Source organism: Rattus norvegicus, chromosome 15 (assembly GCF_036323735.1).
Source record: "Rattus norvegicus strain BN/NHsdMcwi chromosome 15, GRCr8, whole genome shotgun sequence".
Classification (NCBI taxonomy): Eukaryota; Metazoa; Chordata; class Mammalia; order Rodentia; family Muridae; genus Rattus; species Rattus norvegicus.
The window spans coordinates 10,547,466-10,691,644 of NC_086033.1; the positions used below are offsets into that span (position 1 = coordinate 10,547,466).

At 42.8% G+C, this 144,179-nt stretch overlaps 2 long non-coding RNA genes and 1 pseudogene across 7 annotated transcripts; 1 reads left to right on the forward strand and 2 right to left on the reverse strand.

The window, feature by feature from the left end:
- Positions 1-17,848: 17,848 nt before the first annotated feature.
- Positions 17,849-101,811, reverse strand: LOC108352884 (uncharacterized). Of its 6 annotated transcripts, none has more exons than XR_005493840.2 (4): positions 99,854-101,811; positions 99,209-99,261; positions 29,020-29,149; positions 17,849-18,171 (listed from the first exon to the last, which is right to left on the reverse strand). It is a non-coding gene; the product is annotated as an uncharacterized LOC108352884 (long non-coding RNA). The 6 variants fall into 6 exon arrangements; XR_005493843.2 differs by having other exon boundaries at positions 99,209-99,264; XR_005493842.2 differs by lacking the exons at positions 99,209-99,261; positions 99,854-101,811 and adding exons at positions 29,479-29,533; positions 30,883-31,052.
- A 7,492-nt stretch (positions 101,812-109,303) lies between these two features.
- On the forward strand, positions 109,304-110,828 carry Ptbp1-ps1 (polypyrimidine tract binding protein 1, pseudogene 1; annotated as a pseudogene).
- A 6,760-nt stretch (positions 110,829-117,588) lies between these two features.
- Positions 117,589-118,023, reverse strand: LOC134482182 (uncharacterized). Its single transcript, XR_010058251.1, has 2 exons — positions 117,953-118,023; positions 117,589-117,814 (listed from the first exon to the last, which is right to left on the reverse strand). It is a non-coding gene; the product is annotated as an uncharacterized LOC134482182 (long non-coding RNA).
- Positions 118,024-144,179: the final 26,156 nt, after the last annotated feature.

The window sequence follows — 144,179 nt, forward strand, 5'->3', positions numbered from 1 at the left end:
TCTGACCTGCATGCTTTCTGTAGTCTGAGACTCCTGTAAGAGTTTGTTCTATGTGCTATGGCCACAATCTGATCCCCATTTACTCCTAGACCAAGCCATGTGACTCCCCACTTGAGTAATTTTTGAGAGGTTAAACTGTGCCTCAGGCCATGCCCACCAGTATTCAGAGGGTAGCAATTAAAGAGGTAGATGGACCTGGCCACTCTGGAGGGTCTCAATGTCACCTTGGTGAGGAAGCCCAGCGATTCAGATATTCAGACTGCTTTGAGATCCACAGGTCAGCAAGAGAACTTGGAAAGGCTAACTCATTTGCCCTCTCTTCCCAGCTTGTGTTCCTGGCACTGACCTCATATTTGGCAGTAGAGAATGAACTAATAAACTTTTACATTTGATGCTTGCTTCTGGGAGTGACAAAGGCTCATGCTAATCCCTCTTGCTTCAGAGTGAGAAACAGAGAGAGTTTCCAAAGAGCTAAAAGCACCCACATTTTCTAATGGAAGAAACACAACATATGCAGGCTTTACACATCACAGCACGACAGGTTTGCCCTGTGTTGATGGACTTTTGTTCCTGAAGCAAACCTTTTGGGAAAGAATTTCAAAATTCCTGACTTAGATGATAAAAATCGAATGATGAATCTGCATTTGCATTGGGAAAATCGTGCTGTTTTTAGTAGTTTCCCTTTGAGGCTACAATCGTGTTTCTGCTAGTGTCTCTGGTTCAGCTCTCATGTGGTCTTGGGTAAATTTCCTTGAGAGTTCCATCTGTCAAGACATTGTTAAGTCATCTCAGTCTCTTTAGAAGCAATCATTGTTTCCTGGCCCGAGTCTTGAAGGATTCCCAGAGATGACAGGAGCTTGGCACACACTGACACTTGCATGGTCTGGCAGGACTATGGTGCAGAGCTGGCTCCAAGGAGGAGGCTTTTGGGTTGGAATCTCACCATGAATGCATGAGGACAACCGCCATTGTGAGCAGCACACATGATTCGGTGGAGACAAGGGTCATGGTTCCTATGGTCTGTGTAAGGACAGAATGGTTCTAATGTTTCCTAAGAGACAAACAAACAAAAGACAGTCTTTAGGATGGTCTGCAACTTTGATATTTTCCAATGATTTTGATGATCCACACTGTACCTGGTAAGAAATGACTGCACATGGTATTTTCCTATAAAGATGTTTTGATTATCCTTTGGCTATGGCCCTGGATATCAACTCATGTTTAAATAAATGCTATGGTTGGCTGCCCTAATGTTCCTCACAGCCCTGTTTCCAAGGAGCAGTTTAGGAATGTGCCTTGTAAAGGGTGCTTGTCCTCAGCTATGCTTCAGCAGTCCCCTGCCTCTGTGGACTGGAGTGGTACACATTCTTACCCTGTAGTTCTCTTCTTCTTTGTAATTCATCCTGACTTTTTCAGGTTGGAAGAACCAGGCGTGGATTTTTAATCACTCCTAAAGAACTGTGCATAGAATAGTACCCTTTAAAGAATTCCTATGCGTCAATGGCCTCAGGATGAAATCCTGTTTTTTTTTTTTTCATTTCAAAATTATTCAAACCTCAGTTCATCTCCTCCTAATTACTGTCCATTGTGTCTCAATTCCCCTTTTAATATTTATTAATAGCAAAAGTATTAAGAGAAACCATAGTAATCTATGGAGGAGGAGTTCTCTTTACTTTAAAAAATCAGTTCTTATAACTTCATTTCCAATCATATTTTTTTAAAAAAAAAACCTGTAATAGTGGAAAAGGGTAATCTTTCCCACCACTTTAGTCTCTTTGAATGGCACCTTGAATTAGCCAACTCCTTGAAAAGAATGATTTGACTCAAGCTGGTTTCCTCTTACCTGTCAGGCTTCTGCTGTGACTCCTCCATGAGTCTCAGATGTGTCAAACGAAGAAGACATAGTTTTCAAGGCTGCTTATGTTTCTACATCACTGGTGCTATAATCTGAGTTTTATTTTTGGCTTCAGTTTTGAAAACGTTGACTTACAATTTACTGCTTCAGTTTCGCTGTGAGCTCAACACTGAGCTGAATTGGATGACGTAACGTTTTTGTCACTCACGCTGTGATTTGTATGTAACAGCTTCTGGCAACGCCTCAGAATGCTGTTTCCCATGACCCCCACAGACCAGCTGATAGAATGCAACTGAATAAGATTCTTACCAAGGAAATTGGCGGTAGAAGGGGCCTTCATACTGAGTAGCCACCAGGCATTTCTACTGACCCTCAGCGCCAAGGTGCTCACATGCTGCCCCAGGACTGTGTGGATTGATAGCTGTGTTCAGCTTCTATGTGGTATCCTAAGTCCAGTCAAGAAGGAGGGACTGACCTTTGCATGGGAAATGTGTAAATTCAATAGTGTGAGTTACTTCCCTCACTCTTCTGACAGAACACCTGACAAAAGCTACTTAACAAAGGGTTTGAAGGGATGAACCATCATGGCCATGGTGGGCGTGGCTGGCTACAGGAAGCATGGCTCTGCTTGGCTTGCTTTCTCCACTCCCCACCTTCCTGTTGGTTTTATGACTCCACCCATATTCAGGGTGGGTCTTCCCTCCTCAGTTAAAACATTCTGGAAACATTCTGATAAATTTGCTCAGACATATACCTCCTGGGTAATTCAAATTCTGGTCAGCCTGACAATACTGTCACAACAGCACATGATTGGCAGCTGATGAGGACTACGGTGCAGAGCAGGTGGCCTGAGGGTGGGACAGAAGTCTTTCCCATGAAGATGACACGACTGTAAGGATTTCATTAAGGGCCAGTTGGAAAACATTCCAGGCAAACTTACATGAAGATAGTTAAGCCTCTCAAAGCTAATCTGTCATGGTTTGTTTTTGTTCGGTGTGAGGTGGGTGCAAGTAAAAGGGATGCTGGGTAATAAGTGAAGTAAATCCTAAGCATAACTGGGCTCTGGGCTGATAGCAAGACTTTTTTGTCAAAGGACCAGAAGCACATGGAGTGATGTGTATACATTGGAAAGAAGTGTCTGGCTGGGTATGCAGGTATAGAGTAAAGACGGACGTGTGGTGGTGGCTGCAGTGGTTGGTGGGAGTCAAGTACAAAGTGATCCCAGTAGGGATGGGCATTCAGGGTAGAATCCAAAGAGTAGGGAGTCATTCCCAATGCACGTAGTCAGTGCTTTGTTATTATTTCTCTCCTAGCTCTTGAAGACTGAGAAATTCAAAGCAAACATGAATATGTCTTTGTTACTCATGCACCACAGTTTTGTATGTTTATAGGATTTTGTCTGTTTATATTGCTCATACATTGCAGAGCCATGCTGAAGAACTAACATGCTAAGTATAGTTTCTGCAAGCCTCCAAATAATTATCACTGCCTTTTCCTACAAATGCGAACTATAAGGCTCTAGATTAAGTCTTACCTCACAATTACTACCACTGGGGCACAAAAGCCTGAATGTACATTCTGAGGGCATTGGCATAAGAACTCCTAGGGGAGACCCCGACCCCTTCTCCACTGTTTGCTGAATGTACAAGAAGGTATTGGTTTTCCTTCTCTAGCTTCCTACCTTGGCTGTATGATACACTCTCCAAAACTAGAGGCTGTGCAGAGGAGACTCTCGAAGAGCCTACTAGATACTCAAAGTCCAGTTCTCTCCAGAGAAGGACAACCATGGTGGAACTTGTTTACACTGCTTGTACACAGTCCTCCAAGCTCAGCCATATGCTTTTGCAGCCTACGATGATTCAAAACAACAAGTTAAGGATGTGTGGGAAGCAAGTGAGAGCTAATAGCTGACAAGCTGATATTAAGAAAAAGTCAGAAGAATTCAAAGAGCCTTCGACAGATTTCAAGAGGCCTAGCTCCCAATTTTGCTCAGTCGTGTAGAGGCAGCCGGTTCCATTGACTTTTAATCACTCTTCAGGTACTCATCATTTTATTTATTTGGATTTGATTTTTGTTTCAGGGTCTCATGAAACCTGGACCAGTCTTGTACTTGCTGTGTACCCAACGATGAGCCTTCACCTCCAAGTGCTGGGACTAAAGGCACATGCTATCATGTTCCCCCGACTCTCCTGAAGATTACTGAAAAGCATAGGTCCTTAGGGGTGGTGTAAATATTTCTTTTACCCGGAGTCTCAAGACATCTTGGGCCAGTGAGTCATTAGTTATAACCTCATTTATTCTTCACTGAAGCAAGAGATGTGTAACCAAAGGTATGACGCTGTATTCCATGGAGAAGAGTTTCACAGTCTGCCAAATGAACCCACTATCTTACAAACATCTGCCAGGGAACCAGTGATCACTGGTATTTTCTGTAGGAATCATCCAGGTACAAGGAGACCATGGGGTATGTGTGACCAAAACTCCAAGATTCGCGGACAGCTTAGCAAGGCAAATCTTCCATTTGCCTCCTGTGTCATTTCAAGCCTGCTGATAGGTGACCAAGCCATAGTGTGCAGGCCCATGTTATTTTCCCTCTGTCTCAAAAATAATACATTACATATCACTCTAGGTTAAAGACAGAAATATAGCTAATTAATTAATAACGTTCCATCATGCCTGGAGAGATCACTCACTTAACAGTTAAGGGCTTATACTATTTTGGAGGCTTGAATTAAGTTTGTACCATTCGTGTAGGACAGCAAACAACTGCCTGTATCTGCAGCTTCAGGAGATCTAAACCTTTTATTAATCTTCCTGGGTGCCCACACACACTTGGGCATACAGAGAGACATAAACCACACATACACACACACACACACACACACACACACACACACACACACACACACACACACACACACATTAATTTAAAAATAAAATCTTTAAATAAAAGAATATGCCCCATCATATTCAGAACTAATTCTACATATTTTTTTCTGGAAATAAATCTTTTAGTCTACTCCTCAGCTCTGTATCTTTGAGCATGGGGCTCAAGCAGACTTCTCCGCATGCCTCACTGCCCGTGGAAGTTTGCATGAGAATGGCCCCATCAGCTCACATATTTGAAGGCTTGGTCCCTAACTGTTGTGGGACTGTTTTGGGAAGGATTAGGAGGTGTGGTCTTGATGGAGGGAAGGTGCCACTTGGGGTGGGCTTTGATGTTTCAAAAGCCCATGCAATGACCAGTTTTTTATTCTTTGTGTCTGAAAAATGAATAAGATGTAAGCTGCCGCTTCAGGGACGCCTGTCAGTCTGCCTGCCCTTCTGTGCACTGCCATGCTCCCCTATGGTGGTTATCCACTTATGCATCAAAACTATAAGCAAGCCCCCAGTGAAATGTTCTCATTTATAAGTTGCTGTGGTCATGGAGTCTCTTTACAAAAAGAGATCATGGCCAAGGTTTCCCAGCACTGGTACTGCTGTTTCTATACAAGGAACTGCCGGAGTGGGCAAGTGGAATCTCACCTGCTGGGCTCTTAGACCTCCAAGTTTAATGCGTGGATGAAGTGTTTGCTGATGCTCCTAATCTAGCAAGCCCGAGTGATGTCTAAGGTTCTACAATACTAATGAACTCTAGGGAGGTAGATGGAGTTGGGCCATGAACCATGCTGTAGTGACAAAGCTGTAGGGACACACTTTGGATTCCACTCAAAATCCATGCCATGTAAACAAGACTTCCCTTTCAGCAGATGATCTTTGAACCTAAGCTCCTGATGTAATACATAATTACCTCCGATTACTGGGGAATCTCATGCTGGAAGGGACCCCTTTGTCCAGGTTGGACTATTTTCTCGTACCTACTCTGACTTAGATTCTGGGGCTAGCTTATGAAACCTGGGCTCTCACTATGTTAGCCTTCACTTTGAAACGAGTGCTGTTCCTTCCTTGATAGCCATTTCCTGGACAGCCACAGAGCACTGCCAATTTGCAAGAGAAAGCCAAACTCCCAGTTCCTTAGACTCTGGATTCAGATAATTTATGTCGCTCGAGACCTTTATCAAAGACCACGTGCTGGTCACAGGGTTGAGAATCCATGCTCTAACATCTGATACACAGCATCCTCTAAATAAATTGCCTTACAGTTTCTCTTTGCTATCCAGCGGTCTAACCCATTTAAATTCTCAATTTAGATGAAAACTGCTGGATCCTGTAACTAGTTAGTTCTAGGTATTTTTGTTTCAGAGTTTGCCAATTAGTGATTATTCTCACGGGTAACTGGTGTTTCATAAATTACATGTATACTCTCTTGATAACCATCAGGTCTCTACCTGATATGGATTCTGACTATCACCACTGCCTAATGCCTTTCCTTTGCCTTGCTAGGAGGGTAGCTAGGGTTTGGTATAGAATGTCTCGTGGAGACGAGCCGGCCCAGAGATCCTTAGGGAGACATGTTCCCGGGTACGTGTTTGGATTTTACTGATGCTGCTGGCACTGAGTTGTAAAGGAAAGAGGAGAATGGCCCATTAGTGATAGGTTCCTTGAGCTTATCCCTTTGAAAACTGAGATAGCTTCATAGAAAAAAGAAATGAACATGAGAATGAGAGCCATGGGGGTAGGGAGGAGGGGCACCCCACCCAGGTTCACCAGGTTTCAAGTGCCAGCAAGGATCCTGCAAGGAAGTTCCCCAGCAGTGGGCATGAGACGGAGACTGCGACATGTTGATATTAAGATTTAGGGAGATATTCCAGGCTAATCCTTGGAGAAATGCTATCTTAAGGGAGAGTATTCAGGGTAGAGCTGAGGGGGAGGACAGGCAGGAAGGATGTCCCTAGGAGAGGACAGTTACCTGTTTCCCTGTTTCTACCCCCAGCCTGCCGAGCTGAGTGACATTTTCACCAGCTCCATGGAAGCTGCCAAAAGCTCACACGCTATTGATGGGTTCATTCTTCTTGGTGGTTCTGCTCAACATGCTGTTCTAGAACATCAGGAGACTGGCTCACAGAGCCTGGTGACGATTAGGGTCTGCTGGGAGGGAACAAGCTGGGAGTTAGGGCTGAGTAAGCCAGGATGGATGGTGTTTGCAAAAATGCACTGCTCCGGGGAATTCAAGGTGAGTTGATTCATTTCTAAGGTGACCCTCATATTAATCGTGAGTTCATGAAATCCAATGGGAAGTCTCAGCACCAGGGCTAAGATAGGAGAGGGAGGATAGGAGGTGGAGAATCCAGAGCTGCACAGCGGTAAAAAGGACATGCTATATTCACTCTGGGGAAGCCCGAGGCAACCAGGCACACACCGTACACACTGATTACCAACCAGCACACATAGACACGCTTATAACTCAGTACAGAGGGCTACATGCACATGGAGGTTGCCACACAAGCCTACAGGCAGACATTCACAGGGCAGGCTGGTAAAGGCCAAGGTGAAAGGGCAAAGGGCAAAGCTCAGGGCTTCTAACTTCAAGGGACTATTTGCAGGCCCAAGAATGACATTTTGCTGACGAAGTGTGGTGGTTTAAATGAGAATGGCTCCCATAGATTTGAACACTTGGTTACCAGGGAGTGGCACTACTTAAAGGATTAGGTGGTATGGTCGTGTTGGAGGAAGTGTGTCACTGAGAGTGTGCTTTAAAGTTGTCCTGTTCCTGCTGCCTGCGGATCCAGATGTGAACGTAGATCATGGCCACGGTGTCCCATGCAGCAATAGCATATTGACGAAGACAGTTATGCGACAGATTGCAGAGTCTTACTTTAGGGTTTCCTGGACGTAAGGCATCAACCATTTTATGCTGACTCCCACACCTCCATGCCTAGCATTAGCTGTCTTGGTCCATGCTGGATCTCCATGTCAGCCCCATAGTGTTGAACAATGAATGGGCCCTTAGGTCTCTCTGTTCCTCATGGACAGAGCCAAACGCAGTTTGTTCTTTTCTCCTTTAAACTTTGGGTCATATTCTCTCATGCATTTTTTTCCTAATTACTTTTTTTTTAACCTTTAGTCAGAGTTTTAGAAATTATCATTTTATAATAAAGTAAGAAGGAACGGAAGCTGTTTTCCAGAGCATCCGTAAGTTTTATCTTTTCCTCATTTTAAAAAAGTGCTTGTTTTGCTGAAGCTATCATTAAAGCTGTAAACTTCAAAGGATCAGTGCTCAATGTAAGTGTTCAGTGGTTTTCAACGTGCAAACTAAGAGATAACCAGTTAACAGCTGAACGGCTGTAGAAGCATCCATGTTCTCACCCTGGCCGGACACCCATGCAGTCTTCTCCTAACTTAGAAGCAGAGGAAAGGTCTAGGACCATCCTGATGTCAGATCTAGGGACTGTCTCTCTGAAAAGTTTTCCGTGTTCAAACCTGTGTCTTTTGAAGACCAAGTTCTGTAGCATAATTTCTGGTGGATTGTTTTTGTATCATACAGTCTCCTCACATTACTTTAAAAGGCAATGGCGGAAATCAGATACAAAGATTCTTTAGAGACTTGTGGGAATTTCAGTGGTTAGAGCACTTGGCACTTTCCCAGAAGACCCGTGTTTGATTCCTAGAACCAACACCAGGTATCTCACGACCACCAGTAATCCAGCTCCAGGAGATAAGGTACCCTATTCTGCCCTCCATCACACACACACACACACACACACACACACACACACACACACACACACATGCACACACTAAATATTAAAAACCAATTTTTAAGAGAAGGTGAAGATATAACAGAACACATGTTTAATAGACAAGTTTCTAGTTTCCCAGTTAGTTGCTCCCAACAGGTCAGTCATGATTGTAAAATGCTGTGATAAAAACCAGCTATTCAGCAGGTCCAACCAAATCTGCTAACAGCTTGAAAAATGATAGCATAATAAGTAATGTAGAGGAGGAGGAGGAGGACGAGGAGGAGGAGGTGGTAATGGTGATGATGGCGATGATGGCGATAATGGTGATGGTGGTGATGGTGATGATGGTGATGGTGATGGTGATGGTGGTGATGATGATGATTGTGGGGACCATGACATCAGACAGAACTGTTAAGGCAAACCCAAACCCTGTAAAACTCGGAATTGAGTATGGTAGGCATGAGAGGACCGTGGCCATCAGTCACATAAGGAAAACACCTAAAGCCCTTCGCCATGCTAATAGAGCATCACTACCACCTCAAAGTGAGCAAGGGGAAGCATCTACCCCAGAACCCCATCCACTCCTCAGTGTTTGTAAAGTCCCTGTCCACAAAGCACACAAGTTATTTCACCGAGAACCATCAGCGAGCGGCTGATTTGATGAGCTGAAGCCTTCATCGCTGGTCCTTAGACCTGCATGGCAGACTCTGACCCCTGCCCTCCCTGCTGCTGTTGTCCCAGCCACCGCCTGTTCAGTGCCCGCAACAGCCCACTGACACGCAGCTGCCACTGCTGTCGAATTGGTGCTGCCATGATAGCAGGTGAGACCTGGGAGCCCGGATACTTGCCCTGCCTGACTCAACAAGGACCAACCTTGGTGGTGGTGGTGGCAGTGGCAGTGGCTGAGGCAGCGATGGCGATGATGATTATGTCTCTAATATAGCAGAATAGTCCTCCCAAGACTAATTATCCTAGCGATGCAGACCTGATGTTGTGTTCTCTGAAGGAAGTGGTTTGCTGCTCCCTGCTCAGTTGCGTCTTCTCAGGTTTGACTCAATCAATATTCTCTGGTTTGCCTGAGCTCACACGTTCGTACTGTGGCTTTCCCTCAAGCTGTGTTAGAGTTCTTGTGATGCTGTTGCTCTACCAAGCTCTACCCAACTTCCTTGGAGTGTGATGCTATCTATCAGCTTTGGAGGGCCACCCCTCTCCTGTCTTCCTGGCAATAACCTTGGGTCTGCAGGTCTTCATTAGCTGCATTTTCAATGGTTCCCGGGGCAGGCCACTCCCCCTAGTTAAGATCCCCTCAGCATGTATTCAGCGTTCTTCACGGATGCAGAATGACATAGCAACTTACTCCCACACTGTTGTGATTTGGGGGAAGATACCTGCATCTTCCTTCCCATTGTTCTTAGTGCCTCACGTGGTGCCTGAGGTTTGTAAGCTCAACCTAAAAATTTAAAACATTTTTTCCGTGTTTAAAATATTGAACTTTTCACTCTCTAGCTATGGAAGACAATAATAGAGCTAGGTGGATTTAGGAATATAATATATTAGATAACAATTAGGAAAACAGCAGCTGAAGCCGTCAGTATGAGAGAGAAATAGCACAACACACTGAGATGCGGTGTCAGGTAAAGCTAGAGTAGTGACCCACATGCAGAAAGGTGTGGTGCAAGGGAGAGGATGGTTTCTGGGTTGCTAATTTTGTGGTGCTAGGAATAAAACTCAGGCCCTACAAATGCTCGCCCGGCAAGCGCTTTGTCACTAAGCCTATCACAACACACCTAGGCCCCTGGCTTAGGGTTTTACAGCTGTGAACAGACACCATGACCAAGGCGACTCTTATAACAAAAACTATATTTAATCTGGACTGGTTTACAGCTTCAGAGGTTCAGTTCATTATCATCAGGGTGTGATCATGGCAGAATCTAGGCAGACATGGGACCGGAGGAGCTGAGAGCTTCACTTCTTGTCCCAAAGGCAGCTGGGAGAGACTGGCTTCCAGGCAGCTAGGATAATGGTCTTAAAGGCCACACCCACAGTGACACACCCACTCCATCAAGGCCACACCTCGTAATAGTGCCACACCCTGGGCCAAGCATATTCAAACCACCACAGCCCCCAAAAGACGTTTTCTGAAAAGACTGCATTAAAATAGAACACAAAGATAGGGAACGAGTCACCAATTTAGTCTGGAAGAGGTGACCTCTCTCTTTTTTTTCCTTCCCTCCCTCTCTCTTCCCCTCCTGTTTTTTCTTTATACTTTCTGTGCTTTCCCTTTTTCCATGATTAAAATAAAACTCATGCATGAAGAACCATTTGTTGGACACTGGGGCAAAGGCTGAGACATATTCATGGAGAAGCAAGGGTTCAATTGAATGATTCTCTATAATGTATGTAGGTGTAGTAATGAGTGTGTGAATGGTATGCAGGGTGTGTCCCAATGAGGAGTTTTTAATCTAGTCCATTTACTAAGAAAGCTATAAGACATTTTGCTGAGTGCTTTGAAAGACCACAGAACTACAGTGTTACCATAGCATCTGAAATTGAAAACACATTGTTTTGGGGGGAGATTAAAACACTGGTATTTGTTTCTCTCACGTAGGGAAGGCAGATGGGATCATGATGTTTGGTGATTCTTCGCTTAAGATAAATGATTCAATTTGTACTCGGCTGAATAGATATTATTTCAATATTATTTGTACCACTGTTAGATATTGCCAACAGTAGTCTTGTTTGTATTTTACATCTTGTGTAAAAATCTTAGCTGGAAAAATGAGCGTTTTTGTGATTCACATCTACTGTGCAAGGCCTGAGTGAATATCAGTCAAAATCCACGCAGAAACCCCACATTCCGAAAGAAGAGAGTGGTGACGCCTCATGAACGAATGATAAGAGAAAGAAGTGAACTGAGAGACCATGATACAGGGGGTAGAGGCAGAAACAGAGCCCCACAGCCTGATACTCTGCGTGCACGCTGTACAGACGAACAGGAATCTCAAACGTGCAGGATTCAGGTCTGATTCCCAGCTGTTATTGCAGGAAGAACTTCAGGATTCAGGCTCAGAGCCCACTGCCCTTTTGGTATGCATGTTTACAATAATCACCTTGGGGAACTGGGATGTGGCAGGGCTTTTCTGAAAAAGCATACCCCCAGGCTGGTGTACTGACTGATCCCTTGCAAGGGACACCCCTTGCAAGTCCATGGCCGTCTACCTGCCACACAGAGAACAGAGAGACAGCAGCAGATTCTTGCTGGAAGCCTAATGTGGGAGCTCCAACTGTTTTGAGCATTGTCCACAGACTCTAGAGGCCACCTACACACAAGCTGTGTGAGATTTTAAATTGACCATCTTGGTATGTGAAGAGTTTCTCACATTAGCACTCGGAGATGCCTGTGATCTCACAGGGAAAGAAGCACCCTCAGAGGTCCTAAACCATCCCTTCTTGTCTTTGGATCAGTCGTAAGCCACCGCATTCCAGTTTGCTGACGTCGATTTAGGAGAATGGGGCTAGAATAAGTCAAAACTATATTACTAATTATCACCACTGCCAATCAAAATCGCTGCATGATACGATACCGCGGAAAGTAATGTGGACAGGATTAGCTAGCTACTCAGACTGCATCGTTTACTAGGCCCTTGTGTACCCAGTAACAACATCGCAAGGTAGCAGTAGTTTTAAGGCCTGGGATTTGTTGTTGTTCTCTGCTGCATGTGTGTGTGGAGGTTCTAAAACTTGAAATGTTAACGGGCTACAGGGAATTGCGGTGAGAGTTCTTGGTTGAGACTCAGAGAAATCCAAGACTCCATTCCACTCTCTTAAGAGGACCGAGACTTTCACTGAGCCACTGTTAGCTTACTCCAGAAGCTGACACTTCCAGATACAGATTCGGATCCATAGCTTTACATCATTCTCTAAGCTTGTGGTTTCCTATCAATTGATTTTCCTCAAGAATTCTGGCGAGACTTGGAAGTTCCTATGATAGGAGACATGCCACTATTGAGAGCGAGAAGAAAATTCAATTTTAGTGTTAGGTTAAAAATAGAAGATTTATTTGAGGGTGTAAGTAAGCAAGCAAGCATGTTAGAGAATATACTGAAATCCTTCAGATTACAATGACAAAGAGCCTAATGAATCTTATGAGGTAACATGATACCTCTCCGAACAGGCTGGGATTGAAATAGCCTTTGAGGGCTCACCTTGCCAAGATGGGGACTTTAAAAACAAGGCACAGAAGACAACATTTCAGAGTTTTCCCTTGTGTATTTTAGTGTTCTTTAGGGATGGAAGGAAGGCCAAATTGAGGGAAGTTTTGACTGAATGTGTAATGTTGATGTAGGCACAGCCATGTGGAGGACTCCAGGGCCCTGGACCATGGGAAATTGGCAAAGTCATTATGCATATGGACCAGGTTCAAGAAGAGTGGCTAAGCTTTGTTCATGCATTCTGGTGTGAGTGTTAGTATTTCTGACCTTTGACAAGGATGTGCAAACACTAGCAGCTTCCTCCTCCCAGATGATTACAGCCTGAGACTGCTCATCTGGAGCGACCTCCTACTAAGTAGGGCTAGCCCTTCCCCTTGTGCTGTACTTAATAAAACTCCATGAAGGTCCTGGTTGCAGAGGTAGTGATCTATCCTGGTTCCAGTGTCAGCGTCATTGTGTCCATGTGTCTGTCCTTGCTTCAGTTTTTAGCACCCTTAGTCATGGTTCCAGGGCCTAAGCCACATAGGTTATGGAATGTTACAGAAGGGATTTTAAAACACTGGCCACAGACATTCTATCCAGTTCATAACAAATCAACATTATTACCTGCTATATTCCTACCATTAGCGTCTTGCTCAGTCCTTCCTTTGCATCTCTGGGCTATGGAGCACGTGTGTACAGGGACTGAGAGAAGGATGTTGCACACCTATGATGCATATGTGTTCAACATAAGGGCATGTGACACACATGGGCATCTCATCCCTCCTGCATCCTCTGTGGAACTCTGAGTCTGAGCCAGAGGCAGTCAAGTTTGTCAAAGACTAATAACTCTTCTTCATTCCCCATCCCTGCCTCCTGCACTGTCTTTGGCAGAGTTTGTGACAGCAGATGTGGTAAGAGTGTGTGAGTTTGCCAAGATGCTTAATCTAGCCTTGGAGACTGTTGTGACTGTCACCTCAAATTCCAGATTCAGGAAGACTATCCACTCATCCATGAAGAATCGGGTTCTCAAGGAGGAGGAGGAGGAATAATTTGTATTGGCCAGACTTAGAAGCACCCAATGCATAAATCAAAGTACCAACTTGTAAAGTCATGGTGGAAGCCTCGCTCCAGAGCACTTTCTCTGTGCTTTAGGTTTTATTTGTTTATTCTTAAAATGCCAATTTATTGAGTATCTGTTTCTTGTAAAGAATGCTTCATATTAGATTGATGTTCACAGGGTAACTGCTTGTAAACTAGAAATGTCCAGAAAGAATGGGCAGGATAACCAACCCCAGGTTAGAGGGTGTGAGACGCTCTGGGGCTCTCTCCCTATTCGTGTGCTTTCAGACAAAACAGTCTCTCATCTCTGCACATCTTCTCCACTGCAGTCAAGCACCCTTTTCTCAGCACAGACTCACATGCCTGCCAGCTCATCGTGGCCATGGACTTACATATACAAGCCTTCACAGGGTCGGTCCTCACTCGTTCTTCTAAGTCTCTAGCTCCTTAGTTCATTTCCTTTTAGAAGGGATCTGGTCTACTTATGCTAGATTCCAGATGGTTCCCTTGGTGGGATGTGTCAAGTTCAAAGATAAGCTTCTTTTCCACTTAAGCCTCATTGGAACAGAACTTCTTAGACCTGGTCTTTCCCATGTCAACAGGGACTATTTGTCCTTTGAGTACCTACTTATGAAAGTCTCTTTGGCACATCTTTAATACTCCAGCCATGGAATGCCCATGAACCTTGTGGCAGGCCCCATAATACAGACTCTCTTTAGGTCACAGACAATGTTGAAATGTTCCAAGTGACTTTGGAATCTTATTTAACTGAGTCATTTGTGTCCTACGCAGGACACTTTGAAGTAAAAATTTCTTGTTTCTTTGGAGATTCAGATGTTTCATGTGATGTTTTCCTGGAAACTGTCTTATAAGGCGATGCTTTTGCTGAAGCAGACAGGTGGGAGGATAGTTTGCTGAGAACAAAAACATGATGCTTTCCTGGAGGCGGTCTTAGAAAAGGGGCATGTGGTGTTTTGCTAGAGAGGTTGCTTGAGAGAACACATGTTTGGAAAGGGTGTGAGTATAACCTAGACAGACAGCAGATAATGCTGTGTGGTATTGGTTTGCCTTGCTACTCTTTGCTGGTCATCCTTTGTCATGACTTTATAGAGAGAAATGCACCAAAGAACTTCTGGTAGTATTCTGATCGCTTCTTGCTGCTTCCACAGACTCTGCCAATTGGCAGAGCCTCTCAGTTTTTTTCCCCCCACTCTGGATCAAACTGCTGTTTTGATTCATGAATGGTGTTCGTGAGTGGCTTGAACTATTGCTGCTGATTCCTGGGAAGTAAACTGCTTGATATCCTGACAATGCGGACTGGATTAGTTCCAAAGAACTACTTCTAAACAGGTTCACACCCTCCATGCCCTATTAACCTTTCCTTTCTACTACCTCTGGCGGGTGTGGGCTAGAAGGGAGGTTAAAGCATTTAAGTACACTTATTAAAGTAGATTCTAAAAAAATAAAAGCATACGACCCTTACCTGAGGGCGTAGTCTACTCTGGGGAGATTAAGCATGGCAGTCATGGCTCAACCAAATCTTGCCCTTCTCTTTTATTCCCTCTCCTCCCTTCAAGCCTTTACATTTCCTCCTCCCCAGTCTCCTTCAAATTCATGGCCTCTCCTTTTACCCATTGTTATAGCATGCTATATGTACAGATACATGCATGTGTATATGTATATAGTCTTAAATATAATCTCGGTTCATATAGTATTATTCTCTTGTATGTTTTGTGAGCATGTTTTCAGGACATTTCACAATGTTTGGCACTGAGAACTAATTAGCATGCTCTTTATGAGCTGACTACCTCTGAGGTTGGATCTTTTTCTTGGTTGGATTGTTGGAGATGAGAAAGCTTGCCATAAAAGTGGATCATCTGAGGTCAGAAGACCTACCCTAGATCTGGGCCACACCTTCTGGTGGAAGCCTGTATAAAAGATCCTGAAATAAGGACGCCCCTGTCCTTTGCCTGTGTACCCTCCTCTCTCTGGGAAGCTTCTCTGTCTGCTGCAGGGGTGTTTCTTCACTGGTGCTAGAACTACTTTGAGATCCCAATATATACTCAAGACCATCGTAGACATTTAGCTTTGTGCACTGAAAAACTATTGGATTCTTGAACTTTCCACTGGGCGACAGCCACTGTTGGAGTAGCCAGCCCATAGCCTGCGAGCCACTCCACGAATCCCAATTTAACATGGATTCAGTGGTCCGTTCTGCTCCTTTAGAAGACCGTGACATATATCATATATATTTCTATTTGTAATATGGCGATTGGGGTTAAGCCTTATGCTATGTGTGGACACAGCCTATACTCAGTAATTTCTGATTTATATCCTCCTTTCCTATGTTCTATGCTTTATGAGACAGAACCTTTTGTATTCATGGCTGGCTCTAGATGTCCTATGTGGCTTAGAATGACTTTGAACTTTGGATTCTCTTGCTTCTACCTCCAGAGCGCTAGAATTAGAGGCATGTACCATCCCTTGCAGTTCTGTGCGGTCTGTTAGTCAAACTCAGGAGTTCTTAAAGCTAGGGAAGCACACTACCCACTAAGCTTTTGAAAGGGAAGATATTGTCTCTGGACCACCAAGACTAAGTTCCTAGCACAAAGCAGATTCATTTTCCCCAGAGGAACAGAAGGCAGGGAATAAAAGACAGAGACAGAAAATAGAGGGTGAGGGAGAAGGGGTAGAAAACAAAGGAGAGGGAGGAGGGATATTTGTCCCCAGGGGACAAAGGCCTGCCTCTGGATAGAGAGAAGACAGATATGGCCTGTGGGAAATTGGGAATATGTGGCTTGGCTTGACGTGTTAATAGCAGGCAGGATGTATAGATCATCAAAACCGTCCAGTGCTACCCCTCCACCCACACCCATCCTCTTGCTATTAAGGCTTGCTGTATAGCAACTTCCTCTGAGTTAAAACATTTCAGCCTAAATGGAGGTGTGTGACTCAAGAAATAGCCAACGTAAAAGTCCATGAAATTGATCAGATTTGCAGAGTTCCTTCCTGCCTGAGTTTCTACAAGCAGTAAGGATTGCTGGGAGGAGACTACTTTAGTATCAGCTGGCTGACACGTCACACAGAGTTTCAGGGACACAGGGTTCATGAGTTGTCATCCAGGAGGAGGTGGGCTTTTTAGGGTGATTAAAGAATGCCCTTGAGTTATTCCTCCTCCTCTAAGGACCCCCTCGCCCATATTCCCATAACTAAGCACCAATAATGCCATCTCTGGCAACACTGTTTCTTTGTTCTGTCATTCCCTTCCTGGAGTGAGTAGATTTCTGTTCATGTTTCACCAGAAGTTACACAACAGGCCCATCTCCTAAAGGTTCCATATAACCTCCTAAAACAGTGGCCCCAGCTGGGGCGGGTGGGATGGAGTGGAACCTTCAAACTCATGAACCAGCAGGGTACTTAATCATCCTGTCAAACTGTAACTCTAGGTGTTTTATTAAAAGACAGATTCTCATTCAGTTGCTTTGGGTTGTACCCCAAATTAGACAATTCTATTAATGTCCTGGGAGATGGAGATTCTGGGAGTCCAGAGACTACTGGCTAAGGAACCAGGAGCCAGGGAACGTTACACTGTGCCAAGAGCGGCCACGTGTAAACTGTGTTGATGAGTGTGGGAAGGTGTCATTCTTAGAAGGAGAAAAGGAACACGAGTGGCTTGTTGCAGTGCAGGCTTCAAGGAGGAAAAATAAAAAATTACCTGACAAATTTAGACCCTAAATTTGTACTTGTTAGGGGTCCAGACACGATCTCTCCTTAGAGCAAGGCCTCCCATCTGTGGTAAGTCATGTGCTGGCGAGGGGTTAAGCTTTCTCTCATGAAGGAGCAAAGAGGCCATTGTTGAGGCTTGTGGGCCCCTTGATCTCCAGCAGGTACTGAAGCAGGCCATTGCAGCATGAGAGCAGCTTCGGCCATTATGTGAAGCAGCAGGCGTGGCTTTGTGCTTGCAGATGAAGTGGCCTGCTGCTTTGGACCCACTCTGGCACTAGTGGCTCACTAGGAGTTTAGACAGAACTCACAGCTTATCATTTAGAAATCCTATATATCACAGAGCCTACCTAATTACTCTTGTTAAAAGTATTACTAATAAAAATAGCAAATATCCATTAGTCACATAATTAGTTTAATGTTTGAGTCAAAGCAATTTCCTAGTATACAACTCATAATAATTCAGCTATATGAAATTTGAACTGCAATATGTAGAAATTATAAGTCGGGCGGGTGTTAAGGATGTTGGCCAGTGAGTAGAGTGTTTGCTTGTGTAGGATGCGTGACGTCCTGGGTTTGCTTCTCAGCACCACATAAATAGGCCCTGAAAGCACATGACTCTGATTCCAGCACTTGTGGGATGAAGGCAGGAGGAGCAGAAGTTCAAAGTTGTCTTCTGTGTCTTCTGTTATTTAAGGACCATCCTGGGCTACATGAGCTCCTAAAAACAAACGAAACAAAGCAAACAAGCAAACAAACAGAAATGAATAATGAAGGAATAACAAGTTTCCCCAGAAATGCAATTTGAAACAAAATATGGATAATGTATTAACCAGAGAAATGTACTAAACCTAGTGGTTGATTCCCCATAGAGTACAAATAAAAACGTTGGTTGGACAAAATTAAGACTTCATGTTACGTAGTTCCTGAGTCTAGTGACAGATTAGCTGATTGCTACCTCAGGTCTCCACCCTCACCTCCAGCCATTAAACTGCTTTCGTCAAATGCTACTGAAACAGATGATGTGAACAACACTGGCCCCTTAACAATGGCTATTCCAGATGTTACTCCTTGGCGTAGGTAACTCCCAGTGGCACGGGAAGATATGACTCTAAACACTTACGAAGCATTTCTGGCAGCTTCAGCCTGCACATCACTTGCAAATTCTACACCTTGCAATGTCATTCCTAGTATTTTCATGATAGAGCCTCAGATAGTGGTGCTCCCCCAACTTCTCCCCCCCTGAGTTGAGGACTTGCCAAGTCTGCTCTGAGGGAAGCAGACCTGGGGTTTCCTGCTGGTCCAGCACCTGCAGCTCACTGGCTGGCCGTGTCACAGTGCAGCAAGGCCCTTGTTTTCTAGCAGTGCTTGCCTGTGAGGTTGCAACTCCACAGCCTGCAGGCATGGTCCCAACACCCTCGGTCCACCCCTGAGGCTCCTCCTGGCCTTGGAAAATCTTGCTGAGCTCAAATAACTGGTACTGAATTGTGGCTATAAATGTGACTGTAGGAATTAGAGACATTCACTGAAAGTTCCATAACTCATTTCCTTGTTTTTCTAGACTTTGGGGGAGAAGAATCTAGACAATAAACATCGCTCTACAGTGCTAGCCAACATTTTTCAAACAAGTGTTGTTTAGTCATTCTGTAGGAATTTCTGTAGAAAGCAAAAGCAACAACAGCAACAGAAAGATAATTTCATTTGCACTCTATGTTTCCTCTCAGAATAAATTGGGCTGGCAAGATGGCTCAGCAGGACACCGATCCTGAGGACTTGAGTTCAGTCCTTGGGACACACAGACTAGAAGAGGAGAATTATGAGAGTTGTCCTCTGGCCTCCAAACATGCTGCTTGGCATTTATACACCACTTCCCACCACACACATGAAATAAAAATAAACATGATACATTTTCTCTAAAAGGAGAAACCCTCCCATGCTACAGTCTTACAGGCAACTTCTGACTTTGTTCCAAGGAGGCTTAATTTCCTGAGATCAGAATTCCAGATCAAACTGGTTCCCTGACATTACTGCTTCTGTCTGACTCTCTAGAATCTTGTAATTTTACTTACATTCTCCTCTAAACACTTGGCTTTCCACACACAGCCCCCTGGCCGCCATCCATCTGTGTCTGGGATTGGCATTGGCTTCAGGGTCTTCTGTTTCAATAGGACCCTGAAGGCTCTGGGAATGGAGAAAGGGCCTGTGGCCCATATTTCAGGAGACACATAAGATACAGTATCTATCCTAGTTCAAGAAGAGGTAAAATGAGGTTCACAGAATGACAGCCGCACTCCCAAGATCACTTGCATGATTTCAGACCATTTGTGTGAAGTCCAAGTCTCCCTCCCCAATGCTTCTGGCCCTTGGGGTGGTGGCATTTTGCAGCTGTTTGGGGGACCTTGCATGGATGCACAGTAGAGAATAGTGATGTCCCAACAGCCTCATGTAATAAGAGAATTCAGGGCAAAGATATATTTGAAAGATGTAAAATATTTCCTGTACCCTGTTTTGTGGACTGATAATCACCTGATGCATAGAGAGCCAGGTGTCAGCTACACCTGAGTGCTTGTGGCCAGTAGAAATGTCTCTGTCTGGTGTCATCAGCCAGCTGACCAGGTAAGAATCCAGATAGAAAGCTGGGTCTTCTTTGTCCTGACTCATCATTCCAATCAAAAACCATTTAGCCTTAAAAATGTACTTGTGGCTGGGCATCTCTTGCAGGGGCCAGTGGTTTGATTCACAGCACCAATATGGTAGCTTACAATCCTCTCCAACTCTGGTCTCAGGGGATCCAGTTCCCTCTTTTGGCCACTGGTGGAACCAGGCACATAAATGGCATACAGACACACGTGTAGGCATAACACCTATACACCTATAACGTTAAATAATTTTTAACGTTAGCAGCAATGATGATAATGATGCTGGTGACGTTTTTTTTTTTTTTTTTGGTTCTTTTTTTCGGAGCTGGGGACTGAACCCAGGGCCTTGCGCTTCCTAGGTAAGCGCTCTACCACTGAGCTAAATCCCCAGCCCCGCTGGTGACGTTTTAAAGGTATATTTGTAGCATAATATAATTTCACAGGAAAGAATGGGAGAGAGCCAGAGAGATCCTGTGCTGGTTCCATTCACAGACACACACAGACACAGACACAGACACAGACACAGACACAGACACAGACACACACACAGACACACACACACACACAGAGAGAGAGAGAGAGAGAGAGAGAGAGAGAGAGAGAGAGAGAGAGAGAGGGAGTTTCAGAAGATTCTGTTAGTTTTTGTCATCTTGACACAAGCTGACACTTGGGGAGAGAGAACCACAAGTGAGGAGCTGTCTCTCGATATCACATCACAGGTGAGGAACTGACCCCATCACACTGCCCAGTGGACAGATCTGTGAGGTCATTTTCCTAATTGCTAATTGATAAAGAGGACCCATCCCTCTGAGGGCAGGTGGCCTTGGGCTATACAAGAACTGTAGCTGAGTGGCCAGGGCACAGTGCTCCCCATCTTCAGTGGTTTCTGTTTCAGCTTTTGCCTCCAGCTTCCTTGAGTTCCTGCCTCGACTTCCCATAACTGTAACCTGCAAGTCAAATTAACTTGTTCCCCAGCAGGTGGGTTTCGGGCAGTTTTTTTTTAAATCACAGCATCAAAAGCAAATTGGGACACATACTGAACTGTTATGTCGAAGTTGGAGAAAAAGGAAAGCAAGGTGCAGAAAGAGAATCTCAACCGTATAACATGGAAATCGAATAGAGACCATCTAGGCCACTGGGAAAGGTGTGTGCTTTGCTCATCCCAAGGATCTGAAAAGAGAGAGTCAGATATCCTCTCAGGACAATGAACTGCAGGCTTCCAGATGTCAGCAAGGTGCTAAGCCTCAGTATTTCCCTGACTCATAAGCACTCCCCCAATTCATTGCCTCTGGGGCTGAGGCAACATCTGCAGCTTCATGTACCCATCTATCCATCATCCACCCATCTATCCATCATCCACCCATCTATCCATCATCCACCTATCTAGCCATCATCCACCCATCTATCCATCATCCACCCATCTATCCATCATCCACCCATCTATCCATCATCCACCCATCTATCCATCATCCACCCTTCTATCCATCATCCACCCATCTATCCATCATCCACCCTTCTATCCATCATCCACCCATCTATCCATCATCCACCCATCTATCCATCATCCACCCATCTATCCATCATCCACCCATCTATCCATCATCCACCCATCTATCCATCATCCACCCATCTATCCGTCATCCACCCACCCACCGACTCACCTACCCGTATACCCACAGCCACATGATTCAACCCCTTCCAAACCAGACATCAAAGTGGAAGAAACCCACAAACTTCAAATTTTTGCCGTGAGTACTTCGAACATTAAACCAGGAAAGTAAAAGTAAAATTGCCCACGTATGTATCTGAGGCGTTGTTATAAAAACTATCCAAAAATAAGTGCAGCTGATAAACAAGTGACTGTCTAAGATAGCAGGAATAACAACAACAATGATGATAATGTATCAAAGGTGAGAACATAGCTGTACACTGTTATAAGCAAGAGCAGTTTGAATCCTGGTGGTTCTCTGCGTTTTTCTCTTCCTACCCCTTTCTTCCTTACTCTCCAGCTCTCTTAGTTTCTAGGTAAAAATAGACACTCTCTATGTGGGGATGGCATTCTTTGAGGATGATGGCCTCCCCGTAGAAAATGAATGTCCCAGTTACTAACCAGAATGGAAACACGGAGCACCCAGAACACCCCTCTAACATATTTAAGTCGCCGTCCATCATAGAAAGTCTTTGAGGATAGCTTCCAACCGCAACTGGTGTTGAGGGATTTCCATGGTTGTTGGCCTCAATGGCTGAGATATGACCAGCTCTGGCCATTCTTTCAACTAGCTCTCACCTGCACACTTGGGGATGTTTTTTTACCACTTCCCCCCAAAATGGTTGGACTAGACCCTCAGATTACCAAATCCCTTCTGCACACTATGGAAATCTGTTACAATATACCCATGAAATAATGATAATACATCGTAAGCACGAGACGTTGGTGAGATTTCTTGTCCACCAGGAACAAAAGAGCAAACAGATGGTGAAACTCTATGTCTGTTCTGGAAGGTTAAAAATATCGTCAGTCATGCACTCAAAAATTGGCAGCAATAAACTTCTATTATTGTGTAAGTGGCTTGAAGGAAAGTTTCAGGAGTAGAACAGCCTGGGCAGGTCACCTGCAGCAGGAATCTTTCATGGTTTTGGTTGCCCAGTTGTGCAACACACATGTCTTTTCACAGGGATACCATGAACCGACCAACGGACAGATACCATCGAAATCCAACCTGGAGAACCAATGAATTTTTTTTGAAGTTATTTGAGGAGAAAAGGTGAGGGCTTACATACAGGAGCAGAAACAACTCAAAGACAACTGCTTCACCAGAGGTCACCACAGCATGGGTGACAGCTCACAAAAGGTAGGAACCGAAGCTCATCATACAGCCTGCACGAAGCTCAACAGGTTGGAAAGGGTTCCTTTCCAGTGACTGGGTTCGAAGCCTCTCCCAGGCAGCTCAGCTAGTTTCCTCCTCCTCCTCCCCCTCTCCTCCTCCTCCTCCTCCTCCTGCTCCTCCTCCTCCTCCTGCTCCTCCTCCTCCTCCTCCTCCTTCCCCTTCTTCTTCGGAGCTGATCTGTTCTCAAATCTTTGGGGCTCAGCTCCTCTCCTATCAGAAGGGGACTCTAAGCTTTTATTGTTTACTCTGGCAGGAAAGGGCCCAGTGACTTTGGTCAGTTTTGGAGATCTCCTGTTGTTTACCTTCCTGATTAGAAAACATACCCTGAGCTTGTAGGTGGTAGAACTAGGTTCAGTGAATTAGTAAGCTGCTGTGAGTTCATGGTGGGGGCTGAGTGTTTTATGGACCCCACTGGCAGGCAGCAGAAGTCCCAGCTCCTAGACGGGCCACAACTGAAAGTCGAATTTCTGTCTCAAAGCTGTGTCTCATTCTCAGACCAGTCCTACTGCAAGGTTGACAGCACTATCTTTGGAAACTGAGGATGGATAAGATTCTGATGATGGCTAATCTTCATTGTCAGCTTTACATGATCTAGAACTTTACACCAGCTAGAACCACCTGAGGCTAGAACCACCTGGGGCAGGTCTGTGAGCAGTTATCGTGATTAGGTTAGTTGAGATTCGATGACTTGCCCACCGTGGGTGACACCGTTCGTTGGGCTGGGGTCCAGAGTTGTGCCAAGGAGCGAGTAAGGCAGACAAACGTATTCACTGATCTTCCTGGCTGTGGTTTCAATGTGATCATTTGATTTAAGCTCCTATCGCCTTGAATTTTCCACTGAGATGGAACGTATCCTTGAGCTGTGAGGCAAAATAAATCCTTTTCTGTTAAGTTGCTTTTCTTGAGGTATTTTATTAAACAACAGGAAAGGTAATCTGACAGTTCACCATTTTCTCAAAAATCCTGAGACATACTCAGCATTCCTTTAGAAACACCCTGGATTTTAACTGAGAAGCAGCTTTTGTGGCTTGTAGTTAAGAATTCCAGATTTCTTTTAAAAGATTTTATTTATTTATTTATTTATTTATTTATTTATTTATTTATGAGTACACTGTAGCTGTCTTCAGACACAGCAGAAGAAGGCATCAGATATCATTACAGATGGTTGTGAGTCACCATGTGGTTGCTGGGATTTGAACTCAGGAACTCAGTCAGTGCTCTTAAGAGCTGAGCCATCTCTCCAGATTTTTTAGCTTGTAGATTTTACTCATATATATCAGAAATAAACAGTGCCTTAGTTAGGGTTTTACTGCTGTGAACAGACACCATGACCAAGGCAACTCTTATAAGGACATTAAATTGGGGCTGGCTTACAAGTTCAGAGGTTCAGTTCATTATCATCAAGGCAGGAGCATGACAGCACCCAGGTAGACATGGTGCAGGCAGAACTGAGAGTTCTGCATCTTCATCTGAAGCCTGCTAGTGGAAGACTGGCTTCCAGGCAACTAGGATGAGGCTCTCAAAGTCCACGCCCACAGTGACATACCTACTCCAACAAGGCCACACCTTCAAATAGTGCCTCTCCCTGGCCCAAGCATATACAAACCATAACAAACAGCTACTTTGATTTGTCTAGTCAGAGCCATGGATAAGTTTAACCAGAACAAAGATGGCCAAGATGTGCAATACCGCCAAGAGGGGCAGGTCTTTGGATGATCCCTCAGAGGCAAACCACAGCCTAGCAGAGTGATAGGTACATTTGGGTCCACGACATGTAGAATGTCACTCAGGCATCTCCTGTGTTTCTCCTGGAGAACTGGTGAGCCAAGGAGATAAGTTCCGTGGTTGCTTGGGCTGTTTCCAACTGCCTTTCATTTTTATGTCCCAAAGAATGGTGCCCCACTGTTTTTAAATGTTATTTCCTCTTCCATGGTTCACTGAAGATCTACATCTATGTGAGGAATGAGGACAGGGCAGATGACTAGGTCTTAGGAAAGGTTTGCAGGCAAATTCTGTCATCTGCTGGATTTTTTTTTCAGAAACAACTGTGAAATATGATATCAGTGAATATAATATCTATAATATATATACATATTATATATATTATATATATACATATATATATATATATATATAGAGAGAGAGAGAGAGAGAGAGAGAGAGAGAGAGAGAGAAAGATAATAAATCAACATGGTCTACCATTGTTGAAATGGGACTAAGAGTCTTACCAGCAATCCACTAGCCTCATATCTACTTGTGATTTCACACATCCAGGGTAATTCCTTCCTAGATTTTGAGATGACCACTCTAACACTTCTCTCTCTCTCTCTCTCTCTCTCTCTCTCTCTCTCTCTCTCTCTCTCTCACACACACACACACACACACACACACACACACACACACACACACACACACATAAACCCCTAAGGTTTATTTTTTCTGTTTTAAAAATTCACATAAATATGCTACAAGAATTCCCTTGTGTCTTTTCCTTATATTAAGAGGTCCAGAAAACCAGGGAATAAAATGTTCAATTTCCTGGGAAGCATGCTGGGATCCTGAGAAGAAGCCACTACCAATGGGCCTTTAGTCAATGATGGCCCTGACTTAGGGACATCTGGCAGGAGGACACAAAAAGGCCTGAACTGAGCTGGTTTCTGAAACTCTTCAAGGTCTCACTAAATATAAAGGGACGAGGATAGCAGACAACTGTATTCATCAGTACTGTATTAATGTCAGTGCTTTGTCCCTAACAATTATATTAGAGGTTACCTAACCCTTCTGGAAAACTGCCCTAACCTTGCATAAAAAGGAGCTTGTGAGCCCCTTGAGTCTTGGTCATTTTGATGAATGGTTGATCCCTGCATGCTGGTAGTTTCTGAAGGCTAAAGACGCTTTCCCTCTGCTTATTATTTGAGTCTCTAGTCTTTCTTCAGTGGTTCTTGGACCCTAACAATGTAATACTATAGCATTAAAGTGTGTCTATATTGTCACAAGTAGATTTGATTTTATTGCTATGTGGTATTCTGTCATATGAACTTGGCTTGTTTTGTTCTAGTCTAGTCTAGTCTAGTCTAGTCTAGTCTAGTCTAGTCTAGTCTAGTCTAGTCTAGTCTTCTATTCTATTCTATTTATTCTAGCCTTCATGAGTTCATGACTGGTTGCTAATACTTTGGGGTAACAAATGAAGCTACTGTGAGCATTCTAAGCATAGCTTCTGTCATGTGCACTTATATATTTTGTACATATAAGCCTAACATGGGACTTCAGGGTTAGAAGATATGGGTAATTTTCACTTAAACAAAAAATGTATACTTCACTTATGAAAATAATGCTAAATTATTTCTCAAATAGCTTTTTAAAGGTGTGTGTGTGTGTGTGTGTGTGTGTTAGTGTGTATGAGCATGTGTGTGCATGTGTGTGAGTATGTGTATGCATGAGTTTGTACTGATGGGCTCATGTGCATGTGTGTGAGTATGTATGTGTGTGTGTGAGTGTATGAGTGTGTGTGTGTATGAGTGTGTGTGTGTATTAGAGTTCCTACCTCTTCTCATCCAATTATATTGCTATAAGTTGGTATTTTTGCCTGGCTTCTAGGTTGTACTAACCTGCAAATACCAGTGAAACTTGTATATCCCCTTATTTATTGAGCAAATAGCAGTTAGTTAGGCTTGTCAAATTGAGTCCTTCATTGGTTTCTTCTTTGAGATTTTGTTACCTCAGCCTGGATTGCTCACAGCAAATGCCTTTACTCACTGTTTTATGGAAGACACCCTGAGAGGCAGCAATATAGAGCCAGAGACTGGGCAGGTTACCAGAGTTGTCAGAGTCAGAACTGTGGCTTGAGAGCTCTAACAGACCAGAGGCTCTGTCACCTGTCTTGATAAGCCAATTAAGAATCAAATAATAGTGAAAAGCAGAGAAAAGAACCTATCCAAAATGGCCACACTAGTAAGAACAATTAAAGTGTTCCAATGATTGCCCTTGCATGTCTATGGGCTCCTAACATGAAATTGGGCTTAAATAGAAGGCAAAGGTATGCATGGTTGGGCAGCTATGGTCCTGTCCATCACTGACCCAGCAGCATCTGGACTCCAGTCTGGTCTGACAAGTTGTCAGAACTGTGTTAAATCTTTCCTTGGGAGATGAGTGTCCTCCCTAGCGGATACTAGGCTTCAGCCTTTCCCTTCTCTAGCCGGAGATTTCTCAGAAAATTTCAGTTCCTCTGAATCCACAACCTTAATTATAATGGTCAAACAGAGATGACATGATTCTCTCTTTAGATTAGAACATCTTAGCCTGCTAGGACCATTGTGGAGGGGAAGATCACATGGCACTTGTAAGGGCATCTGCTGGCCAACTCACTTTTTCCTCAAATAATGGACACAAAAAAATTCTGAGGACGTACTCATCACTCTAGGAGCCTGCAATACCTTTTTTAAAGAGAACTCAATTCTGTCAAGATGTTAATTGTCTTGGTCAACTGGAACTTACTTTTACAAGAAATCTGAAAGTTTTATTTTTTACATTTTCAATTAGCATATATTACTCACACAGAATGAGGGGCTTCGTTACACCATTTTTATACATGCCCGTATGTGCTTAGGTCATACCTGCCTTTGTTTCCCTCCCTTGATCTCCTCATCCCATTCCCTCCCTCTTCCGAGTGAACTCTCTTCTGATTTCACGTAGGGACATAGTCTAGATTCTGCCTTGTGATGGGAAGCATGGGATATTTGTCTTTCAGAATCCTTTCCCAGTCTGTAGGCTGCCGTTTTGTCCTATTGACAGTGTCCTTTGCCTTACAGAAGTTTTGCATCTCCATGAGGTCCCATGTATTAATCTTAGAGTCCGAGCCATTCCTGTTTAGGAAATTGTCTCCTATACCAGTGGGTTCCAGAGTATTTCCTACTTTCTCTTCTGTGAGATTAGCGTACCTGGTTTTATGTCTTTATCCTCTTGGACTTGAGTTTTGTTCAGGTTGATAAATATACATCTACTTTCATTCTTCCACATGCAGACGTCCAGTCAGACCAGCACCACTTGTTGAAGATGCTTTCTTTTTTTTTTTTCCATTGCATTCTTTTGGCTTCTTTATCAAAAATCATGTGACCATAGGTGTGGGATTATTTCTGTGTCTTTGATTAGATCCCATTGATCAATTTGCCTGTCTTTGTACTGACACCATGCAGTTTTTATCACTGTTGCCCTGTAGTACAGCTTGAGGTCAGGATGGATGGTGATTCTTCCCGAAGTTCTTTTATTGTTCAAGATTGTTTGGGCTATCCTGTACTTTTTGGTTTTTCCGTAAGAAGTTGAGAATTGTTCTTCAAGGTCTATAATACATCGTGTTGGAATTTTGATGGGGAATGCATTAAATCTGTAGATTGCTTTTAGTAAGATAGCCATTTTACTATGCTAATCCTCACTATCCACAAGCAGAGGAGATTTTTTTCATCTTCTGAGGTCTTCTTCAATTTCATCAGGGACTTGAAGTTCTTGTCATACAGATCTTTCACTTGTTCAGTTAGAGTTGCAGTAATATATATTTATATTATTTGTGGCTGTTGTAAAGGGTGTTGTTTCCCTAATTTTTTTTCTTGGCCCATTTGTCATTTGTATAAAGGAAGGCAACTGGTTTCTTTGAGTTATGTTTATATCCAGCCACTTTGCTGAAGGTGTTTGTCAGCTGTAGTTCTCTGGTAGAATTTTAGGGGGCTCTGTGTTTATGATTTATATTTTATCTAGTCCTTTCGTTTTTAAAGATTTATTTATTTTATTTATATGAGTATACTGTAGCTGTACTTCAGCCACACCTGAAAAGGGCATCAGATCCCATTACAGATGGCTGTGAGCCATCATGTGGTTGGAATTGAACTCAGGACCTCTGGAAGAGCAGTTAGTGCTCTTAACCACTGAGCCATCTCTCCAGCATGATTTATTTTTTGTACTGACTGATAGGCTCATCTGCACGTGTGCACCTGTGTGTATGAGATAGAGACAGAGATCGATGGGGAGTACAGTAAGTCCATGCATACTTACCATGTGTTCTAGGTTGACCTTACACTTGAGCTTCTGACTCTGCCCAGGATTCAGAATTCACAGGTGTCCCTTAGCACATCCAGCGGATGTTCATCTGTTTGCTTTCTTGTGGGAAGGAAACTGGGAAAACCTGTAAATGTATGAAATACCAAAAAGGACAGTGATAAAGAATGACTTGCCTACTGTGTAACACTCATTAGCCAATGAGAAAGGGCCGTTTCAAACCAATCCAACAAAACACCCTCTGGGTCAGATCAAACACAGAGAAAAGCTGTAATGCTTTTCTCATCTGTCCTTATGTCCCCCTTAGACATGCTGCCCAACCAAGCAAAGAACAGCCACAAAATCAAATTAAGACAGGTAGAAATGGGAGTGGGCTGGCCAGAATATTCCAGGTAGTACTTACATGCCATGAGCTATGCAAGAACGAAATGGTCACTCTGGATGTCAGAAACTTACCTACCATACAGAAAAACACTGGGATAGTTTGTCTTGATTGTCAACTAGTCAGAACCTGAAACCAATGACACATGCTGCTGAGCCTGCTAGAGAGAGCATTTTCCCTCAGAGGGGACAGCACTAACTAATGGTCCCAATCTAAAATGGTGGGGCTGCCTGCCTGTGTTCACTTTTTGCTGAGCTAGTGCATTTGTTGTTGTTGTTGTTGTTGTTGTTGTTGTTGTTGTTGTTGCTGCTGCTGCTGCCATGGCCACCACTACCCTTCCCTGAGATCAGACTCCTGCTTCTTTGACATTCCAATGTAGACTGAATAGCAATGACTCCTTTGGAATCTTCCAGGCCATTGATATCAGTTTGGGGTCGCTGAGATTTCTAGCTTCCTGGGCTTGGGAGCCACTGAGCTTGTCCAGTATGAAGACAGCTACTCCTGGACTGCCCAGACACAGTAGTGTAGGGCAATCTGATAAATACCTTTTATCATGTACAGTTCTTTGGGAGGGGCAGGTAAGAGCCCACTTATTAGGGAGTCAGATGTTAGTAACTGTGGCCCAGTAGCACAGATCCAGATTAGTCAAAATACCATGTTCCAACATGGGAGCAGCTTCTCTCCTCTTCCTCCCTCTCTCTCTCTCTCTCTCTCTCTCTCTCTCTCTCCCTCTCTCTCCCACCCCCTTAATCTGTTACTTGTTACTAACAGATTGCTACGTCTGACATAGAGGTGGCCAAGAAATGACTATTAGAGGACTAAAAATAGCCCAAAATAAATTGTAATTAGGCTCCAGCCCTGCAACATTCCAGCTGCTCCACTGAAATTCTAATCAGTTGATCAGCATTAGAGAACAGATCAAATCAGCTTGTAGACGGAGCTGCCTTCCTGAAGTTCTTACTGTTTTCCCATCCGCTCTCCCCTTCAGTAGACAAAACATGTGGTAGGATTATTACACTTAGAGTAATCAAAAGCACTGCTTGGCCTAATGGAGGGAAGGGAACAGGTGAACGAAACACACATTTTAAACAACTTAGAGTTAAAAATCTAGGTTCACCACATGCTTTACAGTTACCATGCTCCATAGACTCTGCTCTCTGTATTCAGAGCTTTTACACAAACCTGTTATTTTTTTTAATTCTATTTTTTTCTCATTTGTCAGTTTTGATCTTACAGCTATAACCTCATGCTGAGTGGCTAGTTTTACCTCTGTTAAAGACAGATCTTTAATAATCAAATTAGAACTACTATCTACAGATGCTGAACTGATCTGTTTCTTTTTCTTCTAGAAAATCCTGCCTGCTATGAGCTCACTGTAATATAATCTTAAAATTATCAAAGTAAAACATTTGTAGATTACATTCATGTATCTTCTGGATATACAAAGAAGTCTTTGCAGTTAATAAACTACAACAAACCTGTAGAGGGCCGCTGCCACCACAAGATGGCGCTGGCTTCCACTGCGCCCCACGTGGAAGGCCAGGATAGCTTCCACCATTACAAGATGGCGCTGGCCTCCGCCGCGCCAGCCGACTTCCTTTCAGGAAGTAAACTGTGTGCGCATGTGCAAGAGTGCCTTCGTGCCAGGTCTTTGCCCACTCCGGGGCGTGCCTTATGAGATCATGGGTGAGCGACCAATCAGGTGTGGATGCACCGTGCTAGGGTGTATATAAGCCGCACCATGCGGGCGCGCGGGGCGCTCTCCTTAAGATTTTAATAAAAGTTTGGCTGCCGCAAGGATTCGTATGTCCCCATGTGTTTTCTTGCTGGCGAGGTCACGCGTGGGATATTTGGTGCCGAAACCCGGAACAAAAGCCACACCATTGCCAGGCACCAAGGAGGGCCTCCGTTTCACGGAAGGGATCTAGAAGCGGCAGGAATTGAGGTAAACTCCGAGAGACATGATAGGAAAGCATGTCAGAAATAGAGCGTAGTGAAAGGTTGCAATGAAAAAATGATACTGATCGATCTCAAGCACCAGGCCCTTCTGTGGTCTTACCACCGTCAGAGGTGATAGTACGGGGAAAGGACGCCCCAGGGACAGTGGCCACCTCGGCTACTGAGGGAAGGACCCCTGCAAAAACTGTGAAGAAACCGAAAGTTATGGATCCTTCGTGGACAAGACTGGTAATTTTGTTTATTTTTTTCTTTGTGTGGGAAGCCGTTACAGCCGCTAGGACAGGTCAGAGGGTCCTTACAGAGCAACAAGAAAGTATGTCGGAGGGAGAAAAGGTCTCTAAAGAAAAAACGAAAAGAAAAGGAGATAAAAGGAACACAGTATTTTGGGAGAAAAATTTTGTCTTTGTGCTGGTAAAAGGTGTGATCAGGCTCTATAAGATTTGCAGTGTCATACTGACTAGGCTTGATAGAGGCAGACCGCCTGAAAATTTATTCAGGAGAATCAAACAAAAGGACATCTCAATGCCCATGCACAGCTTGATGGAGTTAATGTAATTGGGTTGTGAGTGGAAATACTCAGGACTGTGTTTCACTTCCATACCATTGGCGAATGTCAGTCGTGCTGCTCAGATAATATATCTCAGTATCTTACAGGAATTTGGTTTCAACATGTTGATGGACTAGTCCAGGAATTGAGACAATCCATCGTCCATATCGACTCCACTCGAGTGGATAGTCACCGTGAACACCATCTGGTTTTTTCCCTCTTTGTCTATTGTCTGTCCCTGGTGCACCAGGATGTCCCCATGTCTGTCAGTGTATGTCTGTGGTTCTTGTTTCTCGTTGTTTAAATGTTTTATGTTTCATGTTCGAAAGAAAAAATGGTAAAAGCTTTATCTGCTGGTCGTTTGCACCTTGATTTGGTTTTAACTCGTTTCAAAAAGGGAACAAATGAATAAAAAAGTTTCAATCAGGCCTTTAGAGCCCTGCACCTGTAGCTAGGAACATAGGTCAGCTGGAGAAGCTGCCCAGAAGCTAAGCATCTGCACGAGCTGATCTTAAAGGTGCCAGCACCTTCTCAGCTTCTTTGGTACAAGAGTTGAGAGCTGTTTCTCTTAGAGAAATCCCTGACTTATTATTTGACTCAACAGGTGACAAGGTGCTTCTCTTAAAATCATAGCAAAAAAGGTAAAAATGGTGTTTGGTCTAAATATTAAAGATATGTGTAGCCAAGTCAAATTGTTTCTGATTGGTTTTAAATGTGTAAATATGCTCTACTTGCCTTGGTCATAGATTGTTGGCTTTTTAGTTATTGGATATGGTTAAAAGGGTATAATATTGGTAACAGAAAGTTGACATAAAGCTGGTAATTTGGATGAAGTCATTCTAGATAACATGGGACATGGGCCAACCTAGGGAAACAGGTCTAAATTGAGATAATATTTTTATGGAATTCTTATCCTAGAAACCAGGCTTCTAAAAGAATTTAGGACAATGTCTCTTTGTTGAGGTATTGGAGACCACACCATTGTGCGTTCATATATAAGAATTGGCAGTCAAACTTTGTACTAGTTTGTTGGAGATCGAGTTTTGCTTTCCTAGTTGTGGTTTGCCCAGAAGTTACTGTATTTTGATGCTAATTCCACTGCCCCTAGAACAGCTGCCTAGTCACATACTCAGAACTCAGGTGACCTTCCAATGTTGTGGCTGTGCTCTGGTGTTACAAAGAGAACTTAAAGATTGTGATTAAGGATTGCCAGTGTTACATTGACTAACTCAAACTTATTTTTAATTAAGGAAAAATCAAACAGGTAGAGACTGTTACAAGATTTACAAAGGATTGATGAGGTTTTGGAACTCGTGAGAACATTACAGCCAGTTTACTTATTCCAACTGCCATTTCAAGATAGATTCAGAGGATTGCTAACAGCCTTGTATTAGGTAATTTTGTTGCTTCTTCAATGTAAAAGGTTAGAACTTAAATCTTTCAGTGTATATGGAAATTTTTACTACAAACCTTTGCTCTCAAAATGAGCTTTAATATTTGGGGAGTAGCTGTTACACTACTCCAGAAAAGAATATTTGAAGCTAATTTTAAGCTTCTAAGGATATGTTAATTGGCTAAGTACCTCACCCTACCAGAGGACTTAGGTCTTTGTTATGCACATTGGAGATAAAGCTTCAGCTGTGTTAGTACAGAGTTGTGGACTGGAGTCATGGAAGTATTTTGAAAAGAAACCTGGTAAAACATATCTTATTCCAAACAACAGTTAATTGGTTATTACAAAATACTGATATTTGGCCTATTACATATACAATTTTTTCAGACAAAATTGATAATTTTACTCTTTACATGCTTTTGTACTTCCTGTATATTTGTGCATACAACCCATAGGAAATGCGCTTAGTGTATTTATAGGTGGTTCATCTAATGAAAAGGCTACATATATGATTGGATCACTTGTTTATTCTCTTGAGTTTCCCCTGCTTCAACACAGACTATTAAATTCCGTAGTTTAGCCACTGCTTTTAAATCAAGCCTTCAATTCATATACTGATAGCCAATGTGTGGCTTGTGGTTTACAATTGATTTCAATTACTTAATGCTTTATTAGAGACAGGTTTTCTACTTAAAATCAGTGAGTGATTTCAGTGTAAATTGTCTGACAACTCACTGTCCTTTCAGTGCTCTGGCTCAGACAACTAAACAAAACCATAGACCCAGCTCTTTGAAAATGGTAATGGAGTTGATATGAAAAGAGGAAGACTCCATTTGCCTGCTTTCTGTTCCCAGCCTCACCCTGCCAGTTCAGGGATTTCTAGTACGACTAAATCTGGACAGTATTTACAAGATTTGACATTTCTAATTAATGCTTATGTTTAGGTAAATAAAGTTTGTGAGGTGCTAGAGAAATGGCTTAGTGGTTAAGAGCACTAAGTACTGTTCCTTTATAGGACATTTAAGAACTCAAACTGGATTGCCTGGGCTCCTTAACAAGGGAGGACAATGATACCAGACAGATTGTAGGCCTTACATAGGAACAATTAGTCAAAAAATCTCATTCTTTATATATCCAAAACAATAATGCTGGAGACAATAATTTGGTATACAAGTCAATTTATAAATACAAGTGCTGAGTGTCCTCAATTTAATCCTCGAGGATTTACCTTAATAAATAATATCTTTTCTATATCTTAATAAATAAAAAGGGGGAGTTGTCCCTGTATGCTAAATAATGCTCCTTTTATTTCAATTTTAAAATTTGGATGCCAAAGTTTATGGCACCCTACAACTAGGCATACTTCTGCCTAGGTGAAATAGAAAGATCCACATATTGACATGATCCTGTCCAGATATTTTACATGGGGAAGAGGGAATGTTTGTGTTTTTTCTACAGGATGCTACAAAAGTGTGCCAGCTGCCTGAGTGGTTGCTGAGACTTGCTGATCCTGGTTACATGAAGATTCAGCTCTCGTGGTTCGGGTCCCTGGAGTCATTCCTCTTCCCTGAGAGGAAGATAGAAGATTCCCCTTCATCCTTTGTCATCAGAGATTTTGCCGTTGCTGCAGTCAGTGTTACCGCTGCGTGTGTCCCGTCCCACTATGGCCCGCTCTCTGACCCTCTGTGCACTGCTGCTTTCTGGAGAAGACTGGACTCCAGCCGTTGCTGCCCCCTTCATTCCCTGGTGACTCTTGCTGCCTTAACTGGTCTTTTTACAGACTGTAGCTTCACAGGAATGCCACCTGCGTAAAGCTGCTGTGGACTGGGGAACTCTGCCCTTGTTGTACAGATCTCAGAAATGGTTCCATTGTCTGCTGGTTGTTCCAGAGAAAAATGACTGATCCTGAACTGTCCTGGAAAAGACCTTGACACTTTCGCTGCTATTGTAGCAGCCATTACTGCTGCAGACATTGTGTCTGCAGTGTCTGGAGTTATCCTCCCCCAATCTATTGTTAGACAAGCACAGTGGGTGAACTTTCTGGAGTAGTTGCTAACAATGGGAAATTCTAAATTCTATTATAGGAGCGGCTTGACTACGGCCCTTGGTGGTAACAGCTGAGGTGAACCAGATGAAGTGCCCGCTACTTATCGGGAGTGGCTCTGTTTGGTGCAGCCCTATGCTGTGGATTAGTGTTCATACTATGGTTGGTTTGCAAACTCAGATCTCAACAGAAACGTGACAAGGCCGTTATCACTCAAGCACTTGTGGCCATTGTACAAGGGGCCTCCCCTGGAATTTGGTTATCTATGCTCAGGAATTAGTCGGTATCTGAGTTCTCTGCTCTTGCACCCCATGGATCTGTGGATCCATTGCACTGGGATGAGAGAGACTCTCTCTCGGTATCTGAGTTCTCTGCTCTTGCACCCCATGGATCTGTGGATCCATTGCACTGGGATGAGAGAGACTCAATGATCCTTTGTTCAGCCCTTCCACATCGCTGAGGTTTCCTCATTGCATGCAATAGGGTGATCATGATTTGTTATAAAATAAATGATTTGTGATAAAAAATAAATAAATAGGGGGAGATGTAGAGGGCCGCTGCCACCACAAGATGGCGCTGGCTTCCACTGCGCCCCATGTGGAAGGCCAGGATAGCTTCCATCATTACAAGATGGCGCTGGCCTCCGCCGCGCCAGCTGACTTCCTTTCAGGAAGTTAACTGTGTGTGCATGTGCAAGAGTGCCTTCGTGCCAGGTCTTTGCCCACTCCGGGGCGTGCCTTATGAGATCATGGGTGAGCGACCAATCAGGTGTGGATGCGCCGCGCTAGGGTGTATATAAGCTGCGCCATGCAGGCACACGGGGCGCTCTCCTTAAGATTTTAATAAAAGTTTGGCTGCCGCAAGGATTCGTATGTCCCCACGTGTTTTCTTGCTGGCGAGGTCGCACGTGGGACACAAACCGGATGTGTTCTCCTGTGTGTGCTGCATTCAAGCAGAGGCAGGAGGACTATGAGTTTATTAATGCCAACCTGGACTTTGTAGCAAGTTCCAAGTCAGTAAAGTCTATGTCATGAGGTCCTGCCTCAAACAAACTGGTCAAAAATTGCAATTCACAAAAATGCAAAAATGATAATAAACATTGAATAGCTTATTCATACTGGAAATAAATTCTGATAATAAGTTTCAATAATCGCATACTTAAAGCTCTTTAAAAGTTATCTCAAATGAGGAAACAGCCTAACATACATAGAGACATCACTGTCTTCCACTTGTAAGCGGTATATGGGAAAGTGAATTTTATTTACCAAATTTCAGTCTTAGAATCATAACAAGCTCAGCCCACAATGGAAGCATCTACCCTTATTTGCCACTAAGAAAAGGCAAAGATTGACCAAGCATGGCATTCTTGTTCTTCCAGACTTATTAGCAGACATCGTTGTTGAAGAAAATTACTCTTCAGGCCTCACTTGATGGCCTGGTTGGGAAGGTAGACAGTTAAGGAAAAGGAGACTTGAGTAGCAGCTGAAGGGAACAGGATTTCACAGTTAGCACTGGCCAATGCAAGCTTTCTTCTGGGGACATCTTGAAGGTCACATAGGACCTCCTACAAATTCAGGCACTGATCTGCAAATACCCACTGCGGGACCTAGGGGTCCACTGCTTCCACCTGCCGAATCCTGAGGTGGGATTCTTACCAGTATGTGCCTGTGGTGTGGGCAGGGATTTTTGAGATCTGGATATTTGGCAACCCACTGTAACTGGAAATCTCCTCCTAACCCTTCAGTCACACAAATGGAGGGCCTAAGAAACAGCTGACGACCCACCAGGACACTGTTGGCATTTTGAATGGACATCTACTTTGGTGTGTATTGTGTCTGGCAGCATCCTTGACCTCCAGGCACTAGATTCCATTGTGTCTCTGTCTGTGGTTATAAAGGTCAAACAGCACCTCCACCTACTGTCACATTATGATAAGAGGCACCAGGACAAGGCTCCATGATGTCTTGTAAAGCTGGGTTCCATCATTAAGCAGAACAAGCACTTGACAAAGTAAACTTCATACCAAGAACCAATTTTAAAAAGTAATTATTTTAAAAAATTAAATTAGCATATAATGTGTTTTGATATGATTACACTTTGAATAAAATGTGCCTTAGTAATTCTTCTTTATGATCCAATTTTTATTTACTACACGCATAGTAAAGGCCTATTTGATTATGAGCATTTTCAATTTATTCTATTCCAGCTTTAGAATTTCCTATTACTAAAACCTAAATTCCTGACTTCCGGAATCCAAGGCAGCGAGTAAGCTCATAGTGGAGTCCATTCAGTTGCCCCTCCCTCCCCTACTGTTGGGTGATGCTGAAGATGACAATGATGCCCAATGGTCTGAGCATAGCTGTGGCCCATCTTTCCACCTCACTCACTCTCTTCCATTCTTGTTGAGGGGATCATTTCTCATTTGAAGGGGACAAATCCCTTCCAGGAGAAGGCTTTCAGCTCCTCTCATTCTTTTAAATCTCTCTACAGGTTAAATTCTTTCCTCACAGAGGGACTTCCCCCAGGGAACTTTGCAGAAGAGGGTCTGACAGAGTCACAGGAGAACGAATAGTACTGTTAACGCCTATCTTCTGGATATTGTACCCACGAGCATATACTAGTTATGGCTATGTGCACAAGACTTGAATACACACACACACACATGCACACAAATACAAACATGCACATACACACACATGCACACAATACAAACACACACACAGAGAGAGAGAGAGAGAGAGAGAGAGAGAGAGAGAGAGAGAGAGAGAGAGAGGAAAGTAGGAAAGGACAAGTTGAGAAGAGGGGAGTAAACAGGAGTTGATGGGAAATAAAAGAGGCAATAGGGGTGAATATGATCACAGGGCATCATATACATGTCAAGTTGAGAAAATAATTGTATAAAAATGTAAGTTTAATGAGAGTCTATGAAAGTGGGATATGGCATTGGACCCAGCCCAGTGTGCTTTTCTATCACCTCCCACTCCTGTTCCTTTCCACCATGTGATTGGACTGGGCTGCAATGCCCAGTTCCCCACCCCTTCCACAGTGGTGCTAACAGGAGCATATTAGATTTCCTCTCCCTGAAAGTTAAGTCAAGATTGATGCAGACAAGGTCAAGAAAGCTGTTTATTCTGGGTCATATGGTGCAGGAGATTTTGGAGACACCAAGTCTCTTAGAGCAATGATGTTGACTTGAAAATATGTGTGTGTGTGTGTGTGTGTGTGTGTGTGTGTGTGTATAATTGTAGGTCAGGTAAGGACAACCAGTCATATCTGAGTAGTGACTGAACTATATATATCTCCTTGGCTGACCTGGAGTTTGCTTTGTAAAGCAAGCTGGTCTATATCTCATAGAGATCTGCCTGCCTCTGCCTCCTTACAGCTGGGATCAAAGGTGTGCACCACTGTGCTCAGATAAGCCTCTTGCTTTATAGACAAAACAGTTGATCATAGACATTCCTTATTTCAAGGATTTAAAAGTAAATGATGTTGTATTCGTCAGAGTAGATGTGCCTCATTACCTTTGTGGTGGTCAGTGAGGAACCTCTCACCAAGAACTGAGTAAACGCATGAAGATTGAAGGACAGGTCTAGGTGGTGTTACAACTCTTAGAATAACAAGCCATTATAAATAGCTAGTTTCAACTTTCGGGATGTTGTCTTGCTTGAATCAGAACGAAGAGCAATACAGGTCTAGAACAAGACAAAGAACTTGGCATGCTCTCCTTCCTTAAAGATGATCGATCATGTGTCATCTGCCTTAGAGATGATCTATCATGTGTCATCTGTGGACTGACGATTATCACCATGAGGCAGTGATTCTCTTCTCTTTGTTCACGAGAATCTTCCACAGTGTTGGAGCTGTCACAGGTGACAATTTGCTTGTACGTTCTATTCCCTAGGAATTGGGCAGGAGATGACAGGTATTAACATGCAAATGGTCTACTGTTGAATGCCCTGGAGGCCAACACTCTGGAAAAGGAAGGAAGCAGGTTGAGTTCAAGGGAAAGCAGTCTGTCAGCCATGTGGCAGGACCAAGAGCTGAGATCATGGTCCAGAGTTGAGGTGAGGGAAAATCATCATGTTGTGGCCCTGTGGACAGGAATGGCACAGGTCTTGCACAAAGTATGATTCTAGGAGAATGACTGACAGTTGAGAGTGGCCGTCTTCCAGCCCACCCAGCAGCTAGGAGAAAGTTCTGGGTAGGTATCTTCCATGCCTCTGCCCTGTTGCTGGAGCGTTTGACAGCCTCCAGACTTGAGTCCTGAGAGTACGCTGCTGTGTAATAACATCAACTAAAAACAAACAAACAAACAAAAAAGGCCTGGCCTACTGAGTCATCTGTAGAGGTCTACTGATCTAACTGTGAACTTTTGGTGGGTTGGAGTTTCTCTCCCTCCCCTGCCACAGATGACCCCTCTTCCCTGGTTTGTCCTATATTTCCACCTCTTTGCATGTCCACAGTTTCCCTCCTCAGCTAGGCTCAGTTGGACTGAGCTGACACCCTACGAGTGCACAGGAAACCATGACAGCTGGTAGAGGAAGAGAAGCAGGGTGTCTCTGGAGATGTTTGTCTTGGGCAGGGAACTAACTTAAGCCAGCCTCCAGGACACAACCTGCGATTAGGAGGGGGGAGACTAGTTTCTGCTTCAACTCCTGCCTGAGACTACACACTGTCTGGGCATGGGAATTCATTCCTAATGTCGTTTCCAACCTCCAGACATGCAGACCTACTGCTCCAGAGACCTGGTGCTCCTGAGGCCTGCAAGCTTGGTACCACTTCTTGGATCTGGAATGATTTTCAATCAGGCTGCTGCTGCTGCTGCTGCTGCTGCTGCTGCTGCTGCTGCTGCTGCTGCTGCTCACAGACCTGCTTTTAAAAATCCTGCATGATAGTATGTTCTAAGTGTTTTCTTCCTGAGTTCTTAATGAAGCACTTCCTGTTTGATACGTCCCTGTTTGTCTGATTCATTCTTGGAGTGGCTGAGATAAGAACGTGAAGGGAGGCAGGAAATTATGTCCACCTACCTTCTTGGCAGTGCGTTTAGAGCCTACCACACCTTCCAAGATGCACGTGTGACAGAGGCACATACTTTACACATTCTCTCACACACATATTACACACACACACACACACACACACACACACACTCATCCCAGATATTACAATAGTTTTATTTTCTTTAGAATAATTAAATCTTTTCACGAAGTCGAGGTGACTACATGTACTGAATTCCTGTATTATTTTACTTACAACATTTAGTCATCTTTCTAAATTAGTCAATAGCAAATACATTTACAAGGGAATATTTTCTAAGGGGTATACTTTCCACTTTCAAAGCAACATAAAATGTTTTTAAAAGGGCTTTGCTTACTGGCTCTCGTTGAAGCTTCAGTGAAAGGAGAGGGTTCATCTCCTTGCTGCTGTGTACTTGGTGACAAGCCGTTACCAATAGTTTATTACAAAGCTTGTTATTGACTGAAAGGTAGTTGGGCTTGGTAACTGTGCTTCAAGAGAGTGTCTCAATCAATATGCTGTAGTCATCACCGAGGCCCTAAGTTCTTGGCATAGCTGCTGGAAACTGAAACGGCATTGGGTGCTGTTGATGGCTTTGCTCTGCTGTTTCCCATGGAGCGTGTAAATGCACAGAAGGAATGAAGAATCCCTGGGTGGCTTCGTCAAGGGTCTTTTGTGTAGACATTTTGTCATCCTTGTATCCATGGATTTCTAGATTGTTTTCGTCTAGATATCATTATAGAAATGACTAATGTGTATTTATTTGCGCCGACGATATCATCCCACTGGGAAAATACTTCCAAACAAGCATAAAAGGAAATATTTATGTTCTAGAGAAACCACAAATCTGTCAATTTTTTGTAATTTTTGTTACATAAATAGTGATTTATGTTGCTTATAGAAGAAGTTGAGAGCAATTTTAAATTATTCATAATTATGATTCTAAATGAGTCCTTTACATGATTCAGGGTATGTTTACTTGTCTTCAGATTTACGCGCTCAGCTGCTGAAATATTTATTGTTACCACCCTCGCTCTGAAGTGCTCTCATAATAAAAGAACCAGACCGCTGCAAAATGAAGAAAGTCATCCGGCTACATGACTATTTTTTCCTTTGGTTTGTTTGTTTATTTATTTATAGATAAGATCTTGCTCGGAACATGGAATTCTCCTGTCTCATCTCAGATAGCTGGGCTGGCAGGCACGGCTCTCCATTAGTCTTGAATGTGAAGGACGTGGGATGCTGCTAGGCAGAGTCCTTTCCTAGCATTCAGGAGGCTTTCCATGCGGTTCCAGGCAGCCCAGGACTAGGGCATGGCAGCGCGCACATAAAATTTCTGCACTCACACTTGGAAGGTTGAGGAGGGAGGACCAGGAGTTCAAGGCTATCCTGACACACAGATATTCAAAGCCGGACTGTGGGTTTTACTTTAATTTCTGTCGCTGAGATAAAATATCTCTGACAGAAAGCAGCCTGGAGGAGAGAGAACTTAGTTTGTCTTACAGTTCCAAATTACTGTCCAAGGTAAAGTGGAAGAGGGAGTTGAGGCAGCAAAAACTTGAAACAGCTACTCATACCACACCCAGTCAAGAGTAGAAAGAAAGGCCTGTGGGCCTGCTTAGTGTTCAAGACACTTTCCTCCATGTACTCAACTCAGTATTCAACCAATAAAATGGTGCTGTCCACATCCTGGGTGGGTCTTCCCTCTTGAATAAGCACAATTAAGAAAAGTCCCTCACAGACAGGCCCGTGGCCAACCTGATCTAATACATCCCTCACCGAGACTCTGCCCAGGTGGACTCAGGTTGTTACAAATTGACAGTTAAAACTACTCTTCACATGGGATATAGGAAAGCCCCTTAAAAAGGAAATAAAGAAAATTAATATTAAAAGCAGGCAGCCATTTTAAAACCAGAAGGCAGGGGAGGAAGAATGGGATGAGGAACTGTGGGAGGGGGTGACTAAGAGGAGGCAACAACTGGAATGTAAAGAAATTAGTTAAAAAAAAATGGTTGTGTGTCAAGGGAGCTCGACTAGAGAGAATAATCTTGAAGGGAAGTATAAAATGGAAAGTCTCAAATTCCTGCTTTTGAAAACTTAGTACAAAGTTGCAGTAGTCAGTTGGAGCTCTGGTAGTCAGACGCAGACTGACTCATCTCAAAGGAGAAATGGGCTTTGACGGGGGTACCAAAGCCATTCGATGGAGGAAGGAGTGGATTCTGTAACTGCCCAGGTCCAGAGACATATCTCCAGTCAAGATACAGAATTAACTCATCCTGCACCAAGGGTATGAAGTGCTAAAGGAATCAGACTTTTAGGAGAAAGGCGGGAGGTTCGAGACCCTCCATAGCCTGGCACTGGACTTGGTGATGTTTCCTGGTCTTGGCAGAAAAGCACAGGCGGCAGGAGGACAAGTGAACGTGGGCCTTTGATTCCACAAAGAGTGTACTACGTAGAACCTTTTGATAAATTTTCACCACTAGGAAGGATTTGTGCTTAGCAAATTTCTAGAAGTTTCCGACCTGTTCTGCCCTTGGAATTACAACGTCCTTCTTGAGGCAGATCGTACATCACAGACGGTGTTCTGATCGCACTGTGGTCCTGTTTGTAAGCAGGAAAATCATTCATCTCAGGGGTTGCTTTCTTGTCCAGTTTTCTGTGAAATTCCTCCATTATTGTTGAAATGGAGTTGGAAAAACAACCACACCTGTGTGTACTCCATTAGTGATATAGCCGTAAGTTCTAAGCACAAATTCCTTAATACAAGTTATTACTACAAAATATATTTTCCTATCTATCAGCATTTTAAAAGAATCTGGTAAATGGTACAATCATTATATGGTTTCTTCCTGATGCTTTATGATTTTCTGATTTCCAATCTTGCCTTTTCTATCAAATTTTTCTATTTTGCATCAGGGAAAAAAAATTCCTCTTAGGATTGGAAACATTTTAACTTGCTACATTTGAGCAATGATTTTTATACTAATGAAATTTTCTCTAAAACAGTTACTGGAATGTAATTATTATAATTGTGCTTCTATGTTTATTTTTAATCATGAAAGGTAAGTGGGTTTGATTGTGACACAGTGCTTGATGGTAGAAAGTACTTGTCTGTTTCATCTTGCCTCTTTTTTTTTTTATTAACTTGAGTATTTCTTATATACATTTCGAGTGTTATTCCCTTTCCCGGTTTCCGGGCAAACATCCCCCTCCCCCCTCCCCTTCCTTATGGGTGTTCCCCTCCCAACCCTCCCCCCATTGCCGCCCTCCCCCCACCAGTCTAGTTCACTGGGGGTTCAGTCTTAGCAGGACCCAGGGCTTCCCCTTCCACTGGTGCTCTTACTAGGATATTCATTGCAACCTATGAGGTCAGAGTCCAGGGTCAGTCCATGTATAGTCTTTAGGTAGTGGCTTAGTCCCTGGAAGCTCTGGTTGCTTGGCATTGTTGTACTTTTGGGGTCTCGAGCCCCTTCAAGCTCTTCCAGTTCTTTCTCTGATTCCTTCAATAGGGGACCTATTCTCAGTTCAGTGGTTTGCTGCTGGCATTCGCCTCTGTATTTGCTGTATTCTGGCTGTGTCTCTCAGGAGCGATCTACATCCGGCTCCTGTCGGTCTGCACTTCTTTGCTTCATCCATCTTGTCTAATTGGATGGCTGTATATGTATCAGTCACATGTGGGGCAGGCTCTGAATGGGTGTTCCTTCAGTCTCTGTTTTAATCTTTGCCTCTCCCTTCCCTGCCAAGGGTATTCTTTTTCCTCATTTAAAGAAGGAGTGAAGCATTCACATTTTGATCATCCGTCTTGAGTTTCGTTTGTTCTAGGCATCTAGGGTAATTCAAGCATTTGGGCTAATAGCCACTTATCAATGAGTGCATACCATGTATGTCTTTCTGTGATTCGGTTAGCTCACTCAGGATGATATTTTCCAGTTCCAACCATTTGCCTATGAATTTCATAAACTCGTTGTTTTTGATAGCTGAGTAATATTCCATTGTGTAGATGTACCACATTTTCTGTATCCATTCCTCTGTTGAAGGGCATCTGGGTTCTTTCCAGCTTCTGGCTATTATAAATAAGGCTGCAATGAACATAGTGGAGCACTTGTCTTTTTTATATGTTGGGGTATCTTTTGGGTATATGCCCAAGAGAGGTATAGCTGGATCCTCAGGCAGTTCAATGTCCAATTTTCTGAGGATCCTCCAGACTGATTTCCAGAATGGTTGTACCAGTATGCAATCCCACCAACAATGGAGGAGTGTTCCTCTTTCTCCACATCCTCGCCAGCATCTGCTGTCCCCTGAGTTTTTGATCTTAGCCATTCTCACTGGTGTGAGGTGAAATCTCAGGGTTGTTTTGATTTGCATTTCCCTTATGACTAAAGATGTTGAACATTTCTTTAGGTGTTTCTCAGCCATTCGGCATTCCTCAGCTGTGAATTCTTTGTTTAGCTCTGAACCCCATTTTTTAATAGGGTTATTAGTTTCCCTGCGGGCTAACTTCTTGAGTTCTTTGTATATTTTGGATATAAGGCCTCTATCTGTTGTAGGATTGGTAAAGATCTTTTCCCAATCTGTTGGTTGCCGTTTTGTCCTAACAACAGTGTCCTTTGCCTTACAGAAGCTTTGCAGTTTTATGAGATCCCATTTGTCGATTCTTGATCTTAGAGCATAAGCCATTGGTGTTTTGTTTAGGAAATTTTTTCCAGTGCCCATGTGTTCCAGATGCTTCCCTAGTTTTTCTTCTATTAGTTTGAGTGTGTCTGGTTTGATGTGGAGGTCCTTGATCCACTTGGACTTAAGCTTTGTACAGGGTGATAATCATGGATCGATCTGCATTCTTCTACATGTTGACCTCCAGTTGAACCAGCACCATTTGCTGAAAATGCTATCTTTTTTCCATTTGATGGTTTTGGCTCCTTTGTCAAAAATCAAGTGACCATAGGTGTGTGGGTTCATTTCTGGGTCTTCAATTCTGTTCCATTGGTCTATCTGTCTGTCTCTGTACCAATACCATGCAGTTTTTATCACTATTGCTCTGTAATACTGCTTGAGTTCAGGGATAGTGATTCCCCCTGAAGTCCTTTTATTGTTGAGGATAGCTTTAGCTATCCTGGGTTATTTGTTATTCCAGATGAATTTGCAAATTGTTCTGTCTAACTCTTTGAAGAATTGGATTGGTATTTTGATGGGAATTGCATTGAATCTGTAGATTGCTTTTGGTAAAATGGCCATTTTTACTATATTAATCCTGCCAATCCATGAGCATGGGAGATCTTTCCATCTTCTGAGGTCTTCTTCAATTTCCTTCTTCAGTGTCTTGAAGTTCTTATTGTACAGATCTTTTACTTGCTTTGTTAAAGTCACACCGAGGTACTTTATATTATTTGGGTCTATTATGAAGGGTGTCGTTTCCCTAATTTCTTTCTTGCTTGTTTCTCTTTTGTATAGAGGAAGGCAACTGATTTATTTGAGTTAATTTTATACCCAGCCACTTTGCTGAAGTTGTTTATCAGCTTTAGTAGTTCTCTGGTGGATCTTTTGGGATCACTTAAATATACTATCATATCATCTGCAAATAGTGATATTTTGACTTTTTCTTTTCCGATCTGTATCCCCTTGACCTCCTTTTGTTGTCTGATTGCTCTGGCTAGAACTTCAAGAACTATATTGAATAAGTAGGGAGAGAGTGGGCAGCCTTGTCTAGTCCCTGATTTTAGTAGGATTGCTTCAAGTTTCTCTCCATTTAGTTTAATGTTAGCAACTGGTTTGCTGTATATGGCTTTTACTATGTTCAGGTATGGGCCTTGAATTCCTATTCTTTCCAGGACTTTTATCATGAAGGGGTGTTGAATTTTGTCAAATGCTTTCTCAGCGTCTAATGAAATGATCATGTGGTTTTGTTCTTTCAGTTTGTTTATATAATGGATCACGTTGATGGTTATCATGCCTCTTAACAAGTGGATGCCCAAAGGGCAGAGAGGTAACCAGCAACCTAAAAGGACAAACAGCCACTGAAGAGAGAGAACTGCATAGAAACCTCAGTATCCTAGGATGTTGCTACATTGTTAAACCAGCAGTGAGCTCTGACTTACAATTAACTGGATAGTTTTTTGCTACTGGAGGCTTCCAGCATGTGCTAGCACCAGTCTTTTAACGTTTGATTTTGCAGTAGGGTTTTTCTCATTGGTCAAGGCTGTACTTGGACTCTGTGCCTCCACTGGGCTTTGGATTTCTCTGTTTCAGTCTCTTAGGTGGCTGGGTACTAGTACCATAAGCCTGAATGATGAAATTTCTCTTTTTCTTTTTTTTTTTTAGCTTATTCTTATTTTCAAATTTGCGTAAGCATTTAATTTTAACTACCTCAGAGTAAAACAGTTTGCCTTCTGTCATTCTGGGAAGTATCAATATATTCTTATTTTGTTGTATGTGTGTGTGTGTGTGTGTGTGTGTGTGTGTGTGTGTGTGTGTGGTTAGAAATCATGATACCAAATAGACCAACTGTGACAAAAACTTCTCCAAATAAAGATCTCGAAGATATAAAGGGCTCCCAACTGAGAGTGCACAATGTAAAAACCCTCAAAAGGTGACCCGAAAAGAGAATTGAATTCTTCTATGCAAATGACTTCTGGGAAGGATGTTCACAAAAGGCACTGTTATGTATTAAAAAAAAATCCGTGTTTATAATATGTAATTTCAGTAAAGAAATCCTTTTATTTTCTGATGTTAAAGTTCTTGGTTCAGGTGATGTATTATCATATGCATAAAACATACATAGACATGACTAAAATGGTATGACATACTAAGAAATGTAATAAGCTTCATATCTGAACATATGCACATATATACTTAGACGTCTAATATTTTTCTTCAGGCAGTGTGTAACTTTTCACTGTGTAATAAATACAAAACAATATCCGTGCATTGCTGTGAGAAGTCTGTTCCTCAACGTTTCTGCCAAGACTGATTAAATGCTTGATTGACAGACCTCACAATTATATTTCAAGCACTTTTCTATTTAAAATTTTCTATTAAAATTTTTTACTTCTTTTCTTAAATACATACACACACAATTTTAAAGACAGAAAAAGGTATTCAAAAGGAAATAATGAAGTGATGTATTAAATATTTATTTTTAGGTTAATACTTAGCAGTAGGTGATTCTAGGAATGCCTTTATTCTTTCCATATATCATAAGTCTCAGCAGACAGCTCTCTGGATGCTTAGCAGATAACACGTCATAGTTCTCCCGCATTTGGCGTGTGGGAGATGAGCCATGGTTTGTCATTGAGGCAGCCTGTGGTGTCTTTGTACAACACCCACTCCTGAGATGCTGAGAGAAAGCTGTCATTCACTCCTCTCCACATGACCTTGCTGTTTCTACCATGTTTTTTTTTAATCTCTGCAAGCTTTTGCAATTTTAAAATTCCATGCATTCACCCAGATTTTCAACTATTCCTTGATGGATGCCTTTAGTTTCTGGTGACTGTCCTCCCCGGGCTCCTAGGAGGTACTCACTCTCTGGCCTTTTGTGCAGATGGAAATCCAGATCTCTTCTCTTCGACTTGCAAAGCTTCCTCCTAGGTATTGATGCAGGGGATTTTTCCGCACTCTGTCAACTGAGGGAATATTTGCTTTCCTGTTTTCAGGAGGCTTTTGCTAAGCCCCTCAGCTTCCCTGAAGCTCTTATGCAAGGCAGGTTCGCCTGGAACTTGCAATGCATCTCAGCCTCCTAGGATAACAAGCATGGGCCACCACGCTATCTCTCTACAAATTTGCCGCATTAATTATCAAGTTTCCTATCACTAAATTCTACTTCAGGTCACAAAAAACATCTCCAAAACTATTCTATCAACTTTACAGTTTTCATTTTCAGGCTTGACTATACCTGACAATGTGTCAATGTGTAAGATCTAAGCCTTGATGCTCGGAAGATGGCCCACTGGAGGAAGTGCTCGCTGCACCTGGAGGAGCGACTATGTTTGGATTCTTAGCACCATGACGCTCCACACTTTCAAAACCAACACCACCTGGGTGACTCTTAACACTACCGAGTTCAGCTCCCAGCACAAAGTACAACCTTGGTCACATGGGGGACTCACAGGAAATACTTTCTGAGGTTCGTCTCAGCTACACTAGTCTCTCTTTAATCATTGCTAATTTCTTAGCTACTCTTGACCAGGATCAAGTGTCCCAGCAAATAATAGTTCCAATATCGCAGCTGCTGCTTCAGCCCCCGCTAACCAGAATCAATCAATCTTAATCCCAAATAACAAATGGCCCCAAACAGAGTCTTCAAACATCCCCCTTGAAACTTCACAAGTCATCTCTTCATCATCTGCACCGTCCTCAAAATTCTTATGTTCCAAACCCCTACAGAACAGCCTACCGAGCTTTCAACACTTATTGGATTTTATAGTCCAAATTTTCAAAACCCTTCAACAGTCCTCCTCAAAACATATGGCCATGTCTATCACAGAAATACCCCACTATCCTAGTACTTTTTTGGGGGGTGGTGGTGGCATTTTCTCCAGATAAAGTGGCTGCTGCTTTTGTAGATTAGTTTCTTCAGTCCAAGGTGAAAAGGGCAATATTTCAAGGGGTGGTGCTGGGGACAGAGAGGTTACTTCCTCAGGTGAAATAAACCCTCAAGAATCTGAGGATTCAAAGTTCCCGTCTTCAACAGGGTCCTCCCACATATTCTCATGTTAAGTTACAGAATCCCATTCTTTACTAACCATACTTTAACCTCTGACACCAGCTTTTGTTGTATAAACCTTACTCCACACAAATTATTCTTGATTGGTTAATAAAGATGCCTACAGCCTGGGCTGGGCAGAAGAGAGGGAACTGGAACAGAGTTTCTTGAGGCTTGGCATTTCAGGGAAGACACACAAGGAAAGGAGAGCAGAGAAGGAAGAGGTTGCCTTGGGGTAGCATGGATTTTAAGCACAAGGACATGAGGTTTGGTCTGATGGAGCAGGAACAGCTCAAAGAAAACATGATATCTTAGAAATTTTGACAGGGACACAGACACAATAGCACAGAAGGTTGACATCTGCCCAGCTCCAGTGCTCTAAAGCTTATTTTAAATCTAAAGGTGTCTGTATCTTTTGTTTGGGAACTAGATGATCTGAACTGGGGTAGCAATCCCTAATAGATATTTAAAGATAAGAAGGGGGTGTAGAAAACTCCCAGAATAATAATTACCAAAACAGATTCTCAACCTTCCCGATGCTGTGACAAGACCCTTTAATGTGGTTCCAGGTTTGGAAACCCCCAACCATAAAAATGTTTTTATCGTTACTTTATAACTGTAATTTTGCTACTGTTATGAACCCTAGTGTAAATATCTGTGCTTTCTGATGGTCTTAGGTGATTCTTGTGAAAAGTTCACTGAACCCCAAGGGAGTAGCCAACTGTAGGTTGAGAACCACTGCTTTAGGGCATTTCTTGGTGTTAGCATGTCCTACGATTAAAGTCGGTAGGAGAGTGCAACAGCTTGCTCCACACAGATGGACAAAGGGTCCAGAGTCCTCAGGGTTAAAGATCACCACTTCAGAAAAAGCACCAAGACCTGCTGAGGTGTTTGCTGAGGTGGAGAAAATGCAGGATGGGTAATAGAGAGTGGTAGTTTTCAATACCAGCTGAGGCCATGTGACCAGTTGCAGAAAAGAGAATTGTAACTGGCATGAGTGTTTCTGCTGTATTTTACTAAGGATATGTTTATACAGATATTTGTGTTTTCTTTCTTCAATTTATTTATCATGTAATACTACATTGATTAAAAGAACATCAGTGGATACCATATTTAAGTTGAGATGCTAAAAGGTTGTCTCTCAAGGAACATTGCTACCTACTCTAAATTTATAATGTGTTTGCAGTTGTAAGAGGGATAGTTATATATTATCAGGTGTAACTATGACCTGGTTAAATATATAATGTGTTTGTGATTATATGTGGGACAGGTTCAGTATGTTTAGGTGTTAATATAACCAACTTACTATTGTTATTTGGAAATTAATCACAACATAAGGAGATATAATTGTATGTCAAGTTGTTGGCTATTCTTGGTTGTCTGTTTTACCACATCTGGAATTAAGAAAAACCCCCAAATAGAAAGCACAATTGTGAGGGATTCTACTTAATTGAAAGTTGGAAGACCTACTTCTAATCTGGAAAGTGTCGGGTAGAAAGACAGACATTTAATATGGATTTTGGTGGCAGGAAGGCACACCTTTATTCTAGATCTTTAGTCCAGATCTAATCTTTTGGTTATGTTGATGTACAGAGATTTAACCAAGAAGATATGTTCCTCACTTCTTGAAATTTTGCTTGTTCTTGGTCAAAGCTATACACTTCCATGCATGAACTTTGTGATTTCGGTTTTCTTTACTGCTGAATAAGATCCCATTATGCATATATACCCCAATATTATTAACTATTCGTCCATTGATAAACATAGAGACAGTATCCATTTCCTGGCAATTGTGAATAGAGCAGCAATGAGTAGGGGTCTGCAAGTGTCTCTGTAGTAGGATGCAGAGTCTTGTATATGTAAGAGTGGTACATCTATTTTGAGTTTTTTTTTTTCAAAAAATTTAATGTACTTTGAATAACTTTTTGATAAGCATAAAGCTGTGATTTGGGGAAGGCTATGAAGGTGCCATGAGTGTGCTTGGACAGTTTTGTGGTTACATTATGTGGCACAACCATTGGTGTGCTAGGTCACAGAAGCTTCTACAGTTCATTCTTCAAAACAATCATCTTACATGAAGTTCAAGGACAAGTACAAAGATATCTTTCTCTCTGTGTGAGTCTGTGTGGGTGTGTGTGTGCACACACCAAAGAAAATACTTGAATGTCATGTCTCATGTTTCATTAGCTTGGTTTTAAGACAGTGTCTCTCACTGACATGTGACTCACTAAGAAAGCTAGGCTGCTGGCCAATGTCCTCGCCTCCTCAGTGCCATGACTGTGAACACATACCACATGCCTGGCAGTTTTTCTTCATGTATTCTAGGATAGGAGTCAAATCCTCACATTTGCAAGGCAAGCAAATTTTTACTGAATCTCCTGCTCCTTCAAGTTGAATAATTTCAAAATTTATTATTAGTAAGGCTAACAAATCAATTCACACACAAGATTTGGGTGGAGTCTGATAAAAACAGCTTTGCAAATCTCCTGTAGGTGAAGTCAATTAATGTGGGACAGTTAGAATATATTAAGTGTGCAAAGGGACTTTAAAATCTCATAATTATCTATCTTTTAAAAAAAACTTGTAGAAGACACAAAAGTGTTAAAACAAAAATATTGAGGAAAACCTGGAAATAGCCACCTTCCCTTCTCTGAACTCACTGGGAAGATTTGGGAGAAAATGACTATGTAGAGTACCAAAAGGCATCAACTGATAGGATCTCTAAGCAGCATTTTCAGAAATCATGAATAAAATGTAAGCCTTTTATTCAACATCTCTGTCTTACAGGGATACATGAGACAAAATGTATGAGAACAATCACAGTTCAAGGCTTCATGGTTTATTTACATTGGCTTCAGTACCGGGAAAGAGACAAAAGGCCTGGCTGGTGCCCAGAACCGTTCTGTACAGTTCTTACCACTTTCATCCAGGAGCCAAGTTCATCTCTTAGGGCCACACCCTTTGAATACCATACAAATATCTCCCTGTCTCTCCTCCAGCTGAGGCCTCAACCTGGCTTCTTTTGGATGCCAGTCTTCTCTTGAATCCCTTTGAATCAAGATGTAGAACTCCTGGCTCCTTCTCTAGTGCCATGTTTGCCTTGACACTACCATGCTCCCTGCCATGATGATAATGAACTAAACCTATGAACCTGTAAGCTATCCCCAATTAAATGCTATCCCTTAAAAGAGTTGTCTTAGTCATGGTGTCTATTCTTAACAGTGGAAACCCTAAGACACTGGACAACCTGTTGTGTTCTGGGTTATTTTCTACATTGTTTGCATAAAACCAACCCATTTGAATGCCATGGTGTGTGGGATGGCCCTCTCACAGCACACTTGTTAGAGCTAAGGTGATAGATCTCTGCACATCCAGTCTTTGCTGGGGCTTTAGCACTGACTGAACTCCAACTATGATCTCAAATAATCTCCAATTGCAATGTCCTACTTCAAGCCACAAATGTTGAAGAATTAAGAATAGTTCTCTTTCTTACGTTGCTCATCGATGGAGCAAATGTTTCAATGTTCCATTTAGCACGTTCTAGTTTTCATCAATTAAAGAAATAAACACTTATACATATGCATAGAGTAGTAACAATATTGATGCTTTTAAATTTTACATTATTAATATTAAGACAAACTAACATTAACACATACAATACTTTAAATATCATTTGTTTTATAAAATAGAATGAGATATAATAAAATTATTTTTCCTTTTATCATTATCTATCTATGATAGAAAATATATTCTATTTAAAGGTTTGAAACGCACCTATTCATTTATTATTATGTAGGTGGTATGTATGTATGACATGATAGAGCTTCATTTGGAGGTCATAGGCCAACCTTGTGGAGTTTTCCATATTTTTGTCTTTTATGTGAGATCTAGGGATCAAATTCAGGTCCTTAGGCTTGCATGGTCAGGTGCCTTTATCTGCTGAGCTAAATGCATAGGATATAGTTCTAGTTCTCATGAGTAATGGATAGTTTGTCTGGGTATGGAATGCTGAGTACATATATTTTCTATCTTCTGCATTTTGCTCTTTGCCCATGTGGTAGTTATTTTTGGTTGCTAACTTGACTACATTAACTAAAATAAAAAAAAATGTAGGACATGCCTGGGAGAGATTTTTTGCTTAATTTGAAGTAGATAGATCCACTTCTAATCCATACCTTTGAGGTAGGAAGACATATATATATATACATACGATCTTGATGTAGGAAGAAACACCTTTATTCTGGGACACCCTTCCTGCTGGAAGCTTATATATAAACACGGAAGAAGGAGCCTTTTGCTCATTCTCTGCTGCCCTTTCCTTACTGGCTAGTCAATTCCTTCACTGGCATTAAAGTCTACTTTTTGGTATTAAAGTAGTTACTAAAGAACAGCTTAGAAATCCAACATCATGTACTAAACAACTATTATATTCTTGGGCCTTTCATTGGTAGACAGCCATTGTTGGAGTAGTTGGGCCAACACACACACACACACACACACACACACACACACACACATTTATCTTCATACACACAGATAAATTTATCTTTCACATATATTTATATAGATAATAGTATACATTTATTCATATATTCACATATATTTACATATGTATAGGATAGATATGGAGAGAGATATTCATTTTTATAAGTTCTACTACTCTAGAGAAGCTTGATATACAGCTCATGTTCTTTGATTTTTTTCATTTTCTATTGGTAATTTTACTTATTGACATTTCAAATGTTATTCCCCTTCTGAGTTTCCCCTCTACAAGCCCCCTATACTTCCCCCTTACCCACTGCCACCCACTTCTGCCTCAGTGCCCTGGCATTCCCCTACACTGGGGTATCAAAAGTCCACAGGACAAAGGGGATTCCCTCTCAGTGATGCCTGATAAGGAAATCCTCTGCTACATATCCAGATGGAGCCATCCCTCTTTCCCCACCATGTGTACCCTTAGTTGGTGGTTTAGTTCCTGGTAGCTTTGGAGGGGTTGGTTGGTTGATATTGGTGTTTTTTCTATGGGGTTACAAACCCCTTCAGCTCCTTCACCTCTTGCTCTAACTTCTCCATTGGTGTCCTTGCACTCAGTCCAATGTTTGGCTGCGAGCATCCATATTTGTATTGGTCAGGCTCTGGCAGAGCCTCTCAGGGGACAGCTATACTATGCTCCTGTCAGCAAGCACTTCTTCGCATCGGCGGTAGTGTCTGAGTTTGGTGTCTGCAAATGGGATGGATCCCTAGGTAGGGCAATTTCTAGAAGGCTTTTCTTTCAGTCTCTGCTCCACTTTTTGCACCTGCATTTGTGAAATTATTTTCTTCCCCCTTCTGAGTAGGACTATAGCACCCATATGTTGGTGTGATCTTCTATCTTCTTGGATTTCACATGGTCTGTGATTTGTATCTATTGGTTGAGGCTTGCCTTGTGTCTAATTATATGGTCAGTTTTGGTGACAGCACTGTGAGGTGCTGAGAAGGTATATTCTTTTCTTTTAGGGTAAAATGTTCTGTATATATCTTTTAAGTACATTTGGTTTATAATTCTGTTGGTTTCACTGTTTCTCTGTACAGTTTCTATTTCCACAATCTGTCTATTGGTGAGAGTGGGGTGTCAAAGTCTCCTACTACTCTTGTGTGAGGTTCAATGTGTGCTTTGAATGTCAGTCATGTTTCTTTTACAAATGTGGTTGCCTTTGCATTTGGGGCATCGGTGTTCAGAATTAAGAGTTCCTTTTCATGGATTTTTTTCCTTTGATGAGTATGTCCTTTCCTAACTTTTTTGATAACTCTTGGTTGAAAGTCTATTTTTTCAGACATTAGAATGACCACTCCAGCTTCTTTCTTGGGGTCATTTGCCTAGAAAAAAAAATTTCAGTCTTTTACTTTGAGGTAGTATCTGTCTTTATCACTGAGGTGTGTTTCCTGTGTGCAGCAAAATGCTGGGTCGTGTTCTTGTATAAAGTCTGTTAGTCTATGTTTTTTTATTGGGGAATTGAGACCATTGGGGAATGTTGAGAGATATTTAGGACCAATGATTGTTGCTTCCTGTTATTTTTATCGATAGAGTTGCAATTATGCTTCTATGGGTCTCTTCTTTTGGGTTTGTTGTGAGATTAGTTTCTTGCTTTTTGTTGGGTGTAGTTTCCCTCCTTGTATTGGAGTTTTCCTTCTGTTACCTTTTGTAAGGCTGGATTGGTGGAAAGACATTGTTTAAATTTGCTTTTGTCCTGGAATATCTTGGTTTGTCCCTCTGTGGGAATTGAGAGTTTTGCTGGGTATAGTAGCCTGGGCTGGCATTTTTGTTCTCTTAGGGTCTGTATGACACTTGCCCAAGATCTTCTGGCTTCTAGAATCTCTGTTGAGAAGTCTGTTATAATTCTGCTGGTTCTCCCTTTATATGTTACTTGTCCTTTTCCCCTTACTGCTTTTAATATTCTTTGTTTTGAACATTTGGTGTTTTATCAAGTGACAGAAGAAGTTTCTTTTCTGGTCTAGTCAATTTGGTGTTCTGTAGACTTCTTGTATGTTTACAGGCATCTCTTTCTTTATGTTTGGAACATTTTCTTTTATTATTTTGTTGAAGATGTTTGTTGGCCCTTTGAGTTGGGAATCTTCACTCTCTTTTATACCTATTACTCTTAGGTTCAGTCTTTTCATTGTTCCCTACATTTCTTGAGTGTTTTGAGTTAGGAGGTTTTTGCTTTTTGCATTTTCTTTGACTGTTGTGTCACTATCTTCCAAGATATCTTCTATGCCTAAGAGTCTCTCTTCTAGCTCTTGTATTCTTTGGTGATGCTTGTATCTATGACTCCTGATTTCTTTCCTAAGTTTTCTATTTCCAGGGTTGTCTCCCTTTGTGATTTATTGTTTCTATTTCTACTTTTACATCATGGATGGTTTTATCCAATTCCTTCACCTATTTGGTTGTGTTTTCTTGTATTTTTTAAAGGGATTTATATATTTCCCCTTTAATGGCTTCTGCCTGTTTACCTGGGTTCTCCTGTATTTCTTTATGGTAGTTATTTATATCCTACTTAAAGTCCTCTATCATCATCATGAGATGTGATTTTTAAATCCAAATCATGATTTTCTAGTGTATTGGGGTATCTCAGGCTTGCTGTTGCAGGAGAACTGAGTTCTGATGATGTCAAGTAGCCTTGGTTTCTGTTAATTATGTTCTTGTGCTTGCCTTTCATCATTTGGTTATCTCTGGTGTTAGCTGGTCTTGCTGACTCTGACTGTAGCTTGTCCCTCATGTGAGCCTGTAATCTTAGGTGTTCTGCACTCCTGGGAGATCACCTCTCTCCAGGAGGGATTTGGGTATGGATTGCTGTGGCACAGGGTTAGTTCCAGGGTGCAGATGGAAACTGAAAGACATTCTTTGGTATTTAGTTTTTTCATGGAGCCATCTGATGCTGCTTAGCTTTCGTCTCATTACAAGGTAATGTAACTTATTCACCTGTAGCCCAAAGGATTCATTCCCAATCTAAAATTTTAATAATTATAATATCATTTAACTTAGCATTAACTATTTATTATCAATATATGAATTTAAATCTTTATTAAGGAAAATTTTATTCAGTTATATATTTGTAGATTGTTATCTTTATGCAGGTGAAGACAGGCATAAGAAAGCAAGGCCCATGACTGGGCAGTGAAAAAGTAAGGCAGGGACAGGGTTTTGGTAAGGTGGAGGAGAGGAGAAAGAGAGGTCGAACCAAGATGGAGGCAGAGAAGGACGACCCAGATCTGTGTGACCTTAAATGGCCACAGGTAGCTATGAATATTTTATAAGGGATGAATTTTATTGAATAATTTATCTTATGTAGATGGGCAGTTTATGTAATTATCAATTCGTTGTGAGTTTATTTTGCAGACATTTTGTGGAGTTTGAATTTACTGATATATGGAACTGGCTTGGCAGTGTGACCCACCTTTGGAACTAGATAGAGTTGCAAGAACTCAGTCGGCTGCTGTGGGGTTCAGATAGTAGCTGGTGGCAGCATGGGATGGAGATTGGGAGCTTAGTGGGTGGAGGGAGACACTTTGCTGAGTAAGATGAAAATACCCTGCTGATACCTTGTGGCCCACCGGTACTGGTACGAGTGTGGTTTGATAGATTCTTTTATATATTTACTGCAACATATATTTATGCCTTTTTATTTCATTTTATGATTTTTTTCTTCAAAGAACCACATGCTTATACTTTATCTCCTTTGCTACTTTGTATAATAACCCCCTTTTTATTTACTACTTTCTATCTTTGTGGGGATGGATTTTAACTATCAACTTGACATGATAATCACCAAAAAATTAGTCTCAACTGAGTAATTATTAGGTTTGCTTTCGGACATTTCTATGAGGGATTGTACTGATTCTTAACTGAAGTAGGAAGCCCTAGCCATTGTGGGCAGCATAATTCCCTATGCAGTTGGTCTGAACTACATAACACAGGAACAAGCAAAGAAGGATGCACTAATTTATGTCTCTCTGCAATCAACTATGGATTTTGTGCTTTTCCTTCTTGCCTTGACTTGTAGCAGTGACTGACTGTAACCTGAATTGTAAGCTCAATCAACCCTTTCTTTCCCTGGTTGCTTTTGGTCAAGTTGTTTTATCACAGCAACAGGAATGAAATTAAAACAATCTCGTTATTATTATTATTATCATTATTATTATTATTAATTTCTTCTTATTATTTCTTCTTCTATTTCTTTTCTTCTTCCTTTTCTTCTTCTTCTTCTTCTTCTTCTTCTTCTTCTTCTTCTTCTTCTTCTTCTTCTTCTTCTTCTTCTTCTTCTTCCTCTTCTTCTTCTTCTTCTTCTTCTTCTTCTTCTTCTTATTATTATTATTATTATTATTATTATTATTATTATTATTATTTTCCTCCAGATTGAAGCATTCTTTTTCCCTTATGGAAAGAATTATGAGATTCAAGAAAATCAGAAAACTCACAAGGTGCGCGATACCCCTGCTTCTCAATGCCACATAAGCAGTAAACAATGCCTACATAGAGGAGACTCTTCAGTGGGCCTACCTAAAAGCTGTGCAAGCAGTCGGTGAACACTAGTGATGTAGGTTTTGTTAGTAGTACTCACCCAGGTTAGATTTGCTTTGTGGTGATACAACTGCCATGTCACCCACTCTCCCATAGGTAGACTCAATCAATCTGGTGGTCCAGCAAACTGAACTTAAACAAGGCCATTTGTTTGCTCTGTGAGTATCCTCCCTATCTGGAAGGAAACTTTCCAGGGAAGGTAACACAGCACTTTTGTGTGGCTGTATCCATGCCTTCACACCCTGAATACTCTGCCAAGTTTGTGCAGGCTGCTTCCTCCCGTGCTTTGCATGGGTTGGTATTTAGTTAAAAAGGATTTCATTCTTTTCTGTAGCTTCTCAGCAGCCACTCCTCGCCTTTGCCTGTGGGTGCTCTGCCTCATTTCTCCTGGTGCCTTTTCTCTCTTTTAAAATTGTGTGTGTGTGTCTGTTTATACATACATACACACATATATGTATAATATATATCTGTATATATGGAGAGAGAGAGAGAGAGAGAGAGAGAGAGAGAGAGAGAGAGAGAGAGAGAGAGAGAGCGCAAGCATTACCAAGCATTAAACATGGACAGGTGTTTGGTGTTTTCAGGTTTGCAGCAAATGCCTTTAACTAACAAGCCATCTGGTTGACCCCTGGCCTTATCTCTTTCTCTGTTGTTTTGTGATGTCCATAACTACAGTTGTTTCATTGTTTTAAAAAGGTACTTTTAATAGCTTGCTATACTGATATTTTGTTTCTCTTCTTTCTTTTCTTTTTCTTTTTTTTTGTTTGTTTGTCTCTTACCTTTTTTTACAAATGAACTTCACATTTTTGATTTTTCAGAAAAATTCTGAAGATGATAGGGAGGGTCCTTCTTGAACCCACCTCTCTGACTCTCTGCTATTAACATCTCACAGTGTTCTTGAACATTCTCATGCTTAATGAATCTCCAGCAGCACACAGCTCTTGACCACAAGATATTCAGACTTCCTTTCCCTTTTAAAGCAATGTCTTTATAACAAATCCCTATCAAACATACCACATCCTACCAAAGTATCATTTCCCCATCAGGAGTGGCCATTCTCTGACCTCCTTTGCTCTTTCTGATCTTGACTCCATTGAGTAACACTTTGTGAACTGCTGCACAGTTTGGAAAGGTTATATTTGTGCGTCCGTGGGAGTTGGAACAAGGAAGTACATGAAAAATATGGGCCTTCGGCCTGCCTGCAATTGGTTGTGCTCTTCACAAGGAACTGAGCTACTGTTTATATTTCTCTACAGAAAAATTAATAAATAAAACACATTAAGATCCCCTTCATTTGACCAAAGTAAAGGCATGGCATTTCATTTGATAACCCCCTAAGAATTGTGAAAATCATTTCAATTGGCCCAGCCCATATCATCACCTTGCAAATTTTCCGACAATTCTAGTTCCATCCGGCTTTGTTCTTATAAACTGCATTCAACAATGACAACAAAGCCAGAACACCAAACTCCATTGTCCTCAACATGATGCGTTCAGTGCTCAGTGTATCAGAGGTCTACTTGGCATTTATATCCTTGGCAGACCTTGATTATCCAGGCCTTGTACCTTGTAGGTCCTGACCAGCCAGTGTTCTGTGGTACACACTCCTTCAGACACCAAAATCAAAGATCTTTCTTACCAATCTCAGTGTCTCAGACACAGTCAAAGCATGGTGGATGATTGGCTCCTGTGTAGATCTGCCCAAAGCTATAGTAACACAATGTCCACAGGAATTTCCACAGTTGGACTTCTGCCCAGACTCTACATTTATCATATGAATATATTATGGAAAATATAGCGTGAATTTTGTATGGACAGCACCAGGACGAAAGCAGTGCCAGAAAGAAAGCACATAGGTTCCAGTACCAGCACTAGACACACGGGTGCAGCCAAATAGTTCTTTCTGCCACCCCACACATGATGGTAAAAATTCAGGCAACAGACAAGTTACTGAAGCAGTAATTGAGGGAAGCCACCTGGGAACACAAAGACAAAGAGTTGAAGATGAAAATAGGCAGGCCTGGCCATAGGCCAGTGCTCAGACATAGTGACAGTAGTGGGGCCACTGTTCTTATCCTAAGGAGGATCCCGCTGTGAATAGAATAGCAAGTGTAAGGAGAAAAGTTTCCTGTCAGCTTAAGGAGGACTCCCACAGTGAGGAAGTCAAAGGCCACCAGGGAGACTTCAAACTGTTGTGGGATCATCTGTCTCTCTGTGCAGGTAATTCACAAAGGCACACGGGTCTGACAGAAATCGATCACTACAAAGGATGCCATGTGTTCTGATGAGAGGGCAACCTGGAAGCTCACAAAGGATGTCTGCATAGGAAGAATGACCAACAGCACGATTGCCTATATAGCTCTATAGGATAAAATAGCCTGGGTACATTAGCACCAGGACACAGAGGTGGTCAAGTTGACTAGAAACATGGGAGTCCCTGTGAGGAGACTATAAGCAAGGGCACACTTGAATGCCCAAAATATGGAAATGGTCTTCATTGTCTTGATCCACATGCAGTAGGTGAGTAGCATGCAAAAGAGAGCTATGCCTTTGTTCTTAAAAGAGAAAAGAGTCAGCTAAAGGGGGAGAGATATCTAGAAACTAGCAATCATGGCAGCAGCAAAAAGCCTAGCTCCTGAATCCCGAGCTCTTTGCTAAAGTGGTATTTAGCTATAGTGGTGAGACAGAGGAGAGGGGCCGTGAAAATGTAGGCTTCCCAAGTGTTGATGGGATGTGGAAAAATGTTGAGTATATGGTGGGTTGCAACAGGGATTATCCTATGCACGGTTAAATTGTTCTTCCAATGAGTTAATTCCAAAGAGTACCAGGACTGATCATCGAAAACAGTCATGAAATTTATAAAGTTCTCTCTTAGCTAGAAACTAGATAGTCCAATAATTCGAGCATGAATCACATCCACGGATAACACTTTTGAATTTGAGGACGGTAAAGAGATGAGTATAAGAAAATATCACAGCAGAAACTGACAGAATGAAAGCTTCAAAAGGGTGTCCTATTTCTCATAGGGCAATGACAGAAGTCCATGCTTAGTCATGCTGACATCAGTGGGTGGTGAGTGGTAATTGGTGATAGTCAGTTGGCTGCAGACCCCACAGGAGCCCACCCACCCTACCCCCATTCAGTGAAGTCCAGCTTTACAGTTATCTTAGTCTATTTGATGAGTTGAGTCGTCAGCCTTGTTTGTGGTCTGACTTCCTTGTCCCTATGATAAGTTTCTTAGGGAACATGAGGAGGAAGGATGTATTTTAAGTCAACGTTTGGGAGCCTTCAGTCCATCCTGCTGGGACAAGGCAGAGCATTCAGGAAGCACAAAGGGAGGGAAGCCCGGGTCCCTTTCCCTTCTGTTTCTTCTGAGTCTCGGTATCGGGGATGCTGTCCATGCATAGAGTGGGTCTCCCTCAGTTAGTCTTCTCAGTCTTGAAACACCCTCAGAGACACTTGTGGAGGTGTACTGAAGTGTGTCTCGATAATCTAGGCACGTCTTAATCGTCTTAATCCAATCACTTGGGCAAGAAGAATCATGATACTGGGTCACTTATAAAGTAAAGAAGTGGATTTTAACTCAGCCTTAGCATCGTTCAGCTTCTAGTGAGGGCCTCTTCATGCTCAAGGCATAGATGGGTACACAAAGGTGGGAGCAGGTATTTGCAGCAGGAGCACATAGACGGGCATCTGTTCTGATTTATTACAGCCCACTTGAGACCCAGCCCAGTCTCTACATCAACACGGGGGCATACACAAGGAATTAGCGCCACGTGATATGGCCCCTCCCACAAAAATCTCATCTCTTACTAGTTTCAGTTTTGATACTCTTATGCCGGAAGCTGTTTCTTGTGAGACAACGGTACCTAAACCTCAGAATCGTGTGTACAGGGACTAAAGAGATGATTTAGTGATTAAGTCCACTTGCTACTCTTTCAAAAGACCTGGGTTTGATTTCTAGCTCCAGTTTTGGATGGCTAACAACTGCCGGCGACCCCAGCTCTAGAAGGTGTATCCACCGTCCTCTTCTGTCCTGCATGGGCACCCATACACATGTGTACACACAAAGCATACACGAATAATTGAGAAGTAATTTAAACTCACTAGGTAAAATAACATGAACACATTGAGATCTGCAGTGCTGTTGTTTAAAAGTCTGAAGATTTTTGGCAACCATGCAATGCCATCATTCATTGAATGATTCATTGCTATCAATCATTGAATCACACACGGTCCCTCTCCTAAAAGTGCTGCCGTGTTTAATCCTCCCTTCCAGAACACCCGAAGCCACACAGCTTTCCCTTTTATTATAGTTTTGTCTTCTGCAAAATGTCACTTAATTTGAGGAGCACAGAATGCGACCTTTGAAAAGTTCTGTTACTTAGCAGTATGCATTTAAGATTTACCCAATTTACAGCTTGATCATGTATCTATTTTTCCCCTAATAATATTTCACTATGTGTGTCTAGCATTTCTTATCCTTTGCAGATATGGCTGCTTCGAATCTCAGTGATCAAGAAAGGAGGTGCTTCAGGCAGTTTAGCGTAGATTCTGCATGAAGCTATCTTTTTGAAGCAGACAAATTATTGGATCATGCAGTAAAACCACACTTCGTCTGGAAAAAACTAGGAAGCTGTTTTCCAGAGCGGCCGTGAGGCTCCTTCCCCTGACATTAGCAGATGCACATCTCTGCTGCTCTCTGTCCTCGTTAGCATTTTGGACTTCCAATTGTTTTATGATATTTCAAGAGTTCCATTCCAACATCCAACTACTATTTTAATCTGAAATTCCCCAATAGCCTATCAACCCAGCTTATTTCTTATCCTGCTTATTTCCTGTGAGTACCTTCCTTGATGAAGTGGCCTGTCTTAAAATAGGTTTCCGTGGCTGGAGACATGGCTCAGAGGTTAAGAGAACTTGTTGCTCTTGCAAAAGACTACAGTTCCCTTCTCAGAATCCAGGGCAAGTGGCTCACAATGGCTTGTAACGCTAACTGTGGAGAGCCTGGCGCCCTCTTCTGGCTCCAGACAGCATCACACACATGATTACAAACAAAAATCAATCTTCAGTTTTCTTTTCTTACTGCATTTATAGTATTTTTGGACATTTTAGAAGCTTTCCCCTTATCAGATGTGTGTTTTCCAGACATTTCTTCTTGATCTTGTCTTCCTATTCTTTTTAACCGTCCCTTCCGTAGAGAAGGATAAAGTCCAGCCGGGATGTTTTTTTCCTTCCCTCCCTTTTGTCATGATTTTGGTGTTTTATCTCAAACATGTTTGTATTGCTAAACCCGATAGTGCCTGGATTTTATTTCGTTTTCTTCTATATTCTTTACATATTAGCCTTAGGTGTATAATTCGTTCTTGGTTGGTATTTATGAAAGGTGTCAGGTCGGTGGCCCGTTTCCTGGTTGGGCAGGTTTTTGCCCATTGTGCCAACACCGCCCGTCTCCTGAGAGGTCTGCCTTGTCTCACTGAGTGGCTTTGTTGGAGGCACCAGCTGACTGCTATTTTGGAACACACTGCACAGTGTCCCTCTGAGTAGCGGTCTATTCTCCCCGCAATACGTCTTGGCTTGATTGCTGCAGCTGTGCGCCGAATTCTAAAGTCAGCCCGGTAGCCTCCTTAGTTTTATTGCTCTGCAGTACTATTTTGGCTCTCCTAAGCTCTTGTATTTCTGTGCCAACTTTATGCTCAGTTTATCAGTACTAATAACCTATTTTGTCTGGATTCTAATTGGGGTTTTACTGAATCTATAAATAAAATGAGGAGTAAATTGTATCTTAACAGAATTGAGTCTCTCACCCATGATTAGGGACTCTACTGAGTTAGGCTCCCTTTGACTTCTCTCATTAGAGCGTTGGAATTTTTATTTAACATTTAGATCTTAGGCATGCTTGATACATTTTTTTACTGAGTAACTTATTTTTCGGCAGTTTTATGAATGACACTTTCATACACAAACTCCAGTTATACCTTGCAGATATTTTGAAAATAATTACTGTAAAAAGATTTATTTTAATTCTGAGCTGTTGGTATGTGACGGCAGTGCCCCGGGAAGCCAGAAGAGGGCACCAGATACCCTTGGAGTTGAAGTTACAGAGAGTTGTGAGATACCGGATGAAGGCGCATGAATCAAACCTGGGCCCTCTGGAAGGTCTTCAGCCTTTCCTCATGGCTGCATCTCTCCCGAAAACAAGTACGGAATAGGGATTATTAGCCTTGTATTCTAAGAACTTGCTGCTCAATGAAACCTCTTTAGATTGTTTTGTTTTGTTGGGTTTCACTGAATGGGATCCACCATGTGAAAAGACAGACTCCTCCCCTTTTCCTGATTTGCATTCCTTTGCTTTTTATTTTGTTTCCATTTTACTAGGCAGGGCTTTTTTTTTTTTTTGCATTTTTTTTAATTAACTTGAGTATTTCTTATATACATTTCAAGTGTTATTCCCTTTCCCGGTTTCCGGGCAAACATCCCCCTCCCCCCTCCCCTTCCTTATGGGTGTCCCCCTCCCAGCCCTCCCCCCATTGCCGCCCTCCCCCCATAGTCTAGTTCACTGGGGGTTCAGTCTTAGCAGGACCCAGGGCTTCCCCTTCCACTGGTGCTCTTACTAGGATATTCATTGCTACCTATGGGGTCAGAGTCCAGGGTCAGTCCATGTATAGTCTTTAGGTAGTGGCTTAGTCCCTGGAAGCTCTGGTTGCTTGACATTGTTGTACTTTTGGGGTCACGGGCCCCTTCAAGCTCTTCCAGTTCTTTCTCTGATTCCTTCGACGGGGGACCTATTCTCAGTTCAGTGGTTTGCTGCTGGCATTCGCCTCTGTATTTGCTGTATTCTGGCTGTGTCTCTCAGGAGCGATCTACATCCGGCTCCTGTCGGTCTGCACTTCTTTGCTTCATCCATCTTGTCCAATTGGGTGGCTGTATATGTATGGGCCACCTGTGGGGCAGGCTCTGAATGGGTGTTCCTTCAGTCTCTGTTTTAATCTTTGCCTCTCCTTTCCCTGCCAAGGGTATTCTTTTTCCTCATTTAAAGAAGGAGTGAAGCATTCACATTTTGATCATCCGTCTTGAGTTTCGTTTGTTCTAGGGATTTGGGGTAATTCAAGCATTTGGGCTAATAGCTACTTATCAATGAGTGCATACCATGTATGTCTTTCTGTGATTGGGTTAGCTCACTCAGGATGATATTTTCCAGATCCAACCATTTGCCTACGAATTTCATAAACTCGTTGTTTTTGATAGCTGAGTAATATTCCATTGTGTAGATGTACCACATTTTCTGTATCCATTCCTCTGTTGAAGGGCATCTGGGTTCTTTCCATTTTCTGGCTATTATAAATAAGGCTGCGATGAACATAGTGGAGCACGTGTCTCTTTTATATGTTGAGGCAATAGTGATAAAAACTGCATGGTATTGGTACAGAGACAGACAGATAGACCAATGGAATAGAATTGAAGACCCAGAAATGAACCCACACACCTATGGTCACTTGATTTTTGACAAAGGAGCCAAAACCATCCAATGGAAAAAAGATAGCATTTTCAGCAAATGGTGCTGGTTTAACTGGAGGGCAACATGTAGAAGAATGCAGATCGATCCATCCTTATCACCCTGTACAAAGCTTAAGTCCAAGTGGATCAAGGACCTCCACATCAAACCAGACACACTCAAACTAATAGAAGAAAAACTAGGGAAGCATCTGGAACACATGGGCACTGGAAAAAATTTCCTAAACAAAACACCAATGGGTTACGCTCTAAGATCAAGAATCGACAAATGGGATCTCATAAAACTGCAAAGCTTCTGTAAGGCAAAGGACACTGTGGTTAGGACAAAACGGCAACCAACAGATTGGGAAAAGATCTTTACCAATCCTACAACAGATAGAGGCCTTATATCCAAAATATACAAAGAACTCAAGAAGTTAGACCGCAGGGAAACAAATAACCCTATTAAAAAATGGGGTTCAGAGCTAAACAAAGAATTCACAGCTGAGGAATGCCGAATGGCTGAGAAACACCTAAAGAAATGTTCAACATCTTTAGTCATAAGGGAAATGCAAATCAAAACAACCCTGAGATTTCACCTCACACCAGTGAGAATGGCTAAGATCAAAAACTCAGGTGACAGCAGATGCTGGCGAGGATGTGGAGAAAGAGGAACACTCCTCCGTTGTTGGTGGGATTGCAGACTGGTACAACCATTCTGGAAATCAGTCTGGAGGTTCCTCAGAAAATTGGACATTGAACTGCCTGAGGATCCAGCTATACCTCTCTTGGGCATATACCCAAAAGATGCCTCAACATAGGCAGGGCTTTCTGTGTGAGTCATTGTCCCTCTGACTTCCAGCTTGCTGGGGAAAAGCCTCTTTAGCGTCGCAATGCTCAGTCTGATGTCAGCTATGAGGGCTTACTAGAGGCTCCTTAGGGAATTGAATAGAGTTCCACCAGTCCTAGTCTGGGAGAGTTTTTACTACAAATGTAAATTAGACTGTGAAAGATGTTCTTGTACATCAGTTGATAAAACCATATTTAAAAAATATCGATAGAAACATTTTCTAGGATAATTAATTCTTTTTTCACCATATAACATTGGTCTTTATCTCCAATAATTTTTTTTTAAAGTCTGTCCTGTCTGAAATTATGATAGCTGCTCCGGCTTTCTTATGTTTGTGTTAGCATTCATTGTGTGTTTGCATTGTATGTTAGCTTTGTGTGCTAGCATTGTGTATTAGTACTGTAGGTTAGCATTGTGTGTTAGTACTGTGTGTTAGCATTGTGTGGTAGTACTGTGTGTTAGTACTTTATGTTAGTAGTACTGTGCGATAGTACTGTGTGGTAGTTTTGTGTGATAATACTTTATGTTAGCCTTGTGTAGTAGTACTGTGTGGTAGTACTGTGTGATAGTACTTTATTTTAGCCTTGTGCAGTAGTACTGTGTGGTAGTACTGTGTGGTAGTACTGTGTGGTAGTACTGTGTGATAGTACTTTATATTAGCTTTGTGCAGTAGTTCTGTGTAGTAGTACTGTGTGGTACTACTGTGTGATAGTACTTTATGTTAACCTTGTGTAGTAGTACTGTGTGGTAGTACTGTGATCTTTTCAATGTCAAGCCGAGTCTTTATATGTAAAGAGAGTTTTCATAGACAATGTAAACTCGTTTTTTCAATTCTGTGTCACAATGTCTTGCAATTTAATTGATGCACCAAGGCCATTCACAGTTAAAGAGACCTTTATTTCTTTAACTTTAACTGTTGGTTTAGAGATTACCATACCTTTCATTCAGCACACGATGACAATTTGCTAATCATAGCCTGTATCACAGCAGCCACACGCTATTATGACGAAGCTGTCACCACAGGTTGCAGCATCATGTGCTACTCACTTATCTGTGGTGTAGATGGAAACCAGCACCCTGTGTTGCCATAGTTACAGAAGTAGAACAGATAAACATGTATGGCGTATAATAAATGGCTTGTGGTATAGCTCAGCGGGGAAACCCTGACTGGAACAGGAAATTTGTTTGTGTTGTTGTTTGTATTGTTTTTGATTTTCAGTTCAATGGACTCTCTTCTCATTCTAGGTGAGACTGGCTTAGGGGGTTAGAATCTTTGATGGCCCAAGGGCCGCCACTGGAGACTGTCCTAGTTGGTGGCTTTTAGGTCCTTGTCTCAAGAAACTTAAGAAAAAAATTCAGATACCACAGAAGGTAAATTTTAGTGAGAGATCTGATATAGATTAGACAGAGAGAGGGAGAGGGAGGGGTAGGGGGAGGGAGAGAGAGAGAGAGGGAGAGACAAAGAGAGAGACAGACAGATAGAGAGAGAAAGAGAGAGATAGAGAGAGTCAGAGAGAGACAGAGGGAGAGACAAAGAGAGAGACAGACAGATAGAAAGACAAAGAGAGAGACAGAGAGAGAGACAGAGAGAGAGAAGGGAGGGAGAGAGAAGAAGGAAGGGAGGGAGGGAAGGAGAGAGAGACAGAGAGACACAGAGAGACAGAGAGACATACAGAGAGAGACAGAGAGACAGAGAGAGACAGAGTCAGAGAGAGACAGAGGGAGAGAGAGAGAGAGAGAGAGAGAGAGAGAGAGAGAGAGAGAGAGAGAGAGAGAGAGAGAGCGCCTATATAATAGAAGGGCTCCCAGGAAGTAGGTTGCCCTCAGCTCGACTGTGACAGCTTTTAGAGGACTTACAGCAAAGCTGGGGTGAGACATAGGAAGGGAGTGGACCAGTCAGTCCAGTTGGCCAATCAATCACAAGGTTTCCAGGTGTACTCTCAGTTTCTGTCCCTCACATACAGCTTCCAGACGGGGTAAGAGCTTATCTGGGACCCAGCACCACAATTCTTTTCTGGCGTTCTGACCTTCAACAAGAACATTCTCAAAACTGATAATTCTGGGCTTCTGGGCTTCTGTTTTTCCTGACCAGATTCTACCTCTTGCTCTCCTGGGTTCAATCCCCAGTATAGGGAGCAAAGGGGGAGATCAAGGACTGTGGTGTTGAGGTTTGCATTTCCTATGCTCACTATCAATGGTTATTTCAGAGTGGACCCCTTAGCAGCAAAACCCACTGGTGGCTCAGGTTTGCCCCATCTTCTGCTTGCCTCATAAGGTGAGTGACTGAGCAGATCCTCCAGTTTCTGCATGTTCTCTCCATTCATGGTTATGTGGTGAGAGATTTCCTACCTTGTCTCTCAGAGGGCGGGCCCATTATTTACTGCTGTATGGCTCACTTGCTAAACTTTTGAACTTTTTGCTTTTTGCTTTTGCTTCATTCCTTCTCCTTTTCTGCCTTGCTGGTCTGTACTGAGCATTTGTGCATGTGTGTGGTTAGCATGTGTGTTCTCTCTCTCTCTCTCTCTCTCTCTCTCTCTCTCTCTCTCTCTCTTTCTCTCTCTCTCTCTCTCTCTCTCCCTCCCTCCCTCCCTCCCTCCCTTTCTCCCCCCCCGTGTGTGTGTGTGTGTGTGTGTGTGTGTGTGTGTGTGTGTGTGTGTGTTGATAATTTCATAGTCATCTTGCTTGGCATTTTGAATTTCTCAAATCTATAGATTAATGACTGGCATTTTGGGAAATTTCCACGTACTGTCCCTTGAAACATTGGTTTTTCTTGCACCCTCTCCCTGATTTTTCCGACTAAATGATGTTAATGCCTCTTAAATGTGTTCAAGGGTTTTGGGATGGCAATGTTAGTGGTTTTGCTGCTGCTCTTTGAAAATTCCTTTTTGTCTTTGTGTTTCAATTTGCGAAGTTTCCATTGACTCATCCCCTGCCTCAGCAATTACTTCTTTTGATCAACCTACTGATGAGCCTCCAAAGACATTCTGTACTCTTTATATCTGGCCACTTATTTCTAGCATTTTCCTTTTGATCTTAGAATTTTTACCTTTCTGTCTGTGTCAGCCGTCTATTTTTTCATGTCTAACTTCCTCTGACCAGCTCTCCTAACACATTATTCGAATCTGACTTACCTTTCCCCGTCTGAAATGGGTTTTGCTAAAGACCTGTGCCATGTCTGACCCCAGTGTAATGCTTGCCTTTCTTTTTTAGACAGATTTTTCTTGCTTTATGCAGTGTGGTATTTTGTTGGAAGGCAGACATAGTATGTCATTTAACCAGCATTGTGGTGAGCTGAGATTAATGTGAGGCTTTATGCTGATCTAGTTTGAAGCTGAGCCCGAGTTCATGTTCGGTGCAGCTGTAGAGGCCAAAGGTTTCAAATTCTGTCACGGTTTTTGATCTTCTGTTGTCTTTGGGCTTCCCTAATAACTCCTCTTCTGAGTCCATCTGGAGCTCCGTTGACTTTAATTTATTCTCCCACGAGAGTTCTGCCGATACTTAAGAGGGTGTAGAAGAGGGGAGGTGCCTATAATTTCATTAAACTCCCTTGCTGTAACGAGATTGTAAACTTGGCCTTGTCACCGTCAGGTGCTGCCTCACCTCTGCCTCATTTATCCCCAGAGGACAGACACAGTCAGGGACCCGCTTTGCACTGGAAGAAAACGCCCAGGCTGCGTATTTCCTTAGAGGACAGGACTTTGTTCTACAGAATGCTTAAGGCACTTCGCAAAGGTTATTGTTTTTCCTTCATCTTTCCTCGAGTTTCCAGTTACTTATTATTATAGCTGGTTCTGGATTTTTTTTTTTACTAATTTATGACTTTAAAAGATTCTTCCATCCTTGACAGGTTAACCTCTCTCTCCAGTGTGGTGAGTAGATGAGTGATGTCAGTTCTCTGACAAAACTAAGATAAGTCACTGATTTTTCTGTTGTTCTGATTTTTCTTATTGTAAGAATGAGGATAACCAGTGATCAGTTCTTTATGCTACAATATTGACTTGCTAAGCAGGATATGCCAATTAGGGCAATGGTAACACAAAGGTTATAGGGGTAGCCAAACACTTTTTAAAAATAAATTTGAGACATACTATACAGGGAGAAATATATGCCTGGTATAGTAAACTTTGTAAAAACCTCATGGATTGTGAATCCATAAGTCCTAGGGAGGAACCCATTACTGTTTACAAACTATCTTCTAAACATCTATGTTTATACCTGTAGACCAGCTCTGCACACAGCTTTGGCCAGAAACTTCTTTCTATAGTGGGCAAAAAAAGACTCATCAAGGGGCTACTGAGTGCCCATCCCTAAGAGTGACAGTCATATCACCCACTTCTCAAGGCTCAACGAGCATCATAGGCGAGAGAGAGAGCCAAAAGAACAGAGGTTGAGGAGGATCGCTATGAGGCTCTGTCTTCTGGACATGGGATAGCCACTGCAGTCATGAATTCAGTGCCGCTGTGGTCACCTGCACAAGATCAGCAGGCAAAGACTTCCGGACTCAGTGACTCACAAAGTGCGGGGTGGCAGGAAGTGAGTGCTGAAAGGTATTAGTGTTGTCTGTGGGGAGTGGAGAGTCGAGCTGGAATTTTTCAACATACATTGCTTATGTGTATGGGATTTGTTAAAGAATAAGCAAAAGATACTTTGAAGAAGAAAAGAACGTGGTGACAATTTCTGAGCACTTTAATGTGACAATTGTATGCAGAAGTCTGCTGTCCTCATTCTTTTAACCACACTGAGTGGGTTATATATGTTAGACTGCAATGTGTAGGAAGTTCTCATACATGTGGAGTAAGAAAGTATGTTTCCAAGACCTTTCTGGGATCATGTTTTGGTAACAATACCACTTGCTCTAACCCTAACTGGACTCCAAAACCTCCAGTCACCACCTGTGAGGTGATGGCCACTCTCGTGAGACGGAGCCCTGGTTTTTAGGACACTGTCATTTTTCCAATGCCTGTTCTGGTTGCCATTCAGGATTCCCGTGCTGCTTTCTACTTCTCTAGCAATTATACCCCACTTCATTGAATATCTGTTAAAAAAATCATTCTAACTTGGGCATCCATGTTTTATGATGCCTGTCGTCTGATGTGGAAGCTCGTCTACTCTCCACAACAGTGAGTGAGGGAGCTTCCTCTGTATGCTCGTGATACTCACACGCTGTTGTATTGATTTGTTTTTGTGGGATCACAAATGTACATCATATAGAATTTGTGGGCTCACATTGCCTGGCTTTATTCTCATTCCTTGTGGTTCTGTTTGTAAGCGGAGAAACAGGAGAGTCCAAAACTGAGCGGCCACTCTGCTCCTGCTCTCGGTTCCAAGTGTGGAGACAAGAATCGCGAGCTGGAAAAGAAAAGTAAACACCAGGCCCATGCCGCTGTCCCCTAAGGAACGTGGTTCCAGCACGTCTGGAAGTGCAGCTTTCCTCATGAACACGCAGCCTTCCTCCTCTTGTGCCTTTCCTTCTTGGTGCTATGTGCTTCCCATTTGAATTGAGCGCGGCTCGCCGGTAACGCACATAACGTAGCATGCCGTGCTCCTGGTGCTTCTGTGTGAGAGCCAAGTCCTGTGAACCTCGCTCTACCGGGAGAACGCCAGCAAGAAAGACAATTAGTTGCAGGTTTACATCACCAGGGTTTTCTTCTGTTCTGCTATGAAGCACAATCTTCTAAAAATTCTGAAGCCTTCACCCCTGCACCACATTCACATATGGGAGTTGCTTTACCAGACACAGGCACTCCAGGGCCGTCTTTAGGAGAGAAGTATTTCTTCAGTAGAGTCTGCCAGAAAAACTAAAACAAAAATACTTTCGGCCAATATGGTTTTCACATTGCTCCTGGCTAATTACTTACGCAAATACAGAAAAATATTTTAAATGCATTTGGATTTGCACAAACCGAACTATATGCATGTACTCTGCAATTAAAAGAAATCTGGCCACTTATTTAGAGAACTTAAAAAATACCAAAATATGCTCTTGATAATAGAAAAATTATTGAGTTTTATAAGAATGTGTATTGCAAGAGAAATGAATTTGTTTGCCTTCAGTCACATTTTCTTACAAGCCCGGGAGTAAGTGGCACAGTTTCAGTTACCTCTGTTATAGGCCCGGTTTGCTCCCTTCTGCATGGTTCTATTTAGACAGTGCTTTGGTCTAGACACTTTTTGAGAACTTTTCCATATCAATAAGAAGAACTAGCCCTCCTATTGGTCTCAAGTGTGGCCCAGGAGATACTTTGCAACTAGAAACACAATATACACTACAAATTCCAGAAAGCAAGCTAGCTTTGGCCAGGGGTCTCTCCCAATCATAAAACAAGTGGGCAGAAACATTCCCTGAGGGCCAGTGAGGAGACAGAAATGCCAAAGAACATTCCACAGGCACCACAGGGGCCAGCCAGCCAGGACAGCAAAGGTTCAGAAGTGGACAGGAGAAGCAGAAGATAATGTGTCTGTGTTTCCTAAGGATGTTTAAATGACCAAAGCTCACAAGGAAATCGAGAGGGGAATCACAAAACCCAGCCTAAGGGAAAAAGAATTGCTGTGTTCTTCTCAAACCCAAACTATAATAAATAATCTCTCCTTATATTGGGAAAATAGAAACAGAAGCAACAAAGAGAGTGTTGTTGAGCCCAAACTCCTGAAACAGGAGGATGTAGTTTATAGCACCATCTTGGATTAAGGTGTTGATGTAGCTTTTGCTACTCCACCCTAACTCCGGGAATGGGGCCATGCTACCAGCCCCCACCCGTAGAATATTGGATCCGAAGAAGAAAAACACAGACACACAAGTTGGTCGATTTCAACTTGCCTTGTTGGCTCAATTACTGGTTATTATTAATCTTCCATTGCTACTGTGCCCTTCCCAATACTCTTAGCTTAGTGCCCTCAACCTGTCCTCAACTTCAGTTGCTCAGTGACCTTTAGTCCCAGCATCCCAGCCTCCCTCCTGTGGAAGTGGCCTGTAGCTGCTCTGCCCTAGATCTCACAGGGCTTCTTGGCTTTTTTCCTCTCCAGAGTATGGTTAACTCTCCCTTCCTCCTCTAACTCCTCCATCAGAGTTCCTGTGATCAGTCCGATGTTTAGCTTTGAGCATCTGCCTCTGTGTTTGTCAGGATCTGACAGAGCCTCCCAGGAGACAGCTGTATCAGGCTCCTGTCAGCAAGCACTTCTTGGCATCAGCAATAGTGTCTGTGCTTGGTGTCTGCATGTGGGATGGATCCCCAGGTAGGGCAGTCTCTGGATGGCCTTTCCTTCAGTCTCTGCTCCACTCTTTGTCCCTGTATTTCCTTTAGACAGGAGCGATTCTGGGTTAAAATTTGGGAGGAGGGTGGGTGGCCTCATCCCTCAACCGGGGGGAGGGGAGCACGCCTAACCTCTGGAAATGGTCTCCACAGGTTCTTCCTCTCCTTTGTGAATTATTTCAGCTGATGTCATCCCTGTGAGGTCCTGGGAGGATCTTGCTTTCCTGGCATCTGGGACTTTTTGGTTGCTACCTCCAGTTCCCCATCCACCATTGCTACAACCTCCGTTCAATTTCCTGACCCTCTGTACATCTCCCCCCAATACCTGATTCTGCCCCTCTTTTCCCCCTCCCCATCTTCTCTTCCTCCCAAGTCCCTTCCACCCTCTACTTCCTTTGATTGTTTTGTTTCCCCTTCTAAGTAGGACTGAAGCATCCAGTCTTCAGTCTCCCTCCCTCTTGAGTCATGTGGTCCATGAGTTGTATTGTGGGTTATGGGAAGGAACTGACGTGGCCTGATTTGGCATCAATGGGATGGGAGGCCCTTTGTCCTGTGAAAGCTTGGTGCCCCAGTGTAGAGGAATGGTAGGGTGGTGAGGCAGAAGTGGGTGGGTGGGAGCACCCTCATAGAAGCAGGGTAAGTGGGGATGGGATAGGGAGTTTGAAGAGGGGAAATCTGGAAAGAGTATAACATTTGAAATGTAAGCAAATAAAATATCCAATTTAAAAAGCAAAACAAAAACAAAATAAAAAGCACAACAACAAAACCAACTCTTCCTTCCTCTCTCCTGAGTCTGCCCACTTGTTTGCAGGGTCCCAGAAGTCCCACCTATTCCTTCTGCCCAGTCACTGGCCCATGGCATCTTTATGTAGATCAAGAACCAATCAGGGGAACAGGACCTTAGCATCAGCACCACTCCTACACCAAGGTCCTGTTCCTATCTTCCCAGAAATTTTAATGATTTGGTCTCTGGGTTTCTATGCTATGTAAGCAGCAAAAGCCTTTTGAGAAAATGGGCAGGCACAAAGAGAGACCCTTTCAGCAAAGTGTAAGGAACTCAAATCCAATAGCTGTGACGCAGAGAATATCATGCCTGTAACTAAGACGTGAGGGTTCAACAGCCCAGGGGTCCACCCTTCCTGTGGGAACCACAGAGAAAACAGCACCACTCCACGAAACACAAAAAGCCCAAGCCAAAGACCCCATTCACCCTTCCTTCTGTGTATCTATAGCCTACATCAACAAGTTACCCATGCAGAAGATAATGTCAGGGATGGAAGGTGTTTGGTTACTGTGGGAAATGAAGGGCAGAAAGAGAGGTGTGGTCTGACCCTGGGCAAAAGCATTCTTATTCGAGATTGGACTTTGGGGACACTTTTGTTACCCACATGAGCAGGTGGCCAAAATGGGATAAGGTGTGGCCTCTTTTGGGGTGGAAATGGCTATCGATGATACCATAGTAACTCCCTTCTGAACTGCTTGGCTTGGCCTTAAGAGATGCTGTAGTCTTTGAGAAGGAAACTGTAGGGCGTTGGGTTGTGAAAAGTACCCTGATCCCTGGTCAAGAAAGGTCGAATCCCCAGGTACCCTAAAAGGGATGGCAGGAGCATTCCCAGTCTCCCAGAAGATCAGGCCCTTCATAGATACAGCCCTTCACAACCCCCTGTAGAGAGATTTGAGAGATCAGTCACACAGGGAAACACCCAAGCCTCTCCTCCACAGGTGAGGACACGACTACAGGCTACATAGGCTCAAGACAGATCAGACATAGAAGCAGGACCACACCCCCAAATATGTAGATGAGGTCTTCCCAAGCTCTCAGGCCAAAGCAATAGGAAGCATCTGCTGTCAGACACTGACCCATCCAAAAACTGTATTTAATAATTGTGTTCAGAAGGATTAAAGGTGAGCAGGAATTATTCTGTCATCTGAGATCTTCTATAATAAGAGCGGTAACATTGTTGCTTGGGGTAGAGATCTGCTCTCCAGAAACTCCCCTGAACCTCGTGCTGGCTAGTCAGTTTCTTGCTGGCTCAGCCTGGCTGAGCAACAGAAGCGGCACCAGTGGAAAGAAAGACCATTAGCAGAGGTGGCAAAATCTCTTCTCCTCCCTGCCTGAGTTCTCTCCCCATCCCTCTCACCCAAGCACCTAGCTGGGCCAGAGAGCTCTGTGGGGAGCCCCCCAGCATGCAGCCCCACATCAAACCATTCTTCCTAACTCATGGCATATAAAAATACAGGGAGATGATGTTATAGCTGTTGTCTGCTGAGGAGGAGGTAATTCTGGATCCATTCAAGAGGGGTCTGATGGCCATGTAGCAAGGGGAGAGCCTTAACTTGACCAGCTGTGATGGATTGGGGGATTGTTATTCTGTATTCCTGAAGAAACTTGGGAAATAATTTCCAGAGGGCTGGAAGCAGGTGAGTTATGTCCAGAGTAAATGTGGAGAGATTTTCTGTGAAGGTTGTGGGAGACAGAAGAGCAGAGATGGAAAAGACATAATGGGTCACTGAGAGAAAATGACCATAGAGGTGATTCAGGGTGATAGGGACTGCTGCATCAGAAGGAGCCAGCAGAGGTGGCAGGGAGTTATGGAGCATCCAGGGAAGGGAACCAGAAAATGTAGAGGACTAATGTAAAGGATTGTGTCTGGCTTGGGGTGAAAAGAGGAAAGTGCCGTTTTAGGCAGAGTTTCCCCACAGTGTCTAAAAGGTCTTTTGTAGATTATATATTTACAAATGGAGAACAAATGGAAGTGTTGTAGGGTGTGGCCCATTGGGACAGCTTGCCTGAAACGGTTTTTGCATATAGGGTGAATTTCAGTAAGTAAAACATTTAAAAAGAGGGTAAAGCACATAGCTGTGAGGGTAATGAGAGAAGAGTGACCATGGGGAGGAACCAGAGAGGGAGAGAAATGAAAGCAGACATTTGTTTGGTCCCTGTGTCACTAGGCCCCATTTCAAAGCAGTTAGGACTTGGCGTATAAGTAGTATCATTTGCAGTGAACGTTAAAAATCCCATCCTTCGTAGCCATTGGGTTTAGTCCCTTTTAAGTTTGGAATTCTGCAGTAGTCAGGGGGTGTAGCTGGTCCTGAAGGGTGTTAAGCTGATATGAACTGGTGAGACAGACAGTGATCAATTAAGTGATTCATTGATTGGTTAATTAATTACTAATTAATTAAATTAATTAATTTTGGTCAAGCTGTCTTAGTTCTGAGTCTTGAAAACATTGCCCAGAGTGGCAGGAAGAGGGATGGGCCATGCCCTCCTTGGTCCCTTTTCAAGATCACTAAAAGTGCTCTTAGAGGTTTGAGGGCATCAATCTGTCAGTAACTGCGTAGAGGATGACACAGCCGTGACAAGGGGAGCAGTGGTTAGAATGCTTCAAAAGAGGGTCCATCCAAATGCCCATGATAACACTTAACAGTTGGCAAAGATCCAGAGCATAATCCATGAGGTAATTACCATGCAGCTCTGTGTAACGTGAAGAGACAAAGTTATGTGAGGAGGACCTTTACATCAGGTTAACGTGAGTTAAATTGGTCACAACTGGCAGGACCACAAACAAGAAAAATGTTAATCAGGTACAAGCATCAGGAACAAGGACCTGGATGCTCTGTAAAGGAAGTCAGCTAGAGGCTGACAAAAGTGTCCAATATTCCTTGCTTCCACGGATGATATGTATTTGCTTCAAATATTACCAATACCAGTTATAATTTAATGAACAAAAACACAACATCTCAAGTAAAACATTAATTTTGGTTATAAACAAAGTAATGGGGTGAAGCTTTAAAAACTGGGACTATTACCTTAAATGATCATATATAATATTTGAAAGCACGACTAAATACATATTTTGTTAATATTGAATTATCATACCTATACACAGTAAATGTATTTTATAGTATCAGTCTATATAAAGAAACGATGTAATTCTAAGTTTTAATCTCCCCAAAGAAATAATTCTTAATTTTTAATGTAAAAGTACTCCCAGAGACATTGACTGTATTGCTGTCTTCTCAACAGGCCCTTCTCTGGAACATTCTAGAAGATCTTATTCATTGACCGCCTTATTAAGAGTAAATGATTCATTTTCACAGAGTTTTCTAAAATTAGCCCGATTAGAAGAACCTTTTAAAAATTCTCTATAACATTTTCATCCCATACACTCAACCAACAGATGAAAGATAAAAGCAGTCAATTATACCAAACCTATAATAGATAATCTACATGGAAAATAGACTGAACTAACAAGGAAGGCTCAAACTAACTTTTAGCCTTCTTGTTTTTGAACATATCTCTAGGTAGGTCCCCACATTCTGACAGGAGTAAGCAAGTTTCTTCGCTTACTTTTTTTAAAAAAAAGACTAGTTGCTTAGAGGCATGATTTATAAAGCAAAATAACCAAATTAAACATGTTTTAACAACTATTGGCTTGTAGAATTTCTTAGAAAGCCTAGCCCAGCTCCTGGAACAGTGAGGTCTCCTTTTCACTCAGGCACTTTACCTCACTGCCAAAGACCATCTTACCGTGTAGGCTTCGAGATAAGAGCCTAAGTCTTGGCTCTCTGGGTAAAAACCAGATTATATTCTCCAAGCACTACAGGTGAGCCCAGGTTGGAGTAAAAAAAAATCTCCTTCGTCTAAATCAGAGCTTCCTAAAGAATCAGAGAGCTTGGGATTTCCCTACTAAATGGTATTGGTTGCTGATTCTACAGACACAAAACCAGCCATCATAGACACCTCTTGGTTATTCTGAAAGACTTCCCAAAGCTGTGGCAGAATCTGGCATCCTCCTTTAATCAGGGAATAGGGTAACTAGGGAGTGGACCCTGACTTTAGCTTGTGGTAAAAGACAGAATCAAACGCCAGGGTAAAGAGCATGGTCAATCACACTAGTATGCAGGTCTCATACCAGTCAGGCAAAAGCTACAACGTTCCCTGTTTGCTGTATTCTTAGAAGTCAGTTCAGGAGACAGGGAGGGCAGTCATTGCTATTTGACTCTCTGCTGTGTGAGACCTTTAAGATGTGATGCAGACTGAGAGACGCTCTGTTGAGAACACACCCCGTGCTGTGTGAGACCCAAGCAGTAATTCGTCTTTGCGTAACGAGGAGTTTCTTTCTGGTTTGTTCTACATGATTGGGGCCATGCAGCCAGAGACAGAATAAGCAGACCTTGGACAGGTATTTTTCCACGTACTCCTGTCCGGTGACGAGGCTAGCACAGAACTCACTGTGGTGGGATGGCGCTCCATCCAAGAGAACTAAATGATGACTAACTAGGGAGTTACTTGAGCCCGAGGGTTTCCTGCCATGCAAGACTATTATAAATTTAATCCATTTTACTCAAGCATCCAATTTTTCATAACCAATTTTCATATACCAGATTTTAAATATTATTCTATAATCAAGTAAAGTAAGTTTGGTTTAAACTTGTTTTGATTACTTTTGACAACATATGTAGAAAGTTATGTAAGAGACTGAACTCTGTGCTGAGCTTGCCTCTGTAAATAAATTATATCAGTACTTAGCAAAAGCCAGGGTAAAGGGCATCACTAATTGAACCAGCTTGTATATCTTAATTATCTTTAACACCTTACAAATTGGTGCCTTTTATAGGATTAGGGTTTTTCTTTTTAAATATATCCATGTTAAATTTGAGCCTTAAAAAGGACAATTATGAATTAAAGATCCTTTAGTATAAACTAAACACTAAACCATAAACACAGTCCACAGAGAGAGTAGGAACTTCATTCTGATAGTGTAGTTTTATAGAATTCTACTCTGTTATATGACTCAGTTTCTCCAAATGGTTAGAGCTTAACAAAAATAGCAAAACTATCAAAGGTATGTTTTATGACCTGGTTTTAGAACAATCCATCTGGGAAGCCTGGTGCTGCCTCCTTAGTCTCAAAGGAGGAATACAGTGGGTAGTAGATGAATAACACACGAACAATCTCCCTAACCAGGAGGGCAGTGAAGTCACAAGGCTTGCTTCCATCTGGACGAGTGTACCAGCCAAGATCATGGCAAGCCACACAGTGTTCCAAGGTAAGCCCAGCAGGCAAATACCATTTTCCAAAGCAAGAGCTGGGTCCAAGTTGCTTATGTGTATGCTATAACAAGTTAAGATTACCTACGCAATTTTTTTATCTCCCTTTTGTTACAGACTTTAAGCTTACTTTAAATTTTATAGAACCATGAAAAGTCATACTCAATAAACTTACAAATCCTAAAATTTATAAAGTTAAATAGTCAACAATAGCAAACCTTTAAAGACAATAAAGAAGCCCAGGAAAAGGAGGATTCAGTGAGACACCTTGCCGTTTGTAACCTCTGTGGGAACCTGGTTACTTCCTTCTGGCTCTCAAGCTCGGAGTCTTTTCCTGGAATGTTCTATTTTGTTCTCTGGCTCTCTGTCATAGAATTAGGCTGCCAGCCTGATTGATTTGGAGGGAATGTTTAAACAAACATGCATGGGTCTGGAGCAGACAGCCCAAATTCCAACTCCAGAGCTCGGTTCTCCAGTAGAGTAGAGCAGCATTGAGGGGACTCAGGCCGGCTTGAGCCTGGCAAGTGTGGCAGGCCAAGCCCTTCTCTGTTCCCTCTGCCTTACAAAAACCCATTAGATTACAACCTCGAAGCTGGCCCCCCAAGTCTGTTCCCTTATCTAGCCACTTCCTCCTCCTGGACTACCAATGTCCAGCTATCAAAATCCAGAAGTGCAGCAATTAGCAGCCCCTTTGGCTCGCATAATTAACAAGATCAATTAAAATTAAATACCTCATTCTAACATGGGGTTTCCCCTTTTACCTTTATAAACTGCCATTTTCCTACGGGAAATGGACTCTATCCAGAGGAGCCTTATGTTCCTCCAGGACAAATAAGCCTCCTCCTCTCCCTTGTTCCCTGCCCCTCCCCTTGCCCTCTATCTCCTGTCTTTGTCTCTTATTCCCTGCCCTCTGTCCCTCTGGGGCAAATAAATTTCCCACGTGTTAATAACTTTGACTGAGAACTTTGTCTTAGAAGTCCTGAGCTGCCTTTTTCTTTCAAGCATGAAATAAATTTTCAGTATTATCCATACCTCAAAGACATCTAGTCTCTGTAAGACCAGATCCGCCAATCTACACATCAGTAGCCAGTGTGTGTGTGTTTGTGTGTGTGTGTGTGTGTGTGTGTGTGTGTGTGTGTGTCTGCAGACCAAAGCAGACAACCAAGCTGTTCCTTCCAGACGTGAAGAAACAGCAACATGACTAGGCCAACAGCAAGAAGCAAATGAGTCGCGTTCTACCTCAGTTAGGAATAATGCAAATTTGGAGCCCCAGCAGAAGCGGCTGGCAGAGTGGCTGCTGGCTGCTGATATGGGTGTAAACCAGGACCTTGAGAACATTTCAAGTGACCCGTGAGTTTATGAGAAGGGGCTCAGGCCACACTAATTTTCTGCCTGTGGAGTCACCTAAATTAGGGTAAATATTAAAAATGGAAAGTTCTAAATTTAGACCAGTAGGGACCATTTGTCCTATGTATATTGAGGCCAGATTTGGACTGAGAGGTGAACAACTGAACTTCATATGAGGTCTCCCAAGTGGAGTCGTTCAGATTAGCCTGCAGCCAGGCTGAGGGTGTATACTTTAGAATGGAGAATTTAGAACTCAGGGTAGAGGCGAAGATTAAAAACAGGGGTGAAATCCACTCAGAGGACCCCTGTGAGTCCCAAAAGGAACAAATGGGACTGGAAAGTAAACAGGCACCCTCAGCCTCTACTACTCCAGGGCTAAGAAACTGCGGGGCCAGTGGAAGGTTCTTTGGGCATTTACTTGACCAAATGGTAGGCCCGTGGAGAATTCCCAGAATTAGAATTGCAGCAAAAGTTTCTCGCAGAGTGGAAATTCTCTGGTGCCTTCCACTGAGCAGGTCTTAAGACAGACAGAAGGAAGCTCGGCATGGTCCCAGACATACAAGGGCCTCTGAGTTAGGTTCATTTTTGCCTTGCCCATGAGTTTTGCTACATTGCGTGAACGTTCTGGTCACGTGCAGTGTGGCCTCCAGCCTAGGCCAGACTGTGTTGGGGAGAGACAGTAGGTGAAAGGTAAGGGATGGAGACAAGGAGTGAAAAGAAAAGGCTGCCTGACCTCTTGGGTTGTCTTGGGCTTGGGGATGGGGAAAGTATGAGAGCCAGGGAGGTTTAGCCATGGGTGGGCTTGAGCCATTACTAGGCTCAGATCCCCCTCCAGGGTCTCTGGCACCATATATTAAAGAGCAGCCCTAGAGAGATGGAAAAAGAAAACAAAGAGAGGCTTGCTCTGACCTGAGGCAGGACACAAGACATGGAGGAGACATTTATCACCCACGTGTGCACTTGAGTTCCCTTCTGGAACTGCTTGCCCTGGGCACAAGGGAAGCTAGGAAATGTAGACTTTTGGTAGGAAATTATTAGAAAGAGCGGCCACCAGAAAGTTCTTTTCCTTTTAGTATTCCTTCAGAAACTAGTGACCAGGCGGTAGAGCGTGCAAATAGGACCAGGGCATGTACCAAAGGAGATGCAAACCTTCTGGATGGTTTTGTGCAGCGTTTTTACTGTTCTGTCAAACTCGAAATCCACATGCATGTCTCCACTGCAAACTGCAAACTGTGTGTTCGGGTCATTGTGCACGTGCCTTAAATACCCCTCAATTGTCCTTAAAACTTGCATTGCAGGGTACAAACATGAGCAGCAAAGTTTGTGCTAATTATTCAGAATGCTAACACTCTTTTTAGAGAAAGATTAAATAGCAAATAAAATGAACCATGATGTTTGCAGGAGACAGCACAGAAAGGTTTTAAAAGTTTTTTTTCACCTAGGTGATTTTGTAAATACTTCTTTCTCTTATTTTTCTTCTTGTTTATTTTTTCTTTTCATCTTTTCCTGTTTGTTTTTATAATTTTTTTAAGTGAGGGTGTCATTGTAGCTCAGGGTGGCCTGGAGCTTGCTATGTAGGCCAGGCTAGCTCCAAGCTTGCATCATAGCCCAGGCTGGCTTCAAACTCATGACAATTACTCAGGCTCAGCTTCCAAGTGCTGGGCTTGCCGGTTGAACACCATGTCTGGCTTTCTTCCTGGTTTCGTGACGATTACCTGGCTGGCTCTGGAGCCAGAGGCCAGCTGTCTGCCCAAACAAAATCAGCTGGATTCTGGATGTGATGGGTCAGGGGGTCTGCTCACCCACAGCGGCCAGGGAAACCCACTCATTCAGTTCCACTACATTCTCTTTCATGCCATGGTGGGTGGTGTGAAAATGGATACTGTGTAAGTCTTGTTCTCCAGAGTAACAGGGAATCTCTGCTCCCATCACTGTGTGTGGTCCTTTTGTCAATAATGGTGTGCTTGTCAGGTCACTGTTCTTGAGCATCCTCCACACCTCTGGGAAAAGATAGGGAACAGCGTAGTAGTTTGGATATGGTGCCACTATTAGGAGGTGTGACCTTGTTGGAGGAAGTGTGACACTGTCAGGCTAGGCAAGGAGATCCTCCTCCTACCCATGTGGGAGTCAGTCTTCTCCTAGCCGCCTTCAGATGAAGATGTAGAACTCTCAGGTCCTCCTGCACCGTGCCTGCCTCGATGATATTGGACTGAACCTCTGAAGCTGTAAGCCAGCCCCAATTAAATGTTGTCCTTTGTAAGACTTGCCTTGGTCATGGTGTCTGTTCACAGCAGTAAAACCCTAACCCAGAAAGACAGTGCTAGGGAATCCGCTTTGAGGCCTGCGTACCTCTGACTGAACTGGAGGTGACAGAACTATCTCGATGCTCACCAGCAAGCTTACCATTCTTCTCTCTCCCCGTTGGCAGGGTGGGCACAGTATTTGTCACCTTGAGCTACACAGTGGAATTGTCTGGAAGCTATATAAAAAGCAACACCCAGGCACTATCCCAAAGGCTCCCCATACAGAGCTTCTGTGGGACCAAGACCCAAGTCTTATTCGTTTTTAATTTTCAAAAATGTATCACAGTAACATACTTACAAATAACAAACAGCCGTGTATTCTTACACACTTTCTCTCTTCCTGGTATGATTGTTCTGAGCCCAGTGTGGTGCAAGCATAATCCTCATTCGTCTATGAAAGTTTTCCAAATGCATAGAGTTCTTGAATATAACCATAGAAAATTTGTTAGAACTGAGAAAAAATAAGAATTTTGTGTATAGGCTTTATTTAAATATTGTCCTTATCTTAATAATGTCCACTGGGAGTCACTTTTGAAAAATCAGTTCTTAAATTTCTCAAACCCTGACCAAAAACAAAACTATTTTTCAGAGATGAAAATTTTATTTGTAACGTGTTTTCAAACCATTAGTCAACATGTTATCATTGTACATCTCAATGAGGTTCGTCGTGACTGTTCACAACGCATAGGTAGCAAGCTGATCAGACCAGTCAATAGACTCCCATTTTCCTTCGAGGATCTTTATCTGAGTAACTTGCTGTTGAGTCTTCAGGGAACACACGGTAGACTATGGTCTATGGCTACCCTGCCACACTTGTGGGATACTGGTGTTGGCAGAAAAATAGAGATGCAGTGCACTTTCAGCTGAGGTAGAACAGTTTAAGAAAGGCTCTGACAGTATTGGCAGATGCTTCTGGGTCATTCTTGGCACCTCTGAAGGAGTTATTTGCAGGGTAAAGCATTTAAGAGGTCAAGAGGGCATAGACATGGAACTGAAAGTCAAGCATTGTGCTTGAGACTTGAATGCCACAAGGCCCTACCTTGCCCTTGCCCACCTAGAAAGCTTTGAAGGAGGTGTCCTTTAAGTCTGGTATTTCTCAGCACCCTGGCATAGCTCCTGAGGTGGAATTCAGCATGTTTCCACAGCAAAGCTGCTCCTGAACCTCCCATCCCCTCCAATCAGGAACACAGACTGCTGAAAGGCCACTGCCCTGGCAGGGAGCTCTGTGTGCGGGCAGAACAAGCAAGAAAAGCGGGCATGGCTATGCCAGCACACCCCTCCACCATCAGGATCCACCTGCAGCTTCTCTGGTGACAGTCTCTGGCATTTGTAAGGAGCAGGTGCTCAGGGGCTGCACAAGAGAATAAAGAGCTTTGTCCAAGAAGTTTATGGAGACCGGGAGAGGAGGCAGACCTGAGGGAGCCAAACAGTCTCGTATAATGGATGCAAGAGTGGGATCCATTAATAAGGATTAAGAGATCACGCAGGTAATTTCTTACCCTAGTCCTATGTGGTAGTCAAATGGAGAGTCAAAAGTTCAAGTGGCAAGGAGTGGGCAGAGTTCTATTTAACGTGTTGATGTTTTTGCTGGTCATAGTTGAACTGTAATCTATTGGAAACAGCTGCAAGATGGTGTCCAGAACTGGAGCTTGGTGGGTGTGGGCTTGTTATCTCGCTCCGTAGATGAACAGGAAGATGGGACCACCTCTTGATAGGGGCCTCGGGGCTTAGGTTTCTGCTTCTCCTGATGATCTTTCTGTGTAGTTTGTGAAGTTCTTATGTCTGAGCTCAGGGCTACTGAGCTGTAGCCCGGTGACTGCCAACCCCATCATCTTAAATTCACATCTGATACAACTCCTCTCTGATTCAACACTCATTAATTCAGCTTATAGGGTAAGCCCTATTTAATGCAGAGCAGGAGGATTCAAAGTTCAGAACCCCAGAAAATGTGGTTCATAATGGGGTTTGTCATTGCAGACTAATTACAATGTTATTAAGAGGCCATTGATAATGTTGCTACCTAGGGGTAGCAACCAAATGAATAAATGTTATTGACAGTGAGAGAGTGGTCCCAGCTATTGCCTGTCTGGTGCATAGTCAGACAACGCTCAGGTGCATATGAGGCAGTATAGACCCTAACCCTAATATCTTCCAGGTGTTTTCTGTAAACTGGGGGTATTTCTAAGACCACAGTCATAAAAGGGGAACAGTGACTCAGGGAAGTTTGGTCTAAGAAGAAATTTCTGCAAATTAACTTAGTAAGGAATCTTGGAAAGACAGGGCTGAGCATCCCACCAGTATAGATTTAAAAAAAATAACATTAAGATGTCTTCTTGTGGATTTGTCTTTATGTCCTGAGACTAGCTAGTTACAAGTTTTCTTTGTTTATCTAAAGAGAGAAACAATCATTCTAGATTCCCTAGAACAGTGTGGTCTATCCCACAAGTTTTGCTGCCAGATTTAAACTCCCTACTCTTGCCCAGTAAACTATGGTGCCCCTGTGAGGAAAAGCAAAAACGGATAATGACTAAATGTCCTGTGAATAGTTGGTTAGTAATTTACATAAGCAAGCCAAGTAAATAGCATTGTTGCTGCTCTAGAAATGTTGGGTATTTCTGGACATAAAAGTTTTAGCAGGATATAACCAAGTAAGCATGCAGGATGCACTTACACCAGCTGCCGGTGATCCTCCATCACTAGTCATTCATTTACACAGTGGAGCATCACCAACCAACTGCTAAGGTTCCAAGCATCTTTATAAACAGTGCCCAGTTATACCACTTATTTAAATTTAGTGTCCAGGATGCTACATTAACATCTAACATTTCAGTCTTGTTAAGCACACTTCTTGCATTCCCAAATAAGATTTCAGTAGCCATGTTTGTCTGAGCTGGTTTGCTTTGTGAAACTATTGTTGCAAAAAGAAATTGAGAAATAAAAGCTCAAAAAAAAAAAAAAAGAAGTGAAAGTTCTGTAGCTGATCTTTGGGTCTGGCGTCTGATGGTATACATAAAGCCATGAAGAGGATTTGTCCCTTAGTTCTGCCTTACTCCTACATCAGCCCATGCTGACACCATTTCTAAGCAGTCTGTTACCATTGCTTTCACCGATAAATCTCACCAAATAACATCTTCTGGTTTCTCAGAGACACTAAAGGACGACTTCACTGTACAGGGTGTCTCTCTAGGTTATAAATGGGCTTCCTTTTTTCTTCAGGGAGCTGAATCATACTGGGTTATTCTCAATCAAGAATCAAGAATGTGGAACCCAGGTTGCATGATGAATTTTTCTGTCTCCAAGAGAGTAGGCCTGCCTATGTGTTTCAGACTGCTCTGTGTCTGGAATTCTGTGTTGCAGGTTGGAGGGTTTATTTATTTTTTTTTTTTTGGTCTTTTTCTTTTTTTAAAATAAGGGTATAAAAATAGAGAAGAAAACAGACGATGAAAGCCACAGCTCCCCAGGGTCAAGGCAGGACTGTACACTCCAGAGAGGGAAAGAAGTTCAAGTATAAATATAGAACACATCAGGGAAGTTTTTTTTTTTTGCCTTCACTTCAACTTTATGTAATTAAGTTATAATTCTTCTGAACAGACATGCGTGATGTAATTTGTTATGTAAAAGATGTGACTAATAAATGATGTGTGCGAAAGAGTCACAGAAGGGAGGGTAGTTCGTGGTTTATGCTGTTCGGCTCAGGTGTGAATGAAATGTGAGGCTTTCTTTAGAGTAAGGGCTGCTACCTTTTGCACATTACGCCCACGGTGCATCCATTTAGAATGAATGAAAGCTGCTGTTCTATTTTCAAAGTAAATGGATATGGTTTTAATGACCCACCTTTGCTTTCAAATCCAGGAGAAATGTAGAACAACGCAGGCTAGAACCAAAACGCTATTTATAACAGAATTCAACTGAAATCTTGATGGAAAATGTTGACTCGCCATATACATGAAACAGTATTTTTTAAAAAACATTAATGGCTTAGCAGATTAATACATAACTGCAATCACAGCATGTGTGAAGATGAGGCAGGAGGATTGCTGCAAGCCTGAGGTCAGCCTACTTACGGGTCAATGTCAGGTCAGTCAGAAGTAGACGGAAAGTGTCTCAGAAAAACCTTTAAAGTGTCTTTAAATTATGTCCTTTGTTAAATTGTTGTTGTTGTTGTTGTTGTTGTTGTTTGTGTGTGTGTGTGTGTGTGTGTGTGTGTGTGTGTGTGTGTGTGTGTGTTCCTTAACTGATTTCCCAACTTAGTTTTCCATATAAGGTCTCTCACTAAATCTGAAGCCACCACCAGTTGCTTAGACTGTCTTGCCATCAAGACCCAGAATCTCCCTCCCCCCGCCACTGCCCCTTACCCAGAAAGCGCTGAGGTTACAGAGGCACTGCATGTCCCATACCTAGTTCTTGAATAGGATATTCAGTCTTTATGCTAACATCAAGAGAACTTCCAGTAGTTACCCTCCAGCTCAAATTGGTGTGACCTTTTCCACTATTTAATGGTTAACAGATGTTCACTTGGAAAAGAAAATGCATTTGGTAGTATCGAAAAAGATAAGTTCAAAAGTCTGTATCTGCTGAGCAGGGCCACCGGCTGTTCTTCAAATAGAAACGGCTTGGTGCCCGATCATGTCACCACTGAAAGCATGAAGCTCATCCATCCGGCGGCCACCCTCTTTTCTAAGGTCTCTGATACGATAACTCTTATTTTTCATGCTAAGCTCAGAGAATTGCGCCTGAGGGGCTGGCTCCAGCCTGGTAGATGTCCTGGGACCTAGTGAGGATCTTCTCATAATGCTGACGCTTGGCAGGGGGCTACCTCCATTCAGGTCTTCAGGGAGGGGCTGGGAGGAGATTACAACTTATCTTTGAGGACCGTGAAGGTGACTTCTACCTGTTCTCCCTTCCTTCCCAAGCCTTTGCACACCATCTCCTCAAGGACAAAGGATGGCAGACTCAATGTCTTGTGGACTGCAGTGATATAACCTTTCTTTTTACAAACCCAGAAGACATTTCTAGACACCAAAGAGATGGAAACAAGGAAGGTGGCCAAGTCTTCAGGTCTCACCTGATAGAGCCTCTGTGCTCAATAGTGGTCTGGGAACTGGATGTGGAGGCAAGAAGAGCCTTTAATCCCAGAACTCAGGAGACTGTCAGATCTTCTTAAGTTTAAAGTCAGCCCAGTCTATACTCAAACTCCAGGCCAGCCAGATTTACATGAGGCTCTGCCTCAAAATAAATAAATAAATAAAGGAAGAAAGAAAGAAAGAAAGAAAGAAAGAAAGAAAGAAAGAAAGAGAGAAAGAAAGAAAGAAAGAAAGAAAGAGCGGGCGGACCAGCTAGGGCAGAGACAACAGCCTCACCATGACCAACGGTTTTCCTGGAGAAGTTTCTGTTGTTTTGTTTTGTATTGTTTTGTGTCTCTCGTAAGAGCCCTAGCCAATGTCTGGCAACGTGTTTGATCATTGCGACATGAGAGCCGTTAGCACATAGTAGGTAAAAGGCAGGGACATTGGATAAGCTCTACAGTAAACAGGACAGGCTTCTTGGCTAAGGGCAGTCTCCGGTGCTGAGTTTTAAAAAGCCCTTCTGCAACCCAAGGGCTTTGTCCACCACATGCTTTACAACTAGGATGCCGGGTGCCTAAGTGAGTGCGTGTGAGAGGAGCCTGCTGAGGCCCGGCTTGAGGAAAGAGATCCTTTACCAATTAAATGTGAGTTGAATTGGAGAGACAAGGTCTGAATAGATATATGGTAGTCACAGAGGAAGTGAGTTTCAGAAATGCATCACTTCCTCCTATTTGCTGGGCTCGAGTCTCACACGTGCCATGTAAATTCTCTACCTCTAAACCACACCCACGCCCCTGTGTGTAATAACTTTCCAGGCTGACTGTGCACCCCATACTATTTCCCTGCCCCAGCCTCCCGAGACAATGGAATTCCTAGCTTCTGCCACTGGGTACAGCTCTATTTGTTGCAATCTATGTGATATTTAATTATTCTGTTTTTCAGGCTTATATTCATTTCAAATACACTTCTTGAGCACCTATTTTTGTGTCAGACAAAATTCGATAGTCTATTTATAGTCTGTATACTTATAACAATGGTTCCTTCCTCCAGAGAACTTGATGTCTTTTCACACAGGGAAAGACTGGTCCATTTTCACAGGCTCATATGACAGATGAATCAGGTGAATTGGAAATTGGTTGAAGGCTTGGTTTTCACAGTCATTTAGGATTGGTGGTTCTTATCAAGGAAGAATGTACTTGTGAATATTTTCATAATTAAAAATTAATAAAGAAATATTAATTAGAGAAGACAGTAGTTATCCATGCCTTTAAAGGGTGAACAGCAAATTTATACTGCACATTTTCCTAATACATTACCATCAAATTAAAATGTACAGCACAGGTAAAGGCTTTCCATAAGGAGCCCAAGACTCCCACCTACATAGGTGGAATATATGAATAAGACTCTCATGTTAATGACAAGATAGATGAAATGGAAACGTTCTTAATAATGGAAACCTTAGTGGAACTCAGAAGATAAAATGCAAAATTTGAGTCACCCTATAGGCATGGTGGCAGGAGCAGGAGGCTGAGAGCTCATAGCTGAATTGCAAGAACAAAGCAGAGACAGAAGGCTGGAAGTGGTGAGGGAATTTTCCGAGCGCTACCCCCAGTGACACACGTCCTCCAGCGAGAACCTCACCTCCTAAACCTCCCCCAAGCACTGCTACCAGATGGGGACATTCTCTCTCAAACACATACACTGTCCATCTGTTCCAGTAGTACTCTGTTGTGTGATAAGGTTCTCTAATGAAAACAACTTGGGTAGGAAAGGGTTTATTTCACCCTATACTTCCGGGGTTATCGCTGATGGCATCCGGGCAGGACCTCAAGGCAGACCATAGGCAAAAACTGAATGCAAAAACCATGAGGACTGGTGCTTGCAGGCTTAGGGTCTGACTCTTATTTATATAGTTCCCTTATATTGTCCAGGATCACCTGCAGAAGAAATGGCTCTGGTGACAGTGAAGTCGGAGAATCATGACAGTTCCTCAGAGGCATGCCCACAGGTCACCTGGATAAAGATAATTGCTCCGTTGAGACATTTCTTTAAGGTGGCTCTGGGTTGTGTCAGTGTCTTAGTTACTCCTTTATTGTTGTGACAGTATATCATGACCAAGAAAATTTATAAAAAAAATAAATAAAAAATTTAATTGAGCTTATAGTTTCAGAGGGTTAGAATATATAACAATGGAAGAAAGGCTCAGTGGCAGAACAGCATCTGAGAGCTCCCATCTTGGTCTTCAAGTGGGAAGGAGAGAGGAAGGAACACAGGGGAGTGCATGGCGTTTGACATCTCTAAGCCCACCCCCAGGGATACATCTCCTTCAAGCTTCCACACCTCTTAATCCTTCCCAAAGAGCTCCAACAACTGGCTACCAAGTATTCAAACACATGAGCCAATGAATTTCATTCTAGTTTAAGCCACCACAGTTGGGTTGACAGGTAATGTTAACTAGGATAGCATCCATATTTCATTTTTTATGCATTTCAAAATGAATGCTCCTCTTTGAAGAAATTCTAACATGCTATCACAATGTGCTTAGTCCGTTGTGCTCATTTGTGCAAACCTGACAGTAGGCTCCTATGTTGGAACATCAGTATCCAGGAAGTGGTACTGTTTTGGAAAGTCGTGGAATCTTTGGGAGACAGAGTGGCACTGGAGAAAGCTGGTCACCCTGGGTAAGGCACTGAGGCTTGATAGTCTAGTCCCACTTTCTAAGTCTGTTTCCTGATAGTAGATACCAGACCACCTCAGATTCCTACACTTATACCTTTCCTGCTGTGATAGGCTGCATCCCCTCTATTGCAAGCTAGAATAAACCCTTGCTCCCTTAAGTTACTTCCAGTCAGATATTTGACCACAACAATCAGAAAAATAACTTGTACAAAGTTTAGATGGTATCCTACCTAAGACTACCTGAATGGTAGATCTCTGTCCGTTGGTACAAACACAACACTGGCTTCCTTATGCAACACTCTCCAATAGGTCCATGACTGGAGGTCTGCACAGCTAGCCACCTTCCACCTAACTCTCTAATCAAGGAATCCAAGGGTAAGCCACCATTCATTCTCTCCACCCGTATGCAAACTGAAATCATATCAGATTCTGCAGCAAGTGTCACCACTTGGCAGTTATTAGAAAAGGCAGCTAATAGTTCTAGACCACATTCAACAGAGTTCTCTATGGGTTTGTCAATCTTGCTAGAAATTAGAGATATCAGATTTTCCAATGTGGACCCAAGACTCTGGTAGGATGCAGGCAGAAATCTTGATTCTTATTTATAGTGGGTTTGGCCTAACGCTGCTTATATCATGTTAATTTGGGTCTCCAAAATTGTGTGAGAATCCGCACATAAAACACCGAGACACTCTTGCCCCTGGAATAAAGTTGCAGGAAGACAATGGCTGGGCAGGGCAGACAAAGGCAGCACTTATGGGATTTCTGGGCTAGGGACAGGGAGGAAGGAGAAGGAAGGAGATGTGCCATGCCTATCAAGCCGGGGAGAATGAGGGGAAAGACTCCATGCCTGAGAAGGTGCAGGAGGGAGAGCAGAGAGCACGGCTGCCATGTAGGCGCTGGGGAAGAGTGGCCCAAAGAGGGCTGCCCAACTGGATGCCCAGCAAAGATGAAATATAGATTTTAGTAAGTAATAACTTGTGACTATTGGAGGGTGGTGGATTAACCCTATGGAGATTAGGAAGTGGCCCAGCCATTGGGCTGCCTTTGGGAATCCAGAAAATCGGGGCATGTAGCGAGGAATGTGCCCCTGCTCAATATCAATCTGAGTATTTAATTGGGTACTGCTGCACTTGTTCAATTTGATTTCTGGTTAGGTTTACTGGTATTTGTTCAATGAATCCATGAATAAAGTCCTCAGATAGGTGCTAATGTACTTTGAAAATTAAGACACATGAAGGGTCACACAAAATTCAGAACAAGAACCCACTGTTGCTTATAGGTAAAGAGGATTTTAATAATCCTCGTCTTAAGACGTCGATGCACAGAATGCTACGAACTTGGGATCGTCGCTTAATAACTTCATGGTAGATGAACAACAGCAGAGTTCACCATAATTGTGTGGCAAAATATCAGCTAGATTTCATAAATACCAGTGTTTATTTTCCTTTCTGGATATGAAACTGGGGACTTGGAAGTCAGAAGAACTTAGGACCCAGGAGTGGCTCCCAGGCTCTCAAATTTTAGTCTGTGGGTGAAGATAACCCAGCTGCTGCTTTGTTGCTGATGAGAGGAAAGAGGAAGTACCACCATGTCCAGAGAACCTTCTTCTGTAGCAACCATATCCATGAGGAGCAGGAAGTGACAGTCCATCACTGCAGGGCACTTAAGGCAAGATCTCAGAGCACCTACTCACCCTCACAGTAGGGAAAAGAGAGGATGGCGGGCGTGTTCTCACGTGGTTTACAATTCAGAACCCAAACCCAGAGACCATGCTGCCCACGGAGGGCAGGGCTCACTACACCAGTTAACTCTGTCACAAACATGATCCCTCACAGACACACACGCAGGATCAGGCTGACTTGATCCAGACCATCCTCACTGAGACTCTTTCCACGTGACTCAAGATTGCGTCAAGTTGGCAAGAAAAACCGTCACACTGTTTTCAATTTTTACTTTTGAATTTTCCACTCTGTCTTTATTCTTTTCTTTCTCTTCTCTATTTTACCTTAGGCTTGTTTACTTGGGTTAAAAAGTTACTTTTAATCATATATATATATATATATATGTATATAATTTATTATTGCCTATGGTCACTCTACCCTAATGCACTCAATCAGATCTGATCTATCAAGTTAAGCAGTGTCTAGGTTATGTCAGGTCCTGTAGGCTTTTCAAATAAGTTAATTAACTAAACATACTATTTTTAATTTGGATTAATTAAATATGCTTAACTTCCCGTGCAAGTGATTTCTTTTTAGACTGAGGAGGATGTCATTCTCCTTTGAGAGGGTTTTTATTAACTTCTGCTAGTCACTCACATGGCTAGCTCTATAGGATGACTTTGTGTCAACCAAGGGACTCAACACCAGATTTCTGGAGGCTGCTTTTCTCTGAGTACATCCTTAGTTTAAAGGTACAGCTTTCTGTTCTCAGCGTGATCTTGGGGACTTTGAGCGATCAGTCTCACTCTGGGCAAGTACTGGTCTTAGTTATTGGTTATGTGACAGGAAGAAGCTCTTTTGAGACGTGCCACTCTCAGGGCCAATAACCAGGTTCCTGTCTGTACATGTTCAGCTTCTGAGTGCTTTCACCATTAGGAAGTGATAAATGGGGGGACAGAACTGTAGACCTGACTTAAGCATTAATACACATACATACATATATATCTATATATTCATATATAATAGATATTATGTGTAATATGTATGATGAATTTACATGGTATTCCATTAATGTTCATAAGATCGTGTTTTATGGACCACTTAAATGAAGAAATTTAGTAACAATATTTACTCAAAAGCACCAAGTTTGGGAAGAAAAATACTAAGTTACCAGGGTGGTTTGTAGTGTGACTCTGCATTGTGACTGTGCATGCAGTGTGACTATAAGGTGTGACTATAAGGTGTGACTGTGGGTGCAGTATGACTGTGCGTGGTATAATGAGATTATGCGGTGAGGCTGTGGGTGAGACTGTACGTGCAGTGTGATTGTGGTGTGACTATAGTTGTGACTGTGTGGTGTGACTGTGTGGTGTGACTGTGTGGTGTGACTGTGTGGTGTGACTGTGTGGTGTGACTGTGTGGTGTGACTGTGTGGTGTGACTGTGTGGTATGACTTTGTGGTATGATTATGTGGTGTGACTATGTGGTATGACTGTGTGGTGTGACTATGTGGTGTGACTGTGTGGTGTGACGATGTGGTGTGACTGTGTGGTGTGACTACGTGCTGTGACTATGTGCTGTGATTATGTGATATGACTGTTCTCTGTTTTGATAGTCACTGGGCTTTTGATTGTGAGAGTTTTTCCTTGTACAATCTGGAAAATCTATAGTTTTCTTTTATAACTTTTGTCTGAGGTATATTTTTCCATCTTCATGCAGTCTCATTGACTTTCATTTTTTCATCTCTTCCTTCTTTTAGGCTTTCTAGGCCTGACTTTTGAACTTTCTTAGTATGAAAGAATATTGTGTGGATTTCTTAGAACATTAAAAAAACTATGTATTATAGTCCTATTCCAGACTTTGGCCCAAAGAGAATGAAACCCATGTCTTAAGAGGTATGTATATTCTATTGTTCATTGAGCAAGAAACAGAAACAATCTAAACATCGTAACTCTTGAGTGGATAAAGACAACACAGCAACATAAACAGTGGAATGCTATTCAGCCTCAAAAAGGAAAAGGAGTTTGGAAATAGACGTGGAATCCCAGCAAGTCAGATACAAGACAAATGTTATACCATCCCAACAAACCTTGCTTTTATAAAAGTTGAGAGTGGAATGCAGCTGCCAGAGGCCATGGGTCTTAGGAGGGAAAGGGAAACAGGAGAGGTTGGTCAGTGGGTGCTAAGCCACCAGCAGACAGAACCCAGACAGAACCCAGACGCTTACCACGTGTTGAGTGTAAGCACTGATGATGTACTGTACATTTGAAAGACTTGTGACAGTTTTCACATTCACGTGAACACATGGCCAATGACAGAGGGATAAAAGTTTTGGATGGAGTCTGACTGCATAGGATCAAAACATCTCACGCTGTGTCATTAATATGTATAATCTATTTTATTAAAAAAAGTGTTTTATTCCTTTCTCACATTGTTCTGCTTATCTTGACATTTTTCAATACATTCAATATAAGCTTATTCTGTATCCTATCTTCTATAATTCCAATGTTTGGAACCATGAAGGTCTTCTGATATCTGCTCATGGCTTGCTCTACTGTGGCAGACTCTTGACATAAGAATACAAAGGAATTTCCCCTCTGTGTCCAAGAAGACTTGATGGAGTTACATATTCAGTTTTCAAGGGACAGTGCCAGTCAATTCAGTTGGATGCTTGAGGATCTGGTATTATGTGGCAAAAGCCCTTTTTAGCCTGAGGCATGCTCGCTGTAGGCAAGTGTCTCATCCGTCCTGTAACCACATGGTATTCAGCTGAAGTTACCCCTGGGACTCCACTGACACTTTCTCCTTCAGACACTGGGGAGGAATCTTGGGCTTTTATGGAATCTGAGCATGGGTCTGGGAGTGCCCCTTTTTGCTATAATCAAGGGCAATTTGAAATGCATTCATAAGTTTGGTTATTATTCGCAGGGTTCTCGCCATCTATTGTCATGGCGTGAATGTGCCTCCTGATTCATGTGGTGAATCTTAAGGTGAAAGTATTCAGAAACACAACCTCCAGGAATAGACCACAGTAAGAGAACAGGACCCAGGGGTGGAATCCATCGTTGGAAAATGGGTAGACGGAGTCCCTATCCTTCTCCACACGAGGCACAGTGCTGTCTCCCCCCACACAACACAGGGTGCCTCTTGAGTAGAAAAAGAGGCTTCATCAGAGACTGGGCTCACTGACACTGATTTGAATAGCCCTGTCTTTGGAATGTTAAGAAATCAATGCATTTCTGCTGTGTCTGAATTACCTACCCAGTGGTGTGTTTTATTACACCAGCAAAGTCACTAAAAAACAGTCATGATTGTCGCATTCAACTTATTTTCTTATTTTCCCAAAATCTGATGGAAAAACTAAGATTAAGAAACAAGAGTTTGAGGTAATTTTAAAAAGGTGATCAATTGAATCAAATAAGCTTAGTCTGATCTCACAGAGTCAGTTTTCTAAAAAATATTTTTGAAATAAATCATAGCCAAGATATCCTTTCATTAAGAGAACAAGATAAATCTCAAATAAAAGTATGAATAGGGTCTTGGATTATTTTATAACCCAACTGATCAACAGGGATGACACACTGAAGCACCGGGGAAAGATTTATGCTTCGTGGTACGTGAACGGGTGAAATTAACACCGGAGAGGAGAATGTTAAGCTCATATACATTACTGTAATGAGGCCTGAGGTGACAAGCTACTTTGCGAACTCCATCGACTCCCTCAGTGTTCAAGATTGGTCACCTCGCAGCAAAATGCATCAACGCCTGAAGCTGCCCAGTTCAGAAAGAAGATGCAATGACGTTGTCAGGAAGCTGGGCTCCAGTGTTCAAAGCGGGAAAATTGCCACTTTGTTTTACAGTGCTAGGGATTGGTTCCAGGGCCCTGCTCACTGGCTTGCCCGTAACCTCAGTTAAGTTGCCTTAAATATCCATAGAGCAACTGCTTCTCATCAGACATGCTAAGGGAGGACCTTATTCCAGAGAACTGACGTGATAAACCTCTGTGTAAAAGAAGGGTGGGAGTCTTCCTGACTGAAAGCGAGGAAAACACTACTAAAGTGTGTGCTCGGCAGACATTTACAAAGCTTGCCACTTACGTATGGATTATGGTGTTTGAGGGGCCTCATGGTGGCTTCCTTAGTCTAAAACAAGATGTCAGTGCTTAATGTTCGGCTTGAAATTTCTACATTTTTTTTCCAACTTCTGTGACAGAAAACCAAAGGTGGAATGGTTTATAGATAACCTGTCTGGATCTTATGAAGTCCGGTATTCTAGAGCCAGTGGCCTAAGGAGAATCTTTCCCTGCTATCTCACACTGCTAGGATCTCATGCCAGGAGAGCAGGGAACAAGGGTCTCCCTCTCTTATAGCACCATTGCATCCACCATGAAGCATCATATAGCTTTGTTTAATCCACCTCCCCCAGAAGCCTTTACCTCTCAACAGAAACTATATATGAGCCTGGGTATTTGGGTTTCCAGATGTGAACTTTTGGGACCGCATTAACCTTAAAGCAGTCTTGCATTGTGTTCAGTAGCCTCGGTCCACATCTTCTCTGCATTGGAAACATACCCCTCCATATCACGCTTGACTAGCCTGCCAGAAATCTGAGGGCGAGACTTCAGGCTGGTGGCTGAAGATGGGTCTTTCAGGCTTCGGCTCAGGCCTCTGGCTATCACTACCAGAGCCCATGGTTGTTACAAGCTTGCTGAATTCACAATGGACCCCACATCTCCCAAGCTCCTCCCCCCACCCCGGGTTCCTTCCCCTTCATGTTCTTCCCTTTAAACCCTCTCTTCTTTCCACCATTCAGTCTGGGACCCCAGCCCAGGAAGTGCTGCATCCCACATTCAGGGTGTTCTCCCCTTAGTTAAAACTGTCTGAGAATTTCCACAGACACGCTCAAAGCTTTATCTCTTACAGGATTCCAAAAGTTGACAGTGAAAGTTAAGGGTCACAGTGGCCTTACTGAACAGGTGCGGATTTGGACAGACTATGTGCGCAGGTCAGTTCAGCGAAGGATTCAGGCATGGCCAGTGTTCTCTGGAGATTGGCGACATCCATCGCTCTTCTTGGGCACCCTCATTCTTGTCTCCAAATGGGGTTGATAAGGCAAAGCTCATCACTCCTTCCGGCGGGGGTGGGGTATGGGAGAAGGAAAGGCAAAACGCTTTCTCCTCAGAAGGCTTTGGGCTTCTTATTTGCAAGGAGATGGCTCCTCTCAGCAAAGCCTTCCTCTCATGCTTTGTCTCCTCGGAACCATTACATTAGTTTAATCTCCCAAAGCTCAGAGATGCTTCCCTCCACAGTGGTCAAGGCAGCTCCATCTACTCTCGGGGCAGGGCGCTGGTACAGGAGCCGTGAGTGGTTTTTATTACAAGAGATGCAGGAATATTTTAAAAGTGAACTAGAGATTAGTTTTTTTTTCTCGAAATGAATTGAGATTATACTTGCTGATTTTGTATTGAAAATACACACTTTTCTTGTTAATAAGAACAAATAGGTAAGAGTATATTTTATCAAGCCTATAGCAAGATAAATTCAGACATTGTCCAGCCACTAGCCTCAGTCTTTTGAGAAGTCCTCAAAGCTAAGCAAAGCAGAACTAAAGCTAAAGTGGCCACCAGTATCCACATTAAAAAAAATTGAATAAATTCCTGACAATTTTTGTTACTTTCTATTTTTTTCCTCATAAAATAAGGCACAGCTTTAAAACTAAGACCATACCCTACCACAGTGCTGACACAAAAGAGTGTTTGTAAGGTTATGTTTGTGGGAGAATGCACCAGGGTTCTCTAGCCGTGGCTTCACAGTTTAGAAAATGATTGTTCAGTATAAATCTGGGAAGAATCTGAGATTTCACCCTAATCACCAACAAGAGCATCTTTTACAGGAGCCTAGACATAGCCTGACAGCCGGCAAGGTGTCACCCTCCTAGGCCCTGACACCCCTAGAAGAGGGGGAAGTGCCAGGAGTTAATGATAGAAGAACTCAAAAAGACTGGGGACCCCAATATTCTATGGGATTGTTAGTGGATCTCCTTGCCTCATCTAGGGGATAAGTGGGAGAGAGGAAGGGAGGGAGGGAGGGAGGGAGAGAGGGAGGGAGGGAGGGAGGGGAGAGCAAACTAGGAGGATAGGAGAGCCCTGCTGTTTGCATATTTCTAAATCTCTCTCTAGCTCCCAAGGCTGCACATGGAACATCCCTGCTGTCATTGGTTCCTAAGCTCTGGGCCACTGGGGCAGTGAGAAATAGCTAGAGAATTATTTAGCAACACTGGCCTGACATTCTAGAAACTCAGGCTCAGTAGGAGTTGCTATAGAGTGACAGGATTTATATTAAATTATAAAAAAATGAACAATACAGTGTAGGGAATATCAACTTACAACAGAGCAGTAGCTTCAGCCAATGGGAAACTCCCCTCCATTTCTCTGCCAGCCTGCTTTACAGTTGACAGTGATGACACAACGTAAAGAGAGAAGGGAGAGAAGAGACATTGTGAGTTCACACTAATACTTTGCAAAGGATTTTATCACTACAACTCATTACTTTTCATAGTGCAGGCTGCTGTGATAAGCTAGTGTCAGAAGGCTTTTTTTTTTTTTTGCTTAAATAATAAATTATATCCCTTAGAGATGGGGGCAGAGACCCACAAGATCCAGATGCCTTCCGGTCTCTGTCTTCTTCTTTTCAGGAAAGAACTAATCTTGTCATGGTGGCTCCATCCTCAGGATTCGATGTAAATCTAGTTACTCAGGATACAACGTAAATCTAATTACTCCCAGAGACAAAAGCGTTAACATGTGAACTTTGTGGAACACCCATGTTAGGCCCACAACACCCCTCTGTGGATGATGACTACATATTTTGATATATAATTTTTACTAGGAATAATAGAGTATAATAAGTTGCATTTCAGTCTTTGGGTTTCTGCCAAAAAATGTTGTTGGTTATTGATGCCACTCTAGTGGCAGGCAAGGCTGGTGTGAATCCCCTCTGTAAACGTTGTACACTTGGTAAACTTTACAAACCTTCAAGACATGAAAGTGGCCAGGCCCCTGCCTAAGGAGCTCCTTCAGCCAGGCTCTCCCCACAGACTTCTGTAACAGACCGAAGAGCTTTTCCAGCCTCTGTGACTGTCACAAAGGTTATCACCAATAGCCTCAACAGGACACTCCCAGATTACGCTAATTTAGGTGAGAAGACTGAACAAAAGCCACCAACCCTTGAATATAAAATCCCACCAATCCCTGAACTTTCCACATAAACCCACCAATCCATGAAGAGGAAAACCCACCAATCCCGGAAGAGGAAAACCCACCAATCCCGGAAGAGGAAAACCCACCAATCCCGGAAGAGGAAAACCCACCAATCCCGGAAGAGGAAAACCCACCAATCCCGGAAGAGGAAAACCCACCAATCCCAGAAGAGGAAAACCCACCAATCCCGGAAGAGGAAAACCCACCAACCTAGAAAGCTCTCCACTCCTCCCATAAGAAACCCTATATAATGACTGTGTCTCCTCGGTTCCCTGCTGTGTGCTCCTTCTAGGGAAAGGAGGATCCATCCTGGATGCTCCCTGGATCTGTCCCTCCACAACGTTCTTCCTCCAATAAATTTCTTATATGAGATTTAATGCCTGATGTGACTCTCTCTCATCAGAAGGAGCTAAGAAGCAATGAAGAGAAGCAGGGAAGCAGTGACGAGAAGGAGTGGCACTGAGGCTCCTGAGATCTTCAGCTCAGCTAGGGAGACTCGCCCTTGGAAGCTGCAATACCTCTGCTGAGGAGAATTTCTCTCATAGCTGTGCTATTCCTGGGCTTCTGAGTCCCAGGACACCATTAAAGCAGGAAGGTCAATAATTGTCATCGGCCTTCCTGATTTAATAACTACGAGTCAGAATGAAGTCATTTGAATTACGTAATAATTTTGGAGTGAGGCTAAGTATCTGATCATCAATAAGGAAGTATTCCTACAGAAAACACTCATGGAAGTGGGAACAAGGATCTAGACTGCCACCATGGTCTATCTCAGCCTGGCCCAGATAGGATGCCTTGAGACTGGAATGGGACCAGCTGCCCAGAAGGCAGTTGGTGTTCCTATTTGGGTTGGCCATGGTTCATGAGCTTTCCCTGGGAGATGAACTTCCACATGCACCCAGTGCTGCTTATTTGTGGGCAAGCTGCTCCAGTTGGCCAAGGACAGTTCTCAGAAAGTAGCTCATGAGGAAGTCAGAAGAAGTAAATCCCAAAGACGCTGAATGAGAGTACAAAAGGACTTCAGGAAACCTGGCAGAACACCAGGATTGCCCCCTTGTCTAGAGAGGTGGAAAGACCAGTCGGGCTAACCAAAGTTTAGTGGTGCATACAAAACACTCAAGTGACATAAGCTCAAATCCGGGGTTTAAGAAGAGGAGTGCCTGCAGCCAAGGACAAGCTCTACTTTATAAAACTCATGTAAAATTTACAGTAACAGTGCGAGAGCATCCCCAGCCGTCGAGGTGATGCGCAAACCAATGGAAATGCTTCCAGTGCAAAAACACAGCCCAGAGTAGGATGGAGCTGAAGAAATAAATGTGTGAAGCACCCTTCGGTCAGTAAGGAGCTGAGCTACTGGGTTTTAGTTGATTAATTTTTGACATACAGCTTCACTAGCCCTGTCTGGACTAGACTTCTCCATGTAGACAATGCTGGTTTAATAACTCACAGAGATCTGTCTGCCTCTGCTTTGCTGGGATTAAAAGTGTGGGCTGGTTGTTGTTATTTTTGTTGTTCTTGTTTTTGTTCTTGTTCTTGTCAGTGGAGGAGTATTGAAAAGATCTATGTAGGCAACTCTTCTGCTGAATTCTTAGTCCCTCGGCTTATTTACTAAAAGGAAGACAACATATTAGTTTTTCTGGAAGTGTTATTGGTCAGATGCCCTTGGTAAAAGCAAACAGATGAATCAAGGAATTAGTCTCATTAGCTGATAATAAAATCCTGCCCTCTCTCTGAAATATTTGTTTGGCTGCTCTGGTTGGTTTCACTAATGGCAAGACTGGCTGAGAAAGTGTGCAAGAACCATAGTGCGCTGATCTCATCTGATAATTGCCTCTAGAGTTCCTTGGGGGAAGCACATATCTGAAAATGGAATTTTTATAACATTCTCAAAATAACTCTTGAATAACTTAGGAAATGGGTTTGTCAATGAGTCCTTTGTCCAGTGTACATTTTGCAGAACGAGTCAGTACAGACGTGCTGAAAACATTCCCGTCTTTGAGAATCAGCAATATCTCTTTAGAAACAAGACACACAGGAGACGGTGTCCCAGAATAGAAGTCAAGTGGATAGGAGCAAGCTCTTGTTGCTAATAGCAGGTAGAAAGTGCTGAAACGAGGCATTTTATTTACCTAGCCATAGAAGTCGTACCTATCATATATTTTCTTCTAACTTAGATTTCCTTTCAGGGTAGCAAGAAGCTCTAACAAAACCCAGCTTTCTTTCTGTTTTTAAACCTCCCTTGTCCATAGGTCCGTGCTCCTGCTGGCCAGCTCTTGTCTGAACAGATGCAGTCTCTTGACAGACCTTGTGAGACCTACCCAGGGTCTCCTAGACAGAACAGCACAGTGCTGCAGCCAACAGTGATTGGTGCCCATCCCCAGTCTGGGAAGGGTAGAACTGCCCCAGGTATGAGAGGCTAGAAGTCCTTCAGAGTAAATGGTCTAGGGCAGAAAGATGGGGCCAGAAAGAATAAAGAATTGTTTGTGGCAGTCCTGGTTCATGTCAAGGGTTTTAGCCTCTGACTTGTGAGAGGCTCTGCTAGGCGGCAGACTAGTAGCTTATCCTATAATCACAGATGACCAGCTCTGCAGGAAATTTGTTACGTAGCCATTTTATTTCCTACATACCAAATACTCAGACTTTTACATTTTAGATATGTGATCACTTTGGTATAAGCACTAAAATACCTCTAATGTTAGCAAGAGCAAGTTATCTTAACTTTGCATAAAGCGGTCCTGTTTACACTCTCATGACTGTTTAGCTGAACTGAAAGTCCTTTGTATGGTCAGGAGGTCAGCATTTGCTCGCAGCTAGCTTTTGGTTTCAGTTCTCTTATTTCTCAGGTTACAATATTCCCCACCCCCACTTATCTTCTCTTCTAAACATAACCTCTCTTCATCTGGACCGCCTTGAGTGGCTGCCATGTGTGCCACTCACTGCCTGCCTGCCCTTCCTTTGTTGCCCTGTGCCCACTCTGGCTTGCCCCACAGACTTCCCAAGCCCTTTTGTGCACACATGGAAACCTCAGCCAGTCTCACATCACTTGGGGCACAGTCTCAGAAATTCCGTATTATGAATTAGGAACTTTTTCTCTTTGTAAATCGCAGGAGCTGTATATTCCTTGGATGATGCCCCAAGATCATCTTGACCCTCTGGCTCACTCATGTCTATTATGTCCTCTTATTTGGGGTATCTTTTCATGTGTCTTACCTGTGTCTGTAACCAAGCCTTCATTTATGAAATTTAACATAGCTGGTGTTGGTCACGGTCACTCTCAGGGCATACTGGATTTCCCCAAGGTTAGGACTAGAGTTTATTCCTCTTACTCATGACTGCTGCTGGCTTTGGCATCCCGGTGATACACTCAGATATTTTCTATATGCAAATTTCCATTAACCCCAAACAACTGTTTTCTGAACTTCTACACACACACACACACACACACACACACACACACACACACACACACACACGTTTTGTAATCTTTTAAGAATTTTTTGAATGAATCAAGGAACTTGTACATTATTTTAACTGTTCCCTTGTGGGAAGCCACAGGTTATTTAAGGCATGTCCCATATTCCCCACATTCCATGAACTAAAGGCAGTATACATTTTTATTTTAATATTGCCTTTTTTTTTTTTTAAAAAAAAAGAAGATTCCAGAATGTCTTGTCCAAGCATTCTCTTGAGCCTCAGTTGTGACAGGATGTGGTGTCTGCAAATGGTCCCTTTCTGTCATGGACATAAACAATGTTTTAGAAGGTTTAGCTCCATCTTTCATAGTGGCCAAGTTTATTCCGGCACCATCCACTCACTTCCTGTATGCCCACACCCTTAGAGATATCCTGTCTTTCGAATGCGTAACTGGCCTCCAGCAAGAGAAGAAATAGGGTGTCACAGAAAACACCAGCCTGGACACATGCTCTTCTTCCAGTGCAGAAAATGTACACGTCATAAATGGTGAGGCACTACATTCGAAGCTCTTTTGTAACCCGTGGCGCTGCAGCCTGGGAGTGTCCATGCTGCTTTGTACATTGTGTCTTACTCAGAAGGAGGGCCTTTGTGGGATGTAGCGGCTTTTGCTTTTTCTTAGTTGTTTTTTTGTGACATATGTATTGGCTCAGGAACCAAGACAGGAGGGTATGAGAAATGTCACCTCCATTCATTATGTTTCCTATGAATCAGACGAAGGGAAACGTGATTTTCTTTCCTGTGACTGGTGGGCCTTGATGCTGTTTTAGTCATAGCAGTTTGTATGGAATGTGTCTATAAAGGAAGGCTGTCTTTGAGTGGTTTTCTGTCCCAGGGTGTTCTGCTGCTCAGGCAGATGGTTTACCATGATGCACTTGGTACTAGTTCTCAAGGACTAATAGGGTGCATTTGCTCGATAGAACCTGAGGTCTCCCTTGTGACGTTCAGAACCTTTAGAGGTGGAAGACAGACCATTTTCCAACTTGAAGAACCTTGATCAGCTGAGGTCAGAACACTTTGCAATGGAGACCAGCAGACAGACACCATAAATACAAAGCGATGTCTAGCTAGGAATCTGAGCCCAGCCCCACGGTTTCTGCTTGTTCTCCTGCTAGGCTGTGCACTGATTTGCTTCTATTAACTTTGATCATCTTTCAGTTTCCTCCATGCTGTTGTATCATGTCATATGCGTTAGGAACTCAACTTTTTGGGAATGATTGTGACTGTCTGGCTGGGTCTAGAGAGACAGGAACCACACTAGCATAGTAAAGTCAGGGTAATATCCTGGCCTACCTCTGGATGCAAAAATAATTAGACTTTCAGTTTCCTCTCTTTGGCAGGACCGAATATTTAGAACACAGGCTGAGTATCCCTTATCTGAAATGCTTGAAGCCAGACGCGTTTCGGGTTTCAGACACTTTCATGAAGTTGAAATACTTGTAGGGACTTTACTAGATGAATGCCCTAATTCAGAAATCTAAAGTGTGGGCTCTTTTAAATTCTAAGAACTGTTTTTATGTCCTTCAGTATTCCAAAGCTTCGGATTTCAAAGCATTTTATATTTTCAGATTAAGCCCTCTCAGCCTGAGGTACGGACAGGTTTGTGGAGAGTTTGGCAGCGAAGGAGGGCTGTTAGGTTCAACTCCCCTCTATGTTTGCTGTCTGGCCTCCAAGATCCTGTTCCTGTCTTCAGGATCCCCTCCTTCCGTGAGTTCCACTGGGCGAAGGCTAGTTCTTACTTACATTTTCGAAGACTAGAGGTTTATCTGACACATTGGCAGCTGAGAGAGCACCTGGCTTACATTCAGTGTCGCACACTTGGCCTGGATTTTAGCTGTGTTTATGGTAGCGGTGACCGTACTGTGAAACCGAGCATTGTCTAGTCGCTGAAAGCCCCCATAGAACTGGAGTGTCGTGTGTCTAAAAGCGCCGCTGAATTGGACCTGCGTTACTTACTGTCTTCTTTCTGTTTCCTGCTGCCTTTAGAGTTCGAGTCCCAGTGTCCGAGGCTTCAGGGTAATTCTGGAAGATCCCTGTGTCCTTAATAAGTTGTTCATTTTCCAACTGCCATCCAGATTCACTTTTCTGTTCCTTGAGCTAAGCTTAAGGTCTGCACTGAGATGGGCTCAAGGAACGTGTTAAGCCGCCTCCCTCTCCAAAGGGACCCCTGAATCCTCCTTACCCAGAAGGCCGTGCGCTTGGCGGTGCAAAAGCCTTGTCTCCATCCAGATGTTTATCCTTAGCAGTCAAGGAGTGAGAGAGATTAGTCCTGCGGTTGCCCTGACTATGTGATTCATGGAGACCGTCTCGGTTTCCTGAGTCAGAAAACCTCAGGTGGGCTGCGCAGCCTCAGGGAACTTTTGCGGTCTTTTTATCCTGATGTTGCAACAGGAATGGGAGCCACAGATCCTCCTTTCTAGTCTCAAAATGCCACAAAGGCATTAACATAAATGCTTTGAAAAACAAATGAGCAAACCAGAGAGGGAGGGCCTAGGAGGAAGTGGGATCCAAAAATATGTGGCCGCCCTTCCATCACGCTGCAGAATATGGGGAACCCGATGGGGTACTGCACGACTCCTCCATGCCTTCCCCTGGAAACCAACTTAAACGGAGAGAAAGGCAAGATTCTAAATCAGCAAAATCACAGATGAGTCCTTTTCAGACCTCACGGAATCATCAGCTAATGACATGGTCTGGCAAAAAAGGGCACTAGGAATCAACTAGCTGTTTACGGAAAAACTTAGCTAAAGCACTTTTTTTTTCTTTTTAATATGAAAAATATGTGGCAATCCCAATTACTCACGAATGCTGGAGAATCACTCAAGGCACATCCAAGAGAGCCAGATAGACTCTATCTATCTAGTGGGAGAAGAAGACAGGGCATGTTTGTGACCCATGGACAGACCTGCCGGGGATTGAGAATCGAATACTGACGATATGGATAAAGCAGCCTCCGAAAACTAAGGATGCTGTAGGCAACTGGACCAGAGGAAACCGGTCTGGGGCTGCGGATACTCCATCGGCAACCCGGTGAAGGAAAAGAGCCAGGGCACAGGAGGTCTGTGAAGGAACACAGCATTCCAGTTAATGCTCACTGCAGGTGACAGCTTGCCACAGCTTGTTACCTTAAGGACCAGGGCTTTTTGGTGAGTGAGCAAAGGTTGCAAGTAAGCCACACCCAGGCTCAGGTCCGCCTCTGTTGCTGTTTCCACTTGGTTGGATGGCCACCACTAAGTGCTAGGCAGTCAGCTGCCTCAGAGTTTTTCCTCACGGCTCTGCAGGCTAAAGTGCAAGAACCGGGTGAAGGTATGGCCAGGCTGGTTCGTCTGCAGACCTCAGACGAGTGACAGCCACCCTTCGATGAGTTGTAGCCGCCTTCTCTCTGTTCTTCACACGGTCTTTCCTTAGAAACCATCAGTGTCGAGTCTGTCTTCTCTTAGGGATGCCGCTCCTATAGGCAGGCTATCCTCTTCCCCAGCATCTCAGCTCAGCTGAATTAGAGCCTTCAAGAGCTTGTCTCCAAAGCTCCAGGGGTCACCTGGAGTTCAAGGCCAGCCTTGCTCCCAAACAAAATTAAAACGAGGCAAAGTAACTTTGAGATGCTTGGAGTTAGGACAGCAACGTGAATTTTGAGTCATTCACTTTCTACATTTTATTGGAAATGTACTTAGCTCTTCTGAGACATCGTCCTTGTCTCAAATAACATATGGGCTGCAGATAGTCATATGATGAAAATATATTGGCTACGACCATAACTAAAGTGGAGGCAAATGCTGTGGTATTAGGGTAGCCGAACACCATGAGCAGACTGTTCCAAGGCAGTGGACGGCCCGGGCACTTGGAAGGATATTGAATCTGCCTTGTGTGCGAGCTCAGAACAACCTCTGCCCTTCGCAAGCTCGTCCTTAACTCCAGCTGCTGCATGGCTTTGAATCTCTCCATCTCCACGACCATGTCTCTCAGCCAGAGACACATGACAGCTGACCAGAAAAAAAAAGTCACTTAAGATTTTGTTTTAGGACAAAAGTGAAACAGAATGGTAGCAAAAGAGGGGAAAATTTTCACGGATTACATTTCTTAGACCCTGGCAATTTCTTGTGTTATCTTTTTTTTTAAGTTATAAAACTGCTTTAATAGAAAGTCTCTCCCCCCCCCCCCCCCCGCTCCCAATACACCATCTGGGCTGGGGTAGATGTGGCCAGAGCTGGCCCCAGGACAGTACTGAACCTGTAGTCATTACCAAAATATACATCACCATAAAAGATGCTGCACCACCTCAGCCCCACAGTAAAATCATAAACATTTACACTCTTCCAGGGCTTTCAAAGAACTAAGGTGCGGGGAACCCTGCCCATAGAAATAGGCTGGGATGGAGATGGGCGTCCAGGAGGGACATTAAGTCCTAAGGGTCAGCCCCTCTACTGGGCACAGTCCGAGGCGAGCAGAAAACAAAACTGGTCCAAAATTTGAAGGTACAAACCCACAAGTCTCAGAGATTTTTCTCCAGCCCTGGCCTGGGCCCACCTGCAAGTCGGTAATCAGAAAGAAGGAGCTCAGGGGCACGGAAGCTTAGAGTACACACACACACATACAATTGTACCACTGCTATAAAAAGTTACTTAAAAGCTATATCTCTTGTATATAAACGGAAAAGATTCAGGTGTTTGGTCAAGTGGAAATATGGCTAGGTTCAGGTGTCTGTGACCCCATGGAACAGAATACAAAGGTCCCATGAGGCTCGGCAGCTGAGGACGGCCTGGGCCCTCTGGGCTGGCCAGGGACATGGGAGAACCATGTCGCTTGATTATAAGGGTGTAGGGGAGTGGCCCCAGCTCTTACACGGCATTGGGGAGCCTAAGTATAGGCCACCTGGCTCACGTGCAGGTTTAGTGACAACTGGTGGCCTTAGAGGGTGGGTGTGCGGCCGTGAGGCATGCTGGTTTTGTAAGGCACAGAAAGCGACTGGGTTCGGGGCACTGCTGTGGCCTCACGCCTGAGTCCCTAAAGGCATGGTGCCGGGACTTGGCCTCTGTGTCCCAAGTCATTTCCTGCCAGGGCAAAGTGGGCTAGATTTAAATTTAAAAAAAAAAAAAAACAGGTAAACTGATCTCTCTTTTAAAAAAATAAAATCTCTGGTCTGTAAGGTCATTTCAGCTGCTTTTTAAAGTGGCTTTTCTGGAATGGTGGAAGCTGTGGCAAGCCCACAGGAACCTAGACGGAAGACTTGGAAAAGGACCCTCGCAGGTGGTGGTTCTTGCCCAGGTCACGGTTGTGCAGTTCAATTGGCACCTGCACTGCTTCCTCCACAGAGCCCATCCTTCTGGAAGAACTTTAAGCCTTTGACCACACCACCATTGCTGGAGAAGAGGCTCTTGAGGTCATCCTGACACAGAGGGCGGGATGTTGGAGAGGTGCAGGGTAGCTGAGGGTGGGAAGATGCCCTGGAAGTTCTTGGGCCTGGTGCAGTGGTGAGCTGCCATAGTCCTTGGTCAGTCCCTGGTCCTCCTGTCACTCTGATGCTTTGACAGTGTGATGCACACCGACTTCCCATGCAGCTTGTGCCCCTTCAGGTGGCTCATGGCTAGCTGGGCCTGGCTGCCATCTGCCATCTGCCATCTGCACCAAGAGCTTTCTCCTTCTTATTGAACTGGATCTTCATCCGGTGCATGTCACTGCAGATGCCAAAGAGAATAAAGAGGCTTTGGGGTGTGACCCTCTCAGGGTTCAGGTTGCTGACCCCTGCCAGCCCTGTGATGCCAATGCACCCAATTGCAGCAGCAGCAGCAGCAGAGGGTATGGCTGGGGGGTGGGGGAGCAGGGCTCTATGGACATTAGGAACAGAGAGGCCAAAGGCTGCTGCCATTGTATTCCTGCCCCTCTGCTCTGTCCCCTGTGGTTCTCCTCTGTGTGCCACGGACGGTCCCAGAATAGCAGTCAGTACAAAGCCGGGATCCGACGAGCTCTTCTCCACGTGTGTCAGCAACGGCCCCTTCATCATGAGCAGCTTGGTCTCAGCACCCAGTGGAAATAAATGATGGCAAGAAGTTCAAAGGTGACAACAGGAGCACAGGAGCTCCTTCCAGAGTCATCCATGTATGCAAGCTACCTAGTGATGTCACTGAGGGCAAGGTCATCTCTCTGGAGCTGTCCTTTGGGAAAGTTACTAACCTCCTTATGCTGAAGGGGAGGAACCAGGCCTTCATTGAAATAAGCACAGAGGAGGTTGCCAATAGCATGGTTAACTACTACACATTGGTGGCGCCAGTGCTCACGAATATCCATCTACATCCAGTTCTTCAACCACGAGGAGCTCAAAACCAACAGCTCGCCCAACCAGGCACTTGCCCAGGCAGACCTGCAGGTCGTGAACTCCAGACAGTCTGGAAACCTGACCTTGGCAGCCTCCGCTGCTGCTGTGGATGCAGAAACGCCAATGGCAGACTAGAGGCCAGAGCTCAGAGTCATTGTGGAAAACCTTTTCCACCCAGTGTCCCTGGATGTGCTGCACCAGATCTTTTCTAAGTTTGACACCGTCCCGAAGATCATCATGTTCACCAAGAACAGCCAATTCCAGTCACCGCTGCGGTATGCTGACCCTGGGAGTGCCCAGCATGCGAAGCTGTCCCTGGGTGGCCAGAACACCCACAATGCCTGCTGCACACTGCACATCGACTTCTCCAAGCTCACCAGTCTCAGCATCAAATCCAACAACAAGAGCAGAGCTTACACTCGACCTGCCCTGCCCTCTGGACACAGCCAGGCTTCACTTGTGTTATCATTTTTAGCACAACTGTTTCCATGGAAACTTTCTAAGCATTAAATCAGGTATGCACGCACTGATAAGTGGGTATTAGCCCAAAAGCTTGGAATACCCAAGAAACAATTCACAGACCATGTGAAGCTCAAGAAGAAGGAAGACCAGTGTGGAGGCTTCAGTTCCCCCTTAGAAGGGAGAACAAAATACTCATGGGAGGAAACACAGGGACAAAGAGTGGAGCAGAGACTGAAGGAAAGGCCATCCAGAGACTGCCCCACCTGGGGATTCATCCCATATGCAGCCACCAAACCCAGTCACTATTGCTGATGCCAAGAAGTACTTGCTGACAGGAGCCTGATATGGATGACTCCTGAGAGGCTCTGTCAGAGCCCTACTGATACAGATGAGGATGCTTGCAGCTAACCATTGGACTGAGCACGGGGACCTCAATGGAGGAGTTAGGGGAGGACTGAAGGAGCTGAAGGGGTTTGCAATCCCATAGGAAGAAGAACAATATCAACCAACCAGACCTGCCCAGAGCTCCCAGGGACTAAACCACCAACCCTATGGCTCCAGCCTCATATGTAGCAGAGGATGACATTGTCTGGCATCAACAGAAGTCCTTGGTCCTGTGAAGGCTCGTTTCCCCAGTGTAGGGGATGCCAGGGTGAGGTGGGGGTGGGAGTGGGAGCATCCTCATAGAAGCAGGGGGAGGGGAGGGAGGATGGGAGCGGGAGAGGATGACATTTGAAATGTAAATACATAAAATATTCAATAAAAATCAGGGACTTGATGCTAGGCTGAGAGGTGCCAGCAGAGGGCAGCAGAGTGCCAGGCAGCTGGGCTCTGTGGCCTGACAGACACCCACAAGAGGAAAAAGCCATCTCTACAGAGGGGCACTCCTGAGAACCCTGATGCTGCGTACAATTGCAGACTGGTACTCTTAGATTAGACAAGGAGGAGGCAAAGACCACACTGGAGGGTAGCTGTGCCTTATGCATCCATCTACTGGAAGCCCAGGGAGTTAGTTTTGAAACTGGGGAAGGGCTAGTGTAGCTCCTAAAAATGACTGAATGACAGCCAGGCATGCTGCTCCAAAGACAGCCCCATCCTAGAGAAGCTTTTGGAGTTTCTAAGTTGTGTTGGATCGAAGGGATTGGACAGGACTTTCAAAGATACCTGTCAATCACATGGGAATGGTGGGTGTTCGTGATCAATGAGACAATAATTCAGGGCTATTTCATGAGATCATCAGACACAAATGAAGACAGGTGGACTACAAGCAAATGAATAAGGGTGGAGTGGGCACAAGCCATTGAATAGGTACCGGATGTCAGAAGGAAGACAAAACCACCTATTCCACAGCCCCAGGGGAAGCACGGTTACAGTGCCAACATGGAGGTCTCCAAAAGCATGTAGACTAAAGGCTTGGCTCCCAGCTGCTGAGTCCGTTCCTTCAGAGACTGAATGGACAAAAAGGGCCCAGTGAATTGTTGATGGTGTTCTGATTTGAGGATTTAGGAGCTGAGGACTGGTCAGTGGGGGTGGGTCACAGCTTGGGAGGGCACCTTTGCAGGGTCTCTCGCTCTGACCCTTTTCTGTCTGTCTGTGTGCTTCTCGCATCCCATGAGACACACAGCTCCACATCACAATTCTGCTTCTGCAATGCCCTGCCTCCCCTCAGTCCCCAAGCAAGGGCCTGGCTGTCTGTGGCCTGAAGCCTTAGAAAGTCTGAGCCCGAATGCATCCTTTTTCTCATTTTATAACAGGGTCAAAGGTCTTACAAACAGAGAGAGCGAGAGAGTCCTGCTTGGTCACTGTGTCACAGGGAGTGACTCTAGCTGCAAACTGTCTTTAGGTATGAGGGAGTAACAGAGGAAAGTTCAAAGAAATGATCAAGGGCTGTGAATACCAAGGGCAAAAGGGCACTGAGTGAGGTTACTAAGGAAGCATGTGTGGAAGAACCTTGTATGGTGGTTCATGCCATACATATCAGTACTCAAGAAGCTGAGGCAGGAGGATTGCCATGAGTTTGAGGCAAGCCTGCACTACAGCATGAGACTCTATGAGAGAGAGAGAGAGAGAGAGAGAGAGAGAGAGAGAGAGAGAGAGAGACAGACAGACAGACAGACAGACAGACAGAGAGAGAACATTATGAATTGCATTGCTTACCACTCCTTGAGCCCTAGGAAGAGGCACTGTGGGTTATGCAAACTTGTTCCACACGTACAGGTATGGGTAATTTTATATCTGCTGGCTGAACAGGTGGCTGCTGGGTAGTCAGTGAGACAGAAGTCCTCAAATTCTGTTTGCCAATCATTTGAAGGAAACCTTTTTTTTTTCCTGTAATGTGGTACTTTCTAGTCATTTTATATTTGAAGTTGTCAAGAAAGGTCAATTCTGCAGTCCCGAGAATTAGCAAATCAGATATGTTTCTTTGGAGTAGTAATTCAGAGTTTGTAGAATGCATGAGGTGGTGAGCCAGGGTTGCTGGGACTCCAGAGTCCTGAGATAGCCTGTTGGAGAATTAGTTTTCTTTGCAAGTTCTAAGAGAAGTCAAGATTGCTAGTCTAGGGACTATACACTGAGAGCCACTGTGATAAAAGGGTCACCACTTTGCCTCTGGGTAGAGGCACATGGAAATTCTTACTCTCTGCTTATCTCTGGGCTTTAGTTATTCATGGAATCCCTGGGCAGCGTTCGAAACCCGGATGCACACCTGCATTTCCCAGGTCAGGGTGACTACTTTGACCTGGGTATTAGTGGATTCCTAAATCTTTAAGATGCTACACGTGAATGCCTTTAGCTGGATGACCATGTACTGGTTCCGGTCAGTCTGTCCTATTTTCCAGAGTTTCTCAGAAATGGTGGGCTCGGATTGATGAGTCACCCTTCTGATGTTGAAAGCTTTTGAGAGTCAGAATAATTAGAGGCATCTAATGAGGGCTTCAGCTTCACAATGAGAGATGGCTCATGAGCTACCCAGTAGGCAGGGGTATCCAGGGTCAGTGACTTGGCAGCGAAGAACAGGAATGGCTGAGAGTCTGAGGGAATATATTGGCTTTCCAGAGTGAAGAGAAAACTGAAGAGCTGAACTTAAAATTAATAAATTGGCAGCATAATAAAGCACTCGAAGACTTTTAGATGACTTATCTTCTTTGTAAGGCCGTTTCTGTGTCCAGTGTCTATACATGTTTGAAAATGCTCTGTTCTGGGTTTGTCAGGTGGGTCAGTGGCTAAGGCCCCTCCCTCGCTGTTCCTACAAAAGACCAGGGTCAGTTTCCAGCATCCACAGCAGCCACTCCAGCTCCAAAGAATCTGATGCCCTCTCTTGGTCTCCTTAGGCAACTGTGTCCATGTACACAAACACTACACTACACTACACACACACAAACACACACACACACAGATACATACACACACGCATAAACACAGACACACACAACACAGACACACACACATGTATATATATACACATATATATTTCAAAACTAATTTTAAAAGTCTTTTAATGATCCTATTCATAGCATGCTGAGTTTCTTAGCCTCATTTTATAAGACATAAAAACTGAGGCATAGAGGACTTGAAATCATTGAAGTCATACAACTAAGCACTGGGCAAAAAAGTATTTGAACCCAGAGATTCTGACGATGTGTCTAGGTGGGACAGCACAACCACTAAGTGCAACACACTGTTATTTATTGATTTCACACACGTGTGCCCCACACATATTTGCATTCATCACACAATTGCAGCTCCAAGGTGTTTGAAACGCTCTCTGGGAGACTGTGGCTCATTAAGCTCTTTGGTCTGTGGCCGCTGAGTGAGGCAGCCATGAGGAGGGAGGCACAATTTGTGAGGCTCTTTTGTCACATCTGGGTGCTGTGGCATCGCTAGAGTTGGCATTTGTGGCAGATCCCAGACTTGATGCACAGCTTTGGACGGTGTCACTGACCCCGTGTTCTCTGCCTCTGGTAGCAGGAGCTGACCGGGTTTTTATGAAGGAAGAACCTGGGAGCTGTGGCCCTGAGAGCATCTCTCCCACATTCCTGCTGTACAGAAGGGAGACCAGAGTCCTGTGAGCGGTGAATTAGGTCTACTGACGTTGCCACAAGCCAAGTTACAGAGGACAGACTGTGAAATGTCCATTTCAGGAGGCTGCATTTGCAGGAGGGGACAGCGACCGTGGGATGGCTTAGCAGGCACACATTTCCCTTGAAAACTGTCCTCTGGGCAAGTTCCAGCAACCTCACTCAGGCTCGGATTCTTTCTCCTCGCCTGCCCTCTAGTGGTGCTTCTGAACACACAGCCTCGCGGTTGTCAAAGCCCAGCAACCGTTTCCACAAACTTAGTTTTGAGGTCATTGCCGTCACTTTCTTGGGTGATTCAGTAACTTTTATTTGATGTGCAGGAGAGAACGATGGGATTGCAATTCTTTTCTGCTCCAAGCATTTTATTTAAGCTCAATAATTCATTTCTTAAACTTAATTATGAGATGCATAATAGCACCACTTTGGAATGCAGACAGAACTACAATATTTTATCTAGAATGGAAAGTCAGGGCAAGCAATTCTATTAACTTGGTATTACTTTAAAATAGGAGTCGTTAGTAGCTTTGGTAGAAAACACTGAAAAAACAGAAACAAAATAAAACAGACAGACAGTGGGATTTGGAAATGTCTTGAAATGACCCCAGAAGGTAGGGACTCCAGCCAATTGGCCTGTATCCTCAGGTAGCACAGAGTGGCGTTTGGAATGGATGAAACCCAGCAGTAATGAAGGAAGTGCTGGCTTTTGCTATATCCTTTCTGTGACCGTGAGCTTTCCTGCTCTCCTGTGCATCGTGGGCTGGAATAAAATCCCAGGACTGAGACCTCTCTGCAGAATCAAGCACGCCTGGCACACACACTTCCTCTTCCTCAGCTTCCAGCTTCCCTCAGTTCCTCAAAAGGGCTCATTTCTCCTCTCAAACTTGAACCGGTCAAATATTTTCCCTAATAAATGAGGCATTCCACTATGTAAAAGCCAAACGCAAAATTACACTTCAAATCAACATAATGCATCTTCAAGCCCCACTGATAATTAAAAATTAAAACTGAAGAGAAAGTTATGTTTACTCACTGGCGAGGTTAACTGAGTATTAGAAGGTTAACACACCCTTAGTGTTTCTTGTCAACACAAAGGATACCTGAGCACACTTGCTTGATTAAGCCATGTGTACTAAATGCTTAAACCTGTCAGTTGGAAAATGATTTTAGATATTGCTTATGCTAGTCACAAATGTAGCTGAAGTCCTTGGAAATTGGAGTTGGCTAGGGAAACAATTCAATGTGTTGATTGTAGAGGCAGCGAACACTTCTTGCAGGACGCATGATTTGCTCTTACCTGGACTACCGTGTTCACTTTCCAGCTCTGTTTATAAGATGCTTGGGGGCAGGTTGAAAAACAATGAAGTATCTTGAGGTTCCCTGTAAAACTGGATCAATCAAGCCGTGTGCTGCCTTGCTAGTTACCATGGATTTTTTTTTTTTTTACAATGCCCCATTCTGGAAACCTGTGACTGCTTTAGCAGAAAGAGCTGACAGGAATCTGCCTGTTTTCTGTTTCATATTATAATAGAAGAGAGAACTAAAAAACATCTATCTTAGGACAGAAATCTAGGGGACACAAATGGGTCTTGATGTACCTGAGACCAGAGCTAGGAAAACGAAACTCTAGGTTTCTTCTCTCGTCAGTGCATTGGCTTAAAACCATGAAGACTTCCCGGGCATAATCAGAACGTGATGTCATTATGTGAGCAACGATTAAGCCAACATTCTTCAATAGTACCTTTAAATTTGGTCTGTTTTGCATGAAGCCCTTATGTGCTGTGAGTGGACGCACTTGCTGGGCGCTGAGAACTCAGCTGGGAGACCGCCGAGTCTCTGATACGAAGCTTCAATTCTGAAAGTGTCCATCCACCCCAGCTGCTATAATGAGATCCTGGGTGCTTTATGAAGACAGAGGTCTGGGTTTGGGGAAATCTAGAGTTGTGGCTGACTGAGTAACTGCTGAGGACAAGCCTCTTGGTCATAGATGATGTCTGTTTGCTCTGCCTTTACACACCACAGAAGGCATGGGGGCTCCCTTGGACCTATTCTGCAAAGACTCTGATTGCATGACCTAAGCATAGTCCTAAAGCCCTTTCTGACACCATCCGCTTCCTTGAGCATGCGCAGCTAAACTGGCCAATCCTGGGTGGTGGAGACAGCTTCTTGTCTGCTCATTGAGTCTCGGGGGTGACAGGCCCACACACACCCTCCGACTATAGGAGAGCTTTACTTGATACTTTTGTCTGCACACTTTCAGATCTATAAATCCTGACCCCGACAAGGATGACTTCCCAGTCACTGCAGACTCCAGAAGCACCATGCTGGATTCCAAGTGGGCGGACACACCCTGTGTGTGATGCTTGGCCACACAGGACACGAGGAACCCCAGTGTGACCATGGGTAATGCGTGAGATTGAACATGTGCTGCTTTATTTCTTTTTCACTTTTCTTCTGAAAAATTGCCTTAAAAATGTAAATACAACAACAACAACAACAGACCCCCATAAAACCGAAGGCATAAATCCTAGGGGTTTGAAATGGAAAAGGAGCGAAGAAGGGGGAGTAACAGAGGCAGTGACTTTGGTGACAGCATAGTCTATGGCAGGCATAAGAGGCCTCTTTACCTTGTGCAGTCAGCTCATGTGCACACTTTTAAATCGCTTTCCTCATCAGATGACCAGAAAAAACCAGCAGTGAGGATTCTGTCACAGTCTCTGGACTGCGTCCTGAGCGCAGACAGTGTGAGGGGGCAGTTCATTCCGTCCTTGAGACTCAGTGCAGCCCTGGTTTCTATTTGACGCCACATCCAGAAAGGATGTTTTTTTTAAAAAAAAAATAAGGCGTTAAATCACTCGCCCACTTTCTGATGAGCTTATAGCTTTTCAGCACTTACCTTTGCCTTTTAGAGGTGAATTCAGTGCACTTGGAAGCGGAAAATAATTCTTCAGAGAACGCACACAGCTCAGTCAAATACATTTGCTCATAAAAACTTCTGGCTTTTCAATAAGCAATGAGCCAGAGATGGGTATATTCTTAATGTCTGTCACTAGCAGCACTCAGAGAAAACCCCCTCCAGCCATTCAACTTCCGGTCTATAGCACGGTTCAGCTTTTGTTCAGCCGTTTTATTTTAATCCGAATGTGCAGAGACTTTCAGCAACTGTTTTTTATGGGCTGCACGCCACATAATGTTGACAAACCAGCTTTTTATTGGCACATAAAAGCCTTTCTAGTCAAACAAGTCAGCCCTGCTATCTATTTTTTCGTGTTAATATGAATATGAATCTTGTGCATCCTGGTTCAGACTTCGGAAACCTCAGAGCAGGTTATCTTGTACGTCTAAGTAGGCTCCGTTTGATTCTGTAGATGATCTCTTTTACAGAGTTCTGTGTTTAAGGATGGCATTGCTGCCTACCTTAAAAAGAGAAAACAAAACAAAATGTCATCTCCTATTTACAATGTCTGAGTCTCGAAACTCACAGGTCTCTGGTGAAGCCAGGTACCACATATCAAACCACACAGAGCCCACCACACCAGTTCTCAAATAACTTACTTAGCTTACTTAGGCCTATGGCACCGCTCAACAAATTGTACATCACATCAGCTTCCTTGAGCATGCGCAGCTAAGCTGGCCAATCCCGGGTGGTGGAGACAGCTTCTTGCCTGCTCATTGAGCATGCACAGCTAAACTGGCCAATCCTGGGTGGTGGAGACAGCTTCTTGTCTGCTTATTGAGCACGCGCAGCTAAACTGGCCAATCCCGGGTGGTGGAGACAGCTTCGTCTGTTCTTTGAGCATGAGCAATTTAGACTTTACAGTTGCTGTGGCCATGCCACAGAAGAAACCTGAGGCCAGGACTTTTGGTCACAGTGTTTGCCAAGGGAGTGTTAGAGGACCATCGATGGGGGTTGGTGAAGGGTTGGGCCTGGTAATACTAATGGCTGGAATATTTATAGTCTATAAATCCACGGCCAACACAAAGGACCTTCATGTTTCTACATTCCAAAGCAAATGAATGTTTCATCTGAACTACCACATAAGCTATCACAATATCTGTTGCCATTTTGTGCCTGAGATGTGCTGTCCCTTGGGTCTTTGGTCTGGTGCTATGGTTAGTTTCATTTGAACAGGGATGCCTGTTCCTATTCGGCTCTGGGTAGCCACAGCCTGACTGTCCCTTGTCTGCTTCTTGCCAGTCGCCTCTCTCTTCCTTCCATGGGCCCTCTCCATTCTTCAATGGACTTTTTCCTACCATTTTCCACATTATCTCTGAGTTCCCTGAACACCATTAAATACCCCCCAGCAAACCGCACCACACACTACTGTGCACAGTTTATGTAGAGCACATTTACACAGTGGTAGTTGCTGAGGAATTCTACATGAAGAGAAAGGGCCTGTATTTATTTCATTTGATGAAAGTATTGGTTACAGAATGACACCAAATTAAAAAGTTATGCACTGTGCTTAGACCTAGTAAGACACAGGTAAACCCGGGGAATGTGGTGTATTCCGCAGCCAGAGGCTTTGGGGCGCCCTGCAGACAGGATCTGAATTCTGATCTTTGTAAGTCTTATGCATACCCGTCTTAGGATCAGCCCTGCCTAAAATGAAGACGTCTTTACCAGGATTTTCAACCTCAGCAATATTTTCCCCTCTTATATCTGAATGCAATTTTTTAAGTACTATAATTTTTTAATTTGGTGATTTCATAAACACTCTTCTTTTGTTTGTTTGTTTGTTTGTTTGTTTACTTGCTTGTTTCCATTCTAGAGATAGAATGCAGGTCCTCACACATGCTGGACAAGTTCTCTTTGTTCTCAGCCCTTAAGTACAGTTTTGTGGCCTCTTCTTTATTTGGCTACTAAAGAGTTTCTTTATTATAATACCAGCTCACTGGGGAGGGAAGAGGGTGCTTTGCTCATCCTGGCTTAAAAAAAAAGTTGCCGAACAGGTGCTGGTAATACTGTGTCAAGACCATTACAGAGCGTTCCCCTGGCTGAGTGAATAGTTCGTGCTGTTCCCGAACAAGCTAAGACTATTGTGGTGGTCTGAAGGAGAATGGCCCTCATCAGCTCCGATATTTGCATGCTTAGTCATCAGAGACTGACACTGTTTGAAAGGGTTGCAAGGATTATGAGGTGTGGCCTTGTTGGAGGAAGTGTGTCACTTTGAGGTTCCAAAAGCCCACGCATGCCAGGACCAACTCTCTCCCTTGGATTACAGCTTACAGATCGGCATGGGGCTCCAGACTTCTCAAGCAATCAGCCATGTTACCATCCTGATGATAATACACTGAGCCTCTGAAACTGTAAGCCAGCCCCAATATAAGTGTTTTATTTTGTAAGAATTGCCATGGTCAAGTTGTCTTACTCAGTTTCTTTTTACATAAGAGAAACAGAGTGGCTATAAACAAATTCCTGAGGCAAAAGTTGTGATGAGTTTCTTGTCATATTTCTGCTTCTTCACTTCTAGTCATACCACAATTGCATGCTCATGAGATAAGCCACAGTTTGAGGGTCCAGTGTCCAGTCAGAGCTCACTTCCTAGCCCGTCCATAGATGACCATCCTTTGGTTCTCTCTCATATGGCTATGTTGTGTCAGGAAACATCTATGAACCCTCACAAGACCACTAAAGAGCCGATTTTGATGCAATTGCGTTAGGGTCTCTTTATTCAGAGCACCACTGTCTCTGACACAGGAGAATGGGAGGGTGACCCAAGCCTAGTTTCAGGCAAGCATTTATAGAGGCAAGAAGGGGGTATCTACCCTGGAACACATCTGATTGGGAGGCCATTATGACCTTTAATTGGCTGGTATTGGGAACCAAACCATAAACTCAACCTCTGCTTTCCTCCTGATTGGTGGTTGTTAGGAAGTGAAGTGTCAGGGGCAGACTTGTAAACTGGAGGTACAGATTTGTTGGGGAATAACCTGGAAACTGGTGTTAGACACAGGCCTTGTTGCTGGGGTAGCCTGAAAACTGGAGCTAGGTATTGGTCTGTTAGTTCACTTCAGTTTAACCTTAGGTCTGGCTCTCTAAAAGGAGTTTGAACTGAAAAAACTCTAGTCTGTCAGCAGAACGGACAAAGATTTTAACAGATGTTTCTTTTCTCAGTGTTGTGGCTTCTGTTCTTGGGATGTAATTACCTTAGACAAGCTACCTCCTAGTGAGGGTTCAGAATTCAAGAGGAGTTCTGTGGAGATTCACAGGGACTGGACAGACAGGAAGGAAGGTTTTTACTAGCAAAGCACAACAGAGCAATACTACGGCTCCACTTGAGTTTGCTCTGTCCACCCGAGAGATTTATTCACATTTTAATGTGATCTCCTTTCTCTAAGAAGCAGGTTGGGAGCATAGAACACACCTGTTATTACAGCACTCAGACTGAGGCAGAAGGACTGAGAGTTGGAGGCTAGATTGGACTACAAGAGAGACTCTGCCTCAGAAACAGACAAGGGAAGAAACAAACACTGAAGTACGGCTTTTTTCTTAAGGTGGTCTTTGAGGATGCACCGCTCTTCCTGCCATTTTTTCTGAATCTCTTTCTTGATTATCTGTTCACATCACCAAGGCTGTCCCCACTTGTAGCCCCATTAGCAAACAGTGACGCCTTGCGGGCCAGCAGCCAAGAGAGAGAGAGAGAGAGAGAGAGAGAGAGAGAGAGAGAGAGAGAGAGTATGGACTGAAATGTTGACAAGTCCTGTGGCCAGGGCTTGCCCCGCCTCAGGGAGACAAAGCCAGTCATCTCTTTCTGCATGGCTGATTTCATCGTTCAGTGTGATCCTTTTCAGGAGCGGAGGGTTGAATGCTCCTCCAGGTCAAGTTGCAGTATGATTGTGCTTTAATTACCACAAATGGAACAGGAAGTCAGGAAGACAAACAGGAGACACTCATTTAACAGCCCCGTAACATGAATGACAGAGCTCTTTGAAGACTTGAGACAAACCTGACCCTACTGCGTGTATACAAATTGAGTTATCAGGACGCGGAATATTTTAAACTATGTGGCCAGTTCTTGCTTTTTTGTTCTGTGCTAAACAAGGATTCTCTGATTATTGACAGAAAACTTGAGTTTCATCTTACCAGACACAGAGATTGTTTAACTAACCAGTTGAAGACCATGTTCCAGAGCTTCATGACATGACATTCTCCACATTGGGCGGGTGTCCTTAGACAGAATAATTTCCTTCCATGGAATTTCCAACTCTGGTCTACCCAAGGTCTGTGGTGAAGACAGAAGTGTTCAGGTAGTATGTCCCAAGTGATATTCTGCAGACACACTGTGATTTCAGTACCAAAATATTCTGAGGACCACAGAATTTCCTCACCTGGCCGTCACTTCTCTTCCTAGCTTTGCTGAAGGGAGCCATTTTCCCCAAAGTCCTGCCCCTTTTCAAGCGCAGGTCATCCAGAGACTGGTCAGAACAGGAGAGCAAAGACCTTGTCCTAATGGGGATAGCTCTGAGCAGCTCTAGAACTCAATATAGGTTCCCAGGGCTTCTGCTGAGATTGTATCTGAGCCCTGCTTCTTTCACACAACCCATTTCTTCCTCCAGTGGGTGTTGGTCTCAAGAGCACTTCTTATATAAGTGTTTCCTGTGTTATCAGAACCTATGTCCTGAAAAATGTTTCCTTTGGTTACGCTCGGTTATGGACCGAGTTTCCTTACCTCTCTTTATCCATTGAAGCTCCGAACTCTAATGTGACAGTTGTTTATAAATTACTTATTTTAAAGATGAACTGGCCTCTATTTGTGGCCTTCCTCCTGCCCACATGCTGAGGTTACAGACACATTATAACATTTGAAGAAAAGTAAACTTTGTGGAGCTAACTCAGGCTAGATGAGTCCATCCTTAAAAGAAGAGAGAATAACATATATATATGACATAGAGAGGAGCCATCTGTCTGCAAACCACTGAGAGAGTCAACACCCTAACCTGTGCTCCCAGTCTCCAGACCAAGGGAAACACAACTCTGTGGATCCTCTCATCCGTGGCACTTCTTCACACAGTGCATGCTGACCCTCTGTCATACTCCCTAACTTCGTGTGACACACACTGACCCTCTCTCTCACTTCATGCTTACTTTAAACTTGGCACGTGGTCAGTTAAAGACGAGCATTTACATCCTGAGTCACCTTAAGTTTTGGTTAAACTATTTACTAAGTTTAGTTTGCATACAGTCCACTCCTGGCTGTGGAGAGGGACTGTTATAGGAGTTTCACAAAAGCAACAGGAGAGACACAGGTACCAGGCTGAACAATGTAGTTGACTTTTAGTCCCAAATGGGCACTTTGATTTTTTTGTTTGTTTGTTTGTTTTTTAAACTGGTGCAACTTTATACATTTTTTTCTTCTCTTGCCGGAAAAAAAAAGTACTGATTTTAAAGCCTCTATTTTTGTTCACTTTCATCTAACTTCTGTCCATTATTTCCTTCCTTTTTATTTACCATTTATTATTAGATAAGATTACCTTCTAATCTAACAAATGTTACATCCTTGATTTTAGATCTTCCTTTATTTCTGATATTAGCATTTACCACAACAGAGTCAGCTAGAAACACAGTTTTAAATATACCCCGTATATTCAGTGTGTGACATTTAATTAGAAATACTCTGAGTTTTTCTTGTAATTTTCTTTTCTCTGAGACAAGGCTTCTTTAGAAACACCTGAGTTACCTTTTGCTTATTTGATTTTTCTAGGAATTTGGCTACTCACATCTAGGGTAATTTTATTTTTCTCAGATAGCAAATATAATAACAATTTTAAAATTTATTGTGTGTGTGTTTGCGTATGTGTATGTATATGGGTATGTATGTATGTGCATGTATGTGTATGTATGTGCGTGTGTGTGCACGTGCACACATATACATACACATATACCCATGTGAGTACCTTTCAGGTAATCCTTATTTGTCTGAGGAGGGCTTCAATGCTTTTAGTTATAAAAGACTCATCTGCTTCATCTTTAATTCTGTCAATATTGACTTTATGGATTTTGATTTTGATTTGGGGATTGATGTGCTTAAGTTTGCTGCAGATTTTCTGGAAGATTGATTTTCTATCATTTTTTTCTTCTTTGGCACAAAGTTTTATTGGTCTGATATTAAGAGGATCAGTTCAACTTTCTCAATATTTTATTTAACTTTTAAACTTTTTACTTTCTGAACATAAATGAGTCACCATGGTTTTAAATCTTTTCCCCTCTGCATCACAATGCTTTACCCTTTACTATTTAAAACTAAGTATAGATATAGACATTTAAATAGATCACTTCAGTGATTTTTGTTTATGGACCTTTTTATTTATCTTTATATATTTTCATTAGCTTGGTAGATATTTTTATAATTCTACTCTAATCAAAATTTTAAGGATATAAATACTTGAACTTTCACTAACAGTTCTCTAGCGATTAGAATGAATGCCTTTAGCTCACCCAGGGCATTGTTAGAGTTCTTTCATTTTCCCTCCATCTTTCAGGGGGTAGTTTTTACATGTGTAGTACCTATTTATGTTTAAAAATCCCCCAATGAATATACTTTCTATTTTAAAATTTTAGGCTCATTAAAATTAAAATTTATCTCCTCTTCCTTCTTCTGTGGCACTGGGATTGCCGTTGGCATTGTCTTAGTTTTACTTTTCTTTTCTTTTCTTTTTTTTTTCTTTTTTTTCGGAGCTGGGGACCGAACCCAAGGCCTTGTGCTTGCTAGGCAAGCGCTCTACCACTGAGCTAAATCCCCAACCCTAGTTTTACTTTTCTTTAACTGGGGTGGTCCATCACGGTAAGAAGCCTTAGCAGCAGACACTTGAGTCAAACTGCGTCTGCATCATGAAGCAGAAATGATGAATGGAAGTTCTGCGCCCACTTTCTTTCTATGTTGTCCAGGACCACAGCCAACAGATGGTGCCACCCACGGTGGGCAGATAGTTATTCTAAATCTCAGGATGGGAATTAAGAATAATTATCACAAGTGTCATCTCACTCATTGAGTGACTCTTTTAGCATTTATTTTAGTCTAATCTTCTGGGGCTAAAAATGGTTTCTTCACATGTAAATATTTTATTTTACATTCATTCTTACTGGTTGACATAGGCATCCAGGTTGACTGTTTGCATGCTATTTCAGCTACACTAGTTTTTATTTTATTTTCTTTCACTTTCAATAGTTAATAAAATGGGCAGGGATATTTTAATTCTTTTGTCAATAGGTAAACTCATTTTTTTTCTGATTAGTTTTAATTTTTATTTTTACTTACTTTTAGAATCAAATGTTTTAACAAAATACCTTACTTTGATTTTTGGTGTGTTTAATCCTTTACAAAACAAACAACAGTTATAAATTAAAATTAAAACATGTCTATATTTTTACCAAATCTAAATCTAAAATATTTTCAGCCATTTTTAAAATTTGTTTGTTCTTTTTATCCTCTTCTCATTTCTTGGGACTCAAAATTCAAGGGAAGGGGGGAATATATATGCATTTTAGTCCTGAAATTTTATATTTAAATAGACTTACTTATTATAATGTTAAAATGACATTTGAATCCTTTTGTAATTCATTTTATATTTCCCTTCCATGAGTTCATGTTCTCAAGCCCTATAAACTGAGTAACTGATGCCTATTTTTTATGCACATTTGACTCATTGTGAAGGGATTTCCTGTCTTTCTGACATGCAGTTACCTTCCCTTTGGACAATTTCCATGTGCTTATAAGATTTTGAGTTCTCCTGGGAATCTTTGAATGTGGGCAGATATGTTACCAAAAGCCACTGGGAGATTTCACAGGTGTGATCTGAGACTAACCACTGTTGTATAAGGCACCGCACAATCAGGTCAAGCTGCAGGCCAGACAGATCTCCTAGATCTGCTTAGCATTTCATGTCCTCTCATAAGACAAAGCTGTCTTCTTGCACTGCAGTCTTTGTGAGTTTGCTCAGGAGTAGAGACATCAGCAAGTGCTGGCTGCAGTCTGAGAACAGGAACATTATTGTAGAAAGTGTCCACACAGGGTTTGGAAGTGGGGGGTGTTGCCATGTCTGCCCATTGCCTTGATATGGAACCACATGGGCAAAAAGAATCTAGCTCCGTTTACTCACTGTGCTTCCTTAGGGGAAATGCCACACACCAGTATTTATTAGGGGGGCTTTGCTGTAGTAGCTCTGGTTTTATTCTTATTTAACTTTTTAAATATTTGCCTTACATTTATCTGTGTATGTGTTTATCAGTGTACGGCACTTGTAGAGGTAAGGAGAGACATTTAGATCCCCTGGAGCTGGAATTACAGATGATTGTGTACTGCCTCATGTGGCTGCTGGGACTCAAACTGGGGCCCCTAGAGGAGCGCCAAGCTGAGCCACCTTAGAAGATTTTATTTTTAAATGGTTATTAGTACGTGGAAAACAAAACGTTATGAATTCTTTCCATCAGAAATTTAAAATCACTAAGTAAAGAGTTGGGAATTTCAGAGTAGAAGAAGCTTCAAGGTGTGACTTAGGAACAGGAATTGAGACGGGAGCTTCAAATCAAGCCACAGTTACACATCCTTTACTGACCGTGGGTCTGTGACACTGAACACACTGAAAGAGAAGAGGTATTCTCCAAGGACTGGTCCTCTGCTGCCTGGGCACTAGTATAAAGGAGGACTTGGGGGAGGAAAGAAAGAAGTGACACTTAGGAACTCATTGTCCAACTTATTTCTGACAAAAATGTTTCCAGACATTGCTGGATGCAATCTAGGGTGAAAATTGTCTCCAGCTGAAAACCACTGCTCTAAGGCTTAGCAAATGTTAGACAGATCAGACTTTGGGTTATAGCCATATGCTCAGCAGAAATTTTATAATTGAAAGCTAAGTGCTAATGTCATCCTTTTTATTAAGAGAACAGAGAACATTTGAAAAAATGTCTTATGTCTGAATGTTACATTTATTAGGTTCCTGGTAAAATAAAGAATCTGGCAGTTAGGTAAATAGCCAAAGGCTCTTTCACCTGCCAATACCCACAGCTATCTATTTCAGCTTGTTCAACAGACTTGGAACACTCCCACAGAAGGCTTAGCACCTTAATTCAGCTCAATCCTGATCTACTGGAACCAAGAACTCTCGCCAGAAGAACATTGCCAGGTTGGCAACACTCCAAGAACACTTTCTAGTTCTAATGAAATTGTACAACCTTTTAAGAGAATAACAAGTTACATGTAATTTTCCAAAGAACTTTGTTATGCAGGATTGAAAATTCAGAAGAAACGTATACAGCCCACAAAGTCATGAGCTAAAAGGACAGTAGATGATGGTTGAGGACAGGAGAACTGTGGATTCTGAGCCTGTCTTAGTACCTGAAGGGTTTCAGTTCCATCATCAGATCCAACTGCATCAGTGTTACTTAAACACAGTTGCTCGTTTATAATGAGAAGTAGAAGATTGCCCAGAGAAGCTCCTGCCTTTATTTTTTTCTTTCTCTTTGTCTAATTTTCAGTGACATCCTATAGTCTTAAGCAGTTGCCCAAAGCCAGTGACACTTCTTTGTATGTGGGATTGGGGTGGGGTGGAATGGGAAAGGTTGGAACAATAGCTAAGTCAGTAAAGTCAACAAAAAATGAGCGCCTGAACTTGACCCTAAGCATCCAGGCAAAAGGCTGTGTGTGATGGCAAACACTTGTGATGCCAGCATTGGGAAGCATCTACAGGGGCATCTTCCAGGCTTGCTGGTCAACCATCCTCGACTGAGGAATAAGCCTTGGTGTCAGTGGAAGAATATGTCTGAAAAAAAAAACAGCAAAGTGATCCCTCCTAAGGAGTGACACTTCAGATTGACTTCCGGCCTTCACAAACAATAGCATGAACATGCACTGAATCCACACCCATGCACCCATATGCGTGAATATCTTTTTGGATACTTATTTAACCGTATGGTTTATACCTGAGAGGTGGTGACCAATAGGTGACATAGGATGGTGCTTCCCATTGAGGTACTTTTATTGAATCTCAGCCAAAGAATGAAGAAGGCATTGGCAATGGGAGCATCTTCCTGACTATCTGAAGTAGGAGGAGAGTATCTTAAAGATATTCAAGCATTAACACGAAAGAGTTTCCCAAGCAGAGATTTGTATAGAATAGAGAAAACCAGACACAGTCTAAGTGGAATTAATGTTCCTCATGTAAAGACACGTGTATGAAGAAGACAGTCCTTATAACAGCCATGCAGCTGTAATGTACATGAACATTAGAGAGGGATAATGCATGGATAAGTTATGTAAGGATTTGAAGACTGGATGTGTGGAGGAAGCAACTTTTTATTGCAAAAGTCAAAATATCAGATATTACTAAAATCTCTAGACATTTCTAGGAACAGAAATCTCTCGAGTAACGATTGTGGAGAAATTTCTTCTATCAAAGTGTATATGCAGTGTGATGGGGCACACGCTGATAAAGGTTAACTGGTGTTGAGTTGAGGCCTTACTCTTTGCCAGGGAGTTCCTGATCTCTGTCTACTGTAAATTGCAATGCTGTATCAAAGTGCAAAACGTCCACTTGAAAAAGAAATCAGCACAGCCATCTTCTTCCCTCCCCTACACTCAATCTTGCAGAGGGCTCAAGCGATATCTTTTAAGGTTTGAAAAGCACGGAAGGTGGTGACCTCTGAAGCTACACTAAAAATTTTGTCAAAGTGTGGTAGCATCGCATTGGGAGGTCTTGTGTGAGGAGTTGGAACTGCCCTATATGGTTCTGCCATTAACTTGGTAATAGCCATTCCATAGTAATCCCCAGGAAAATGTGAACAAGCAGCCCATCCTAACAGTAGCTTAGGCTTGCAGTGGAAGCTGGTCTGGGCTGCTGGTGAGGGACAGTAGAGTATTCCAGCATGTTACTAGCCTATTTTCCTTATCGAGGCTTTCTATGATGGCTAATTGTCATCCTTCAAAAGTTAGAAACACCTGAGAGATGGATCTCTGGGCCTGTATCTGGGGGATTGATTACCTTTACTGAGGTATGAAGAGACGCCTACTGTGGGTAGCAGCATTCCCTAGGCAGGGAATCCTGGATTGTATTAAGAGTGGAGAAAGTGAGCTGAGAACTAGTATGCATGCATTCCTTGCTGTCTTCTGATAAGATTCATCCTCTGGGATGCTAAATGGGCCACGGTTCCAGCTCCTTGCTTCATCAAAGGCTGTTTCTAGACACTTGCTCCCAGAACAGCTTCAAAAGAGGCCACCGATTCCTGGAGAACTTGGTTTATCCAGTCTTTGAGACAGTTCCAGTCGGGACTTCAGTTAATCCCTAAATATTCTAAACATACAGAGACTGGATATCAAATGACAAAGCTAACTTTCCTAAGTCTAACCAATATTTTTAATTTTTCTACTTCTTCCCACTGCTTAAAAAGTTCACTGCCCCAATTGGACAAGAAGAAACTATGGGGAATTGTCATCCTGATTTCTTGGGTTTGGATGTCTGGTTATGGTTATTTTATAAATTTTAGATAGCTTGTCATTTTAAGGGATAATTAGGGGTGAGTGCTGCTGGGATTTATTAATTAAAAAATTAGTGTTAGAAGTGCATTTGCATATGTGTGCCCGGGGAGATCAGAGGGCAATTTAAAGGAGTGTGTTGTTATTTTCCACTGTGTAGGTCGCAGGGATTTAACTCAGGTCATCAGCCTTGACTAAAAATACCTTACCCATTGAGCTATCTCACAGGCTCTACCCAACTGTTTAATTACAGCTGTGAGGAGAAAAATAAAATAAAACAGAAAGGGTAGAAACACCCATTAAGACATTGAGACATAGGAGGGCCTGCATATGAATATCATCTCTAGAAAACTGTGATGTCAAGTATGCAATAACTTGAGAGAGGTGTGGTTTAATAAATGAATATTCAAGTTCACTGTCAATGAAAGGCATATGTATCATGTTGCTTTTGTAAGTAAGAAAGTAGTGATCACCTCCTTCACCCATTCCATTCCGTCTTCTTTATGGAACTCAGTGTATCTCAATTTCCTTAACCCATGTCCCTGACAATGCACCATGGATTAATTGAACTTTTTGTTGTTTTCTATGTGTTTATGGTCATGGGACATTAACATCTGAGCTAAGTTCTAGTACCAGATTCTGTTGCTTATTAATTATATGATTTCAGGAAAGTTCACATAGTCAGAAACCATTCCTATTTACCAATATTTATACCTTTAAAATCATTAGGTTCTACCTGAGGATGCTGCTTGATTAGGACTTTCTGAAGAAAATTATGGAATACCAGCTCAAATGGGCTCAAAGGAGAAAACTAGGATTCCATCTGGCTCCAGGAAATAAGAATTCTAAGACCAGCCTGCTCTTAACATAGATGGATCCAGCTGCTGTAGGGCCACTTTTGGAAACTGTCATCTCTGAGTCTCCCAGTTCTTCTCCTGATGCTGATTTCCTCCCTGAGTAGAGGCAGAGGTGGCTAAAATCCTCTCTGCAATTTTTGGGGACAATGCAAAGAGTCCCCATGCTAAGTCTGGCTTCACATCAGATGGGTTCTTTTTTCCCCTATTCTTCCTTTTAGTAGATATTTTCTTTATTTACATTTCAAATGTCATCCCCTTTCCACGTATCCCCTCTAGCAACCCGTTATCCCATCCTTCCTCCCCCTGCTTCTATGAGGGTGCTCCCCCACCCACCTACCCATTCCCTTCCTCCTCCATTCCCTGACATCCCCCTACACGGGGGCATAAAGCCTTCACAGGACCAAGGGCCTCTCATCCCTTTGATGTTCAACAAAGCCATCCTCTGCTACATATGCGGCTGGAGCCATCAGTAGCTTCATGTGTACTCTTTGGTTGGTGGTTTAGTCCCTGAGAGCTCTGGGTTTGGTTGATGTTGTTGTTCTTCCTATGGAATTGGAAACCCCTTCAGGTCCTTCAGTCCTTTCTCTAACTCCTCCATTGAGGACAGCATTCTCAGTCCAATGGTTGGCTGAAAGCAGCTACCTGAATTTGTCAGGCTCTGGCAGAGCCTCTCAGTTGACAGCTGTATCAGGCTTTTGTCAGCATGCACTTCTTGGCATCTACAACAGTGTCTGGCTTTGGGGTCTGTATATAGGATGGATCCCCAGATGGTGCAGTCTCTGGATGGCCTTTCCTTCAGGCTCTGCTCCACATTTTGTCTCTGTATTTCCTCCTGTGAGTATTTTGTTCCCCCTTCTAAAAAGATCTGAAGCATCTACACTTCGGCCTTCCTTCCTCTTGAGCTTAATGTGATTCGTGAATTGTACTTTGGGTATTTTCAGCTTTTGAGCTACTGATAAGCTATCCACTTATCAGTGAATGCATACCATGTGTGTTCTTTTGTGACTGGCTTACTTCATTCAGCATGATATTATCAAGTTCCATCCATTTGTCTAAGAATTTCACGAAGTCATTGTTTTTAAAGGTTGAGAGGTACTCCATTGTGTAAATTTACCACATTTTTTTAAATCCATTCCTCTGTTGAAGGATATCTGCATTCTTTCCTGCTTCTGGCTATTATAAATAAGGCTGCTATGAACATAGTGGAGCATGTGTCCTTGTTATATTTTGGACCGTCTTTTGTGTATATGCTTGGGAGTGTTATAGCTAGTTCCTCAGGTAGTACTATTTTCAATATTATGAGGAGCCCATTTCCAGAGTCTTTGTACCAGCTTGCAACCCCACCAACAATGGAGGACTGTTCCTCTTTTTCCACATCCTTGCCAGCATCCACTATCACCTGAATTTTTTTTTTTGGTTCTTTTTTTTCGGAGCTGGGGACCGAACCCAGGGCCTTGCGCTTCCTAGGTAAGCGCTCTACCACTGAGCTAAATTCCCAGCCCCTGAATTTTTGATCCTAGGCATTCTGACTGGTGTGAGGTGAAAACTCAGGGTTGTTTTAATTTGCATTTCCCTGATGACTAAGGATGTTGAACATTTCTTTTGGAGCTTCTCAGCCATTTAATATTCCTCCATTGAGAATTCTTTCTTTTGCTCTGTGCCCCATTTTTTAATAGGGTTATTTGGCTCTTTGGAGTCTAACTTCTTGAGTTCTTTGTATATATTAGATATTAGCCCTTTATCAGATGGAGGATTGGAAAAGATCTTTTCCTAATCTTCTGTTTGCTGTTCTGTCCTAATTACAGTGTCATTTGCTTTACAGAAGCTTTGCAGTTTTATGAGGTCCAATTTGATGAATCTTGTTCTCAGACATAAGCCATTGGTGTTCTGTTGAAGAAAATTTTCCCGGTGTCCATGTGTTCAAGGTTCTTCCCCACTTTCTCTTCTATTAGTTTGAGTGTATCTGGTTTTATGTGAGGTTTTGATCCACATGGACTTGAGCTTTGTACAAGGTGATAAGAATGGATTGATCTGCATTCTTCTACATGATGATCACCAGTTGAACCAGCACCATTTGTTGAAAATGCTTTCTTTTTTCCACTAGATGGATTTAGCTCCTTTGTCAAAGATCAAGTGACCATAGGTGTGTGGTTCATTTCTGGGTCTTCAATTCTATTCCATCAATCTACCTGTCTGTCGCTGTACCAATACCATACAGTTTTTATCACTATTGGTCTGTTATACAGCTTGAGGTCAGGGATGGTGATTTCCCTAGAATTTCTTTTATTGTTGAGAATAATTTTTACTATCCTGGGTTTTTTGTTAATTCAAAAGAATTTGCAAATTGCAAATTGTTCCATGAAGAATTGAGTTGAAATTTTGATGGGGGTTGCATTGAATCTGTAGATTGTTTTTGGTAAGGTGGTCATTTTTACTATATTAATTCTGCCAATCCATGAGCATGAGAAATCTTTCCATCTTCTGAGATCTTCGATTTTTTTTTTTTTTACTGTAGAGTCTTGAAGTTCTTGTCATACAGATCGTTCACTTGCTTGGTTAGAGTCACATCAAGGTATTTTATATTATCTGTGACTATTGTGAAGGGTGTCTTCCCAAATTTCTTTCTCAGACGTTTTAACCTTTGAATAGATGAAGGCTTCTGCACATTGCTGCAATTGTTTATCAGCTGCAGGAGTTCTATGTTGGAATTTTTGGAGTCCCTTAAGTATACATCGGCAAATAGTGATATTTTGACTTCTTCCTTTCCAATTTGTATCCCTTTGACTTCCCTTTGTTGTCTGATTGCTCTGGCTAGGACTTCAAGTACTATATTGAATAAGTAGGGAGAAAGTGAACAGCCTTGTCTAGTTCCTGACTTTAGTAAAATTGCTTCAAGTTTCTCTCCATTTAGTTTGATGTTGACAACTGGCTTGCTGTATATTGTTTTTACTATGTTTGGTATGGGCCTTGAATTCCTGATCTTTCCAAGACTTTTATTATGAAGGAGTGTTGAATTTTGACAAATGATTTCTCAGTATCTAATGATGTGGTTTTTTTCTTTGAGTTTTTTACATAGTGGAGTACATTGATGGGTTTCCGTATATTGAAGCATCCTTGCATCCCTTGGATGAAGCCTACTTGATCGTGGTGAATGATTGTTTTGATGTATTCTTGGATTCAGTTTATGAGAATTTTAATCAGTATTTTTGCATAGATATTCATGAGGGAAATTGATCTGAAGTTCTCTTTCTTTGTTGGGTCTTTGTGTGGTTTAGGTATGAGCATAATTGTGGCTTCATAGTAGGAATTAGGTAGTGTTTCTTCTGTTTCTATTTTGTGGAATCATTTGGAGAGTGGTGGTATTAGGTCTTCTTTGAAGGTCTGAGAATTCTGCACTTAACCCATGTGGTTCTGGGCTTTATTTTTGTTGGGAGACTTTTAATGACTGCTTTTATTTCTTTAGGGGTTATGATACTGTTTAGATGGTTTACCTGATCCTGATTTAACTTTGGTACCTGGTATCTATCTAAAAATAACCATTTTCTCAGATTTCCCAGTTTTATTGAGTATAGGCTTTTGTAGTAAGATCTGATGATTTTTTGAATTTCCTCAGTTTGTGTTTTTTATGTCTCCCTTTTCATTTCTGATTTTGTTAATTTGTATACTCTCTCTGTGCCCTCTGGTTAGTCTGGCTAAGGGTTTATCTATCTTATTGATTTTCTCAAAGAACCAGCTCCTGGTTTTGTTGATTCTTTGTATAGTTCTTTCTGTTTCCATTTGGTTGATTTCAGCCCCCAGTTTGATTATTTCCTGCTGTCTACTCCTCTTGGGTGTATTTGCTGCTTTTTGTTCTAGAGCTTTTAGGTGTGCTGTCAAGCTGCTAGTGTATGCTCTCTCCACTTTCTGTTTGGAAGCACTCAGAGCTATGAGTTTTTCACTTAGCACTGCTTTCATTGTGTCCCGTAAGTTTTGGTTTGTTGTGCCTTTATTTTCACTACATTCTAAAATCTTGAGTTTCTTTCTTTATTTCTTCCTTGACCAAGTTATCATTATACTGAGTGTTGTTCAGCCTCCATGTGTATGTGGGCTTTCTGTTGTTTTGTTGGTTATGAAGACCAGCCTTAGTCTATGGGGATCTGATAGGATACATGGGATTATTTCAATCTTCTTTTGTCTGTTGAGTCATGTTTTGTGACTAACTATATGGTCAATTTTAGAGAGAGTACCAGGAGGTGCTGAGAAGAAAGTATATTCTTTTGCTTTAGGATGAAATGTTCTATAGATAAATGTCATATCCATTTGGTTCATACCTTCTGTTAGCTTCACTGTGTCTTTGATTGGTTTCAGTTTCCATGATCTATCTGTTCATTGATAAGAGCAGGGTATTGAATTTCCCCACTATTATTGTGTGAGATATAATATGTGCTTTGAGCTTTAGTAAGGTTTCTTTTATGAATAGAGGTGCCCTTGTATTTGGAACATAGATATTCAGGATTGAGAGTTCATCTTGGTGGATTTTTCCTTTGATGAGTATGAAGTGTGCTTCCTTTTTTTTTTTTTTATAACTTTTGGCTGAAAGTTGATTTTATTTGATATTGGAATGGCTACTCCAACTTGTTTCTTGGAACCATTTGCTTAGAAAAAAATTTTTCAGCCTCTTACTCTGAGGTAGTGTTTATCTTTGTTACTGATGTGTGTTTCCTGTATGCAGCAAAATGCTGGGTCCTTTTTATGTATCCAGTCTGTTAGTCTTGTCTTTTTATTGGGGAATTGAGTCTACTGATGTTAAGAGATATTAAGGGAAAGTGATTGTTGCTTCCTGTTATTTCTTTTTTTGGGGGGTGGAATTATGTTTGTGTGGCTATCTTCTTTTGGGTTTGTTGAATGAAGATTACTTGCTTGCTTTTTCTAGAGTGTAGTATCCCTCCTTGTGTTGGAGTTTTCCATCTATTATCCTTTTTATGGCTGGACTTGCAGAAAGATATTGTGTAAATTTGGGTTTGTCATGGAATATCTTCATTTCTCCATCTATGTTAATTGAAAGTTTTGCTGGATATAGTAGCCTGGGTTGGCATTCATGTTCTCTTAGGGTCTGTATGGCATCTGTCCAGCATCTTCTGGCTTTCCTAGTATCTGGTGAGACGTCTTGTGTAATTCTGATAGGTCTGCCTTTATATGTTACTTTCCTCTTTTCCCTTCCTGCTTATAATATTCTTTCTTTGTTTTGTTCATTTGGTGTTTTGATTATCATGTGACAGAAGGAGTTCCTTTTCTGGTCCAGCCTATTTGGAGTTCTGTAGGCTTTTTGTATGTTCCTGGGCATCTCTTTCTTTAGGGTAGGAAAGTTTTCTTCTATAATTTTGTTGAAGATATTTACTTGTCCTTTAATTTGGGAATCTTTGTGTGGGTGCAGAGCCAGCACTCCAGGTCTGCACCCTGTGAAGTTTCAAACTTTGTTTCTGGCTTCCTCCGGTTGTTGTGCAAATGGATGCAGCTCTAGTGCCCAAGATCTGCTCAGGGCACTGGTTGAGACCGGAAGGCCAGATGAGTTTCTTGATGTCCTCTCTTGGAGATTATTTCCATTCTTTAATCATTCACTGTAATGACAATGATCCGATTTAATTACTGGCCAGCCATTCCAGGAGACTTGGAAATTTTGACATAGAAACATCTGAAGGAAAATTATTTGATTCGTGGTGTATGAGAATTCTTCTTGGGCAGTAATTAAAAAATTGTTTGTTGGAAAACTTTTTTGATAAGTTTTTTGAGAATTCTGGTTATTTATTTATCTACTTCATAATCTGGCCAATAATCTCTGTTAAAAGGAGTAAATTCCCCTAGAAATGGGAATAGTATAAGTTGATCAGGTAGCGGTGCTACTCCTATGGTCTATGTGAGCATGAAGTTCATCATCTTCTAAAATACTGTAATTTTTCATTCTGATAACCAGCTTTGAGAGCTAGTGAATCTAACATAGAGGAGATCTGGCTCTGCACTTGATCTTAGCCAAAAGGCCGAGAAGCGATTAGAGAGCTGGCTCTGAAGAACAGTGCTTAGGTTTCAAGAGAAGGTTCCTGAAGAGTAAAGCATGTCCTGTGTTGAATAATCACTTTGATGATGTCAGGTAGAATTTTTTAAATACTTATTTTATTATTTTAAACTGTGTGTGTGTGTGCACACGCGCACGTGCGTGTCTGTGTGCATCTGTGTGTAGGTTTGTGTATATGAGTGAAGTTCCTGGAGAGGCCAGGGAGGCCATTGGATCCCTGCAGCTAGAGTTGTAGGCTGTTGAAAGCTGTGGATTGTGGGTGCTAGGAATTGAACTCCAGTCTTCTGTAAGAGGAGTTCACCTTCTTAAAGGATGTGCTTCCCCTCCAGCCACCAGAAACAAACATTTTTAATATGTGTCATAAGTGGAGATTTGTTTTGGACACAACACAAAGTTAAAATTAAAATAAATGAGTAAATTTGTTTGTTTTCTAAAGAGTTAAACACAATGCTTCTGGAACACTGGTTTTAATAAATGGGGCCCAAAATAAGGACTTCAAAACTTAGGGGCTGCTTCATGTTGCAGATGCAATTCAAATTGAACATGTATTTGACTAATTAAAAAGTGCTCAAGCTACAGTACCTAAATACTCACAAATTCAAAAATTTGTTACAAGTCGTCAGTGGAAGTAGTTTACAGAAGAGAACTGGTTTTGTTGGGTGAATGTTAAGACAGCTTATAGAAAAGGAAAGGCTTCTGGAAACAGGCCTCAGCCTGTTCTGGAAATTATTAGCTTTGGATGTGTAGCTCCCAGCTGAGAAGCACTCCGTTTCAAGTTCTCAGGTGACACTGTATAAGCTCAACCTGGCTGGTTTGAAACAGCAACCCCTAGCCTCTTCTTTGGTGCTGTACTCTAAATATATGTAGTCATTGGCTGTTTCCATCAACAAATCAAATATGCCAAAGCCACCTTGAGCCATGGATCAGTCTGGTGTCTTTACTGGCTGGGAGCTACCAAAAGAATGTAATGAGTAAAGGAAGGCTCCCCAGGGAATATGAGAGCTATTGAAAACAAGGGACAAGTCCCTGAACAATCTACAGATATGTCAAATGGAGTCTTGTAAGGTGTGGAGTGGAGTAAATTCCTTGTTAAAGAGAGTAAAGATTACATAGTGGGTGGATTATAGAACTAAGAATTCAACAGAGAAAAAGGGCTAATGTATTTAAATTGCCTAATGAGTGAGTGAGTGAGTGTGTGTGTGTGTGTGTGTGTGTGTGTGTGTGTGTGTGAGAGAGAGAGAGAGAGAGAGAGAGAGAGAGAGAGAGAGAGAGAGAGAGAGAGAGAGAGAAAGAGAAAAGAGAGAGATGCTGGGATTTGGCCCATTGACAACATGATGCCGGGTTTTCAAGTTGAAAAAATGAGAAGGGAGAAGTAGTCACAAAGGTTCTGAAATACATTTCTCATCCCTGGGAAAGTTCTTGTACCCAGAAGTAAATATCCAAATATGCTGGAGTATAGGGCTGTAATGAGTAAACGAGAAGCTGTCTTTTCCACATGTTCTGCTCTGGAGGAGAAAAGGTGAATGGAGTTTTTAATTAACACCAGAGCCATCCAGGTGCCTGTGTTTGTGGGGTAATGTATTGGGCCGGTAATGGGTATTTTACATTTTATGTTATCTTCATAAGGCAACTGTGAAGGATAAAGTACAAGTCGCACATGTGGGCTGGGGTACAGGAAGCTTGTGGAGGTCTCTCTGTCAAAGAGGTCATGCTCTGGATGATAGCATTCTGATCTCACAGCATCGCTGGAGCACTCAGTGTCCTGGGTCAAGTTCTGCACAGAGTAGAGACTGACTGGGTTCCTGGCTTTCTCTCAGTGCTGATCCCATTCACCAGCTTTCTCTGGAGTCTATCTCTGACAATTTAACATCTTCAGCTTGGTTTATTTTTAAATAGTATTTAGTATTTAGGTCAAAGGCTTTATGGCCCTTGTTGAAGCCATGCCAAGGACTTGAAGCTCTGTCCTCTTACAGTCAATGTTTCCAATTTTACTGTGCCCACAAAAACTAATATCAGTTTCCTATGTTCCAAGTTACTCATAAAGATCAAGTCCAAATGACTTAGGAAAACCCACAGACAGAGGTGGCAGGTTCTGCAGATGCTGTGAATTACTTCTTGCGACAGATGCACTGTCTAGCTGCACATCTGGGTCCCTTGTCACAGGTTTCCCTGTCAACTTGCCAAGGTCAAAGTCATCTACAGAGCTGGCAGCCATATGTGGAAACCACTGTGAAGTTCTAGAACAGAGCAAAGCTGACCTGAGCTCTTCCCATGCCTGCCTCGCCTCTTCACTTCTTCCACCACACAAATAAACAAAAGCAAACCTTAAAGAAATAGATAGCGGGGGCTGGAGAGATGGCTCAGCAGTTAAGAGCCCCGACTGCTCTTCCAGAGGTCCTGAGTTCAATTCCCAGCAACCACATGGTGGCTCAGAACCATCTGTAATGAGATCTGATGCCCTCTTCTGGTGTATCTGAAGACAGCTACAGTGTACTTCTATATAATAAATGAATAAATCTTTAAAAAAAAAAAGAAATAGATAGCAATTCAAAAGAAATAACTGAAAACTATTTATCTGAATCAATGATTTCTGGTTTTAGAGTCATTGACAAGTGTACGGTGTCAAATTCTTAACAGCTGCCGTGGCACAGCAGTGCAACCACAGATAACCTTCAGGGCTACTTTACTACTCTCCTTGTCTGGCAGGTTCCTAAGTGGCCACAAGACAATGATTATTGACAGAAAAATGGCCTACCCCATAAAGCTTCTTCAGTTATTATCATTAAAAGGACAAACAGGGGGCTGGAGAGCTAGATGGCCCTGTGGTTAAGGACACTGCCTGCTTTTTCCAGAGTCCTGGGTTTCATTCTCAGCACCCTGAGGGTGGCTCACAACCAGCTATTACTTCAGTCCCAGGGTATCAGATTTCCTTTTCTGGTCTCCAAAGGCACAAACATACGTTCAAGCAAACACCTGTCTTAAGGGTTTTATTTCTGCCGTGAGACACCATGACCACTTTTTGTCAGGTTGGGGATGAAAGGGTTTCGTCAGCTTACAATCGCACACTGCTGTTCATCATAAACGAAGTCAAGACAAGAACCCAAACAGGACTGGCATCTTGAAGTGGGAGCTGACACAGGGGCCAGGGAGGGTTGCTGCTTGCTGGCTTACTCCCCGTAGTTTGTTCAGCGCACACGTGCAAACAGAAAAATAGATGTTAGAAAAAGAGAAGAATGCGTGATTGACTTGAAGGATCCCACCCAACCTTCACAAGGACTTTGTTAGGTTTCCCAATGCAGCCGTGAGTTCTGTATGGTTTGTCTTTTCATTTCTCATCCCTGTCACCAAATACCTGAGGGAAGCTACTTACAAGAAGAAGGTTTATCTTGGCTTGGGGTCATGTAGGGATTCTATTCACTGGGCAGGGAAGATGGTTGCGGGAGTTACTCTGTCTCTAGCGTAAGAACAGGAAGGCAGGTCCTTGTTCACATGGTGCACACAGGAAGTCTAGAGCTAGACCAGAGCCAGGGTAGATATTGGCTTCAGAGCACTTCCTAAATTACTGACTTAAACTAGCCAGGCCCCACCTCCTGGTCGCTTCATGGACTTCAGAAGGGCACTACTCACAAGCGCTCCTGACTTGGATCTGTGAGGGTCACGCCACCTCAAGCACGTATGGAAATAAAATATGTTTTTCCAAAGGTGCTGTCTATCTCTAGCTTTACTAAAGTCAAGATGATCATGGCTGTCCCGTGTCAGATGGGAAGTGTAGGTTTTTCAGGACAGTTTTGGGGGTTCCAATAAATACCCAAACTCTATTCACATTGCCCTTCATCTTTTGCTTGGCTTCTCAGAGAGATGCCTACTATGAGCTCAACTGTGTTCCCAGTTCGACCATGACAGTCTACCACAGCAACGGATTGCAAAATCTCTGCTAGAATCTGTTTTAGGAATATGTTCTACCAAATATCACAAAAGCAATACTCAGAGAGAAAAAAAGAAGAAGCAAAGCAGAACAAAACCAAGATCAGATATGACAGCTAGCTTTTAGGAGAGCTTTCTTCTTCAACAAAAGCAATGCTATTTTCTACATTAAAACAAAATCTAACTTCACATATAGTTTTCATTTAAAACCAGTTAATCTTCTTTGAAAAACCCAGCCACTCAGCTCTTACTTTGCCCAGGAGGAATAGAGAGTAAGTATCAAATCAACTCAACATTTCTTCTGCCATATGGTTATTTTAAATAAATATTTGGTTTGAAGACTGGGTAACATTTAAATGTGATTCTATTTTTTTTCCCTCTGATTGCTTTTCCTGCCCAAGGAGACAATTAAATGTGACACTCTTGCATTCAACCCCCAGGCCAAAGTGATTTCACAGGATGGTCTTGGTGGCATAGTCTGCTGCTGAGAGGCCTGATCAAGGAAAGGGTTGGGATTAGAGGCAATTTGTGTGACATTGTATCATTTTTATTAAAAAAGACATTAGTAAAGTGTTTTCCTCCAAGTAATTAGGCATTCTTTCTGTTCTTCTCTGCTGTGACTGCTGGCTATTTCAAGTAAACAGAGATAGGAAGCAGTAAGGAGTAAGTGAGCAGCCGGTCCCTCCCACTGGCCCTGGAAATGCCTTACTTAGGCTGTGAAATGCGGCTCAGAAGGAACAAACACAGAAGGAACCTGGCTCTTGTTATAATCTTGACAGAACAGACTAATTTGTAAATGTTTTGAGTTGAAGGGTTGGAGGAAGACAGGGAAAAGGTCCCCATGCATTTCCCGATATCTGCTCAAATGCTCTTAAGCAATGAATCAGGTTTCGGGAAAACAAATCTGGTGGACAAGTTTTGCCCACATAATTCAGCCTCAGAAAAGATCAAAACATTGCTAATGGGAAGCCGGATACACAGAGCGATTGGCACCATGGAAACACTGAGGTGCCCAGCAAATTCTGAGCAATTACAATCCCAAAGAACACCCACAGTGCTTGCAAACTGGGGCCCAGGGAAGGCATCTCAGTCGATGAAAGCTAACAGAAAGCCCAGCTGGACTGAATGAGGCTCATCCTCTGCAGTCAGGGCAGCCACACAGCTTTTAGGAAGCAAAGCTAAGCTGGCAAATGGGGCACCAAATAAAAGCTGTCTTTCAGCAAATGCTATGCAAAGAGGCCGTCTCTGTTTCTTAAATAATTTTACAGTGTTATTAAGGGAATGTGTTATGGCAAAATAGTCTCCTACCAGTCAGGACGGGAGATGCTGTGAGCATAGATTAAGATGTCTATGAAACAATAAGATTCCGTCATCATGCCTATCTATGCTATGTCTAAAGACAGACATAGATAACATGTAGGTCGAGCATTTATTCATTAATTTCATACTAGGTATTGAACCATTGGCATCACACATGCTAGGCAAGCAACCAATCATTGTGCTATTCTCCAGTCCTTTTGTTTAGTTTAGAGACTGAACCTTGCTAAGTTACCCAGGCAGGCCCCGAATTCTTATGCCTTTTAGTTTGATATTCAGTGTAGCTAGGATTTCAGGTCTTAGCCAGTGGGATGCTTAGACTCAGTGGCTTAAAACTATATTGATATGATTTTTTGATTTCTAGATAAGCATCTTTTACACTTTAGTGCCTATGACACAGTCCCTAGAGACCTTGGTGACATGTACAGGCCTCTGGTGGGACATAGTAGTGACATGTACAGGCCTCTGGTGGGACATAGTAGTCTGCTTTTGCTTTGACTTTTTCTGTTTCTCTCTCTCTCTCTCTCTCTCTCTCTCTCTCTCTCTCTCTGTCTGTCTCTGTCTCTCTCTCTCTCTGTCTCTCTCTCTCTCTCTGTGTCTCTCTCTCTCTCTTCCTCCCTCCCTCCCCCTCTCCTCTTTCTTTCTTTCTTTCTTTCTTTCTTTCTTTCTTTCTTTCTTTCTTTCTTTCTTTCTTTCTTTCTTTCTTTCTTTCTCTGTGTATGTGTAGCCATGGCTATCCTGGAACTCACCATGTAGTCTAAGCTGTCCTTGTTCTCAGAGATCCACTTGCCTCTTGCTCCTGAAGGCTGAGATTCTTACTACCAACTGGTAGGCAGCTGAATTTTCACCAGTTCTAGGTGATATCAGGACTGCTGGCCAACAAACCATATTTGAGTTAGTATTCTAGGGAAATCTGCCAACATAGGAGAAATGGGAGGGCCAACTTGGAGCCATGCACTATGATGGGATGGGCTTTAGCTTTCAAGCATGCAGCTGTGCTATGAGATCAAAAGGATTTACTGATTCCTGAGACTACACAGGGACTTTGACAGAAGCAGAATAGAAACGTGTTCTGCACTGCCTGTGCTACAGTTTGTGCTCCTGTCTTGCTCGCTCTAGATGGTCAGGCTGTTTGGGAGGTTGTGGATTCTCTAAGAGGTGAGCCTAGCTGGCAGCTGGTTACTAGGTATGAGGCTTTGATGATCATGGTGGTCCCTATTCTTGTTGCACTCTATGGTTCCTACTCTGTGTGATGTGACCAGCATCTATGACATACTCTTGTCACCTACATAACTTGAGCTTCTTCATCATGCCTCTCCACTATGATGGATCGAAACCTTCAGCCAAAACATACCCTTCCTCCCTTATAAGGTTCTTTTAGCATTTCTGTCATGTGATCCAAAAGCCTCTTAGGGCTGTTGGTCTCCCTTATCTTTAAGGTTGGAATTATGAAATCCCTGCCCAAGTACTTTCATGCTGCCATCTCCTGTGCAAGTGGCTGTGTGGGATCTCGTGGAACCACAGTCTGTTGCCTGAATTACACAGTTTGAATTGCTTTTAGGCCCATCCAAATAACCGATCTGCCCCTTTGAGGGCACAACTTAATTTAATCACAACCGCAAAAACCAAACAGGGCAGCATCCACAGACTGATTCCCAGGGTTAGAACCCAATTCTTTAGGAATTTAATTTAGTATGCTTCCAACCAGCTGTGATGCTTAAGTTGTGTTCAGATAGATTTACCAGCATTGTAGGTGACATTGAAGACTAGCGGTCTCAGGACATTTGTCAACAGAGGTGTTAATCGAGTCTTTAGTTCACGTGGTTCTGGGGATTATTACAGACAAGGTCTCAGGCACTTAAGCCCTGCCTCACTCACAAGGCATGCACATTAACAACTACAGTAGAAAACATCAGAACAATGGAATTTAAGTCTTTGGGTAATATAGCCACATAGTTTGCCTCTTGTATCTCTGCTAGTATACACTACCTGTCTTTCAACCCAGAACATTTTCCTATAGGACACAAAGAGCATTAAAAGGAGGCTAGTGAAATGGCTCATCAGGTAAAGGCACTTGCCTCACCAGCAATCCTGGTGATACCAATTTGATCCCTGGATCCCATGGAAGGAAAAACCTCATTCCACAAAGTTGAACTTTGACCTCCACATACATGTGTGCTCTGGCAGCAATACACACACACACACACACACACACACACACACACACACACACACACACCAGAAAACTTGAAAAAATTGTTTGCCTTCTCAGAAAGTTGTAATGAGTGGTATACAGAAATCCCCTGCCTGAGACCCAGGACCCTGCATGGCCAGTCCATATCAAAGCTAGGGAACTGGCCATGTTATATTCTAGCACAGTTTATTTAGAAGATGTAATGTCCAATGACTAAAGGGAAGCAAAAGACAGTTTTATGTTTTGTGTTTGTTTTAGGGTGGGCCAGAAGTCACAATTCCAGCCTGCCTCAGGAGAGGAAGCAAAGGTGCTTCTCATGGCTACAGGAGGGCTGCTGTCAGGAGATGCTGTCCTAAGTGAATGTTATGAAACTCGTAAACCAGGCAACAGTGCAGTCACTTCTCATTCCGACTTCCCAGCATTTCATTTGGTACAATACAGCCAGTAATCAAATGAATGGAGAGACATCAATCGACATTAGGTCCCACTTAGAGAATGCATCTGTTTACGTGTGCAGTTAGAGCTTTTTATGGGATGGGTTTTTGAGTTTCATAGTGAAACCACCTGGGCTGTAAAGAATTGTGAAGTGTTTTAGGGGAGGTTATTGTTCCCCATGAAAGTATATTATATTCGAATGTTAAGGTATACACACACTTCTTCTCCACGTCAGATGCAGATTGCAGAAAGAATTCAGGGAAACAATCAGAAAGGAAGTGGCTAAATGGGCAAGGAATTCAGAGTCAGCTGACACTCTCCAAGGCTCAAAGACAGAGGAACAGGGGCTGTGGATGATGGTGGAGATCTGATTGAGCCCAAATCTTTCCAAATGTTCTCAATGACTGCATAGACAGACACAGAGGATCTACCTTCCTTCCTTCCTTCCTATGTATCTATCTATGTATCTATGTATCTATCTATGTATCTATCTATGTATCTATGTATCTATCTATGTATCTATCTATGTATCTATCTA